Consider the following 144179-nt stretch of genomic DNA (forward strand, 5'->3'; position numbering starts at 1 on the left):
AAAATACATTATTATTCTTACTTTCCCCCCTGTTTTTATATAATATAAAGCTAAACCTACAAAGCTAACAAGCCTAATCATGAAAAATCTAACACATGAATCAGTATATACATCATTCTTCTTACAGTAACATAGAAGGTTCACTTGCTTGATTTCTGTTCAGGCAGTGTGGCCTCAGGTCTCACTTCATGACTGTGTAAATGTGAGTGCATGGCTAAGGTTGTCTGTCTCTATTTGTGCCATGTGGTGGACTGGTCAGGGGCGTAGTCGGGAATTTTTCTGGCCAAATGGAACACAGCTTCAGTGGTCGTCGAGGCAAAAACCCGCGTGTGGGATTAGTTTGGCGAGGCCATGGACGCTCTTCAGTGTCAAAGCTGAGATCTAGTAGTCCTTCTTTACAATAAGGGGGACCAGAAGGTGTCTTCTAACTACAGAGGAATCACACTCCTCAGCCTCCCTGGTAAAGTCTATTCAGGGGTGCTGGAGTGGAGGGTCCGTCGAGAAGTTGAATTTCACATTCAGGAGGAGCAGCGTGGTTTTCATCCTGGCCGTGGAACAGTGGACCAGCTCTACACCTTTGGGTCCTCAAGGCTACATAGGAGTTTGCTCAATCAGTCGACATATGTTTGTGGACTTAGAGAAGGCGTTCGACCGTATACCCCGAGAAAATATCTTGATTTTCCCCAACGGCCGGTCTAATTCCAGTGTAACTGTTAACTAGTTTATAAACTATTAGTTATAATAAACCTCTTTGTAAAGTTTTGTGTGACATATAATATGCAGAGCTGGGCACTTAACTCTTTTTTGACAGTCCGTCCTCCGTCCGCGTCCTGGGTACCCTTCCGTCCTCGCTCCTCTGTCCTTATTCATAAAAATAATCGCCCTCCAACCCTGTCCGTCCCCGCCCTTTTAAAGCTAAAGCGCTTCCGTCCTGACATTCCATCGATATGCCCCCCGTCTGCGCGGGACAGACCCGTCCGTCCCTCGGACGGAATACCCAGCTCTGATAATCCTCGAGTTCCCCTATCCATCCCGTTTTACATGTTTCCCTCCTCCAAAACACCTGATTCGAATGATGAGTCTCATTATCAGGCGTCAGCAAAGCTTGCTGATGAGCTGATCTCGATAACCGGACCTGGGCACCCCTGTTATAGGATATTGAGGTAACCTTCAACCTAAGGTCAAATATCAAATGACTGCAACAAAAAAAAAAAAGAGATGTAGTAGCTTCAAAGCATCTTGCAGGATACTGCTGAATTATCTTGTGCAGATTAATGCCATACTAAATGCGGCGCCACTGAACCCTCAGTCACCTCCACCGTGGCAATGCATCCTGTTATCGGGCTGCACTTTCCATCTCATTGAGTCCAAGGGGAATGAGCGGTGACACTTCCACGCAGTCAGCGTTGAAGCGCAAGAGAGAGATGATGCATGTCTCAGCTGCGTGTTTACCCTAAAACTTGGCCCACAGCAGCACACCAGGACCATATTTTGTTGCCACGATGACGTCTCTGCTGAAACAGAGGGGAAGAGAGTTCGAGAATTTCAATGGACTGTCGCTCCTTTACTGGTATGTACAAACAATGTTGATTTTAACATGATGGAAGTCATGAAATTTAATTGACTAGGATCCGTTGAAGGGCAGCTTTCACAACCCTTTCAAGCACAGTGGTCACTACAGTGGACAGCGATTTAAAAGTTGCTTTCGCCTATATTAATTAATCTAAAAAAAAAAAATCTTTATGTTATAAATCATATCATCAAATCATAATTCATGCATGAAAGGGTTAATGTGGTGTTGTATTTATTATGACTGACTTTGGATATTAATTGTATTATTTATCTATGTATTATTTGCTATGCTCTCATTATTGGTGTCAATGTCCATGGTGGTTTTTTTCCAGAAATGTTAAAAATGTACGATGGGCAAAATATCTAAGACCCAAAGATATGTTTAGAATTCTGTGGCCACTTATAGCTGTTGTTTTCCAGAATAAATGAAAAAAAATAGTCATCATCATTATTCTCAACAAAAATGACAAAGAAAAAACATGTATGTCATATCATCCATGTGTGTAAAAGTTCAATTATATAAACGGTAAAGCAGAGAAGATGGTGACTTCAGTTTGAGCTCACGTTCTTTCCAAGGGGATTGACACAGTCAGCTTAATGAACTGAACATTGGTGCTGAGTGGACTGTTCCGGCTGGGTCAGCCAGGATTGTCAAGAGAACACTGAAGGGTACTGTTTGACCACTCATGCTCATCTTTGGGGGGGCTAGATTGCATAGCGACCTGCCGCTCATAAATTACTGCCAACAAGACTTTGCCTCATGACTCTCATCTCACAAAAGTTATCAGAACTCTGGAACTACTTTCTGATTCCTATTTCACAAGGCTTAGAGTTTGCAAAGACATTTAGACCTTCAACTCTTTCTGATCAGGATGGACCGTGCTGTTAAGAGCAAGTGGTTCAAATAGATGTTGAATAGATCACAGATACTAGATGTTGCGGGTTTGTGGGGAAAAAAAAAGCAAATTTTGTTTTGGGGAATTTTGTTAAATTGGATCATACGGCAGTGGCGACATTCTCAGAGATTTATCCAAAAAAAAGTTTCATTCAAATGATGTGAGTCTAATTTTCTCAGCATCAAAATGCTCAAAGGCAGGGACCGGTGTGATTGGATTCACCTTGACTTGACAGGCTATTCACTCTACGCCTGTCTTTTGGAATTCAGGCCTCTGGTGGCTCTCTCTTTGCTTTTGCTGCGACGGAGGAAAACAACATGCTCTCATTAAGTCAACTGGCCTCAGCGTCTTTACCTCTTTGTGACATATTGTTACCAGGATGTGCCTCATTCAACCATACCCACTCCCACCCTCAGATGAATGAGATGTCAATATTAAAGCATGTGTTTAAAGCGGAAGTCAACCCAAACACTTTTTTTTTCAAGAATATATTGTCTGCAGGCCACTAGTTGAAACATGGCATTCTGATTAATATTGTTTTTGTGGAATATGAGTTCAGCAGAAAAAATGTACCCGTTTTTAGCCATCTCAGGGGCATTTTGTCACTTCTGATGACTGAAAATGACATCACAACTGCTCAGGGCTCAGGTAACGACCAATCGTGGCTCAGCTTCAGAAAGCAGTGTGAGCAGTTGTGATGTCATTTTCAGTCGAGACAAGTGACAAAATAGCCACCCCCAGAGATGGCTGAAAACGGGTGGATTAACTCTTATTCCACTAACGCAATATTTATCAGAATGCCTTTTTTCAAGTCGTGGGTTTGCAGAGAACATATTCTTGAAAAAAATATGTTTGGGTTGACTTCCTCCTTTAAGCATCCTTCCTAGCTATTATGTATGTGTTTTGTTTAGGCCTTCCTTTATTCCTCTTCTTTCTGAATTGACAGTTGACCAAACTGATTTAAAAATTCCACGGGGCAAGCTTAGATTTCTGCCACACATCAGTGTTGTCACCCACCACAGTCGGAATTCACTCTGATAATTGGAAACAAAATTAGGAAATTCTGCTCAGCCTCCAGGGCTGTCTCTTTCAGGAGTGGCAAACACTAAACAGTTTCTCTGTGTCAGGTAAAAACAGTGGCAAGTACTGGGGTTCTAATTCAAGCTTTTTAGAGACGTGGTCTTCATCCCCTCTGGGGATGTTTGATTGAATGGGATTGACTTTCTCGCAATTGTGTTTCCTTTCCACTAAAGATGTTGCCATCAATGCAGAATGCTGAATGGAGTTGTCTGTCCCGTGAGATATTCGTTTTTAGCTCAAATTCTGCACTCCCCAATCAACTCATTGAAGTTTATCCTCTGTACTTGCATAGCTGACTGGTGTGATGGCTCTTTTTAGGAGTGGGTGCGTGTGTCTCCACGTGTGTGCGTTAGTGTTTGTGATAGAGATGGAGTGATGAGTGCAATGTATCTATGTGATTGGGTCCCAGCCCGTTTGATTTCTCAGCGTGGATTGGATAATCCCATAATCTGATAATGACCCACTGTGCAGATTTAGTGATTAAAGATCTGAGGCAAATGGTCGTTGCTATGGCTGCAATATAAGAGGAAGCGGAGACTAAATTAATGGGCTTGAGGAGAAATGCACTTTCATCAAAAATGCACATTGTTCAAATGCATTTTGGTAATATTTCAAGAGAACCAAACTATGCAGGACAGAATCCAGTGCATTGTTACGTGCATTGTGGTTTCCTTTGATTTTCGGCACACTGCCGTTGCACTCCTCGGCTCCGTGTCGTTGCAAGTTAGCCAGTGATGTTGTTTCCGTCAGCTACTCCAAGCGAAACAAACTAACTTTCCATTGGTGTAAGATTTATTCTAATCCAATTCAAATGTATTTCCAAAGCTAATTTCTGATCACACCCAAATGATTGTGGCTGGAAAGAGGCCCAAAAGAGTAAAACCAGTCTTGGTTGGGTTGTGCCTCAGCCTTAGAAGGTAAATACTTGCGTTACATACCATATACATAACATATGATGAAGCCTGCTTGGATGAGAAGTGAATCATCTTCTAAAACAACCTGTGCAATTTTTCTTTTAAAGTTTTGGATATCCTACTCTTCAATGGACTACATGAATTGAAATAATTAATAAACGACATTCATCCCCCAAATTCAAGAAGGTATTATTTTCATCCTGGTTAGCAACCTGTTATACTAGTAATTAACCTTTAAACAAAAGGCTCTCTCCGTCACGGAGCTGCAAACACTCTTCGACAAGCCGTTGAAGATTTGAAGTTCAAGATTTCTCTTGCGTTAGTGTGCCGAGAGCCAGTGTTAAGAGCACCCTTCCGTTCTTAATAAATGTTGCAAAGAGGCTTTGAAAAGCTCCTAAGCTTCTCGAGGTATTAGATTTTTTTTAAATGTTGGATTTCATGTTGCATAAGCCAGTGGCAGATCAAAGTAAACACAAGTCAGCCAAAGCAAAAACTCATGGAAAGCATTTAGCTAGCAAACATAGCGCAAACAAACCAAACATTGAGATTCTTTATCAAGCTACAGCAAGCTTAAAGTCTTTGGGTCAACGTGACAATGCCGGAGACACTTTTCAACTCTGCCTTTTTCTTACATCCAGTTTTCCATTTTTGTTGTGAACGATCATGTGATATAATCTGGCATTTTTTCAGAATGGGCCCATATACAGTATGTGTGTAATAATTTATAAAGGCCAATATATAAACGCTAAGCCTTGAAAGTCAGCTGGGATAGGTACCAGATCGCTCGTTACCCACCCTGGACTAGTTTACAGGCACATTTCTCATTTACTGGCGATTCTTCAATGAACCTAACATGCAAGGTTTTGGAATGTGAGAGGAAGACAGAGTAGCTAGGGAAAACGACACGAGCACGTGGAGAATATGTCATAATCTTATCACTGTCGTGCAGAAGACAGGAAACATGCAGATCCAGTCTCAGTCCTGGTTTACCCACAAAAACGAGACATGCTAAAGCTGAAAGTGATTGGTTTTGCCAGGTATGATTTGGTTATCTTACAGTTGACTATTGATCTGATTTCTTATCATCTTGTTATATTTAGCATTTCTCTTGGTACTCTGGTTTCCTCCCACATTCCAAAAACATGCATGGTAGGTTAATTGAAGACTCTAAATTGTCCCCAGGTGTGACTGTGAATATGAAATGTTTGTCTTTGTGTGCCCTGCGATTGGCTGGCGACCAGTTCAGGGTGTACCCCTCCTACCGCCTACCGACAGTTGGGATATACTCCAGCATGCCCGCGACCGTCGTGAGGATAATGATGGATGGATGGTTATATTACTAGAGTAAGGACTACGTCGGATGTGGTATTCTTTGGCCTCATGTAATGTTTCCCCCCCCATAAAACGAGTCGAATTAATAATCTGTGTTTCAGTGAATTGGGGAGTCGGAAAATTGATGAAATTGGAAATTCAATGCTACTATCAACGGACTGAAGGGTTTCATTTTTATCTCCAGTTATTATTGTTTTAAAAACATACATAATTGTTGAATTAGAATTTAATAATGGGTCAAAACAAGCTCATCATTCAGAAAATGAAAATATAGCCTTGTCAGCCCCATTCATTAGCATGGTTTGACATTTTATTTCTAGTCTATAGATAGAATTGAATTGTTTTCAAGAAAGAATTGAATTGTTTTCAAAATGTACTATTTCAACCAACATTGTACAGTGTCAATGCAGTGTCAATGGGTAATTGCCATGGTTGAGCATCTGTTGTACAGTATTGGATCTCACAGAGGGGCCAATCTTGTTACCTCCTACGCCATGCATTAGTACTGTACTTGAGCTCTTGGCAATAAATTGGCCTTTAAGCCCAACAGGCATTTAAAACTGACGGGGACAACTCCAGGATAATTCACATTCTCAATCGGAGCTTTCTGTCCCTAACACCCCCTCACGCCCACTTTTTTTTTTTTTTTTTTTTTCAATTTTCGGCGACTTTTAAATTACGTAACAGATTAACTGTGCGGGAGAAGGTGGGAGATGTTAACTGCGTGGCTGCGGCTGTGGTGCTTTACCGGAAAATAGAAGCAGCCTGCGCAGATCGACACACGCGCGCGTATCGTCATGCGGCGGCTGAGGCAGGGGAAGCTCAGCCCGACACACTGAGCGAGCGTCCGTGCGTTCGTTCTGACGGAGAAACTGGCTCCATGACAAGATGCCAACCTTTTCCGTTATGTATAAAGGAGCTGTCATCATTAGCAGGTGCGTAATCAACAGGGGAAGTGGTCATCTGAAACAATGCGCGTACTTTTTGTGGATGTACTTTTGATAAACAACTGAATGTTTGTTGCCATGGTAGCAGAGATATATGTAGTTTTATTGTTTGAAAAAAAAACGGAAGCTTAGACTGGAACTATTTTTTATGAAAAACGCTTGAGTCATGAAAATGTACGCGTATTTTTTGCTCGCGCGTTATGACTTGAAAAAGGGTGTCGACTGTCTACAGCGCAGTATTTCTCTTTTGGAAAACGAACCGTTTTGTGCAGATATTATTTTAGGGATTTGGGAAAAACATGTAAAAACAGCAGCTCGCCTTCTCGTTCGTTCCTTTTTGCTTCGGTCAAGGTTGAACTCTTCCATCTGTCGTCTACTCGCCCAGCCGCCGTGCGCAACGAGAACTGGGTGGATTTACTCTGCCTTGTCTGTAAAAGCCGTTTTGTGGATTAAAACCATTGTCTGTTATGTTTGGAAATGTCCAGAAAAGTTGACCGGACATGGGTTTTATCACTATCAATGAAGGGTCGTCAATTGAGCCCTAGTGAGCTCAAGCATCACTGAGCCGCGGTAGTCAAGCCGTGGGGCGTATTTATGTATTTTATTTAGATTGTGAAATTATTTTGTTAGCACGCCGATTTTATATAAACATAAATCAAAACAGATTTTTACAAAAACAAATTCACAGGAGACAGGTCTAAACATCAATATTCTCGGAATTGATTTTTTTTTTTTTTTAAACATACTTTTCAAAGGGGTTGTACTCATTTACATTGAGCACTCACTGTATTTCTGAATACATTGTTGTTCATTGGAGATTGACTTGTATTCTGGATCAAGTAGAGAAAAAACAAATGGAAAGAACCAGAAACGCAACTGCTACCTAATCATCAGTTTCACTGTCTGTCATTTTGCAGCCTTGTTTACATCACTGTTTAATACAACAGAATGGAAAGCATTTAAGTGGACATCTTAGACTCCTTTGTTTTAATAACGTGAACATGAAGGTCAGATCTTCCTTAGACAAACACAATTATGATATTCTTAATATTCAATAAAATAAAAAAAAACATATTTTTAAAATGTCTTTTTTCATGAATCTCACTAGGTGGGCAGTCTCTCAATCCGGGTGGGCCTGTACACACCCAGGCCCACCCATAGCTCCGCCCCTGAGTGAAACTGGAAAACACTTAGTCCAAGTGTAAAAGGAAGTTAAACACTTTTAATAGTACAGTATAACCTGGCAAATATTCAGCCTTATCTTCAGTAACATGTTTTTATGTAGACTCAAATACTGAGTATATCAAAAAAAATTTGGGACAGAAGTCCAAAATAATCTACCGTAAATTCAAAGTATAAAAAAAAACAGTAGGAAAAAATAACTTCATGTAACACAAAGTGATTTGTACTGAAGTTATGCTGTTATCTCCCTGCTTGAAGTTATTTGGTGAAATGAATGAAATGCTTTCAAGAGAAGATATTTCTTTATGTATATAAATTAAAACATGGATCATGACGTTGTAATTCATATGCAGAATTTATCACAATTTCGGGGGTTGAATTCTAAACCTCAGGGATTTTTTTTAACTTTTAAAGGTTCCACCTGTATTTGCTGCTTCTGACTTTAGATCTTAATGAAAGCAATGCTTCTTAGCATAACGTTTCAGTTGCCATTTCATTGTGTCCTCAATTAGCCTCATTGTTTCACAACGAGCCGTGGGAGTATCAGACTGCTAGTTATGTACCCTCTGCAGCTGAAATATTGATAATTCTCCTTGTCATGCTTTTGGCAGTCACACAGAAAATTGTTGTTTGGCAGTTTGGAAGATATCACTGCATGAGCACAAGAGGACAAAATGAGACTATATTTACAGGTAGACAGTAACAGTTGAGTTTCAAGTGGCAATACACTGCTATATATCAACAGGAAGGGAAAGCCTAAATGTTAATTTATATACAATATAAGCTGTTATATCTCCAATTAAGCAACATCAAAATCTTCAAATCTTCTACTCTGCTCTGATGCAATTCTGCAACTATACTGCCAACACACTCTACTTTGATTAGCGATACAATGTCTTTTTTAAATTGTGACTCTCAGTATTCTACTCCCTAGACCATTCATGCTGCATATGTAAATGAGCAATAAAACAGGTTGTATTAATACATTTTAGTACATTTCAGAGAGGAGCAGGTTGCCAATCTTGTTAATGTTCTGTCAGGAAAATACTAATAGAGCACTAAATGTTTTGGGGGTGTTAATTGGAGGTTAAATGGTGGCAGATGTATGCTGATTCCCAATTAACATTAGGTTGAATGTCATTGGTTAATTTTAAACAGCCACATCCCCAATTAAAAGAGGGTGTGCACAATTTTCCGGCTGTTTGAATCAGCAAAACTATGCTGGTCTTTTCTTGCAAGGTTGTTATTGGACTTGGACTCATCATAGATTGTCCATCCCGAACATAATTTCAAGCATAAGGGTGTCCCGCGTGCATTTGGTAGCAGGACACCCTAGCACAGTTCAACGACTGACTTTGTGGTCATGTCATCGGACTTGCGGCTGCATGTTTTGGACTCTTGGTTTAAGAATTGAGATTAGCTGTCAACAGATCAGCACCTGTTGGTGTGTTGGCTTTGATGGTGGGGGAGGATTTGACCTGGCAGACCCCAACGTACTGTGAGAGACTTTGAACCAAGCCGGCCGTGCTCTGTGCATCCATTAATAATAGACAACTAAATAGAAAATATCTAAGATCATATTCTACTCAAGATTTATGATATATGCATATATATATATTTTTTTATGGAACAGTTCATTTTCACATGTTTTTTTTTTCAACTGACTGGTTAATGGGCAACAATAAATTTTTTGGGAGTGGTTTCTATTTGTCATCCCTGTAATTTTGTACCCCCCTCTAACTCAATGTTTTCATAGATTTTCCTGCAAATGTATTAACGATGCACTTATTTGTCCCCTTTGTCTTCATCTTGAACTAGGACACTCATGGGTCCATATGGTGTCGACAGAACAGTTCATTCCATGGACTTTACAGATTGCGAGAATGGCTTAGGTGAGTACATCAGTGCTTAAAGAGAGTTAAAGATGAGTTACGAGATTTGTTTCAGCAAAACTATAATTCTGTATCCAAACGAAAAATGATAAACCACTTGTGACACACACTCAGGTTCATACATGCTAATCGACCAGCCGATTTATTGACTTTACTATTCCACAGTGACATTTAGAGCATGATGTTGACCAGTGGCTAATCATGCTTTTGGCTTGAGGAGAAGGCAGAGCCCAATCCAGCAACAAATAATTTCTGAATGTGTGGCTTTAGTAAATGAGGGAGGAACAGTAAAGGGGAAAAAAGCCAGGATTTGGACTTTTCCCACCTTGCCCACACAATCTGTGGGTGATCAGGAAACACAAATGATAATGATAATAACGGAAACTCAACTGTTAAGGCGCTCACTTTCCGTGTCTTTGTGTGAGGGGATATGGTTGCGTTAGCCAGTGGTGTTTTCAAGCATGTTACGAAATACAACATTTACTACATTGCTCCGTGAAATTTTTTGGCAGGACAGCGTTTGTGTTGGATGTTGAGAAAGTGCTTTCATTGCCACATTGTGGGCTTAGCTCCTGCTAGTAGAAGCAGGCAACCGGCTGCAACACTGAAATCCAAGCGAGACGGAAGAGGCTAAATGTCAGCGAGATCAGATACACTGCTTATCAATTTAATGAAAGATGGGTTTGATGTTATCACTGGGGAGGAATGAGGGCTGGCTGAGTCAAATCCACCTCTCAAACTGGGGAAAAAAAGATTTGCGGGGGGAAAATATGAGTAGCTACTTCACTATGTCCAAAATGTAATTCAATGGTTAATAAGATAGTAGTTCTGGAATACACGGTAGCTGTAATAATGGATTATTTAGATAGAAAGGTAGATTTACATTTATATTTAAGTTTTCAGAATCATAGTTTGGGCTATATTTATAGTTGAAACTATTAAAGTGGTCATTTTAAACATTTTTAAGTGTCAATTCCTGCAGATTTCCTTTTTTCAAGTCAAGGCTTGGTCCTGAACATAATTCTTGATCCTTCTTTGCTCCAATCTGTGCTCAGCCATGTCTCGGAAGCCACGTTATGTATTCAACCACCTTCATAAACTGGAACCACTTTTACACAAGGGTGTCCCAAGGTTCAGAGACTGCGGGTGGGTCTTAGGGATTTGTTTGTGTCTTTTATCATCTGGTTTGTGACACACTATCCCACCTTTGCTCTGTGTGAAGATAAATGATTTCATCTTTATCTTTTTATCCCAAAAAAAGCAAAACATGAAGTGTTTTAATTTCAGGTTAAGGCACTGGCGGCTATTTGGGCCAAATGCCAGTACCCAATAAAAAGGCTCTACATGACATTGCTTCCCGATTATATCTTGTTAATTCTGTAATGATGCCTGTAATAACTACTAGAAAACAATTGGAAATTGGGCTGGCCAGAGGTTCACACAGCTGTCCCACCACAAGATGCGTCAGGGTTGAGAGGACTGTGGCAATTTAAAACCTACATGTATAAATATAAATATATAAATATGACCTAAGAACACATTGTTATCATCTTGCAGTTATTTAAGCAAATTCTTCTTACAAAGACTTTACTGGAGGAAGTAATCGAAAAATCAGTTCCATTTACCTTCTGCGACTAGAACGTATGTATGCAAGCCGACTGTTGAGCATGTCTAATAGTGTAAGTAGTACTTTTGAAAGGGATTTTCTCTGTAGAGGAGGTATCCCTGCTCAGTATCAGTGTGTTTGCCTGTGAGCCAAAGTAGGTCATGTAGTAAAGCTCTAACCCACTTAACTTAGCTGGGTTAAGAATGCAGAAAGCTGAGTGCTGTTGTTTGTCTCTACGTCACTTCCATTGCACTACGCATGCAGCTTGGTCCCACCCACAATTTAGTATTCTTTTGTAGTTGTGGGCAATCCACAATATTTTGTTTCAACTTTTTCTTAAAAGCATTTAAAAAAAAAAAAAAAAAAACGAGTTCTCAAGCACCAGCTGTTCAGCAAAGCTGTCTGCATCGTTTTAATTATTTACATTGATATTTACCATGGGTTTGTGTGGTTGTTTTCTGTTTTCCCAGTTTGCTGTCCTTCCTACTTTTCTCAACAAATGTCACTGTACAACTGAGTTGTTTTACTGTTTTTGTTATTTTTTAAATATAAAATTGTAATGAATTCATAAAACCTTACGAGCTCCTAAATGTATACAGAATGAACTGCATCTACATGTCTGCTATGACATTGAAGTTCACAGGAGTTGTTCATTTATGTCGTAACGTAAATTTTCTTACAGTGCTATCCACTCAGTAGCTCTGGTGTCGATCCCTGTCATCATATTGCATGTTTAATTATCTTTTTGGGGAAAATGGAACATTTATTCCCTGGGAAGCAATAATGTCTTTGAAACATCAAAAGCAGAAATTTGAAAAACAAAACAGGATTCATATGGTTTCTATTTGCTGCAGCTACTTATGCATTAGCCGGGTGATGTTTTTCTTCCTATCTGATGTTGGTTAGCTTGAGAATGCTTTGAGGCTCAACACAAGAGCAAGGAACAAACAGTTTTCCTCAGAGAAGGATAAGAAAGGTTGGAGATAAGGAATATTGTAACCCAATTTTTGGCCATAATTAACATGCACCCCTTTGCTTGAGACCCAATTAATGTTTCAATTTAGTTTGCGGTAACAGGGTAATGGTGGCCTTAAGCTGAACAAACCTTGATGTAAAGATTTAATAAGGCACTTTCAAGGATAGGGAATGCTTTGGCGTATTGGTGTGTGAATTGGGGGAGTCTTATTAATGGCATCAACAAAGACATCTTTAGGCACGTTGCTAATAGTATAAGACTGCTGCGCATGTGGAATTCAGAATTTCAGCATAGATTTTGAACCTGTTTCTCAAAACTAAGTGCAAAGCAGATTTTAATTATGACTGCATTTTAAAACAAAAATTATTAAAATTATGATTAAGAAATATAGAATAAAAAAAAAACGCATACATTACATTTCATATCCGTTTTTCATTTAAAATGTATATCCTTGCTCGATTCATTTTGGTGGGTTCTTGTGAGAGGTCAAGCTTGCTTAATGACTCGAATGAATTTCAGTGCCATCACTCGTTTGCCATCAGTCACACGTGGCCTACAAGCCTGCAATTCCTTTTTTGGAGCGTCTAACCTCGTCCCAAATTTAGATTACATTGTTGATGCTAACATTTATTTAGTCACTCGCGTGTCGCTCCTGTTCAGTCACAGGCTCTAAAACCTGTAGTAAAGTCAAATGTGTTTCAGTTTTCTTCCACAATTCTATAGTATAGGGTGGCTTGATTCAGGTGTGCATATTTAACCAACTTCTATGACAATACATTCTATGCATTATTTGGTTAATGAGGTTGGTGGTGAATGTTTTTTTTCCTTTAAGGCACTCATATACTTTTTTTTATTATGGTGCCTAAAAGTAAACAAAACAAAAAAGCTATTTGCTGTTATCTCATTTATATAGTTTCTTGATTGCATTTGCAATTTATTCAAATTGCATTTTAATTTTAACTGTATATTAATTCTGATATGAAAGGAGCACTACCGTCTCAAGGTGGAAAAACACAGAAAATCAAAGATTGACCTGAGAGTTGACTTTTATGACCCTCCCATCCCTCTTCGGTCAGCAGTATGTCAGTAAAATGGTGGATGTGAACAAATGACCTTCCCCTTAAACCCAGGCGACAATATGCAAAACTCCATCTGGTTTTTAGTTATAATTATTCATAAAGCAATTAGCATTAACTGCATTTTCGTCATGAGATATACAATAGTGTGGTGGCTAAATTATAAGATTTGCTTGTATATTACCGTATAAAATATATACCGGTAATTCTTTTTTTCTGGTCAGACGCAAACAATCGATGCTAAAAAGTATGTGTAGAGTTTGTTGTTGTACTGTGACCTTTCCACCTAGTCTGGATAGTGTAGCATGTGCGTGAATGTTGCCTTCATTTTGACACTTTCTCAACTGGCTGGTTGGTCAAACGTGTTATGATCGACATGCATTCATCACCAGATGAATGTAACCAAAGACAGGCTGCGAAGGATTTCAGGCAGTGTCAGATATTTTGAGAAATCATCTCAGCGTGGCGGCCCCTTTATGCTGCTATAATCGCTTACAGTGAACCTAAAATGAACCTCAACACATTGTTGCTTTTTGACATGCAAAACCACTAACTACGCAGAAGTAATATTTACCTAAAGGCTTGAATATGACAGTAAAAAGATGCTAAATATGAAATAATCACTGAAACTGATCATATTATATCATGAATGTACGGGCCAGTACCAGTTCTGACACAGGGCCACCACAAAAAAAAAGCTTGATTGTGAGACCTTGCTTGTAATAAATCCGCATCTCTTCCTATTAGGAATTAAAGTGATTGGAGGAGTGAAGGAACTAACTGGAGAGGAATTTGGAGTTTACGTTAAAAGGATTTTACCTGGTGGCCTTGCTTCAAGTGATGGTAAGCAGAAGTTTAGAGTGCATTTCTTTTGTCATGCATGAGTTCATCCATCTATTCATTATCTATACCGCTTATCCTCACAAGGGTCGCGGGGAGGTGCTGGAGCCTATATGTTTCATGCATGAGTTTTTAACATTTTTATTATTTGTATAACCAAAGCTGCTGCTACTACTGTTTTAAATAAAATTCATCAGTAGAAATGGAGTTGCATTTCTAGTACTTTATACAGTACTAATAGTGAAATTATGGCAAATCCATTGCTTTTTTTTTTTTTTTAAATCTCCTGCCATTTAGGATGACCATAATGAGGAGAAGTGGTGTTCAAAATAGCTTGAATGAATAGCATTTTATTTATCAACCTTACACCTTTCTAGTATTCATCATTGTACTGTATATTCCACTAAATCCATGCCATTTTATAGGTGGTATTGATATGTGAACTTCTTCACCCCTAACAAGATAAAAAGGCTTTAATCAAATGCAAATCCCTTCTACACTTACAAGCACGAATCTCCTAGTTGACTCTCCCCTGCATGATTATGCATGAGCGGAAAAGCACAATTTGCTAATACGTTGGAACATGTGCCCTGGAGTGCGCCTCGCAGCTGAAGTCAAAGTTTACAGCATGGATTGCAAATGATAATCGTGGACTGTTTGTCTGTCTGACTCAATCTGGAATGGCAGATCAAGCATTTTGGGATTTTCCTCTCGTGAGAGTAAATAAAAGAAGCCACAACAGAATCGCGAGCGACTTACAGTATGTTTTGGCCACAAACAGCAGACTGACAATGTGCTCTCTTTTTCTCCATATTTGTATGTTGGTGGTGAATTGAACATAGGTCCCCTAAGACAGGCTGTATTTTAATCACTCGGCCACATCTCCCATTAGACAGATTAGCGCTGTTAATGGAACTCCTATTTACATCTGTGCACACCGATATACAGTATAATAAAGATAATCCTGTTGCGGATGCTCCAACAGTTGGGCAGTAATAAACAACCTGTATTTTACCTCTGACAGGAAACCTGTTGCCAGGAGACCAAATCCTGGAGGTTAATGGCGAAAGTCTAATAGGCGTCACAAGTGACAGGTAAAGCAGTCAAATCTGACTCCTCTCTTTCATCCAGTGTTTCGATTTTACACATTGTAATATTGTCTTGTTTTGATCAGAGCTGTGGACATCTTGAGAGCAGCTTCGGCAACCAATCACATGCGACTTCTTATCGCCAGGGATGAGGAAGCAAAGTAAGAAGAGCTCCATGTAGTTTTATATATATACTGTACTATACATGTTTTCTACCAAAACACTGACCCTTTCATTTTCGGATTTTCAAATAACCATTCACACACCTATTCATAATGTCACTGAGTGGAAACTGAACCCACTTTCCTGCACAGAATTCAAGCTAGAGAATCACCAGAATATGTCTTTGGAATGATTTTTATGCAAATTGTGTGATTTATGCACCTCACCTTTAGCATAGCATAGCATCTTAGCATTGTAATACAAGTAGGCTACACTAAGTTCAGGTGAAAACATTGCACCACTGTCAGAGGCACTGGCTTTTTATTCCTCAAAACTGTATGATCCTTAACTGTGAGTTGCAAAAGCACGGATTTGCATATTTAAATATGTGAAGCTTACGGTACCTCAGTGTCTGCCCAGAAAGTTCCTTAATAGTTTGCTTTGTCTTTCCAGGGTATGTAATCCTCGGAAAAGAGGTTCTGACAGAGCGCAGGATTTACACATTAGATTTTCCAGTGAATGTGTCAGAAATAAGTTAATCATGGTTATGTGACGGTCAAAGAATGCAAGAAAATGAGTCAAGGCTTAATCGTATGAGGAGCATTTCTTGGATAAATGAAGGAAGGGTACAGGAACAGAAAAGCCCTCCCTTAAAGTGGAAGTCAAGCCAAACATATTTTATTTTCAAGAATATGTTCCCAGCAGGCCCACTATTTGCATTTGTGGAATTAACAGTTGCTCAGGGCACAGGTAACGACCAATCATGGCTCACCGGTTTTCTGAAGCTGAGCCATGACTGGTCGTTATCTGAGCCCTGAGCATTTGTGATGTCATTTTCAGTTGACAGAAGTGACAAAATGGCCGCCCCCTGAGATGGCTAAAAATGAGTGCATTTTGCTGCTTAATGTATATTCCACCAAGTCAAAATTAATCAATGTCGTGTTTGAACTTGTGGGCCTACTGGGAACATACCCTTGAAAAAAATATGTTTGGCTTGACTTCCGCAAGTAAAACATGTTGCTGTCAATGCCTTGGGGCACTAATGTTAAATGTATTCTTGTCTGACAATGTACTCTTGCATAAAGCAGGTGTGTTGGTGAACTTGCTCCAGTTCCCCTCCTTAGCTTTGTACTGCTTTGGAATGACAGCTGACCAAAGTAGGGGAGAGCTTAGCTTCAGGCTGCTCTCTTCAGAAGATGAGCCCCGTGTGTTAATCTGTGATTTAACCACCCTACAGCCAAAGTATGGATATGGAGAGAAAATGGACATTGGGAGGGACAGGGAATTATGTCGGAAGTTTCCTTAAACTTCTCTCAAAACAATCCAAAGCGCTTAACACATTATTTGGTGTATGTATGTATATGTATATGTGCTTTTGAAAAATTTTGAGTAAAATGGAATCCTAAATATACTGATATCATATATTCACTCACTCAGTGGACTCTATGGAGGATTATTATTTTTAAAATATTAGACCAATTAAACGAAATGTGTTGGCAACCTTTGGACATGTCAAAGTCTGAAATTATCACTTCAAAAACAGTTGGGTTAAAAATAACACAATTTTGAGTAAAAAATGTACCGATCTACTAATTGGGTCAATTTGACCCACCATCTTGCATTGTTTTATACAAAACAGTCCAATTTTGGGGGTTGTTTTGTACAAAACTACACATGGTTTGGGTTGTTTTCTGCAACCCAGAAAGTTGGGTCAAATTGACCCAAGTAGTGGATCGGTCCATTTTCAACACAAAATTGTGTTATTTTTAACCCAACTGCTTGAGAGTGTATATTTCAGTGGATAGTGATGCGCCTGTTCACTGGCCATTTGAAAGCTCAGCCAAATAAACCCAACAATTTAGTGGTACTTCAGAGCAGTGGTGGCCAGTGCTGTCAATGCTAGATTTTTAATTGGTCTTTGTCAGTGTTTAACAATACTGCCATACAGTCACCGATAACTCCCTCATGGAATTATTATATTGGAATGACCAACTGTAAAACTTTTAATGCCATTTAACTCACAGAGACAAGCACTGACTGGACTGTTAGCCCGTTAGCTGATGGTAAGCGCTCGTTGTTAGCCGATGCTAGCTAACTCCCAGCACTACTATGGAAATCACAACAACAAAGTTAGGAATAGCGCAAAGCACAAATTATGAGCAGATACCTTATTTGACAGCAAAGTAGGGACAGTCTGTTTCACATTTCAGCCTTCCCTAATGCATCATAATGCTAACCCGGGGCACCATTTTACCGCACTGGTAAAATTCACGAAGATGAGTGGGAAATTCGCAGTGTCCAACATCATTCTAATCTTTTCTAGTGACTTTTAAATGTACTGCTGATTTCCATGTCCATGACTGATGAACTCTCATTTCACACTTTGTTCCCTTGGAAAGGAAAGAATTTGCTGAGCTATTGGAGAAATATGGCTCTAATGGTAGCACAGGATCAACACGCAACTCTCCAATACAGCAAGGTAGGAGAAGCTCTGCCTTGTTTCTATAATGTAGCTCATGCTTGAACACATCAAAAAACAACCTTGAGTTTTGTTAAAAAAAAAATTCTGAGCCCAAAGGCTAAATGGACTCAGTCAAGCTTTAAGAATGGTTTAGGACAAGTGCAGTTGTCCGTTACACAATTGCCAACATCTGTTTCCTTGGTAAAAGAGGCAACCAGCTGGTACAGATTCGCTAAAACAGGCTAAAGAACAGTACCATGTTTGCTGCGCAGCAGGTGGAGATCTGAGGTTTGGGGCTTTGCATCATGACATGACAAAATGCTGCTTCCCCATATCAAGTCAATGAGTGGTTGAATTCCTTCATTGCAACTACCTTCGGTTGTTTGGTCTTGTTTCTTTCACTTTACATCACAATTTTCAGTAAGTGTTCCGACCTTCCAAATACAGATGACTGACCCTTGTAGACAACCTGTAAAATTAAATGTAGCCCATATAAACTCCAAAGAATTTGTATTCATCTACCATGTATATTTTTGTCCATCGGATGAATTCAGAGGTTACTGGAGATTTAGTCCTGCTTTGATCCACCACTAGAGCTTTAGTGTTCGTCATATTAATCTTCACCAGAAACCTTATGGAAGTGTCAAGATAATGTCTGTGATGTAGAGGGTGACGAGAAGTGGCAACAGGATTGCCTCCCTGATGGCGTTCAACGCACTGGCGAAGTCAAAGATCATAACCGTTCTGGACCCAAGCGCAGCATTGACATGATCATAAGCTCTGCATTTGGTTCTTCCAAAGGGTGAAGGACATTCTGTTTTCTTGCCCCCTGGGGTCACGCTGGGGCAGTTGCTTCCAGTCTCCCAGGAATGTGTGGGACTTTCTTGAGTCTGTAGCTTGTATTTTGAAACGTGGTGACAGAGGGATTTGCTCTTGTGTTGTTAGGTCATAACCGTTACAATCTGAAATGAAATCTTATTAGCCTTTTAGTGCACATACTACTAAAATTTTCTACTTATTACACGTTGTCCTTTTATTCCAAAATCCAAGGAGGTCGCTACCTGGAAAGTACATCATCCGGTTCCTCATCTCGCTCCCAGAGTCCTTTGTTGTTAAGCCCAGCTGGCTCTCAGAACATGTACAACAACAGCGGACCTATGCTGCGCTCACTCAGGTCAGATTAGTTTGTAATGCAACACTTTTATCCATGTTTAGAAATGTATAACTCCTTTTATAACGTTGACATATTTATGTTCTCAGTCACCCAGGGGAAGGAGTGATTCAACTCATTTCTGTGACTCGATCCAGTAGTATGGGCATCACCCTGGGAGGTGGGTCCAACCGCCCTGATGGCCCAGCAGTTTTCATCCAGGAGGTGCTGTCGGGTGGAGACTGTCACCGGGTGAGAAGGAGGGGCAAAGGCCTAATTATTACACTCATCGACCAAAAATTGGATTATTAATAGGAGCGGCAGGAATCTAGTATTTTCTTTTGGAAAAAAAAAAGTTGAAACTTTAACGGCTCTAGTAAGAATCCTGGCATTTTGGAACAATTTCCATTTCTAAAATATAAAAATATTATACATAAAATATTTGGGGGACTGTAGAATCAAAAGAGTATAGACATCTGCGGTAGTTAACAGAGATGGATGCAGTGTAACAGAGGTGGAGCGCTTGTTGAATAGTGAGTTGCATGAAAGAAGGCAGAGCTGAGATGAAGAAGGGAATGAAATACTGCGTATGCAGGACTTTGCAGCTTTGGCTTCGGATTAATATAATATACAGCTGAGTCATTAAGGCCACATGCTACTGATCTCTTTTTCGATTTCTATAAGACTGGCAGCTCCATCCATGATTCATAATAAATCAAATTTGGAGTCCAGTTTGAACAACTATCATTTCCAAAATAAAACAAAATTACCTTTCATTAATGTGTACAAATATGATAGCTCAGCTTCTGTAGTTTATCGTTGTCCAATTCTGTGAGTGCAAGATGCATCAGCAGAGCGATACTTTAAGCGGAGTTAAGGCTTTCTTGCTGACCTTCACACTTGATCTGCTGTCTGTTGAGTCTCTGGGCTCATATACTGAACCTGACACCAAAACAACATGCAGGCCAAAACACATCCGAGCAGTATTTAACATTTGAAGATTCACCATGGAATCAAACTATAAATATTCATCAGATCTTAGGAGCTAACAGGATTCTATTTGTCATATGGTAATTTCCTACAGAAAAGCAAGGTGACACCACAGATTCAAAATACTTGACCTATTTGGCCATAGAGTTAAGGGTGTCTGGTTTGGTGGTCCCAGTGCTGACGGATTGTTTTTTTTTAATTATTTGCTTCTGTTGGCTGGAACAGGCTGTGATCTTCAACTTTTACTGGAGTGGTTTTCAGCCGAGTCTGAAGCTGCCGATAAAATCAGCACTTCCAAATGTGATCTTATGGTTCTCGTCCAGAAAAGTGTGGCATGCTCCAAGTGGATGAGTTTAAGTATCTCGGGCTCTTTTTCACCATTGAGGGAAGAATGGAGTGGGAGACCGAATCGCTGCAGCGTCTGATGACTCAGACCTGTTGTGGTGAAGACCAAAAGCGATTTATCACATAAGTTATTGAGAAACCATAATCAGTTGGCCACTTTAATGTGAATAAGTCAGGGTCCAAAGAGAAAAATGATTTCCTTCCTTTTGTGTCTCATGCTCTTGATCTTTGACTCACAACCCAAATGATGAATGGCTTCCATTTGTCACAAAAAAGAGTGGCTATTAAAATATACGAATTGGCCCACGTTAGTAAATAGTATTGCAAACTGACTCGAACGATGATGTTGGGGGGGGGGGTACATTGTTTCAAGAAGCTACCCACTCACTCTTACATGATTTACACATGCGGCTGCCTTTTTTTTTTTTTTGCTACAGCTCCTTCCATTTTTCAAATCCCATCCTCCACGCCTCTCTGTCGCCCACTCATCTCACCACTGTGGGCAATATGACAAGCAAATAAAGGAGTGCAAAATAGGCAGAATCTTCACATGTTTTGGGTCGGTAGAAGCATTCTATGTATCTAAAGAACCATTTGTGTTGTTGCTCTTTTTGTTTTTGTTGCCCTGCGCAATTTTACATGACTTGGATTCAATTCCCACAGTGCCTTGAGGCTATGAAAATATCTGATAATTGATGTTTCATACAAGATGTATTTCTTAATTTTTACCATTACAATTGTTTCTACTGATTTACATTGAATTGTACACAACTCTTAAAGGGAACACTAACAATATATTGTTAACACAATTTAGGCGTTTTCTGAGTTGGTCCATTGATATTAATATTGTCCGATTTTTTTTTTTTTTTTATTTTTTTTTGTCTGGGCTGCACAGGATGGACGTCTAAGGCCGGGAGATCAGCTCATTGCCGTTAACAAAGAGTCCTTGATAGGTGTTACCCACGAGGAGGCCAAAATTATGCTGAACAAAGCCAAATCCAGGTGGGTGGCGCTCAGACATCTCTCCACCTAATTCATTATGCATATCATAATGTATGAGCAATGTATCTGTTACATTCCAAGTCAGGAAAGTGCAGTGGAGATCGCTTTCATCCGAGGTAAAGGACTTTTCCAAAACAGTACATCTCTTCACAATGGTGTTCAGCGGGCAACAGGCAACACTTTCAACTCTGGACGCTTAAAAGTCCACATCCGATCACCTGAGGTCAGCTCACACTTCGGGAATTGCTATCAAACTCATTATAGACATTTGCTTAGTTGCAAGTCATAAACTTAATATGAAGTCAAAAATATACTTTTGATTGTGATTAAAACGGAAATCAATCCACACATTTATTTCAAGAATATGTTCTATGCAGGTCCAGTAGTTGAAACACAGCATTCTGATTAATATTGCGTTTGTGGAATATGAGTTTAGCAGCAAAATCCACCCATTTTTAGCCATCTCAGGGGGCGGCCATTTTGTCACTTCTGTCGACTGAAAATGACATCACAAATGCTCAGGGCTCAGATAACAACCAGTCATGGCTCAGCTTCAGAAAACAGGTGAGCCGTGATTTGGTCGTTACCTGAGCCCCGAGCAACTGTGACGTCATTTTCAGTCGACAGAAATGACAAAATGGCCGCCCCCAGAGATGGCTAATAACAGGTGGATTAACTCATAATTCCACAAATGCAATATTTATTAGAATGCCTTGTTTCAAATAATGGGCCCGCATAGAATATGTTCTTGAAAAAAAATGTTTGGGTTGATTACGGCTTTAAGAGAGCAATTAACATTTCAGTTATTCTGCACAAGAAAACACACATTTTCCCTATCTGTAAGTAGTATTTGAAGACTGTGTTAATTTTTCAGCAGCCCTATTGATTTTGTCATCTTCACATCATAGCATTCACTGCTGCAAATGACGCAGTAGCGCTTCAAAAACTTTGTAGGCTTTTCATGCTATGGATCACCAACACAGTACCCTCACATACAGAGATAAGGCTGATACACTACACATAAAAGAAAAAATGTGTGTATGTGTGTTCTTTGTAGATCTGTGCAGAGGAGCCTGCCCCTGTGTCTTCGCCTTCTCCTGACATCTGTCCACCGGATATCCAGATTTCAGGTCTGAATACACATTATGTCCCCCATGGAGCGCCGACCCACTATGAGACTGACAGTTCTAACTACATTTCACCCAAATTAACAAAATGTAAACTTTCGGCAATCATGATGGAACAGAAAAGTCTAAAAGATGTTACAATGCAATGAAATTCAACTAATGTGCATGGGTCTAAGACAAAAGGAGAGTCCGAAAGAGAAGAGGAAAGCACAGAGCCTAAAACTGAAAGTAGGGACTTGGAATGTTGCGATAATGACAGGAAAAGCTAAAGTTGAAGTTGTCATGATCATGACAAGAAAGGTAGCTATTGTGTAAAGAAAGAAGTAGAAGTTAGGTCACTTTTGTACAAAACACAACATCAGCTAAGACGTTTGTTTTTATATACGGTCGTTTCCTTGTTGCTCCCATCTACCGGTTTCGTGACAAATCCACTCGAGGGCTGCCGGGATTCTTGGCGAGCACCAAAAACTACAACTATACCATAACTTAGTAGTTAGTTTCTGATCACACGGATTATCAATTTATCAAAATGGAGAATAATTACATTTTTGAACATGGATACCAACAAAACCGGTTAGCGCATAATACATGTGTACAGATGAAAAATATGCTTTTGAATGGTGATTGATACATGCGTGTTTTTTAAAAATCTTTATGCTTGCACTTTGTATGAGGTTACTGATCACTAAATTGAAAAAGGGGGAAGGTATAGTTTTGGCATTAGGTGTGGACGACAAGGTTAATGCCCTTGGCCTACACCTCAAGAGGTTAGCATTATGAAATTATTGATGAAATTACCGCACCGTACAACTGTTTAACTCTCTAAAGTTGGTTTCAATATTGTGGCTACTGTACATGAAAAAGTATAATGGTGCTACTTAAACCAAATGAGTCCACTATGATGATCATCAGCTCAAGGTGGCATAAGGGAGCGAACAGGATTTATAGGATTACCGGATGTTAGAATCATCATGTAATAACTAAACTGGTAATTGAAGAATAAACATAAAGAAGCAGTTGCATGTATGTTTTCAGCCGCGTAACTAAACATGCGGTATACCCGGTAAAATTGGCCAACTGGTTTTGCTGTGTTATCCGACTAGGCCTCATATGGTTAATCTCTTTGTATTTGTATTTTGCCTTCAAACAGCCAAGAAGACAAATAGCTCCAATGGTAAGGGTCACACGTGGGTCCCAGCACCCAAACATCCCATCCCATCCCAATCCTATTGACCAGGATTACCACAGTCAAGGTTATTTTCTAGGTGGTCTGACCCCTTAGCTGCCTTTCAGGCTCTTATTGGTTAAGCCAGTTGCTAGCTGTGACAGATGTCAGCAGTTTCCAAAGAGGTGCCAAGATACATGTGCAGAAGCAAAATGCAGTGGGGTTTTAGTTTGGCCTGATTAAGTGCAGACTATATTATGAATTGAAATTTGAGAACCTATCACATCTGGGCTTCACTTAAAGAACCACAACGCAAAGTAGATGCCAAAATACTTACACATGCACGCTCATCTCTTTAGAATGATCTCGCTGACAGCCGCCCTGTTCCGCTTTGTCGCCCGTCCTGAAACGCAGCAGGGCAACAGCTCATCAGCGGTGCGCAATCCTGTTAGGAAGATATACGGGCATGTGCCGATATAGGTAAAGCCCTATATGCACGCAACCGTTTCAACGGGGATTTAAGATGAGTCATTGACACAAATGCATTTGTATCGTAGTTTTTTGAAAAGGGAAAAAAAAAAAAAAAAACGAGATCGGGCAAGGTTGAAATACACCAACCAGCACAAAAAAAAAAAAAAAAACGTGAATCATAAGGACTGTGTGCGTGTTTGTGTGTGCAAGCAAGATTTAATGCACAGACTGTTGTCATGGCAGCAGGTCTGTCAGTCATCACAGCCGGTTAGCGGTGGGACAGTTTAAATCCTTTATACGGGAAGAGGAAAGTGAGGCATTTTTTTTTTTTTTTTTTTCCCGCTGCGATAAGGATACTCCCAGCAACAGGACTGAGCGCTTTCATAAACACACACACATTCATACACTGCGATGGCAGTAACAGTGCTATTGCCGTAACAAGCAGACTCACAAATCTGGGACAGGGAAGCTCATCAAATTAGTATTAGACGCTGGCTGTCTGCTCGCCTGTTATTCACAGTGTTCCCTACATAATCACTCATCTTTCCACCACCCCACTCTTTTTAATCATGTGTTTTTGTTTTGTTTTTTCATCCCACCCCCTCACGCTCACAAAATAACCCCTGATCACTGCAACTACCCACTTCCACAAAATCCAGCGACAATATCGGGTTCATCCACTTTATTAGTCGAGATTATCTGGTGATATACCCTGTCTGTTATTGCCCAACGACCTCACATAGTATCCCATAATAGTCTTTGAGCGACTTGTTCAACTATGTTTTTTTTCTTTTGCCTCTCTAGATTCAACCAATCAGAGGTCACCCACAGGAATTAAACCTAAGATCACACTAGACCCCTTCATTCGGCTCAAATCAGACAAGTTGGATTTGGTAAGAGACATTTTTTTCCCCCCCATAATTTAAAGCAGTTCCTAGGTATCTTAAAAAAAGATATATTCTTCTTTCTCTCATTCTGATAAACTCCCTTGTAGCTTCTTTTTCCTCTTTTGTACCGTCAGCCAGCCCCAAGCGCCCTCCTCATCTAATTATTGATCTTTCTTGCAATCTGACTCTGCCGGCTCTTTTACACTGACACACTTGATTTGACTTTCCACCGCACTCTATCAGCATTTTATCTCGTGGCTCCTGACTTCAAATCTTCAATCTCTCTGTTTTCCACCTTGTGTGACTGTCTGACTCAGCCCTATGGGCTGTTTATTGTTGTTTTGTGTTTTTGTCAAGATCCCACACAGATGGAGCCGGACGCTCATTTAACAATTCATTCATGAGATTAGAGAGAAAACGTTTAAATATTTGATCATGGCATATTTTATTCTCTCTCTTGATCCTTCAGCTCGTTCACAAACACAGTAGACAGAGCGAGAACATATTGGATATTTATAGCTTAAAGAGGCACGCTGTCTCAAAGACCAAAAGAAAATGAATCAAAGACACAAACATTGACATGGAAGGTGCGATCTCACTGGAAAAAAAACCGGCAATGTCAGAGTGTGCGACAGACCTTACATGTACACTGTAAAAGGGAAAAAAAAACAACCATTTTGATGGTATCCTTTGTAGGATATGCCGGTCTGTTTTAATTGCAAATGTAATTGTATGTGCATAAACAATACATTTACATCTACTTTTATAAAATGGAGATGAACATTCTGCAATCATTGCAACTTCCTATTGTATGATTACATCTGCGTGTGGCACTTCTCAGCCGTGCATGGAGGCTGCATAGCGGTCGACAATTTTGCTGCTATGATCATTCTGAAGACAATTTGTGCTATTGTCTGGTTCCATGTTAAATGTAGATTAGGGCTGTGCAATTAATCGAAATTCAATTACAATTACGATTGTTACACTCCATGATTACAAAATTGGCATGATAGTAAAAAAATGAGAATATTAATTGATATCCAATGGACTATGCGTGTTTACACATGGAAATCATACTTGAATTTATACATTTGCACCTTTTTTTTAATATATATATTTTATAAAATATTTTATCAATTTTATTTGGTCCAAAAGGAACTTACTTATATTTATTTGTCTTTATATTTTTTTTAGGATGAAACATTTTCTTGTTTTGTACCCAAAAATAAATGATCGTTTGAATAATCGTAATTCCAATTACTACCAAAATAATCATACTTTCTTTAATTTCTTGTTTCAACTTCTCGGTACGTATGAAATATGGCCACCAATACGCATACTCACCTCAAGTTTGACAGGTGCGGCTACTGTGGTCGCAGTCCGTCTGTGTACGTTAACTGTGATCACCACTCGCAGGCTCTGTCCTTTCTCGGCTTGGATGTCACAGATGAGAAAATAAAGAAGTTACGACAGAGCCTGACTACAGACCCGCAAGGCACTGTGGCCTATGGAGGTAAAGCCCCCATAAGCACACTCGCACACGTGCAAACAGATAGATGCTTCAGGTTGCGTCAACTGCAAGTGACAGATCTGTGTTGAAAAGCTGTCAAATCGCAGCTTCAGTGTGAATGCTGCATGTCACTTACTGGTTGTGGCACTTGAGCGCCATGTCACGTGTAGCAACTGTTCTCTGTCTTCAGTTTTTTTCCCCCCAAATATATGTGTTGAATTTGAAATGCCTGTTACGGTATATGCAAGGAAAGACCCATTCGATCCTTGGTGACCTGATGGCGCCAAAGCCCTATTTTTACATTGTCCAACTGCATGGAAATCCTCCTGATGCTTGGGTGGGTTGCCTCCCACAATCGAAAAACATGCATGGTAGGTGAATTGAACACTATGTTGTCCGTAAGTGTGAATGTAGGTGTGGTCAGTCGACAGCAACTGACAAAATGGCCGCCCCTTGAGATGCATAAAAACAGGTTTGCTGCTTAACTCGTATTCCACAAATGCAATCAGAATGCTGTGTTTGGACTAGTGAGGTCCATAGAACATATTTTTGTAAATACAATTTTGAGGTTGACTTCCCCTTTAAATCACAAAATAAATGATGACTAAGAAATGAATCAAATATCCACTTGTTAAAAAGCAATTCTGCTCATTCCTGCATCTTTATTAAACTTAAATGTTTCACATCATCAATCCAATTCTATTCACATTCACACCTATGGGTTTAGAGTTCTCAATTGATTTAACATGCATGTTTTTGTACGCGGGAGGAAGTTCCCAAGAAGAAAAACCCCTGCACGCACAAGGAGAGCATGCAAACTCCACCCACTGAACATCCCAACTTTACCATTCAAATAGAAGTTGGATTTCCAAAGCATTTTGATGACACCTTGGGGGGGAAAAAAAAAAAAGCTTACTTCTAACTGACACTCCCCCGCCGAATTTTGTCAGACTTTGTTGAGGCTACACGGACCATTTTCCAGGACAACTTGGAGGAGCTCAGTTTAGGGGCAGGTCCTTTCATGTTCTCCTATCACGAAGCGGCCAGTCTGATGGACACGTCGGCGTTCCACTCCCCTGTGAGCAGTCACTTCATCCTTTTGAGCAACATGTGGTTGATTCACTATTATCAGTAACTCATCGGACCCACGTTCGCGTCCGCAGACATATGAATCGGAGTGCAGCTACAACAGTGAGGAACTGGAGCAGTTTCAGACCGAGGTGAAACAGCTGCAAACCCAGATGAAGCAGCTCAAGGTGAGCACACACGCTCACCCAACCAGGAAGGATTTCTTAGGTTTATCTCATGTTTTTGCATCAATTTGTAGGATAAATAACATGGTTGTCATGTGTATTAAATCTAAATAAGAAGAGAGAGGTTGACTCCACTGTAAAAATGATGCATGCGTTCATTTTTATAATCTACAGTGTTAGTCACTAAGTTTGCATCTTCATGTTTGTTCTGGATGTGTCAGTCCAGATTTAGTCTGTTAGAAAACAACCCAATCTCATTTATCCTGACTGCTCAGGAGTGGCCCCGCAGTATGTTCTTTTTGTGACAAATCAAACATAACACAACAGGTTACATCACATTGATGGAGTTTTTTTTTTGTTACCATTATAAAAAGGCACGTTAATACAAGCTCAACTAGAATAATAAAAGTCAACTTTCTTTACTTATTGAATTCATAGACCTTTTTCTAGGTGTACACTACATACACACTGCACATGTAGTTTATTGTATTCAGTTTAACCAATTCAGTTTTTTTTTATGCATGTTATATTTGTTTTGGCAGGTGGTACTCAAGGACATGGAGCACAGCAAGAAAACGCTTGAGGATGAGCTGCAGAAGACCTCTGAGGTATGGGACATTGCTACAGAAGGGGTTTCTTGGACATCAGATGACATCTGAACATGAAAATGAAAACAATTTCCAGTTGAGAAGACACACTGACCACAAAAGATCCCGTCGTCCTTTCAGAAAGCGTGTTTGACTGTGGAGGAGAATGCCCGTCTGAAGAGCCGCCTGCAAGCAGCAGAGGCCGAGGTGGTGCAGCGTCACGCCAGCAGCGCGGAGCAGGACTACGAAGAGGTGATCCAGCTGCTGGAGGCTGAGATTAAAGACCTCAAGAACCAGCTGGCGGGCACGAGACAAACACGGGGGGGAGAAGCCACAAAAGTGAGTGCACGTAACATTTTCAGATTTTCAGTTACACTCTGTATTCCAACACTACATAGAGAGAGAGAGAGAGAGAGAGCGAGCTCGGACTAGCATCCAAAATCTTCGTTCCCTAATCATGTTGACGGCAGCGAGCGAGTTCCGGTTGGAGTTGAAACTTCCGCTTCTAAATACGGAAACGTTTTTCTTTTTAGTTTAAAATCGTTTAGCTGAACTATTTATTTACTATTACAGCACTGGCACAAATAACTGACCAGAATTCTGACTTTGGCCGCAAGGCGACGCGGGATTATAGTTTAGGTTAAGGTAAACTTTTCCATAGAAACAAGCGGAGGTTTTGAATCCAACTTGAACTCGTTCGCTGCCATCAATATGATTAGGGAAGAGCAATTTTGGTTATGAGTCCAAGCTCTACTGTTCTTGGTCTCGATTTTTGTAAAAGAAATTTCCAGAATAATATGATTTACAGTCCAATGCAACATATATGTTTATTTTTTCTTCATGATGCATTTTTTTTGACTGGTGCGACTTCTACTCCGGAGCGACTTAGTCTGAAAAGTATGGGTCACCCGCTTTTGGGCTTTTTAAACGATGACTGGGAAGTACAAAGGCCACTCGTACCAAACACCATGACTTCTGTTTTTGTTTTCTTGTCATTGAAATTCAAGAAATTCAGTACCGTCCAGGTCTTGATTTCCTCCAGACAGGACAAAAGTGGCCTCAATGAGAAAGTGTCTTTTCTGCTCAGCGGGCCATAGATCTGATAGTCATCTGCATAGCAATGAAAGGAAATATACCATGTTTCCTTAAAATAGAACCCAAAGGGAGCTGATACAATGAAAACAGCAGAGGCCCCAGAATTGAACTCTGTGGAACACCGTATGACAATGGGGCAGTGCGGGACTCAGAGCAACCAAGGCTAACACAAAATGTTCTGTCATCAAAATAGTTGGACAGCTGTTGCAAAGCATGTTTCCTTAGTATACAATTAGGGCAGCTTTGCTCTGCGCTTAGGCACTTACCCAAGGACAAGAAAACCTAGTACCTACCAACTGAGTATCAATTAAACAAGATCTAAATCATCAAATTTTCCACCGTGTTCCTGCTAATCATTTATTATATATTACTGCTCAATGACTGCCATGATAAAAATACCAACATTTTGATATAGGAATCGATATAAGAGCATATAAATGTGCTATTAGAGGTACTTGACTGGTATCACACAAACAAAACTACACAGATTAAAGATTAATACCTCCCTGTCAGTGCCAGACAAAAACAGCCAAAAACAGACAGCACTTGCACTGGATCTCATTAGATTACGCAGTGGAAGTGGAAGGTTTTTTTTTTTTTTTTTTTGTGAAAAGCAGCAGATTAGTTTTTCTTTCACATTATACACACACTACAGCCAGCATCAAAAGAATGTACTGTAATCCCAGCTCTTCCGTTGCAGCGTACTAATTACATGGAACTCTGAAATGTTTTTTTTTTTTTTTCCCCCTTATACAGTACAGTATGTCTCATCGCGTCATCTGCTCTCGTGTGCCATAAGAAAAGGCTCAATGCTGAGAAGGCACAACGGCTGATGTACGGGTCGTGCTAAAATAAGCTTGAGTGTTTCCAACCTCTATTCTTTTCTGCCTCAGCCAGTAGGTGCCTGCAGCATTGTCAGTCTCAGTGAAACACACTCGCTCTGACTGAGCTACTGAGCCGCAGCCACAATATTCCACAGCACCTCGCTTTGATGAAGCAGAGGCTTTTCACTCATTTGCTCTCGCTCTCAGGCTCACCGCCTTCGCCACTCACAGATTTTCATCCCAAGCGCTAAATCCCTTGGCTTCACGCTGACTCTCAGGGACCAGCGACCTCACTCTGACTTCCATTCAATCATCGGTTGCAATGATCTCTGGGCTCTTTGTTATTCCGCTCCCGTTGAATCGTTGGATCTCGTTCTTTACAGTGCCTAACTGAGTCCAAAGCAATCTAGGCGATCTGAATGATATGCTCCAAAATGGGACAGTGGGAATTGAGCTCATTGCAAATACGGAAGTCAGGAAAGTGAACCACTGCACCATCAGATAAGGTGGCGAAGAATTTCCCAATCGGTTTGGTTGCACCATTTATTTATATTTTACATTGGCGTACAAATGATTCTCTAAACCTCTGATGTTGTTCATCAATAAAGGGCCGTCCCATAAGAAGCCATGCAAACCCAAGGTGAGCTTTTATCTTTGGGATCATAGACAGCCTTTATTTCTCAAAGCTTTAGCCATTCTATTCTTTTGGTAAGTTCATCTTTGTCTCATCAGTCTAAAAAGGTTGGTCTTAGATTTTTTTTTTTTGTGGCTAACAATTATTTATTCACTTTTTTTTTTTTTTTTTTTTTAGAATTCCAGCCTGGTCTTATATTCTGCCTGGTAATGAGTGCTTTGTAACATTTGTACTTTAATGAAGTGATCACACTCGGTGATACAGGTACACTCACTGCTGCCCTCTGGAGGTTGTTTCTGGTGTTTTCTTTTCTTTTCACAGCTCTCCAAATATTTTCTCAGCTTCACAAGCGTTTATCTTTCATTATCTTTCGTTTTCATAATAGTTACACGGCTAACTATTGTAAATGTCAACTCAAGAGGCAAACCCCAAATCTGAAATTCACCACATCAGGACCTTTACTACTATTTAGTGGTTAAATAATCATCGCAATAGGACACACCTGCGCAACAGAATACACCAGTCAGTCAAATGTTCCAATAATTTCACTCGAGTGAAAAATCGGTGGTTTCAAACAAAAAGGTGCTATCTTCCAAATTGTTTATGAGATGTAAGATGTAAATTGTAAAGTGTTGGTCGTCAGACTCAAATGCAAAAAATAAATAAGAGGGTGATGTGAAATGTTTTTGGGTTTTTTTGTCAGGAAGAGGTGCAGGAACTGAGCAGGAGGCTGACTGCCATCGACTGTCAGCTTCGGAAGTCTGAGGTCAACAGAAAACACCTTGAAATGTCCAACAAAAAACTGCTCGGCTTCGCACAGGTACAACACCCATGTAGAGCCAAAAGTTGCGTCACAATCAAAGAGACACTTGATTGGGTTGAACATTCAACTTCATGCCACCTAATAATTGTGCCTGCATGTGCTCTGCCCTCAGAACGTCCACAAGGTATTAACAACACCCAGCCTGTTTGGAGGAGAACTTGGGTAAGACATAAAGCTATAACACCAGCTGTTTGTAGCCCCGCTCTTGTTAATTTACCCTTGTGTTTTTTTAGGAGCAACAGGTCGTCACCGGCCGCAGACAGTCCCGACACCCTGTCGCCACTTCCCGATCCCGCTTTGCAATTAGCTGTTGAGGCCAAAGAGCTGGTCAAGGGCGTATTCACCCTCCCCAATGACGACAAAGGTATCATTTGAATGTATTACTCAAGGTATATGAAGTCTTAGTCTTTGCCCCAACCAATAACAGCAGGGAATGGAGGTGATTAACTGTAACGACCAATCACGGCTCACCTGTTTTCTGACGTTACCTGAGCACCTGTGATGTCATTTTGTCATCAAGTGGCAAAATGGCCGCCCCCTGAGATGGACAAAAACGGGTGGATTTTACTGCTTAACTCATATTCCACAAACGCAATATTAATCAGAATGCCTTGTTTAGATTGATGGGGCTTACTTCCCCTTAACATTTATAATGTTTTGCGTTTGTCCATATAGTGTTCTTCCCAAGATACGGCAACCTCTACATTCTTGTCCTCCTTACTTTATCTATCATTAACCTGCATGTTTTCTCATTTTCTTCTGTCCTGTGACCAGTGACAGAGGAGGAAGTCGTCCCAGATGTCAGCCCTCACTACATGTGAACAAAAGGACGACTGAGGAAGAACAAATGAAGCTGTTTCGTAATCACGCGGACACTCAACCAAACCAGCGCCGTCTGAACACCTTTTCAAAATCAGACTTTCTTTCAGCTCCACGGGTCCTAGTGACAGATGGAACACAACCATTTAATGCCAAAGCTCGCAAGTATACATCCAATTAGACAACCTCAGTTTCTAGTGTGGCTTCTGCAACCAAGACTTGATTTATCTCCCCTTCTATGGACATCTCGTTGAGAACAGTTCCCCTCTTGTATTAACTTGTTGAAGCATGACCACAACACACAAATGTTGCAGACTTAATATTTCTTCCTGACCTATTTTCTACCCTTTCAATAAAACACATCACATTGCATGTAAAGGACAAAAATCCATGAGTCTCCATAGTAACTCCTCCCCCATCTGCTTCATCTACTAAGAAAAAGTAGCAAGTAGCAATCCCTTTAGCCCTGTTGTTTTACTTCTTTCTCCCAATGTGAAATGAAGCAGAGCAAGAGTTGGCGTTGATACTCAACATGCGCATTTGTTCGTTCAGTCAACATGACTGCATGTTGTGAGGGATGTTGTACAATCAGGAAATCACTGATGTAGCTCTTGTGTAATCATGTGTTGTTGGTAGTCAAGAGTCTAAACAGCCATTCATCATGGTTCTGTATATTTCTATGAACAATGCACATACTGTATAAACTGATACTGTCATTTCCTGTCATTCGACCAGACTGAACTTTGTTGTGGCCTCATATTCTTTCTGTTACAGTTTTATAATAAAGGAATAACTGATAAGTGGACTGTATCGTTATTTAAATTCAAAGCAATAGTCTACTACTTCACAAACAATTGAATACCAGAAACACCATTTTTTTGTGTTACCGTAATGACCTTGGCTCTTAGGAGCAATAGCAACGGGACAAATGAATGGGATAGTTTTAAAACCAAAACAAGTCCTTTGTTACCCCCGGCCCTCACAAAAAAAGAAAAAGGCTCCCAAGATGGAGACTCACTTTAACATTTACTGCGCCTCTACAACTGCCTGTAGCGTTTAACGGAAGGCATGGCTCTAACACTCGACACCGTTAACTTGGAAAAGTTTCTTTTCTTGTTATTGCACCTAATATCGCAAAAATATATATAAAACTAAAAGGACCGAGTTGTGGACCAGAGTAATCAATTTAAGATGAGAAAGTTGCTTCAAAAAAGTTTTCATCCTGATGTGAGTGCAATGTGCATCATTGCAATGTCCGTTAATAATAATGCGGACTCAGGCTAGTCCAGCCAAGAGTGACAGTTCATGAAGTGGCACTAGCAATGTCTCTGGAAAGAGATGGGGGGTGAGCCAATATTGGGGTTCGAGTCCAAAGAGTTGGGTGTCATGCCGACGATTCCGTCACCCTGGGGCGTCTCCCCGCACAGGAAGTCGAAGTCATCCTCTTTCGAGCCCTGGGAAAGCAACAGCAGGGATTGTGTACATAATTGTGTCATAATATGCGTTGTTTTTTTCATGTTGCATGTTGATCTCGTCCTCTGGTCATCATACCTGAGGGACTGGTTTAGCGGCGATCAGCTCGGAGTCTGCTGGCTCCTCCCACACCTGATAGAGGGGCTCTATGACATGACCAGACCTGCACACAAAACAAATGTTCCATTCCAGGTTCAATAAAGGCACAATGAAGCTTTTAAGTTCTAAGTAGAAAGAGCATCATGTTTTGCTCCTGGGCTCTTCCTTCAATTGTGAAATGTAATTCTCTTCAAATCAACACTTCATTTCATATTTGTTGGAACATTACAATTCTAGTACCATTATGGATGTTTCCGTATTGATTGACAAGACACTGTCAAAGATATATTAACATGTACAATTTTTATTTAACATTGTTTATGATTGTTTGTAGTTTGCAGTTGAGTAGAACTGCATTGTAATGAGATACAATTTGACAACCTCAATTAGTTACATGAGTGAAAAATATTAGGAACCACTGCAGGGGCGGAGCCAGAACGTGGCTAATGGGTGGGCCTGGAAAAATCAGGGTGGGCCTGAATATATCCCTCACTGAGCACAATCCTCCTGTCCCGACACATCGTATACAGTATTCAAATAAAATGACAAATTGAATAATATGAAGTTCAGATCTTCCTTAGACAACCACAGTTATACCATACTTAATACTCAATAAAATTAAAAAAAAACATCAAAACACAAATTCAAAAATGATTTAATAATTTACTAAACATTTTAAAGTATATATATATTGTCATGAATCTCACTGGGTGGGCAATCTGGGTGGGCCCCATGGCTCCGCCCCTGAACCACTCTGAATACGATTTAGGACAAATTCTGCAGCACACATACAAAAGTGCACTGCAACACATATTTGGAGAATGTAACCCCATTAGTTAGTTTAGCATACAAAAAACACTTTCAGTTAGTTTTCTTTCGTTTTTTTGCAACAAACAACTGCTATTTTTCATATTGCCCTGACAGATGAGCAACTGCCAAATAATGTTGTGGCCACTGTAGTAACAGTATTCACGCATTCTGAAAATGTTTAGGAGCACCTGAGGCAGATGTGAAATAAAAGACAAAATGCCGTAGTGTGCCGTCACGTACCTTTTCAGCAGGTAGGGGTCAAAGGGAAAGAAGCTGTCAAGGGGGTTGGTGTTAGTGTTCACACTGTCGCCTCCTGCTGAGCTGTGCACAACGGGCAGCATGTGGCGGCTGTTTCTCTCTATTATGGTGTAGCAGAACACCACCTGATATTTCCTGAGACAACCGCAAACACAGCGACGTTAAAGAATCTCTTCCCCCGACATGCACTACAGTCGATGATTCGTATGAAAGTGTTGAACGCTAGTGAAGCAACACTTGTTATGTCCGCTGAGCACTTACCTGGTGATGGCTGCAAACATGTTTGTGACGGCTGGGAGACACACTTTCAGCGGGTTCATCTGACACATGACCACCCTCTCCAGGTTCAAACTTTGGAGGTACTCCAAGCCTGATGCGCACACACACACACACACACACCATATTGGATAGGACCAGAGTGTGGACTGATTACATTGCTCAAAACCGGGGTGTCAAAAAGCATGTGCCCACTGACTCAACATAAATGAGGGCAGTCTTTTGGGGGATAGGGAATTGGGTTTAGGAGTTTTATTTAGACAACAGTAGTACTTTGCTGCCATCTTGTGGCATCCATGGGCAATTATCAACTTTTGTGGCTTTGTGCTTTCATGGAAGGGCTGACTGTGTGCGTGCATAAATTGACAAGGAGAGTGCCTAATTGATCAAGTTAATTGATCATTTAGAATTCTATTGATTATGTGGAACAATAACACGCTGTTACACTTGATTACGGCACCTGTACAATTGTAACTGACAGGTTTGTAGAGACAAATTGCCATGTCATAGTGCTTTAAATGGGAAAATCAACCCAAACATATTTTTTTCAAGAATATGTTCCCAGCAGGCCCACTAGTTGAAACACTGCATTGTGATTAATATTGTGTTTGTGGAATATATAATGACCAATCACAGCTCACCTGTTTTCTGAAGCTGAGTCATGAATGGTCGTTATCTGAGCCCTGAGCAACTTTGATGTTATTTTCAGTTGACAGAAGTGACAAAATGGCTGCCCCCGGAGATGGCTAAAAAGGGGTGGATTTTGCTACTTAACTCATATACCACAAACGTAATATTGATCAGAATGTTGTGTTTCAACTAGTGGGCCTTTTAGGAACATATTCTCGAAAAAAAATATGTTTGGGTTGACTTCCCGTTTAAAGTAAATATTCATACCTGCCACACGAATATCACTTATGTGCAGCCATCTGAAACTTATAAAAGTGCCTAAAACATTAGTTTACATTGTTCGCTGCTTACTGCTTTCAAGGTATAAATCTTCATTCTTTCTTTCCCACTGTACCATATTTGCTTTGAATATGCTGTTCAGACAGGTGCATCATTTATGTGCTACCACCAATTACACTAACTTTTTTCTGTGTTGCATATAACATTTCATTCCATATTTTTGATTGTTTTCCCCTCTTTTGATACAGTACGTTCTGCTGTCACATTTGACATGAAACCAAGTTTCTCGGCCAACTGCACTGCAATACTGATAGGTACTAAAAATAAAAGAATATTGAGAAAAGGCAGGAATTATGGTGAGTTAAGGAGTGCAGAGATGTGCACCTTTCTTCATGTTGCCCGCCAGAATGGCTCCATGTCTGAAGATCAATGAGTAAAAGACAGCCTGGCAGGCAGTGTAGAACGGTCCATGGAGGCTGATGTCACAGCAGGCCTGCCCGCCTTTACTGTCCTGTCCATCAATATACCGGTGGATCCACGAGATCAGCAGGTCCAGACAGGCCCGTACTGTGCTGCAGGAGAGAAGGTGCACACTCAATTAGAGCAGTAAAACTTCCGTCAAACAAGAAACTGATCACTTAAACTGTGTTATAACAATCACTCAAGCTAAATAGCCAATTAGCTTACAGCACAGGGATGAATTTGGCTCTGGCAAGGAGGCTTCCCATGTACCCAGCAGCAGCCTGGCGGAGGACAGCAGGCTGAGATGGACTCTGCAAAATCTTCCATAAGTGCTCGAGGAAAGCCTCAGCTAGCGCCTTAAAGACACGTGAGAAGAAATAAATATCAATACATTAAACTTGTAACTTGACCTTTCAAAACACTCTGAAATTTTACAGAAAAGACATGAACAAAAAAAGTTAAAGAAAAGATGCATTTTCTGATGAAAACCTAAAGAGGAAGTCAAGTTCTATGCAGGTCCATTAGTTGAAACAAGGCATTCAGATTAATATTGCGTTTGGGGAATATGAGTTACGCAGCAAAATGTAGTCATCTCAGGGGGCGGCCATTTTGTCACTTCTGTTGACTGAAAATGACATCACAGTTGCTCAAGGCTCAGCTAACGACCAATCACAGCTCACCTGTTTTCTGAAGTTGAGTCATGATTGGTCGTTAACTTTGATGTTATTTTCAGTCGATAGAAGTGACAAAATGGCTGCCCCCTGAGATGGCTAAAAACGGGTGAATTTTGCTGTTTAACTCATATTCCACAAACGCAATATTAATCAGAGGGGTTGAAAATGACATTACAGCTTCCAAATGTGACATGACCAAATCCAGAAAGCAGCTGAGCCATGACGGTCATCATCTCATAAATTCATTTGTGAAAGTTTTATATTGGAGGATGACGAGGAGACTCACCAATTTGAAGCTGCAAAGGTAAAAGAGCATGTACTGGATGTGACACGAAGCATGTGTGGGCAAGATGAGCTTGTCAAAAACATCCAACAAGTCCCGGTAGAGCTCCTTTGTTCTGTCTGTATGAAGAGTACCTGGAAGTGAAGACGGGGTTGTGAAAAACTTTGAATAAAATAAGTCAAAGAAGGAAGTGTATTCTGGTAACTCCTATTGGTCGAACCAGGAGTGTAAAATAATAAAAAAAATAGTGATGTAATCGGCTACCGTTGACATAACAGACATCCTTGATGTACGCCAACAACATGCTCATGAGCGAATCCAGCCTCTCAGCCACCGGGTGTGCCATGACTCCCAAACTGGGGGGATGACCTGTCGGCAGGTCCTCATCCTAAAACACACGAATGCACGCACACACACAAACACAGATAGGGGGAAAAAAAGAATACTATTAAAATACATTGCTTTGCTAATGCCAGGGGATGAGGACAGATCTCTTGCGTACCATTTCAAAGAGGGCCTCTTCAGTAGAGTTGCCTGCCTGCTGGCTTTGTAATATGTTCTCTTCGGCCTCTTCGATATCTGAGCGGGATGCACTCACCTAAAACAGGTGATACATGGGTATGTTTGTGTGTTACAATTCCCATACAACTGACATTATTTTGCATCAGCAAAATCCAACCCTTTTTAGCCATCTCACGGGGCGGCCATTTTGTCACTTCTGTCGACTGCAAATGAAATCACAGATGCTCAGAGCCCTTAACCCCCTTACCCCTAACGACCAATCATGGCTCAGCTTTAGGAAGCAGGTGAGCTGTGATTGGTCGTTACCTGTGCATGTCTTTCTCTTCAACAAGCTGGTTGGTCACATCTTATGTTCCATAGCATAGCGTGTGTTAAGACGGGACATCGTAGCCAGGCTCCAAAAAATTAAGCATTTCTCTTCAAACTAGTGCCATGACATCCCAGCGCTTTCCCCGCAATGACTTGAGGCATTCTGCTTTTGTAGAAGATTGACCAAACCTAATTAAGACAGGTAGTGCCAAATACAGCTGTGGCAAACTGGGTAAGTGGAGTGAAGTGGAAAAGGGGCTATACACGTACAGAAAATAAACACTTACATCCAGTTTAAGCATCTGCCCAATGATGATCTCCAGTACGTCTCGTCGAATGGTTGGTATGTACGCAGTCAGTGTCAGGAGGTTGTGGACATAACACTCCTGCAGAGAGAATGAGGTCTGCAAACTGTCCCGAAAAGACGATTGGTTTATGAGTATCTTACCAGGGTTCTGGAGGACTTTTGAACAAAAGGAAAGCTGTCTTGCAAAATAGGCACCAGAAAGTGACTAGTGCTGAAAGAAGAAATTGCAGAAAAATTAAGCACTAAACAGAGCAAAATAGCCCTAAGCTTTCAACATGACACAATGTGCTCGAACCTGAATGAATAACACACAGGCAAAAGAACATAAATGACTTACGATGGGACATATCTGGTGATGAGCTGCAAGGCCTGATGGCACTGGTTGAAATTTTTGGGGAGATCTATAAATGTTATTGTACAGCAAAATGTTAATTCAGTCAGGGGGGGAAAACAAGCAGAAGCTAAAAACTTCAAAATTATTTATTTATTTGCTCTGCTGCGGTGTTCCCTCTTGAGTCATATTTAGCCGGCTGAATCGAAATACGGTGAACCGTTGCTGTGTTGGGGGTGCAGCAAAGGGAAGTTTTTACAGGTTTCAGCTATGTTGGATGACTTGGTTGTCAGGTGCAAGACACTTGACTCACTCTATTCTATTTCCCCCCAAAAAAGGCTTTGCTTATCATTTTATCAGCTAGAACACATTCTTGTTCACATTGTCAGTAGGATTATTTTACACAACACTGTACATAAATGGAAGCAAAAACGTAAACATACTTTCATCTTCATCATCTGAATCTGAGATATCGACTCCTCCTTCACAGATGGCTACTCTTTCTGGAAGAAAACACACACACATTATTCCTCAAAAGACACTGGCAATATTGTGACAGAGAAAAAAAAAACTAACGACGTATTAACCTACTGGGCGTAAAGTGGGAGACAACCATTTTGAGACATGCACATAGGAAGACCGTCTGTGCCGACACAAGGTTACTGAGGAAGGCCATGTACTCCTCCACCACTGCTTGGCTACGTCCGACCCAGGGAAGCCTCTGCAAAATCCACACAAGCAGGACCAGTTACAGCACATAAGCACAAGCTTTTTATTGTTTAGATACTGTATTAGGTCAATGACAATTAAATGAATGGAGTTGCACGATACTGACTAAGATTGTATAGATGAGCTGTTCATGGTCTTTGGTGAGCTGAGCGACACAATTCCGAAATTCTTGTAGCCATGTAATAATCTGTGCATCCTATGAGGAAAGAGAACATAAACAAATGTGTGATAAGCTGCCACCACAACAATGATTTCCAGTGCTTCTTCGCTTTACCTTTATCTCAGGGTCAGCCAGCTGATGCTTCAGCAGTTCATAGTCACTCAAGTCTCCCTTCACACAAGAGAAACAGTTTATCACGCATGGATCAGACAGCTATAATCAGAATCTAAGTAAATAGACATATCAAAATCCCGATTGTGTTTCATGTTTTCCGAACCTATAAAACAAAATTAGACCGTATCACTCACCTGTTTATACTTGGCTAAAGTTTCCACAACGCTCCCACCAAACCTGACCGTCTTCAAAGGAGGAGTGTTGAGAAAATCCCGACCTTCTATCTCCATTTTACGGATACACGAGCGCTTGTTTTTGCAGGGTTAGCTTCTCCAATGAGTATTTTTACGGCAACCGGAGGAAATCATTACATGGTTTCGCAAATAACTTTAAAACAAATAAAAAAACTGTTAGTCTGCAAAAAATGATATGTATTGCCAATGGGAAATATATACTACGTTTCGAAGGTAAATGTCTTTCATGAACGTAAACAACCACATGCACGGTTCCTCTTTACTTCCGGGAGAGCCACTTCTTCTGATACTTTTAGCGTGTCCTAAAGCGCAGTGCTGCTCATTGGGGTCATCTAGTGGATTCGAGACATAGGCAGAAATATTTTCAGGAAAAACTGTAAATGCACAGTATGTACAGTATGTATATAAAAAATACACACTAAACTCAACTTTAGAGAAAGCACAATCTCACTTTACACAATCAAACTTTATTGTGACAAAAATATGGACACCACTTCAACCGCAGCTAGAAAACAATGTTTACAGTATTCAGTACTTATTGCATTAGTCAACGTTTCAGAAACCTGCTTCCCTCTGCTCCTGTAGTGTTTATTATTTTGGTTGTACGTAGAAGTGCCCAGATTCACAAGTGAAACCTGTCACTTGGAAGCAAACCCATTCCAAAGGTTACTCATTGACGTTTGATATATCACTCTGTGTGGGAACAAGGAAGCTGCTACCAATTCGACATTTTCACAGTGCCGTGTCATAAATATCGTATTTCAATATATTAAAAGCAGCATAGTTTTGACTAAATTGGTTTGTTAGATAGATAGATAGATAGATAGATAGATAGATAGATAGATAGATAGATAGATAGATAGATAGATAGATAGATAGATAGATAGATAGATATATGTACTTGTTAGTACTTTATTATATATTACATACTGTCATATAATTAGTACTTATAGTTATACTGATTACTGTAGTTAAAGTTTATCGTCTGCACTCTGCACCCCAATTGTCATTTATTTCCAGGCTCTTGAATGGTACAAAGGTCAGAAACAAATATCTTTAAAGTGTTCACCTGTCATATAGTTATATGACGACCACATGCCTGTTTAAACGTTTGAGAATAAATGTACAGTTTTAGTCTGCTAGTTAACTTTCACATTATCTTTCACATTATCCAAAGCAAGCAGGCCAACAGGTTGTCATTCATACTAGTTGCTGTTATGATGGGCATGATATTTGCATAACCCAACTACGCATCCCATAAAAATACATTCATAAAATGTGTAGAAGTCAGATGGAGTGTGCAGATTGAAAAATATGTGTTATTAGATGGGACATAAAATCGTGGAGAGAGTCAATATCTCAAAGTTCGTTCCATGGATGAGGGGCTTCACGGCTGAAGGTTTGGCGATGACTATCAATCATATTAAATCCATACACTCTGAATTCATGCTTCCAAGCTAAGTACAGATCGACATTTTTATTCCAAATATAAATCATTCATTATCATTATGGCAACAGTTGCAATTCAATATCAATAAACCACATCTGCTTGCCAGTTTCTTGATTCAACATGGAAATTGTAAAAAAAAGAAAAAAAAGAAATATAAAAAAATCAGTGAGCCAAGTTGACACACATGTGGACTCTCCCCGCGTCCGCAATGAATTCAGAGAGTCTCTGCAAGTGAAACAAAAATAAAATATCAGCAGGGATTTAGAAAAGTCATTTACACATGACTTTTGCACCAGAGTGTGTCTGATGACTATTGTGAGGAAGTACTATCAGGTTTCTATTGTTTAAACTGGTGTGGTCTTTTAGTGGGTAACGAGATATAGTTAATAATTAACTACTGATTATACTTTGTGGTCTGTGACTAGCAAACTACAAAGCAAAGGAATATTTGTTTTTGCATTTCAGATACATTGAAATAAGGGAAAACTATTCACAGAAATATACTCTGAAAGAATGGCAAACAAAAAAATTGTTTTTAATAGACTGTAACACAGCGAGAATGATATCGATTATCTTTAGACATTTTAAATCCACATTGTATTGTGTAATATTTTGGTGTTGTCAATAATCAATTAGTGATGTGAACTTGGTGTAGAGTTTACTGTTGACTGCAGTGATGGAAACACATATTTTATGACTATGAGCATCTAGCATTCTTCAACTTCATTTATATGATCATAAGGAGAACCACAACAATACCTTCGATTCATGTGTTACTAACCATCCCAAGACAGACACCATAATGACTGCCATCTTTGTCGTGTTGTGATTGAGTGTTTTTACTAGAGAGGATTTTTTTTTTTTTTATTAGGCCCTACCTCTTCCATAGGCCGCTAAATGGCTGCGTTCCTCCCCACAACGGTGCAAACGCCCTCTTCTATCTGCGCTAGTCTAGCAAAATAGCAAAAGAAAACTCCACCAATGTGCACAGTTAGACTGTGCTTTGCGCTAGACTTGTGCTAGGCACATAAATAGGGCCCTTGGTCTTGTCTTGGTTTCTGTGAGTTCTGGTCTCACACAAGTCTCGGTCTTGGATAGTGTGGTCTTGAGCTCAACACTTGTATTTTATTTGTAATGATTAATTAATTATCCATCATTTTCCAAACTAATCAGAAGCTTCTCCATAAAATAAGACAATGGCCCAAAACATATTGCCAACCAGGTGGGGGTCATAGGAAATTTTGGGAGTTTCCCGAGCGGCTGGTCCACTTCAGCTCCATCCCATATAAGGGCTATTGTCACCAAATATTAAGTGCAATTCCAGTAAAGTAATTTAATAATGTCGGTTCCAATACTTTTGCTCACTTGAAAAGTGTGTGGCTTCAATCGAATGTGCTCTGTCCTGGGTTGTTTTACCGCACATCTAGATGTAACCATGAAATAAAAGATGGAATTCTGAACTTTTGTCTAATAATCATATTTTAATCCGGAACCCACATGTGCTCCGTTCAACAAAAACAAAGGAATTGAACTTGCCGTTCCAACACTTTTGGAATTTTCTGAATTAAAAAGTATGGATAATAGAAGAATTTGATAATTCAGTTTTGCGAAGACCTCACCCTTGGTCTTCCGTTACGTTGGTGAGGTCTCTGTTGCTGTGGGAGGCATCTCGCCATCATAGCACCCCATCGAAGAGACAGAAGTCCGTAAAGTTGGCTCATTCGGCGTCAAAGTCGCCATGGCAACTACCACCTGCTCGGAGTGCGGGGCCACAGTCGGATCCGCAGCCGACCTCCGCGCGCCTCCTTGCCGGCTGCCGCTGCCGAGTGCCGCCCCTCCGTTCCTGCGCAACGAATTTCTGATGCCGCTGGACATGCGGTTGGACAGCCGCCGCACCGCCCCGCCGATGCTGCCCAGAGCGCCCTTGTCCTTCTTTGTTAGGCCCACGTCATCCTCCAGTTCCGAGGAGAGCACCTCGATATTGCCAGAGTACCAAAACACCCACCACACCAGGCTGAGGAAGATGACAATGGCGCCGGCGTAGATGAGCAGGTCGTAGAAAAAAACGTTCACGAAAACGCCGATGAGAAGGACGAGTAGTCCAATGACGTCGAAGGCCACGGCCAGCCAGAAACAACAAACACAGCGACCCAGACCCCGGTACGCTGGTTCCATGTCAGCGTGCAGTGGGCCGCGCTCCGGGCCGCAGGTGTAGCGTGTCAGCAGAGCGGCTGTAAGGTGAGCTAGGTGAGAAGCAGCGGGGGAGGGCGTGCGTCCACTGGAGGAGGGGACAAAAGGAAAGGACACTACCTGCGAGGTGTGTGTGGGGGTGTGTTTTCAATTATATAGCCCGCTTTCCGTCACAGAGGTATTAATTAATCGCTGGAGAGGAGTACAAATTCAACAGTGTCCTAAAGATGTTTTTGAGGTATTTGTACTGCGTATTTTTTTCCTGACAACTTTTTACATTTACCAGTGCCAACATCTGAAAACAAAACCAGCTGCATGTGCCTACTGCCTTGTGATAAGAGTTATTTGATTCCATTACCATACTCCTGACACGAAATGGAAATTGAAATGCCATAAATCCGTTCCGGCCTCCCCAAAACAGCAATAAATAAACAAATAACATTGTAATTTCCATCCATCCACTATAGACAAAAAATACAGTACTAATCTCTCTCTCTCTCTCTCTCTATATATATATATATATATATATATGTACAGTACAGTATATGTGCGTGCATGTACAGTGCTTCAGTCCAGACTGGAAAGAAAATAAATCCTCATTCAAAAATTTAACTCTGACATGAATGCCACACGTGCAACATCTGGTTAATACATCCTGACAGCGAAGAATAGTTGCATCATGAATAGACATCATCCTGTGGGGATGTTTTTCACCGACAGCAATTATGAGGGGCGTATAAATGCAGCAATGTGCAGAAAGACAACCTGGATGAAAAGTTGCTCTGGAGCATTTTTGCCTCATATTGGGGCAACGGTTCATCGTTCAGCTGGACAATGACACCATGATTTCAAATGAGTGGATTCAGCACAACTGTGAATGTCCTTGAGTAGCCCTGCCAAAGCCCAGACCTGGACCCCAAATCCATAAACACACATGCTTCTTGAACAATTTTCTACCACTACCATACTGAACATAATTTGAAGTTAAATGACCTTATTCATGTACAATATCTGTCTTAGTTTAATCTATGCTGCTTGGTAAATTACGAGAGTGACCTACTTTTTTTCAGCCTTAAAGTGTACCTACAATTTTGGTGTTGACTCTACATGACTATTACCTATACATGACAAAGTATCTTTATCTATACTTAGAAACGTGATTTAATTTTAATGCATTAAGTGTACATTAAAAAAAAACCATCATAGGCTGTTGCATGTAAAATTTTGACAAAAAAAAAAAAATTGTGTTCCAATTTTATGATACAAAATGTGGAATAAATGAAGCGCTATGAAAACTATGAATTGACAGCAAATTCCATATTGGAGTAATAGCTTATCAGTGATGTCAACAAAATAGGCTTTCCTTACCTGTTATATCCTGCTTACATTAAACATTGCAGTATTTTAGAATGTATACACTGCAGTATTATACCTTGCTGATTTTCACCAGGGACGATGTGTCAAGTGAAAAACATTGCTTCGAGAGAACTGGTGTTAACCATTTTTCACAATGATTCCATTGACACAATTTGGAAATTCGAAACGTTTCCATATTTTTGCTGCATAAACTCCAGACCACAAGAAAATAACAGCATTATAAATTTGCTCTTAAATGAGAAGCGTTTTTCCAAACATTTTGTCATAGTTGTTTACTTTAATATTTGAGCACGCTCAAGCAGACAGCCAGAACGTCACACGAGAAACCAAGAACTGGGTAAAAGCAAAGGGAGTCATGTACACCCAAATAAACATTTTGGTTTCAATTGATGAAATTCTTTCAGACTATTTGCTTTAGCAGCACATTTCTGAAATCATTTTACACTCCAAGCAAAAATCTTGGTCCACATTTGTTCACAGATATGACTTCTGTCATTTGTCATTCATGAAAACAAGAAAAAAAAATGGAATAGGGAAAGAAAAAAAAAAAAAAATTACTGTCATTATGAATCGACCAGACAAAGGAGGCGGGGAAAGGTGGGCTAACCCAGAAATGGCATAGCAGAGCTCTCAATATGAGAAAGCTGACTTGAGTGGACTTCATCTTGGATTTCACTGACTTAAAAACCGGTTTCTCTTTATCGTGTTTTTTTTGTGTTTTTTTTCCTGAAGCTGATCGTCGACACAGAAGGTAAGCGTCAGAGAGATGTGCCTTTGCCGCTGACAACACTGTGCGGGTTATGACCGAGCTCCACCTGTTTCTTCCGAACTGGATTTTCCGAGCAGCGGTGTCCTCAGTCCCGCTCCGCGACCAGCTTCAGAACTTTTCCGATGGCAATGGTCTTACCTGGGACACACACGCAAACACACAATAATTTGTCAGTTTCATTTCAATTGTCAAGTGTTGTTTTCTGAGTTTAGGTTTTAGTCTTTTGGATTAGTTTTTGTCGCCTTTTAGTCATTTCTATAGGTGATAGTTTTAGTTCAGTTTTAAATGATGAAAAGTCCCCCAAAAAAATTTTTTTAAACATGTTTCAAGTTTAATACATTTTTGACAAAATACTACCATGTTCAGCACTACTGCTATGAGTGAAAAAATTACAAACTCTTAAATTAAATAGGGCGATGGTTTGTTTGACTTGTGCTACTGTGAAGGTACGTTACCTTCATCCCGTAAGGTAAATCGGCCCATCTGAGGAAAGTCCTTAAAGGTCTCGAGGCAAATGGTTCCTGCCGTGCGCAGACGAGCAATGCAGACCTGGTCCTGTTTAACAAATCGTGGCCGTGTCTTACTCTTCTCACCTGACTTTTTGTCTACCAGACAGATTAAGGCCTGAAAAGGGAACAGAACCACAGAAACATTGCTATTTATGGAATTACAAAACACAACATTGTTTTTAGGTTTCATAAAACAGCATCCTCCATTATACACAATTATATTCCATGTTTAATCTCACCGTTCAGATGACTAGCGCCCATAAAGGCTGGCTTTGATACACACACACAAATCAGATCGAAGAACTGAAGGTTTCATGCAAAAATAAAATAATTTCATCTTCTGAATCTGCTCAGCCACAACTTGGTTTCCAAGAGAACTCTCATCGTTAAGATACGTTTGCCCGATATGATTTAAAAAAAAAAAAAAAAAAAAAAAACTAAGATACGTTTGCCCGATATGATTTAAAAAAAAACAAAAAACAAAACTAAGATACGTTTGCCCGATATGATTTAAAAAAAATAAACAAACATTTTCAGATTTCTAAATACAGTACAATATCAAGATCATTATACAATTAACCCTGGGTATTCACAGTTCGGCATTTGCAAATCCACCTATTCACAGTTTCTTGCCACCAAATTCAAATGCACATTACTCTTGTCCACTTCAACCTGTGAATATGTAAAACGTGAGCTCCTCTCGCCACAAAATCAAAATACCGTGCCGATCGCTTCTCCATTTACACAGGCTGACGCGAACAAGAGCATGATTGCGCACATGAACCCCGGTGGCGACTGGTTGTAGTTTTCGGATATTTAGCTACGCTAAAGTTTTGTTAAGTCTCAGGAGGCAGCCAAGCATGGATGTTTCCCTCCGTGGCTAACAGTAGCCACTGCGGAATCATTTGATTTAACACCCTTCTGGGCTGTCCGCTGACTTTCGTTTTTTAATACTTTCCAACCTTTCCATATACGTACCGTAATCTGCACCTCTTCAATGCACGTGTGAATGTGAAGGACAGCGTTATAACCGGGGCAGATGATAGATTTGTGTTCAATGATGACAATCTAGAAGGAAAAAAAGCACAGTCATGAGTTTCCATATTAGTATTACTTGTGTCATATTAGTATTACTTGTGTAATTGCATCTGGTTTTTTTATTTTTATTTTTTTATTCCAAACTGACCTGGGCATCAAAGGTGCGGCCAGAATGGCAGAGGTTCTCTGCATTACACAGGATGAAGCCGGGAAGGATCTCCTCCTCTTCAATGCCCTTCAGTCGCAGTTTTAGATTTTCTCCAGGTCCTGCGTCGTCTGTCTCCATGTCATCAGACAAGAGGCTCAGCACCTCCACCACATGCTGTTAAGATATCATAATGACATTTACATTAGAGGAGAGGAGTAAAGGGCTATCAAAGCCGGAGCAAAAACTTTCAAGTGTAGAACACGCAACAAAAAGACCGCTTTTATTGTCCGGACGAGAGAAACACAGGTCTTACCCTATTCGGCATCATAACAAGCTGTTGTGCTTTACTGATTGAGCCTGACTCAAGTTTGCCTAAAATCACAGTGCCCATGTCCTGTAGGAGAGAGAGAGCGAATAATGTCATTTCTTCCATTTGAAAAGATCACAACTGCAATCTCTCGAGGCTATTTGAAACATTTTTTTATGCTATTGCGTTGCCATTCACTCGCAATTCGACATTGGCAATCAGAGCCAAAACTAGTTGCAGATGGTCCGCAACTCATGAAAACTTTGCAATGCGACTGAGTTGTTCAGTAGCGTTTGGCCGCGACGCAGTGTGCAGCTGGCTTTAGAAAGAGATTTCTGCATTTTGAGGTGGGTATTAAATACAAGTGTGGAGAAAAAAAAAAAGTTACCTTGTATTTGTCTACAATGGGCAATCTGATTGGGCCATCACTTGATCTGTTAAAATTTGGCAAACTGTCCAGGTGTGGAATGAATGGTAAACCTCTGCAAAAACAAATATGGACACATGCTGCATTTGCAGGAACGTGGGAAAAAGAAAGGAAAGGCTTTTCTATCTGGTCATATTCAAGGACTTACGTGTACCAGGAGCACATATCAGTGGGCTCCTTCAGGTTGGCTCCCGTTAGACCCGAACATGGCATGAAATGAATGTCTTTCTTTGGGTTGAAGCCCACCTTCTTCAAAAATGGCACTAGTTTCTCCTTACACTCTTCATACCTGAGCATTGAGACAGAAAGGGGGCCCATGTAAAAACAAAAAACCACGAGTCAAGCATCAAGTGGAACCTCGGTTTGCAAATTGTTTTCGCTCCGTGGCTCACTCTTCACTTTCTTGGGAGACATAGCAACGGCTAATTTAGAGCAAACCGCACAAAGACACAGAAAGCGCAACTACACGTTCCGTGTGGATGCTGTGATCACTTAATTAAATATCATTTGAAAATCATTTGACGTGACTTGTAAAATAAATTAGTTACAGATTATTTGACTAAAGAGATGCACTAAAATGCCGTATGGATCGACTCTCTGTAACTTCCAACTCCCAAACCAGGTTAAACTTAGCCGATCTCTGAAATAAAAAGACATTAATAACTATCACTTCAACATACTTCCTTGAAACCACTACTTCCCTATCAGCCAGGGCTTTGGTGCCATCTTGTGGCATCTACCAGAATTACAGAAAGAGTACAAAGGCCGCTAACAAGTGAGATTGCAAGCAAATAGTCAAGATGGGTTCCACAGAAAAAAACGCAAATAGGCAAATAACGAACCACTAATAGGCAGAGGGGTGGTGGTGGTGGTGGGGTTCACGGTGATGCATAAATTACAGAAAATATAAAATGATATTCACGTTTGACACCCTGCACGCTTTCCATTGCTTTACCCCAATATAGATTTAATAAAAGGGAAATGTGATTCCACTGACTAAAAGCAGAAATCTTACAATTACAATTCAAAGGAATGTTGTTGCCCATATGTCGCACAATATTGCAAGATTAACACTCTTTATTGTGTTAATGATTCTGATCCATCTACGCACCTTTCTAGGCTCCAGTTGACCGTAGGGTCATCCATTTTGTTCACCAGAACAATCAGGTGCTTGACACCTGCTGTTTTGGCCAACATGGCGTGCTCCCGTGTCTGTCCACCCTTTTCAAAACCTGTTTCAAACTCGCCTTTCCTGGCAGAGATCACCTGAGGACAACATTCAAGATGTGTTACAATTTCGAACAGTAAATGTCACATAACGTGAGAGATAAAAGATGCAAAGAACACATGCGTCACCCCAAAATTGGATCAACATATGGCGCTAAATACAGACCGTATACTGCAGTTGAATCAACAACATTTGTAACTGAATGATCGGGTTTGATTTACGAGTTTCAATCCAAATCAAATTTGTGCGACACAATGTAAAGGGGAGTGTCCTATCTACTTACTCATACCTGTGGTAATGACGTAACGAGCAGTAATGATTTAAGACGTAATAGTCATGTAATGAGTCGTGAAGCGCAACGGGTGATGTATCATTGGAAAGATGAGCCCTTTTTCTTTATGATTATGCCAAAACTTCATTTCTGAAATATGGGTCAAATGACATGTGACTCATTTCGTTGTGGCTGGTCACATATGACCCATCCAAGTGCACATACATGCAGACAGAATTAATGTATGAAGCCTGTAGGAATTGTAATTGGCTGAATGTGTTCCATCTGACACGGATGATATTCTTTCACCAACTGTGTCTGTTCGATCACGTGTGCAGTGAATTTGGAAGAAACGGGAGTCTTTTCCTCTACCCACCAGCACAGCCAAGTCAGCTTGTGATGCACCTCCAATCATGTTGGGCACAAAGCTCTTGTGGCCTGGTGCATCTAAGATGGTAAAGTGCTTTTTGTCTGTCTCAAAGTATGCTCGGCCCACTTCTACCGTCTTGCCTTTGTCCCTCTCCTCTTGATTGGTGTCCAAGGCCCAAGACAGATACCTGAAGAGAGACAATTGAGATGTTAGAATTGCTCATATTTTCCGAGGAAGACTAATGATTTATTTCTGTATTTTTCTTTTCTACCCATTAAGGACGGGAGCGCGCCAATTTAATGCATCAGAATATACATGTGACGGTGTCGCGAGACCGCGGAGGATGTCCTGGATTTTTTGGAGCCGTAGGCTAATGGCGGGCGCCGTCGATCGCCGGGAGCTCTGAAATAAGTAACGGCAGAGATATATAGACAACGCGCTTGTGGACTTTGAACCAGTGGAACCAGTGGAACGTGATATGATATGGTTTGTAGGCCATGACGATATTGACGTATTTGTAACAGAATAGAGGATGGTAATTACCACTCGATTGAAAAAAAAATAATAATAAATAAATAAATAAAAAAACCATTATAATAGTGCTTCTCTTGCACTGACATGTTATTTTTAAATCTGAAACAGTAAATAATAATAAACTCTGCTTGTGTGAAAGTCACCTGCCTAAGATCTCTAATTCTCTTCGAATTATGTTTCTGTGTGCTGCAGGGGCTGAGATATGAATTATTTTGGAAGTATTGAATTTCTGGGAAAACTTCAGGTTTACAAGGGTAATTCCAAAGGTGACCTTAGGTTTTGGGGAGCTGTTGAGACAGGCGCTTTAGGCCTTAATGGGTTAACGGAACAATACGCTCACTTACCAGGTTTCTCGGTTCTTCTCCTTTGCCTCTCTCTCATACTTCTCTAAGGTTCTTTTATCTACCATGCCTGTAAGGTACCTGATGGTGAGGAAGGGAATACGAGGAAAACATGAGACAAGAGTAATTGTGTCATTTCACCCACAATAAGATGGAATGTACGAAGACATTGTAAACTTACATGATTTGTCCGCCAATAGTGGACTTTCCAGCATCTAAAAAGGAAAGAAAGGTGGTAAGTTTGGACAGTCGCTCTACTGATTTACATGAAATATACCCACAAAAAAAGGTGGAGAAACAAAAAATAAGAATTAGTACTTTCATCCAACATCTTTCAACTTTTCCCCCAGCTGTCCATTTTCAGTGTTGCGCTCGTTCAGGTTACAGGTTCCTCCGAGATTCTTATTTTTTTAACGATTCTTCATTTTAAGGCTTTGGCAAACTATTAATGGCATGGTAACACTATTTGTATCAAATTACTGTACCATCCCAATAAACACACTGAGTCTAACACAAGTAGTGTGTTGGTGGATAGGATGTGTGTCACGACAGTGACTGTATAGTAAGGAGCTGAATTTGGTGACCTTCATAGGAGGGAATATAGCAACAGTATGTGTTCAAACGGAAAGAGTAGCAAGCTGATAGGCCGACAAGGTGTAGAATGCAGCAAAACTCAAGCCAGTCAAATGAAAAGTAAATACCGACACCAGGCTCGGTATCAGTGTAATCCTAGTTATGAACCCAGATTGCGATCTGTCCCTCAATGTGACATTTTGCAGAGGGGAAACATTTTTTCCACAATGAAGTAATGTGCAGTTGTTCATGTGTTGTGCAGATGAAACTGTGTTGCGGGTTAACTCCATGCATCCGTGTCAGCTTCTTCATTCTTATTTTTCACCAGTCTGGTTATGCAATTAATGAGGGCTTGCAGTTCAGTTCAGCCGCCAATCATGTTTATATTAGCAGTCACGTAACGGCTGAGGTGCATTCAGGTAAACATTGTAAATGAAAATAAATGTTCTTTATTTCTTTCCATTCAGCATAATCAAATGGGTAACTGGGGGATTTATCATTTGAACTGTATTGTATGCACTAGTTAATACACATTAAATAATCACACAGTTGTAATGATTGATTTTGTTTTGTAATAAGTAATACATTCTGTGACTACAATCAGTTTGTAATATTGAATTTTGACAGGTGAAGGGATTCTATTCAAACTCTGATATAAATTTTAGCCCATATTGCCCAGCCCTACCGCCAGCGCATGTACTGGCGCCTATGTTGTGTAGAGTGAACAGGGCAATGGAGTCAAGACTCTAGTGTTATTACAAACAATTGCATTCATCACAACTTCTGAGCCATGCATTAATTTGCACTGACCTACATGTCCGATGAACACGACATTGATGTGTTCCTTCTTGGGGGCGTCTGGTTGTGCAGGGGGAACCTTGGGCGCAAGCATTTCCTCTTCCTCTTCCACCATCTCTGACCCCGTCTCCTCAGCTGTTGCTACCACCACTGGCCCACGGTCCCCGCAGCACCCACCTCCTGGCTCTTCCTCAGTTGGTTCAGCTGCTTTCTGGTCCCATGGTTCCTCTGGGCTCATTTCTGTGTCACCATTCTCCAAAGGAGCTGCAAAAATATAGTTTTATTATTAAAAATGTATTTGCACATTCATCAAATCATTTTACAAGTCTCAAGCAAACTATCTTCTCCGAATAATCATTTTACAATAGTCTATTGCATATTTTCATAAATTCAATAGTGTACTACATCTCAGTTAAGGGACACCAACACAGATGTGGAATACTTTTTAAGAAAAATATTGCTGATGTATTTTCTGCAGCATACCTACAGTAGCGTGAACAAATAACTGCAGTTAATATAGTACAGCAATAGCTACTATTGCATTTTGATAAAATAGTTTGAAATGTTATATTTTGCTATGTCTGGCATCAGTTTTAGAAAATATGCCAGAATGGGCTAAGCTGGCTGGCTATCAATTTCCAAAGTACACGTTTCATATCAACTCAAATGTTTACTCAGCAATTACAGTTTAAAAAATATTCATGCTCATTTGATTATTTTGATAAAGTAGGAGTGTAGGTGGACGGCACTATTTAACTCTGTGTAGTTTTCTCAGTATCTCAGGAACACATTTGTTGCATGTTACCTATGTTGGAAAGAATTCTGTTTTGTATTGAGGAATTACTTTTGTGAAAGTGACTATGTACGTATTTGAAACAATCTCTAAGAAATTGATGCTCACCTACAATTTAAGTAATTTGGAGACAAGTAGCAGATTATATTCAAGGAGAGGGGGGCGCATTTCATGTGGAAGTGCATGATAAACAATTGACGTAACCATTACAGGACGTGCTGTAACACTTTGCACAGTACAGGACAACAAAAGTCAAGAAAATAAGTCTGACTGCTGGATTGCTTGCTGACACACACACTCAAGACACTGAGACCATACATACCAGCACTTTCTGTCACCTCCATGGTGGCTATTTTTTCAACAGCAACTGAAAAACAACATGTTTGTTACACCAATGATTGAATCAATCATTAACTAAGCACAACTGTTTTGTTCCTATATTGAGGGGGAGCACGTCATTTTTTGTTGATCATGGAGGTGCAAATTGCAAATTGATTTTGTTCTACAGGTTTGTTCATCATCATCATTATTGTTGTATTTTTTGTAAGTGTCAGCCTAACTTCAATAGAACTGTCAAAGACATGTAACTAGCTATCCTTTACGACACCTTCATATATTGAGATGTGTCGACCATTGCGTAATAAGTCCTCAGACTTGTTTACGCGTAGAAACTGGCCTTAACGAATGACTCAATAAATCTTTGTGAGTCACAGTAACCACGTCATACCACACTACGGTCAACACGTAACATAGTCCAGGAAGGTTAGCTTTACCAGAGTGACTCAATGAGCTTGTATCTGTAAAATATGACAACAGTTCCAAGTTTCATTCATTTTCATCTCCCAGTGACGTGTCCCGTTAGAAGTAACGGTTGATACGCCACGCTAAGCCTAACAGGGCGGTACAAGAGTTCAGCACTATATCATGAACCCATACCAACTACCTTAGCATTCGCGGCTAACAAGCTAATGCCGGGTGGGATCCACGAGACGTTTAACACATCGAGAAAAAAAAAGTGATAGAATAGCACAACAGGGCTATACAAAAGTAACATGAACCAAAACAGCGAGCGATGTTTTAATTACAGTGCACCACACGTCTAATCATATAACTAAAGTAAACCGCACTCTAACGCGTGTCTGTAGTGTAGCTCGAGGGCTAGCACCTGCACAGTCGTGCTCCTGTTAACGACTAGCTTGGTGCTAACGTTGCTACCCAACGTGACAGTCGGCTTACCCATTGAATCGAGATTTTCCGAGTGTTTTTTCATGGCAAACGTCGGGACAAATTCGGCGGCGTTCACATTGGGAACAAAGGGTTTAGCGTTCACATTTAAGCTTGTGAAAGCAGAGTCAAGCTGTCCGTCGATTGTGGCCTCCACATCGTCCTCTTGTTCCCAAGAATCAGGGGCAGTGTCTCTCGGGTCCATCGTGGGTTTTGAATTTTCACTAGTGATTTGAGCTGCGCAGTTCTTAGGTTACGTTAAGTGTCCACCCAAATCCCGGTGTTCAGGCCACACCTTTGAATGATATAAAGCGTCCCAACTCGAGGAGGAATGTTTTCAATCCGACCTAGGTGAAATATAGCGGCCGGTTTCTATCGGTGGAGACGCCAAAGAGGATATTCGACTCAGCACTCCCAGAGACAGTCCGCGTGAGCTCATGCGTCCCTTCAACCGGACGTGCTGTCCGCAATGACACCTGGGATATGAAGTCTGAAAATGGATAAGAAACTAGAATTTCAGCACTCGTAGAACCAAAAAGACTACATCTCCCATTTACTCCGGTGATTCTTCTCACATGAAATTGCGCATGTACTTTAATTTCTTCTGTACTTTTGAGTTTAAACTTGTTTGAAATGTTCTCATCACGGTGGAAAATACTGAATGCAAAAAGTGCAATGTCTGGGGTTGAAACTCCATCATGACTTGGGTGTGCGAACAGAAATTCATATACATTACACTACAGTGTGAGTATATGTATGTAATCACAAAATCATGTAAACATATAATCACTATACTGCATTTAAAATCGACGTTCACATCTGTGATTAATAACATAACCTTTAATTTTTTCCCCCGTTTGCTTCAGTTCTGCTTTAAGTCTATCAAGTGGTTTGAGTCTACATCAATGTAAACAGTTGGAGATTTTCTATTGGCAACATTGCATTCGATGGAAGTGGGCGTTACCTTCCACAGGGAAATTTCAACGAAACGTGTTTCAAATACTACGTAAAAACAAATAAATTAATGTATATTATAAGCAGGGTGGGCGGGGGGTGACGTTAATTGTCATATATAGTCAATAAGACAACATTACAACAGGTTGGTCTATAGGAGATTTCATTAAACCAAGGTTCTTCATGAAAGATTGGAAGGTTACAAAGTTAGACACACAACTTTACATGATCATCACCTGACATGTAATTATTAAGCATGACTTTAATTTACACCATGTAAGAAATTATTTACAAGTGCAATTAAGGTAAATTTAATCCATTTCATTCTCACCACAATAACTTAATTCTACCAACTCAATGCATTTCTATCCACAAATGTTTGTACTTCAGTATCCTTTCTAAATACTTCAGAACGACCTGGCTCAAAGTACTGAAGTGTGACTTTATCCAACTGGCACTTTTCTTTGATATACATTTAACAGTCATAGTAGGCAAGGCATATTGAAATAAATGTTTGCCTGGCTTGACTAGTTTTACATCCCACCAAGTTCCAAGTGGTACTGATAAACTATCAATCAACCGTCACCAGTTTAAATGTTTTCCATGTAACTGCACAAATTTCCCTTTCCCCCCCATGGAAAAAATTGATAGAATAAAAATTCAAGCATTTGTAATACGTAATACTTGCTACCAACTTTTTGTAAGGTATAATTTGCAAATGTACACTACATAAAAATGTGCCTTGAGCTCAACATCTCCTTATGATAGAATACAAGGGCTGTCACAAAGGTTTCAAGACTGGTTTCACAAACAATATATTTAAAACCCAAACTACAAGTTTCCCCTTCATTTGCTTTAGTACATTTCTCAGATCAGAATTGAAATGGTCAAACCCACTTGTTCAATCATCATATCGTTACTTTTGTACATCGAAGAGCAGTTTCACATTTCTTTGAACAAATTGCAAATGCTTTACTACATCCAGTGATTTTGTACCATTCTCTTTTTTCCTGCAATATCAATTATTTATGTCATGGGGATCAAATGGTTTATAATGGGTCTCTGTTGAATGGTCTCACAGCCCACAACAAAAACGATCCCAGGGGATTTTCCTCTAAAGGGAAAATTTGTAGTTTTGAATTCTCTTTTGTTTCACCAGTCCATGAACTTAGTAGACACCCCTTGAATAATTGTATTTTTAGTTCCAATATCATGATCCTTAACTGTGGCATATGGAAAATGTTGAATGGTATTCCTCAACCTAAGTACTTTGAGCCAGGTCAGGTGCGATACTTTTGTCAACAAGATAACTGTAAATGCAAAAATATCTTCGCTCTGTGCCAGAAGGCAAAGATTAACACATAGAAATGCTTTTTAGTGTAGTGTAGCAATTAAGTTTTTGTTTTTCAGTGTGGCTATGGCTGCAATGTGGTTGTATATATTTTAAAGAATCCTACTTACTGTTACTCCCCACCAAAATACCATGTTCTGGTAAAATTATAACATACACACCATTATAGTTTTCTATGCTTAAACATTATGCGCCTACAGCATTATTTGTAATTTGTGGCATTTAATTAGATTTGCATAGACAAAGTAAAGGTAGATGATATTCATATGTATTACGTGGATAGAGTTCCGACAGTGTTGTGCAATCATGTGTCCAACATCATTCTGCATTCTGTCAGGCTTTTCTACATTACAATCACAGTAACGCACCATGAAGCAGAACTGTTCTAATAAGCCATTTCCCATTTCTTCATAAATATTAATTTGCATCCCTCCCACAATCAAGCTTTTATGACCCTGGAATCTCCCACAGATCTGCAAGAATGGGCATCGTAACAAGTGAGGTCTTTAAAGTGGACTCAGTTTAAAAATTCCTTGATGCTTATGGAATGCATTATGAAACATTTGCATTGGTTATCACTAATGATTAATGATTACTTATGCGACTCTAGTGCAACTCATGCTTAACTTACTTATCCCAAAATGAGCAACTATTATTCAACCAATTGCACCCACAACAACACATTTTAGCAGCATTGGTTGTTTTTGTGCATGCCACTATATGCTTGAATGTAATGCAAGATGTCGGTCTTGTCGCTGATGGTATAGCGGTTCACTTACCACACGTGTCAAGCTCCGGTCCTCGAGCGTCACTATTCTGCATGTTTTAGGATGTTTCCCTCCTCCAACACATGTGATTGAAATGATCAGAATCGTCATCAGACTCCTGCAGAGCTTGCTGATATCATTTGAATTAAGTGTAAAACATGCAAAATAGTGGCCCGCGAGGACCGGAGTTTAACACCTGTGACTTACACTTCCCGTAAAGTGATGGTTTAAATGTGAATGTGAATAGTTATTTTGTTTCTAATAGTCATTTGTTCACATATGTGTGACTTGTGACCAGTCCAGGGTGAACTGTGCCTTTCGCCCAAATTCCTGGACAAGCCGGAATAGAAGATGCATGAATGGATGGATGGATGGACATCTTGGTCCATCCTGATAGGTCAAACAAAAATGTTTGTAAATACAATGTAAATTGCAGCCATTGGTTAAAGCGGAAGTGATTAGAAAACAGGGTCACAGTGTTAGAATAACCGCGGACATCCTTTCCAACCCTATTGGACAGACACTCTTGAGAGAGACGATCAGACCAAACTAATTCAGCTAATTTACTCTTTCATACCAGTTAAATGCATAATTTACGTATAAAACGTCTCGTTAATCAATTAGGCTGGTACCATTATGATGGCTGGCCCTCTTGGCCTTCAAGCTTCCTCTCTTCCAACAATGCTTTGTCCTCCCCCTGGTCATGCTGTTTCTGCTGCGACGAATCCTGGATTTCTTCTGGAATGCATTGACATGCAGAGTCCTCCTCTGGTACACATATCGAAGTGGATGAGTGGATGCCGGTTGACCCCTCAGCTTGTCCAACTGAGCTAGATTCACTGAAGGAGTCAGAGAGTGCACCTGCGCGCCGAAACAACTTCTGACCTGTGATGGAAAAGTAAAGAGCACAATTGAATTGTGACGCATTGGGAAGTCACCTGCTTCTCGGGTGCAAGTGACGTTCTCCTTCCTCAAATGCATCATCAAGCACTGTCTGTGTACAGTAGTGACACTCGTACAGTGCTACCTTGCAGTCTCTCCGGTGACAAGGCAGAAGAGTCTTTCAAGGGAGGTCTGCCCGATTGGACTTTGGTCGAGTATGTCACGTTTGTGGAGTCCAAGGAACCTATGAATAATAAATAAAACAGTATAATTAAGGACCATATTAACGATACACCACGTAAGTTAAACCTGCGTTTTCCCACTTCACAACAGGATCTTGAAAGATTCAATGTTCTATCAGTGTAATGTCTCTCCAACTTTACCGTAGCGGCAGCCCTGGCCTTGTTGAGTTAGATATCTACAAATGGCTGTTGTCCTTGTAAATTCAACTTAAAATAAGCAAATAAAAAGCGAGTGAAACAGAAAATGTGTTGTGGGTTGTTTGTGAGGATTTAAATAGCTTACAAGTACAAGAAAAAAAAAAGCAGAAGCTTTTCTGACAAACTGAATCAGAAAATACATATGCGCACACAAACCTGCCGCCAGGTTGAAGGTCCTCCCTGTAACTGATGTTTGAACAGGAGAGAACCAGTTTAAAACAGAGCCAACCAAAGGAAGCTGTCTCAGCATGCCCTGAAAAAAGACAAATTGTTTGTCATCACACATTGTTTATCATTTCCTCTTTTTTTTGGCAAGCTTAATCACCAATACCCTACTCATCCTGATTCTAAAGTTAAACAAAATTCTTTGTCTGCAGGTTGAGATTCAGGCAATAATATCACGCAGACCAAATTCACTTACTTCTTCCATGAGTTTCTCGTCATTGGCTTTTAGGAGCTCCAGTTCTGCCTCCCGAATGCCTTTCCTCACCACCTCCGTCATGTTCTCCAGTAGCTACAATGGAAACAAATTTCATCATTTAGAAAGGTACTACAACTACAGATAGAAATGTTGAATGTCTTACAATTTAAAGATATTCTACCCTACAATAATGCAGATTATACTAAATACTACATTCATATACTTTTGTTCTACTATTGCTTAACTAATTTTCAACATTTATTTTACAATATTCATTAGGTTTCAGAGTAGCACCATATTCCAGCAATAACATCATTTAATGAAATCACGAGGATTCCAATGTTACATTTATATTTAATACTACATACTGACAATCAACATATTTAGCTAAAGTTAAATGTCAGAGGATGTCGGATGGAGGAAGAGGAACTTCTAAAAGTGTGAATCATGGTATCGTGGTATAAATAAGATGGCAGTTTTTGACTTGCATCAAGGCTTTACATTTAAGAGCTTTTAAAATCATCAAATGTAAACTTCTAAACCTTCTTGCCTCATCTCATCCATTTTTAATGTGGTTCGAGCTTTAAAACTGCAATAGCAGGCCCTTTCACACAAAACCTTTGAGTGGTTTAGTAATGTAATCTACAGTAAAGCCACAGAGCATTATCTGAATTTTTCAACTCTGGGCATGTTTTTGTCCCAGTGGATAAGATAGGCGAAACTGGGATCTGTTACATGTGGTTTGATATGAGCAGCTGCACAGAGTAAAGTTGATTGTTTAGTTTAGATTTTGGTTTCTTATGAAAGTATGAAGAAGCCTTTTGAATTTGCCTAAACTGGTCATAGAACGTGGTTTGAGCTTCAAAAATCATATTATGTACCGTATATAGAGCATAAAGTGTAATCATTCACATACCAGGGAGGAAAAAGTAAACAAACCCTTGGATTTCACTGGTTGACCCTGCTTTGGCAGCAAAAATCTCAACCCAATGTTTCCTATAGTTGCAGATCAGATGTGAAAAACCATCATGATGATTTTTGGACCACTCCTCCTTACCTGATTCCTGGGAAGTCTGGTGGTAATAGCTTTCTTGAGGTTATGCCGTAGCATCTCAATTGGGTTGAGGTCAGGACTTTGGATTTCTAGAACGTGCAGTTTCTTCAGAAACCATTTTTTGTTGAATTGCTTCCATGGTTTGGATCATTGTCCTGTTGCAAAACCTCTCATCTTTTGAGCTTCAATTGTTGAGACAGACGGGGTCATGGTCTTTTTCACAACATGTGAATTAATTTTTTCATGGATAGCCAGTTGTCCAGGCCCTGAAGAGCAAAGCACGCCCATTCCACGATGCACCCTCCATCATACTTCACAGTTGGGATAAGGTTTTGCTGTTGTAGCGCTGTGCCATTTTTCCTCCACATGGCGTTGTGGGGTGTTTCTCCAAAATTATTCAACTTTGGTTTCATCTGCCCACAGAACATTTTACCAGTAGTGCAGTCGAACATCCAAATGTTCTTTAGAAAACTTCCAACGTGTGGCAATGTAGCAATGGCTTCCTTCGTGTTTTCATGAACCTCATTCTTGGTTAATGTTTTACGTATGGCAGATTTATTATCAGATGTTGGCATGTGTAAGCTTTAAACAAGTTTAGGTATGAGGTCCTGACCTCAACCCGACTCAGATGCTGTGGCAGGAGCCCAAGAGACCTACTCACATCACACATACCCATATCCCAAGAATCTTGCTGAACTGCAACAGTTTTGTAAAGAGGAATGTTTCCAAATTCATCGTGATCATTGCTGCATGTCTGATTTGCAACAACAAGAAATGTTTGAGGTTGTTACTGCCGAAGGAGGGTCAGCCAGTTAATAAGTCCAAGGGTTACTTTTCCTCCCAGGTTATTTTAAACAAAAATAAGAAAACATCATAAAAACAAATCTTCCCACTGTAAAATGCACATGGCAGATTCATAGATTCTAAGATTGATTATTCAACCAAAACAATGGTCACCTGTAAAATTAGTTGTTGAGCTATTATTTTCTCATATCAAATAAATAGTATTTTAAATAATTTGGGGTACAGCTGTCGCAGTCCAAAGTGTTTCTTACTGTGCCCTTGTCAGTGTCTCAACATGGCTCCAAAAGATTAATTTCAAGATCTTTAAAATTATTATAGTACTACCTACATTGGTCATTGCACTTTCAAAAACCCTGCTCATCACACTATATTCACATGATAGAAAGAACAGATGAGGACAAGTAATGAAATGCGGATTACTCTTCCATTTTCTTCAATGTCACGGCCCAGTGTCACTATTGTTTCCACGAGCTCCGAAACATCAACATCATCGGCTACCAAACTTATAAAAATGCAGTCCTCCTCTCTGGCAAACTCTGGCCCTAGGAATTGAAAAAGAAAAAAAATCCATTCATGAAAAAAAGGTTTAAAAACTAATCAATGAAGCTATTTTCATTTGACTGATGTTTCCAAAAAATGAAGGGGTACAAACCAGTGGAGAAGATGATGTCAGTGTCTAGCTCTTGTAGTTTCTTCAGCAGTTCAGCATTTATTTTCTTCATTTCCTTAGTTCTCTTGCTATCATCAATTCCCTCCACCTGAGGCTCATATCTGAGCAGTATGGAATGAAACGGGAGACGTGGTCATGAAAAAAAAAAAGGATGGTGTATTAGTTAAAATTCCAATCATTTATTTCATAGCAAAACCAGCTCAGCCATAGGGGAGAGTATATTTGAGTCATTATACCTACTGGTAATTGAAATGCATGTTGTTGTTTTTCTTGACATGCTACGTAAGGCTTTACTTAACCCAACTGTGTAATTTGATCTAATAATAGAATATCTTCCAAATATAAAACATGGTTAACAAATGCTTGATCTAGCAGACCAGGATAATGGTAGTGAATGAAATTAGGGTAATTAAAAGTAATTAGTTGCTTTCGGAGGGGGTGAAAAGATTAGTCACTACTGATTAGATTATCAATTTGCCATTAGTCATTAAAACAAAAAACGGGGAAAACGGGGCAGAAGACAAGGTAAAAATTGAGCAAACAGATTGCGCCTAATTCACAAAGCACAATGTAAAGATTTTTTTTTTTTTGGACAGGAACTACTTGAGACGTCCGAAGCGTATAAATGATCAGCTGATAGTATACTGTACTATATGTCATTTTCTGAGCTAATCAGAATCAAGTTTTCACACAGACCACGGTATGATACTGTATGCGCTCACACCAAAATATTAGCTGCGCTTTAAGCGCTTTAAAAAAACATGGACAATCTGTAGTTGTTTGTTTCAGCTTTTGAAAATAGTTGTTACAGTCTTGGAAACATTAATATTTTTCCATACAATAGTTTCCACTTTCCACACTTGGATGTTTATTAAATTAAATTCCATACTTGTGTAGGAAACCTGCTAATAGGTTTGAACCTTAATCCATGATGTTTTTGTTGGTGATGTGTTTGCTTAAGGTGCACGTGAAAACATGAGCAAATCGTCGCTGACCTGTGAAAAACAATTATTTACAGATTTTTTTTAAACGTTAATGTTTTAAAAAAAAAAAGAAAGACAGAATTGGACATACAGGTTTTTCACAGAACAGCGACGAAATGAAAAGTATACATGTCAGCAGAGCATGTTGCATGTTAACAGGGATCCTGTCCTGCATTAGGCCTTACCGGACAGCTCCTAGACCTGGCCAGCTAAGCTCTTCAATGTATCTGAGGTAGGGTGAGCGTTGGTGAGTTTCCTCTTTGAAGTCCTGTCTGAGTGACAGTGTGGAAGTCATCAAAGGTAACAGCTCCAACAACTTCTTAACCAGATTGTCAACATCCTCAGGTTGAGTTCCCAAATCTGTACAAGAACAAGAATTCTATAATTTGCACAATAAATTGATTTTTGTAAATATAAAATAAACGTTTGAATGACAATCCTCTAAAAACACCCTTTTAATGTGGTATATTTTAGCATTACTCGAAATACTGTAGTTCTTTGACAAAACAGACGTCAAGTCTTGGGGGTGTGCAATTTGTTACCTGCAGCTGTCAGGAGCGGGCTGAACCTAACACAGGTGCCTTCATCTTCAAGCTCCACAACGTCAACCCCACTAGGAGGAACCATCTGGGCGAGCTGCTTCCCAAGCTGGAGTTAAAAAACAAAACCAAAAAAACCCCATCATTAAATAAAGCATAATATCAGTGACAAACTGACAAAACGGCACAAAATTGTCATCAGCATTGGACAATTAAGGGTTTGCAATAAAGAGTCAAATCCATGTTCTACATTTGACAACAATAATTCCTTAAAGTTGGAAGGTCATAAGAATTGCACCTGGAAAAACGCTACCCACAAAACATGTAACTGAAAAAAAGATCACAGCATATCACTTACCCATCTATTGATTGCATCGAGTACCTCCTTCTCCCCAGCACAGTAAGCCTCCACCGAACCAGTGCTGGATGCTAACAAATAGAACCGAGGGAATTACATTTGTTTACAACAGTCAACACGCCCCCGGAAAGTATTTGAAAAGTGACAAACATGGATGCGATTGGTTTTGAGATGAATGTGAGACATAAGTGTTTATTTCTAGGTATTTACAACTGAATATCTTAGAAGATAGGATTGTTTATAACAAAAACGCAGAATTTCATTGTAAGCAAAAGCCCGGGCTTCCTAGTCTTCTGTTTAAAAGTAGCTCAATCGGCGGCATTGATCTCGAGGTTGTTGCTGATGTCACTGACAGTGATTGATTTTCCACCTTTTCTCAGGTTAACAATTACTTGTTTTTACGCCCAAAATAGCTCTGTGGTTTCCATACTGGTTATACCGCTAACTAATATAAACGCAGTCTTCACAGGCAAAACCCAAATCTGAAACTAAGCATTGACATTCAGCACTATTTAGTGTTGGAATGATAGTGTAATTGTACATACCTGGGTGACAAAAACAAACCTGTCATTCATACGATCCTACAGTTTCACTAGCATAAAAATGGATGGGTTCAAACAATGACTGTGTATCAGATACAGAAAAAAACCCCTGAAATGTCAACCTCTTGTCCCATACTAATATTTTGATGTCAAACATCTGTTTTCAGTCTACAGCAGAAAGTAAGAAATTGACCTCACTGTTCCAATACTATCAGAGGGGAGTGCATGTTAAAAACATTTTAAAAGCGGTAATAAAAACATTTCAAAAGCGATAATTAATGTACCATCTTGAACATGGCAACATTAAGCTTTGATAAGTCTTATGTGTAATGGTAGAACATAACACTTATACTGTGACTATGTTTTTAAACTAACATTATTAGGCCAATAATTCGGCCAGGCCAGTTACTGGCGTCGATATTCTACTTTTTTTTTTTCTTAAACCATTAAACCATTTGTCCACATATATATTAGACTATGGCAGCCCTTACCTGCAATCATTTCCTGAGAAAACTTGAAGAGCACCACGGGGGAATTGAGTTCATCCTCCACCTGTTCAGCGACAAATAGTCATCTGAGAAATTGTGAGCATTATAGTCATATTTCAATGCTAGCAACTGTATGGTAAGCCCCCCCAAAATATCAATTTAGAGGATGGGATGGAATCAGGGAGGTTTTTTTTTTGTTTGGATGGATGTACAGGTTGTCCATTGTTGCCTAAAAGCAGCAGCCCAACAACACAGCAACTTTAACACAGAAATCACAGGACAGATGAATCGGTAATGTATTATATATTTTCAAACAAAAAGTGGGCCATTGCCCATTTCAATGACCCCTTTATAGGCATTGTCAAGTTTTAAATTGATCTTTTGAATCATGCAATCAGGTGTTTGATAGAGTCAGTAACAAGACACACAAATACCCAGGGTGTGTGTTGCTGAATAACTACATCAATAGTCTTGCTGACGTCACACATCCCACCATGCGTGCGCCAAATGTAAACAATGCCATTTTGGTAGGAGAGAAAACGCGGGGATCAGTCGCGTGTTTTTTTGTTTGTTTTTGGTTTGTTTTTATTTTTTAATTCGGAGAAACCCATCACAGATTACATCCAAGGTTGAAACAAGCATCATGCTTGGGTTGAACTCAACGGGGGTGTACATGGGGTGCATGTCATCAGGGTCATGAATAATTGATTAAGTACGTGTGGCGTTGTCTGGTTACTTCAATTATTATTATTATAACAAATGTTAATACTGAATGAAAGCCCTCTTAGTCTGTTTTTGAAGGTAGTTATTTGTGACAGAAGTGTGTGCAGTCTTGGTGTTTGCTGACCTATGCGCAACAAATTGGGGTACGTTATCTTCGGCAGTTCTGACTTGTGAAATAAATTGCCTAATGGTGCTGACAAACCACAGATTTTAAATCAAGGAAGTGATGAGATGGAACAGGAGCTGCAGTAGCTCATGTTTAAGGACTTAAGTGTTGGAACCAAACGGCTACCGTTAAAGTCCCATCGAAGACATAAAATGAAAATTGAACAAGACACCAAGCCCCGCCTCCCAATCGTAGCGCAAGAGGGGCTGCACCGTTTGGGCACCCCTTCACTCTGACATCTCCTCTTGCTTACCTGTGATCTGGTTCTCTTTGTGGTGTGCAACCATAATATACAGAAGACTTTACATATCAGTGTGATAATATTTGAAAATATTTATAAAATAACAGCATATAAGTCAATTATTCATGACCCTGGAATATCTTCCACAGGCAACAAAAATAATGAGTGTAGAGGCATTCCCTGAAGTACCTCAAAGAACATGCCTGTCTTGTCCACATCCTAAACAATTAGAAGTGAACAGTCCATCAGCCAATGGAGACCCAAATACCACTGAGCTAATGTGGGTGAAAAATGGTTACAAGTGAAAGAGATGGAAATGCAAGAGAAAGGGGCAAATGGCAAAGAAGAGTGAGGGTGACAGGCATTAACTTGGCTACAGAAACAGAGAGGAGACTCCCACCTACAATAGAGAGCATAAGAGATCCCAGAACATCTCGTAGAGAAGCCCCAGAGATGGGCGGGATCGGTGGCACGACAGCCTGCAACCAAGGTTAACCCGTACTGGCTATTATAAAAGTAACCACAGATAAATGCTCATATGTAGTACCTGAAAAAAGTGTTGATACGCCTTTAACATTTTCACATTTGTGACATTATGATTGGAAACATTTTGAGATTTTGGGAGATAAACCAACAAAAAGTAGCACATTAATGTCAAGTGGAATGAAAATGATAAACGGTTTTCAATTTTTACGTGAATAAATCTGAAAAGTTTGGCGCACATTTATATTCAGCTCACAATACATCTCCAGTAAACACATTTATACTCTCATTTTAAATACACCTGTTCTGTGAAGGCCTCAGTGGCAGTGAACAACAGAATTGCGCAATCAAAGTCCAAACCTATATCCCATTGATCATCCGTGGCTCACTATCCAATCTGGTTGAGCTTGAATATAATGGGGAAAAAAAAATCAGTGTCTATATCAGCGTCTACAAAATTGATATACCACAAAAGACTTGCAGCTGTAATTGCAGAGAAAGGTGGCTCACAAAGTATTGATGCAGGGGGTCTGAATACAAATGCACACCACATTTTTATTTGCTTACAATTTTGAAAGCTATCATTTCCGTTTCACTTGAGGTTTTTGGCTGTAGGATGGCAAAGTGTGAAAAGGTTCAAGCGGTATGAATACTTTCTCAAGGCACTGTACACATTGCCCACAATTAATTTACCAACACCATGCATCTTTGCAGTGAACTTGGACAACCATGAATAACTATGAGAAAACCATCAATTTAACAAGCCACCATGAGTTGGAAAACCACTCTCAGGACTCCAGACTAACTTTTTATGAGGAGCACATTCACCCCTAACTTAAAATTTTAGGAACACAAGTAGAAGATTTAGGGGCGAACACTCTAAATGGAACAGGACCAGGGGCGTAGCAAGACATTTTTGATATTATATATATATATTCTCGTAAAGAAAATTGGGTTGACTTTACCTTTAATTCTTCACAGTTCAAAATGTTGCTTTTTATTTTATTTTACTTTTTCAAACTTTTGTTACATTTGTTCATGCTCGTATTATGAGTACGCTTGCTTGCTTTGATTTCAACAGCCTCTAAATATGCTTTGCAGCGGACTGTTTGTTGCTCACTGTCTGACATTGCAAACCCAAATCGATTCCAAATGACTGACAAATCAGTGCCCCTTTAGTAAACTAGCTGTTCTCTGTTTGCCGCCATGTCGTCAGCATGTCTGCACGTCTCATCACAAACAAAAATGTTAAATATTCATTTTTAACAAATGGTAAATTTACAGGTCACGCAAGTGCAAGTGAATTACATTTTTGTTCTTACAGTGTCTCAAATTTTAGGGGCAAAATGTGACCGTTTGGGGCAGTCTGGAGCCCTGGCTGTATTACTTATACTTCCACAAAATTGTAATTCCATTGTTCACTGGATCTGGAATGCAATATAAATCATGTACCTTAAAAAAAAAAAAATCTATCAAACAGGATAAATTCATTCCTCTCATTAACACCGAAGTAGAATTTTCAATTAGTGGATGCCAGTGAACAAGCTTCTAAATCTGTAATCTTGAGAGTATTTCAGTATTTTAGAAAAAGGCTTTTACCATGGTCAAAGCATCGATGAGGGGTATCTCCATCGTTAATAAATCCTACAAAGATTTAACTTTGAAAGTATCAGAACGTCTTTGTCAACAGCATTTACAAATGGTTAAATCAGTGAGTAGTGAGTGTTCATACAGTGAAATTTCATCTGTATTAAAAATCATAAGCATAACTGCCGTGAGGAAGACTGTTTTTTTTTGTTTTTTTTTTTAATTGGGGCGGCATGGCTCAGTGCTATTGTGGTCGTCTCCCAAGCCTGAGGTTGGAAATTCGATCCCCGGCAATTATGACCATGTCAAAGTGTCCTGGAGCAAGATACTGAACCCCCACTTGCTCTTGATACTGCATCAGTAGATGAATAAGGAAACCGTGTTAAGCACTTTGAGGATCTAAGGCAGACAAGCGCTATACAAGTGAAGACACATTTAAATGTAATAGTTCTGAATGTGGCATCATTATTGTACTGGCGTTTCTTTTCATGGATACACACATCACTTAAGAGTTTGGTAAAATATATCCTAAGACAAAAATCTAACAAGAGTACAATACTGTATGCATTACATCTCTTGATGCTGTCTGGACTTGACTCAACACTATGAAATTATTCTGTTTGTTTGGATTTCATTACGTCATAAAATCATTGCATTACTTACCGATGTTTTGATGGAGCTCACAGATTTGAGGTTCTGTAGCAATTGCTGACTCTGTCGGTGAGACAAAAATGATATGACTGCTCAACAAAGTAATAGGAAAGAGTGCAATTACAAAAAAAAAAACTACAGTATGTTACTAAAAGGCACTGCTATATACTAGTCTTGAAAATAGTGGTGCTCCGATCGATCGGTTACCAATCGCCATCAGCCGATTTCTGTGGAAAACTAGGTGACAGACTGGCATATGTTCATCAATGCCTTTCATTTCCGATCATAAAAAACAATCACGCGCAGCTCGTGCCTTGTAGCCTGCAGCCAACTAGAAACCAGCCTGTGTGCCGTGTAGCATCTGCTGCCCCTTTCCTTAATACTGCACAGGTATGCGGCAAACCAAACAAACAAACTTGCATGTAACAACCTTTTCTCCTATTTTCTTACATGTTTTTGTGTATGTTCTGCACTATCAATTTGAAACAATGCCATGTTCTTGTATAATAGAGGGTTAGACATTTGGATAGAATCTTTTTTTTCCGAAATCTGATTCATCATTTAATCCCATAAAATAATTAATTGACAGATTAATGCATTTTACAATAATTGTTACTGAACATGTGATCGGAATCGCTATCGGCCAATCTTGCTCATGGATGATCGGTATCGAAATTGGCAGCATAAAACCCTGATCGGAACACCCCTACTTTAAAAGTAGAATGCAGAACAAAATACAAACTTCTTCAAATAGCTAGATGTGATATGCTAGACCAGGGTGTCCAAACATTTTCTTCCAAGGGCACCACAGAGAAAACTCAAACTGCCCCTGTAATGAACAGCAGCAAAATCACGTCTGCACATTCAGAACCAAAACAGGAGCAATTAGTTGCTCTGTTTCCTCTTCTATTTGTCTTGCTATCTTTTTCTCCATTTGCTCTTGTAGCTAACCTTGACACAGAACAAATTGAAGTACAGTGTGTTACTAGTTTAGTCATTTGTGATTGTGCGGAAAACAAGGTGAAAAGTGCAAACGTTACAGGCCGCTTAAAGGGAAGAAAAAAGAACAGCGGGCCACAAATGGCCCCCAGGCCATAGTTTGAACACCACTGTGCTAGATATATAGCAAAATCTTTTTTTCCGCTCACCAGCACGGTGGCATGTCTTATTTTTTGGATGATCCCACTGTGACCAAGGTACTGCAGAGACAACCAAAGCGGTAATGCTCGCAGCTTCTCTACAGGCTGACTAGATGTCAAACCTGCAGCCAGAGACTTAAGACAAAACAAAGACAAAGAGCCAGAAGTGAGTCATTTACAGACACATATTGTACCACTGAATATACCAGTAACTCATCTTGACTAGACATATCTTCATATGGATCAAATGCTGGAAAAATTGGTTGGGCAGTGCAGTGCTAGCAGCCTACCAGCGCTGGGTCTTCGTGCCTGTAGAGAGTGACAGCAGTAACGGCAGGCAGTCCCAGCCACGGACCTGGCGTGAGCGTCATACTGTCACTTCTGGTTGCTGCCTGGACGGGAAATAGATAACCACCAAATAACTCTTGAGTACACGTCCATGTAAAATGACTGAACAGTTCTTGTTTACATTTGTTAATGGAGCGCAAACTCATGAGATGATCATGTCAAATTACCGTAACAGCAGAGGAGGCTTCACCCAGCACCAGTGTCGCCAGATTGACCCTGAAGATAAAGCAGATATAATTTAACGTATCTTAAAATGACACAACATAATCTATCAACATCAATAAGCAGTAGCGATAATAGAGAACAGCAAATTATTCTCTGCACTTAAGATAATCATCACTTCCGCCTGGGATACGCATTTAAATTGGTCTAAATTTGATGATATCAGATCATATTGACTGTCTCACCCCTCCACATGGAGCCACATTTTGTACTGATCACACAGGTCCCTAAGGCGTCCCAATTTATCAGTGTGACCTGCCCCATCTGTACCTGGAAAAATATTTAGAACCAATAATGTACAGTATTACTATTACATGAAAATGTTTTTCAACCACTATAAATAGTTAAACATACTGTATGGAGAGTTGTTTTCTATTTACCTGCGTTAGCTATTAACAACAAAGGTAACTTCCCACTTTCCATGTCCTCTTTGATTAGTTTCTCCAATAGCGCAATATCCTATGTGTAAAAAATAAGATATGTATATATCTGTCAAACGGATTCCATCTAACTACAATTGTGTCATCTCTTACCATTTGATGTTGTGATCCAAAGAGGGTGTTGCATGGGACTGTGCACAAACTGGAGAGAGGCAGGCCAAGCTAACGACACAGAAACTGACATTAAAGCAAGCCATGAGTGCAAACTTTTTTTGAACATTGTTTTTCTACAATGCACGTGAACAAGGTCGCAATGTCAAAACAAAACTCTGTGACCTTTGGGCATAAACGCTTGTTTTGCACCTACCTGGTTGCACAGATGCTGTCCCAGCCCGGGTCTGCTTGATGCGCTATGGTAGATGACTGGCTGTTTTGAGCCGAGGACGGCGTAGCCCTCAGAAGCATAATCGTCATAGCAAGCGTTGATGACCAGTCGACATACTTTGACCAGGCCTTCTCTGTCATCTTCGTGGAAGTAAGCTGAACCATTCTCATATCTAAAGATCAGAGTAGATATGTGTATGAAAGAGAAACTGACTGAAGACTTGAGTCGCAATGTCTTGAGCCTCTTCCTGTAACCACCATGTTGCAAACACAATCGAGACTTGCATTTTAAGTGGACTACCTGAACAGTCTACAGAGCCACAGTGTGGTATCAGACAAGATCCGAGTGGTCAGCTTCCGCAGTCGCTCTCTGTCCAGCACTGAGATGTAGGCTGCCAGGCTGTGGCCCAGTAATGCCATGTGACCCTGCTCACCCACATTCTGCAACCTACTGGTCACACAATACAGATGGTTTATTTATCTATTTAAAAGTGGCCGATCTCACTGACTCCATTATTTACCATTCCTTAAATAAAACGTTTATAAATCGTTATCTTTTCGTTGGGGGCTGTGATCATGGTGCTTTGAATAGTTTGGCACTTACTGTGGGCTTCGCTTGTCTTCTCCCTCCTCTTCATGGATGAGGCTGTGAATAAGGTGCAGTATGGTGGCAACATCCTGCCCACTGCGCAAGAAAGGCTGATTAATTCCACATTACACTATGACTTTATTTACACATGAGCAATCGAAATAACAGAATAAAAATCAATGCCGATTTTTGTCAAATCATCACGTTAGCATGCATTTTATTGTATGTGCACTAGTATCCGCGTGCATGAGTGTTTGTATCTTACGCTCCCTGCAGTGGGCCAGGTATGCTGGTTCTACTGAAGATTGAACCCTCTGTTCTCTCCTCCAGCCCTCTAGGTGAAAGACCACCACAAACATACATGTTCATATGCACGTATTTATCAGGTTCCTGCCATAGTTAGTTCTGTCTACCTGACAAGCCCGTTTGTATGTACTGGGTCTAATTTAATCGCTGGCCAAACTTTCTGCCTCCACTACGCTAGATGTCAATGATGCCCCTTTCTGCTTGTTAAGCAGTAGGACAAGGAAGATGCTTCTTGCCAGTTGCTTAATGTTAAAGAAAACTAGGTAAGTGACAAACGTTTGATTCTGCTGGCCTGCTTTGATGTACTTGACAGCATTTGGAAACAAACCTTTCACTCCACAAGCCATTATTTTAAATGCTTTGACAAGATTATGACTTTGTCTAATTCAGTGGTTTCCAAGCCTTTTTTGGGCCACCCCATTTTGGGATAGCATGCTTGTGGAGCTCCTTCTGGACCCCTGTACAGACAAAAATTATCTGAACTAAATGGAAAACGCGGTTTGAAAGTTGATCAAATCGAAGTTTGTACCAGATTGTGGTTGAATCGTGACATACAATTACAGTCCAACAGACTTAAGTCTCACCTTTGTCCATCGCCCAAGATCCTCATGGCATCAGTCAGATTCTTGCCCACTTGAGCTAGTGTGTTGTCCACCATTTCCAAAGACGTATGCCTACCGGCTGCGTGTGTGCTGGAAAAGAATAAAAGACAGTGCAAGATTTTATATAAATGCATATAGAATATACACTTTTATTTTTAATCACAACTACAAACACAACAGAGTATAAAAAGGTTTGGCACAATTTCGGAGCAATGAGGCCAATATTCAAAATACAAATATGAATGACCGTTTTTAATTTTTTTAAATCTCAAAATCCTTTAAAATAACAGTTTCAGAATAATTGTGAACGGTAAAACTGCATTGTACTTAGTACGGTAGTAGTTGTGTCTCTGTCACAACAACTATCTGTATCGTACAGTATGAAGTTGTGGACCAGCCTGGACTCATCTCATGTTGTATTACAAATAGGCACAATCACTACTAGAAGTGTGTTGTGTCGTGGTCCAAACAAACACATGTGAACATGATCAGACATCATCAACCATTAGCTTGTTTTTTTTTTAGTTAAAGAGGCACACTTTCCTTGTAAATATCAATTAAAATCCAATTAGTCCGTCATTAGGATCGTGCAGCGTTTCACTGTATACAAACGTTGCATTTAATTAAAGGCGCTTTTCAGATCATAAGGACACCATACAATCAAAGAGTAAAATCAAATGTCTTTGAGTTACAAGTTACTCATGCAAGAAAAAAAAAATGTATCCTTTTCTTTGCCTGTTTTGTAGCAAATATAAATAAAAGGTACAGATTACATTTTAGTTATGCGTGACTTGACGTTGGTCGTCAATATGTTTCAGTGTTCAGTAACCCAGCCCAAGAAGAAAACAAAAAGATTCTGTCAGACCTGAAGGGCTGAATTCAATACAGCAGTTAAATGGGTGTGCCTTTTGCAATGTATGACATCGTTTATTTGAAAAGCAGACTACATGTTATATTTATTTAGGGCCTACCAACAGTTTTTATGCCCTGAAGTGCTGTATTAAATAAATGGATACAGATAGTTATCCAAGGTGCAGTAACATTAACATACATTTTAATTAGACGTAAGACATACATTTTAATTAGACGTAAGACGCTAAAAAGAGAGAGGGGTTTTTAATGATTATAGAGGCGCTCACAATATGACCAAGACAATAATACTGAAATGTACCAACATGTATACGATGTCTTTTGACAGGTGCACTGCTGCTGCGCTACAGTGACAGTCCTTCCCCGGAAGAGCCGCAAAGTCAGCCGCTGCCATTGCTATGTTTTTAGGGCGATACTAACGGTATAAAGGTGGGGTGTATACCGGTCCAACGAGCATTTACACAAACCTTTCCGTGATGCAGTGTGTTAGTGTGCACTACGCCGTTTGACAGGCGAATGACAGGCGGCTAGCTAGCAACACGCATCTCAAAGAACCTCTTGGTCTTTACCTTCACTGACTTCACTGAAGCGCCCCACTGTCTGCGACGGAAGGACAAGCCTATGGCAAAGAAATTCCACCAAGTCTCGTCATGGAGCTTTCTTGAAGAAAGGCTGTAATGTCGACTTTGAAGTGTTTCCTCCTCTTTCTGTGGCGTCAGACCAAACCGTGCAGTTTACTTCCTGGTTTGGTGAGGGACGTGCGTTCCACGCTGGCAATGCGGACGTCACGTTTGTAACAGGCCAATCAGGTGGTGACTGATCACTACGCTTAATACGTTGCAAGATGTTTATTTAGAAGCTTGCAGGCACAGAAAACAGCGGGTTGATTTACCTCGATATCTTACTAACAGTCTACGTTAATTTTGTGCTAAAAGGACCACACTTTGTAGCTGTAGCTAGTGGATATGTCAAACGTGAATATGAATAACCCCCGCGTACTCGCGGTTCGGCACCCTTGGATTTTCATACTCGCAGATTTTTTTTTATACCATTATACCATTATTTCCCCCCCCCCCCCCATTATTCATGGTAAAGGTAAATTGAAAGTTTATCAGCGGTTTTTGAATAATTCTTTGCGTTTAAAATAAAACATTCCCCAGTGTATTTCACCGTGCGCAGATATACCCGCGTGTGGACTGTACAGTATAGGGATCACACATCAAACCACTTGCTTCGTTAAAATGACAAGAAATATTTAAACGAGTTCTTAAAATATATTTTAAAAATAAATTTATATTTAAGTATGGGAGCAGGATATGTTCCATTTATTTCACATGGCACCAAGGGAACAAGACATTTCTGTGTGTGGGAAAAAGTTAATATGAAAGTTCCACTATCTGTGTTCCCCATGACGTTTGGTGTTGCAAAGATGTTAAATAAGACCTCAGCAAAGTACGGCCCACAACCGGCCCGCCCACAGTCTTTGACCGTCCCTCACAGTGACCAAGTCAAAGTAATATGTAAAATACGCATAATATAGACACATTTGTTGTTAGCATGTTGACTTGGCCTTCAACAAGCATTGCAGTTTCTCATGTGGCCCCTTTGCAATATTGATTCCCCACCCTTGTGTTAAATGCATAGTAAAGACCAAATATAACACGATAAAGAGGCAGTTGTAGACGATAAAATTCATGAAATTACTGTTGAAAGCAACAGAAAATTTGAGCCATCAAAACATCAGATGCAACTAGGCGAGTGGAGGGTCCAAATATGTATGTGCAAATCCCATTAGGCACAATTACAAAATTAAATACAATTCAGTTTGTACATGGAGTTTAAAAGAATATCTTACTCACCTATAATGTTTTTTAGGGTTGTTTGTCAACCATACATTATGAAAAATGTCCGAGATTTGCATATTGCGAATGCACATGGTCGATTTGAAAACTTCAAAATTATGGATAAAATTGGAATTGTGTTCTACATCAATTATATTGTTTTATATTGCTAAGGAAAACAATGCAAACACTGTAAAATTCTGAACACAACTGAATGTTTGGCTATTCTATAACTTTTCCCAAACTAAGGTTTGCAGGTCAGTTTTTATTGGATTGATGATTGATATGATAAAATTCTACATTCTGTTTTATTAATTGTGAAGCAGCCACACATTTTTTATGTTGTAATTTGTTGCGTTCTTTATCAATGCCCTGGCTTATTGACAGAACTTTTGTGACAAGAGGAAAATCAGTGTTTTATGTTTGTTCCAGTTGTGTGTGACTTATCTACTGCACAGAGACACTGCGCAACAGTAATATTACTACCGGTTTATGATCTATTGAAAACAATACCTTCAGGTAACAATCAAACCCCACCCCTTGGGCAGGATTGTCTTACCTGATCAACGAGTTGATCCTGTTGGTGTCAGGTGCTTTCAGCCCAAAGTTGACTCAAGACCCCAATAGCTTCGTACCAGGGGCGGAGCCAGAATGGGGCTAATGGGTGGGCCTGTCAAAATCAGGGTGGGCCTGAATATTTCTCTGACTGAGCATGGCACATCGTATATTCAAATAAAATGACAAAGTGAATAATGAAGTTCAGATCTTCCTTCCTTCATTATTTTGCCATTCTTTAATATTCAATAAAATTAAAAAAACACAACAAAACACAAATTCAAAAATAATTTAATAATAATATACAAAAAATGTAAACGTGTATTGTGAATATGTATATGTATTTTTTCATGAGTTCACTGGGTGGGCAGTCTGTCAATCTGGGTGGGCCTGTACACACCCAGGCCCACCTGTGGCTCCGCCCCTGCTTCGTACTACAAATATTTTCTATTTCAGAATGTATGTCTTGGTTGAGTCACGGATTCAAAGGTAGATTGAAACCAGAACAACCAAAATTAAAACCAAACGTCTATAAATAGGCCATAGATGTTAATGTGAAGGTGAGTGGTTGTTTGTCAATATGTGCACAGAAATTGGCTGGTAACCAATCCAGGGTTTCCAGCCCGCATCTCAGCTAGCAATCAGTAGCTTCAAAGCTGAAATGCATTTATTGTGTGTGCGAAATCTCATTTACATTTGGACTCTGTGGTTACATCTGCTGTTGAAAGCTAATTGCCAAACCCTGCACAAGCGTGGGAGTTCAAACAGGTCCCGCTGCATTGTTCGTTACTCAGCAGGCTTAAGGTGGACTTAAAATACAGACTCGGGTTGGGTGACTGCAATGACAAACAAATAGGCCTACGCAATATGTAAGAATGCAATCCTTTATTAGTTACCACAAGGTGCTAATCAAAATGTTTTATTAGTATGTTGACATGTTTGTTGGAGTGAACCCAAATGACATGGATTCATATTAGGTAGTGAATTTAATTGTTTTTTTTTTTTGCAAAGAGCATATCTAAAATGTATTTTTTGCACACATTTTTACATGCCCCTGAGTAAACAAGAAAAATGCAGCTTTCAAGATGACTTGTGCAAATATATTTTCAAATGTGTTGTTGCTGCTATATTGATTGGCATGAGCCCATTTACAGAGTACAGTACAACCAAATTTCCATCATGGATGCATTTAAAGTGCACATGCATGTTCAGTCGCTATTGATGTGTAATCAAAACTACTGTATAATGTTACATAGTTGGAATCTCAAAAGTCAAACACTGCAGTAGCTATACTGACTGCTTCACATTGTAGCAAATTGTTTTTTCAGTGATGTCCATGAAAAGAAATAAAATATTCACAAAAATATAATGAGTGAAATTATTATTCACTTGACTCCATCAGTACCTGTAGAACACCTCAGAGAAACAGTATTGCTCTGTAAGCACCTTCCTTTCGAACTGTTTGTGTCAAGCTTTTTTAATGAGTGAGTGGTTTTACTTTATCTAAGCTTTATTAGAGGATAATTTGCATTTATATTTTTGGACCAGTTCAATGATAAAACATTTCTTGTAGTTAATAAAGGTATTAAATCACTTTACATGTAATGAAACTGGTGAGTTGTGTTCAACTTTTGAGGTTCTACTGTACAGTGTTTGTAGCCACAATCAAACTGTCTCTTGTATTAAAATATATTGAATAAATTGTTCACCCACACTTCGCTAGCCGACTCCACAACAATAACATGCATTCATGCTTTACACAAATGTCATGCGTGAAAGGCCCCATTGGAGATAAGCATACATTATTTCAAGTAGGCTTGTCTAGCGGAAAATAACACATAAAATAATAAATAATGTTACTTTGAATGCAAACATATTTAAGAGTGCCGTTGGGGATGTATCAGCACTCCTGATGCATTTACTTCAAAGGATCTTAACAATAGGGTGATAAATATATCTTTGTTTCACATTTTTGGGGGCAAAGCTTCGTTGAAAGGAATAAATAATTCAAAATAGCTGTGAATGATGATACATTTCTATATAGTACGAGTCAAAGCAGATTGATTTGAGATTAAGCTATGTTTCTGCAAACATGTCTTACACAAAACGTTGGTGTCTAGTTTCATAGCAATACAAAAGTTGGAGCAGCTGTGAACAGAGGAAAGCATCCGACCAACATTTCATGATTAAAAAAAATCAAACTTTGCATCACTCATTAAAGCATAAAATACAGAAAATTGGCATGATTAAATACTTTTCAAGGGCAACTAAAAACCATTATATTGTACGTTCTTAAGATGTGCTGCCCTGTTATCATGCTAATTTTTTCTCCTTTTTAAGTATGTAGCCATGAGCAATGTAATGCAAAACAAAACACACAGAAAATCCACAGAACATATGCGCTCATTTTTCTGATGTTTAGTTTCAGTGAGAAACAACATTGCTCTCACCGCCTTTGTCTCATAAGTGGAGTCTGTGTTTTTCTTTATCCTTTTTACTCTGGGCCTCCTCACTCGTCGTCCTTGTCTAGTATCCCACCCCAAGAAACTTCTTCATGTGCTCATACACCACATATGAGATGCTAACAGCAGGAATGACTTTGAGAAAATTGGGTGTTATGCCACGATACAGACCAGACACACCTTCGTTGGATAAGATGTATTTGAACTGGCCCAACATGGTCAGTTTTGGATTACCCTCCGTGTTGACTGAAAGAAGCAGAACGATAGCCGTCACGGTCTCACATGTCAAGCACACTCATTTTGCTTCATCAGAATCGGCAGCATGTCTCACCTTGCGCTTGCATCCGTGTCCGAATGAGAGCAAGTGGATATGACGCTAGCTGCCCACAGGTGCTGGAAACAGTACCACAGCCGAGGAGGACCAAAACACCTGGATCTGCAGAGTCTAGACAGTACCTCTGAAGCCAGGCATTCTTAAGAGTCTGAAAAAAATAACACATAAAGAGGTAAGATAATAATAAAGAGGATTGGAGGATGACAAATGTGCATTAAAATATAGGTATACCTGCATTAAAACATGACATTATTGTGGAACCTCAAAAGTTAAACACCATCTCTTGGACTTGTCCGCATTTCAAAAGTGTTTTTACCACAACGAATATAATTCCAGCGTCAAAATATTTTCAGTTACATTTCAACATTCCGGGCCCTATTCAGCCTGGACAAAGATGTGCAATTTTATGAAGTTACGTTTCCTGTTCTATGGTCATCATCATTTTTAACAACCAATCACGGCTCCCCTGTTTTCTGAAGTTGAGCCATAATTGGGTGTTTCCTGAGCCCTGAGCAACTCTGATGTCATTTTCAGTTGACAGCAAGTGACAAATTGGCCATCCCCTGAGATGGACAAAAACGGGTGGATTTTACTACTTAAATGATCTTCCACAAACACAATATCAATCAGAATACTGTGTTTGGACTAGTGGGGCTGCATAGAACATGTTATTGCAAAGAAAATTTTGTGGTTGACTTCCTCTTTAAGTCTAATGTAATGAGCTTTGTTCAAGCCTTGTGAGAAACTGTATACCGCCTGTCTTGTGTGATGTTGTGCATGATAACAGTTCAAACATCATGTTACTCATCCCAAAAAGTCTAGTTGGACTCCAAATGTATGCCCTTAGGAGACTTTGACTTTAGAGGTTCCACCATTGACGTTATTCAAGGCAAAGGTTGACCTTAGACTCATTGATGACTCATATGCACTAACCTCATACACAGCTAAGTCGATACCAGCGTAGGGGATAATGCCAATTGTATTTGGCAGGTAACCCCTGTAAAAAGCCCGGACTCCTTCCCTTTTCAGGATCTGTCTGGCACAGTCAGCCATACCTGAGTATTGTCCTGTTGTCCTTAATGTGAGACGGGTTTTAAGCACCTACCAGATGACGAAGAAGAAGAAGAGGAAGAAAACATGGTTTTAGAAAATAATGCTTAACTACATGGTGATGAACTAAATTAATAAAACGTTAATCTTGGAACAGTGCAGTGATCATAGTGTTCCCACTTTAATGGTTAAGATCTTCAAACAAATATAAGTATCGATAAAGACAAAGATAAGCCAAGTGAATATAAAATGAAGTTTTCAAATGGTGAATTAATTTAGTGACAGACTGACTATCGGCCGTCATTTAGGCGATTATCGCATCTGTATTTTTTATTAATCAGACGGCTGATCAATGAAAAACTGGGTTATTTTGACTCTGATGGCTGCAGCACGCCTGTCTGATGGAGACCGGTATGTGTGCAGTGTGGAGACCGGAAGGAAGCTCGATGAATGGAATCTCCCGAAAACTCCAGCAGTCATCTTTTAGTTTTCTAAAAAACAAAATGGATTCACGGGGATGTCACGTTGTCATGCAAGCGCGTATCTGCAAATGTAGACTCGGTCTTCAAACTCGGTCCTGCCTTTTTTTCCATCTCTCCTGGGCTAGGTAGTTTCAAATAGTTTTTTCCCCCCTTAATGAATAAAATCGCCATTTAAAAAAATATTTTATTATTTTATTAATTTTTATACTTTATTTTATTATTTTATTAATCTTAGTTTATTTGGGGTAAGTTTGCTCTATTTAAATTTGTTTGTTCTTAAACATTGAAGTGGGGAGACTACACAAAAAAAATAAGAATTTGAGAATACGGCAAATATTTTTCACGGCACTGTGCAGGTATATCACTACAAAGTGTTTGGCTCAATTAGTTCTCTCAGACACTATGATATGAGAACAGATTTGATTCATGGACATATATACAATTCATTTTAAACCAATTGCCTGAAATCACTTTTGCTTGAATATTCAATAAGCAAACAAATAAATACATTAAATGTTTCAGGTTTTGACCTCCATGGGATAGATGATGGTCTGGGCAGTAGCTCCTGCCAAAGAGCCAGCAAGGAATCTTTCTTGTACTCTTAAACTTCCCCCCTCCCTGCTGCCACGGATCAGCCACTTGATCTACAGAACAAAAAGAGCGAGCGCAGATATGAGGTGGCAAAATATTCATGTGCTTCGAAATCATCCCACATAAAAGATTTTCGTGTCTGCTTAACTACTACACACATGACTTAATATTCATTTATATGAAAGACCCAACAAATCCTTTGTGGGGCAGCCGCTAGTTGTTGACTTCTTGACACTGACCTGTTCATAGGCCATAAACTTAATTGCAGATTCTGGGGCAATCTTGAGGACATTGATGCCATTTCCTCTCCAGAGTGAAAAGACACCCCCTTCTCGGATCATCCCTCTGAGCCCCGACCACAGATTTGTCCCATGAGACACAGAACCGTGTACCTTGACACACAAGCACAAACCAGGCCAACAGTCTTATTATATCCTGTGCTAAATTTGAGGACAGACTCCCTCATGAGTGTGGATACTGCACTGATCCTCTTGTGCGTGCTCTTGAGAACATGAGGAAGACCCTAAGATACTTGTCCGTCCATATTTTTATTGTAAATGTGAAAGAATGACCTTTACAAAACTTGTGCTTTGAATGATATGTTCGTATTATTTTTTTTCTAAGATAGGATCCCTACAATAAGCCATTGAATTTTCTGTGAATTTAACGAATTGAAAATGTTGCCATCTATGAAGCCATTGAATGCATGAGCGCAGCTGCTGGGAAATTGTTAAATCATAGTCTCGTACATTAAGCTGTGACAATAAATGTAACAAACTCACAAAATGGCAACATGTCACAAGTAAGTGCATACTGCATACGAAAAAACATCTGCATAAGCAGACTTGGTGGACAAAACTTATACAAACTTTATACAAATTAATTGTGACCATTTTAAACATACTTCACATTTCACATACACTAAATCATATTTCAGGGCCTTAAGAAAAAAAACATTTCAATCGGTCAAATTGCAAATGAAAGGACTCACCTGCAGGAAAACTTTCAGGCGATCTAAAGGAGCAGTTCCTGTCCTGGACACAGCACCTGCCATTGCTCCTGCAACCAACTGCCTCCATACCAGACCGGATCGCCGTTCCTTCTCTGAGAACTCATCTGGCACCGTCAAATGTTCCCCAATGTCAAACATCTTCCAATAGTTTTGAGATTAATGAATTTCATTATTAATTTGGGGTACAGCACACTGTGCTAAATTTTCATCCATGCTATATACTCATGCTACAGGATATATTCAAGGCTTGAATGGTAGAGGGGCTGAGCTAGGAAGAGCTTCACAAAGGTACTGATGGAATGTTTTTATTATCAACCTCTGCTGTGTTCACGGAATCTTCTATTAGGATGTCTATTACATCGACACCAGTGATTTCTTTTCCGGGATATTACAATGTTTGTGCGATTGCTCTGGTGGATTTTCCATCTTCTCTCAGCTTCACATTTGCTCACTCCGTATAACTGTTAGTTATACCTAACAAGTATAAATGGATAGAACACACTTCATGGCCAACAAAAATACCTATTTGTTTCAGTACTTTTGCTTACATTAAAAAATGTGTGAATTCAAACAAAAATGCTGTCTTCTAATCAAATGAATTTTTTCTTAAAGCAGCCATTGGTCACAGAAAAATTACAGACTCCAACTCGTGTGATCTACACTTGCCTGATGGTCACGTTCCGTCTACGAGAAATCCAGCAGAACTAATGAGGCCAAACTGTAAGATGATACACTCAACGCGGGCCAGAATCTACTGTTGCATCTTTCTTACAGCCGTTTTCCTTCTTACAGCCTTATAGATGTATGTCCACCTCAGGTTGCTGACGACCCATATGTGCTAAACTCAGTCCAATAAAAAAATAGCAACGGCTTTACGAACAATTAAGTCTACGCATGATATTTATTTAATGTGCTTCGTCCAAGCCTTTGACACAGGAGTATAAACTAAAACATCCAACAATCAGTCCGCCTTCCCAAAAATAAATCTAAAGAGCTCAGAATTTTGAATGCAGCATGCTACTATGCGTCCATTGCAACAAATTAGAGGTTACGCAGTATTGCAAAGAGAAGGGTTCCGAAACCATAGCGACTCAGCCATAAAGTACACTCATGAAGCACTCAGATGATTTTTAATCTGAAGATTTCAACACAATCACAGGAATTTGATTACTTACATGAGAATGCTTCCAGTAGTGGACAATCTCCTCCATATTGCGGAAAGGATTGAACAGGAAGTGATCTCGCCATTCTTTCCAGTCAATGGTCATGGTGCCATCCTTGTCCATACTGGGAAATTGACAAACTTGTTGTGGGTGGTCATTAAACAATAATTAAATTTCAGATCATTTGGCATGCTTTATGTACTATTAGGTTAGGTACTTTAAAATCTGCAATCAATTAACTGTTAAAGTAATTAACACAGTTGCGAGAAATTATTCTGTTCATGTTAGCAAGCAGCAACACAGATCTGCTTGGGCTGATGATTCTGCACGGACTGCTTCATTCAGCTGTAGGACTTGAAGTTCCTTATGTTCACTTATCAAGTTGACGTAGGACTAATAATATTCCATAATCATCCCTGAATGTGCAGTATTTTATGAAGCAATCATTCTCAAAGTGGTACTTGGGCAGTGATTCTTTCGTATAATGGGCCCGCCTAGCAAAAATGCTCACTGCCTAAGTACATTTCAGTTGTATTTAACTTAAATTCAATACATCATGCTGCTTTCTCAAAACCCAACAATGGCAGGTTTGTTTCCAATACTGAAAATAAAATCCATCCATCCAGCCATTATCTGAACATCTTATCCTCATGTAAAATAATAATGGCTAAATATACTAATCTTCTGATCTACCTCTGGAGTATTTTTGAGGCCTGCTCCTTGGTGACCTCAACTCCAAGCTTGTGCAGCAAGTGCTGGATCTCTCCCACATCAATTTTACCTTAAAAAAACAAAAACACAACTGCATGTTTGTAAAATGTGTTTCATCTTTGCAATATTTTACTTCTAAATTAAGTCAACTTTAAGGGGTTTGTTAATATTTGACTTCTTCATTTATCAAAAATAAAGTATTATCTGTATAATATTCTTTACCAATCATTTTCAAGTTGTGAAGCCTAGGGAAGCTGAGCCACTAAGTACTGTTTACTAACAGCAAGATAATTTTAGTAAGTGCTTTATTTAGATAGCTGGAAAAGGAAGGCAGGAATGTGTGTGGAATGGGCTTGTGTTTCATAGGTCAGTACCATCATTGTTCCGATCAAGTTTGTGGAACATGAGCCATAGCCTCTTCTCGTGAGCCTGCAAGTACTGCGAGAACTCTTGGAAGTCCAGCAAGCCATCATGGTTGATGTCACTCTCCAGGACTATCTGTGGGTGCACATTGAAAGCTGTCAGGAATTGAGGTTGGACCACTGGAAAGATGAGAGGGTGCATTTTCGTGCACAGAAAAAACTTGTGTAATGTGTGCACAGGGTGTGGTGGCCATACAGACAGCAAAGAAGTGACAGTGGTCACATGGCGAAGGTGAAGAGTGCAACAGATACACACAAGTGGATTGAGGAGGAGAGAGGAAGACACTGTCCTTCCAAAACAATCCAGCTTACCGAGTGGAAAACTTGATTTCTCCTCTCTTGAAAAGCAATTATAAAAAGAGCAAAAAGGAAGATAGAATGCAAAACTTTGCGATTACGCCATTATCAGTTTTTTCAGATGTCAACATTGTTTTGTGCACTGAGAGACACTCAAAATAATGACATTAGAAAAGTGAAGGAACAAAGAAATGCATTTTAATGACTTGAACAAAAAATGTAAATGAAGTTGGAACCTTTTTATACATAGTTGTGTGTAACAACATGGTTGTGTTCAACTCCATTTAAAACAATGGTCCTCCCAAGCCAGCAGGCCGCCACCGGTACCAGTTACGCAAGCAACATTTGTCGTTTACAGACTGGTATGTTTCAACTGTAAAGTGTTGAACATTGGGATGACCGAGAGACACCTGCAGGCTAGATTGGCAGAACATAAATATGTCATCCGCACAGTGAATATCAACTATCCAATGGTGAGACATTTTGGGGACTTTCATAACAGCAACCCAGCCAGTCTTCAAGCACACGGAATTGAACCGGACTCAATACAAAAAGGCAACAGATGGAAAAGACTCAAACATGAGCCCGACTGGATTTTTTTCACTACAAACCATGAAGTATCCTGGATTAAAGGAGGACATAGATGAGACTGTGTTTTGTAATTTTTATTTGCTATTGCTTTTAAAATCTGTAAATATACATTTTTTAATGATATCTTGTCTGGGGCCATCTTAACACCACCATCTGGTGGTATACTTATTATATGCACACACAGTAACTTCCTACTCCTCCGATGGATACGACAGATGGTAAAGCCCTATTGTTGGTTATTTGTATTTCAGTCACATGGTGTTTCTATTAATTATCTTTGTCCCACTGAGGAAGGCCTGCTAGGCTGAAATGCATTGGAGTGTTATGTCCATTTTTGACATGCCATCACGTATTAAAGCGCAAGTCAAACCCAAAATTATATTTACAATAATATGTTCTATGCAGCCCCACTAGTCTGAATACGGCATTCTGATTAATATTGTGTTTGTGGAATATGAGATAAGCAGTAAAAGCCAATCATTTTTGTCCATTTTTGCCGCTTTCTGTTGACTCAAAATGACATCACAGTTGCTCAGGGCTCAGGTAACAAGCAATCACGGTTCACCTGTTTTCTGAAATTTAGTCATGACTGATCGAGCAAGGCCACTAAATACTGAGCCTGAAAGCGGATGCTAACTATACACCGAAGATGTGTTCATAAGGAAATGTGTTTTCATGTCACATGACTACGTATGGCACCCACATATATGCACAATATTTGATGAATTGTTTTGATTAGACGTTCCATAGCAGCAGGTCTCTCCCAAAGTAAGCACCCACAAATATTTGATTGCGTTTTCACTTGTGAAGGCACCACTTCATCACCAAGCCACCAAATGACTCTTTATCAATATGTATGCAGAGATTGCTTTTGGCAATACGCTTTACTGGGGTGATGCTGCTCAATTTCAGTAAGAGGAGAAGCACAATAGGCTGCCTACTGAAACCAGGGACATATCTTATTTTTGTGAAAGTGAGAAGGAGAAGCACTTATGATAAATAATTAACAATGGTACATCTGAAACTAACCGCGTACATTACCTTCCTTATGAAAGGACACATTGGCATCAATGTGTTCCAATACAAGGACTACAGTGGATATAACAAGTCTACACTAGAGTTGTCCCAATCCAATGATTTGATTGGAAACTCCAGGGCAACTACAGAGTATAGAGAAAGTCCACACCCGCTCAAGAGGTCTGCTATCAGAGCCCAAGCTGTTTTGTTCAGGTGAGCCTGACTATATCGAGTTGGAACTATTTCTCAACCTTGCACACCAGCTCAGGCTCCTCCCCTGCCAGAGAGGTGACATTCCACGTCCTTAGAGCCTTCGCTAGTCAGGGATTGGACAGCCAAGGTCCAGTGCTTCAACCGCCACGTAGTTCGCTAATGCACTTGATCCCCTTCGCCCCTCCCAGAGATAGTGAGCCAATAGGAAGGAGCACCCACATCAACTCGTCGGGCAGTGCACGGCCACGCCCCAAGGGTGCAGGTCACCAGGTGCTTGCCATTGAGCCCACCTCCAGGATGAGCCTTGGATGCCAGTGTCCATTTTTGCTCACCTCAACAGGGTTTTGTGAGCTGTGCTGTGTGTGACTTGGCCAGAATCATAAAAACCTATGTAACTTAGCTCTTAGGATCACTGAGACACACAAACCCCTCCAGCACAGTAATGTGATGTCTCAGGCAGGAGTATTTCTGTTCACAGGGTAAAAATTGCAAGCAAAGCAAAACACATTAGCAAAAACCACGTGACATTGCTCTGTTCTCTTATCTCCTCCTATCACAAAAATGTAAAAGGAAGAACACGTTAAAGTGGAAGTCAACCCCAAAATATTTATTACAAGAATATGGTCTATGCAGGACCACTAGTCAAAACATGGCATTCTGATTAATATTGTGTTTGCGGAATATGACTTAAGCAGTAATTTCCACCCATTTTTGTACATCTCAGGGGGTGGCCATTTTGCCATTGACTGAAAATGACATCACAGTTGCTCAGATAACGACCAATCATGGCTCAGCTTTCAAAAACGGGTGAGCCGTGATTGGTCGGTACCTGAGGCCTGAGCAACTGTGACATCATTTTCAGTTGACAGAAAGTGGCAAAATGGCTGCACCCTGAGATGGCTAAAACAGGTGGATTTTTCTGATTAACTTATATTCCTCAAATGCAATTTTGAACAGAATGCCATGTTTCGACTAGTAAAGGCGCATAGAACATATTATTGCAAAGATTTTGGGGGGGTTGACTTCCCCTTTACTCTTTAAAGGGGAAGTTAGATTCTGATTTTATGCTATACTAACTAACTAACACAATATGACATTTAACTGTGGCTGGTGTTGTGTGTTGTAGCTTATTTTCCATGCACCTACTAAATTGTTAATTGGAAGTATGACTGTTTTGTAATGTGAGACACGACTGTGTTTTTGTATTATAAAATTGTGTTGACATTTGTATGCTGTAAATGTTCCTCCCAAGCCTTCCCCTTTTCACTTTCATGGAGATTGTGATATTTGCTATTTCTTCCAGTATATCAATTAATTATTGCAGAATCGTTATGCAATGATCTTATCATTACTGATACATAGCACGAAATCTGGTTTGACACAAACGCTTTCAGTTGAGAAATTATGGTTCAGTAAGGGGTTCATAATCAAATGAATAGCTAATTTATTAACTGAATGGGATGTACCTTAAGTCTATTAAAATATCAGTCTAACGTATTAACTGCTGAGTGTACAAACTAGTAAGTACTGTGCAGTGTGCATACTAATACGCCTGTTCCAGCTGTCATGGTCTCACCTCTTCAGCCTCTCCCTGGTGCAAACCTCGAGCAGCCAGTCCAATTCGCAGTTCGCTGATGTCAACCCTGCCATCTCTATTCAAGTCCAGTTGCTCGAACAGATCTGCATATATCCTTTGACGTTCTTGCTCCACAGACGTGCCGTTTTCTGCCTTCACTTCGTTTATTCCGCGTTGAGGTCGGTCGAACTGATCCTTGTCTTCTTCGCCCATGAAGCTGAGAAAGCTAACGGTTTCCCTTTCTGGTCCGAAATGAATATATAGCCTGATATAACACTATACCACGCTGTATCCACGGAGACCGCAGCAGTACCTGACCACAAATGGGAAAAACTGGACCAGATAGATACGCGTGGGATGCGCATTGCTCGTGCGCAGTGGACTTCATTAGTCATGGAAAGATAGAGAGATAGATGCGGCGTCTTTTTGTAGCTGTAGTGATGAATCACATTCTATGATTTGTTGTGATTATTGTGGCTCTTAAATCCAGTTGATAATAAAGATTCTTTGTATATGCCAAGAAACTGTGCACGCTTGATCAGTAACATCAATAACATGACTGTATATTATTCGTCTGTTTTTCTTTTGGACCCAATAAAACAATAAAAAAAAGGTTTTACACTTTAAATATTCAAAAAGGAAAAAAATGAGTATTGTAATTTGTATTGGATTATTGTGTAATTGGTACATCCCAGAAAAGTGAAACGCTGATAGCTTACTTGCTAATAATAACTGTAGTAGAGAGGATTGTACACTGTGACGCAGGGGATAGTTTCAAGTGCACAGTCAGCATTCACAGGCTATCACGTAGAGATTTAGCAGCCTGTAGTCCACACACATTTATTGTATTTATTTCAAATGTACCCAGGGAGGTGTGTATGTCTATAAATCCATTTTATGGTTTATTTTCTATTTTAATTGTCATATATAATCTTTTTATTAGGTTTTTCTATGGAGGTTTTGTATGGATACGCAAACAGTCTCTGTTGTTTTATCTTAGTGATATAGCAAGCACTATAGTTGTGTTGTTTATTTTATTTTTGTATTTGTTTGTTATAAATGCAATTTATTTGTTTGTTTATTTCTGATTTTCTACTCCACTCAAACTATATTTTCATACTCGGAATGGGAATTCTTTCCATTTTAGTACTCATATAGAAAGCATGACTAAACATACAATTAAACATTTTTTTCAAATATAAAGTGCAAAAAAAGAATGTAAACAGAGTAAACAGTTGGAAATTAAGACAAATAAAATAAATCAGAAAAAACATATAATGTTTTAATACTTAATGCGATCGCCATTGTTGTTTTGATTAGACTAAGATTATTTAGTTTAAGTTTTCAGAATTTTATCGCCCTTCTGAGATGCAGTCATTTATGATTAAAACACATGGAAATTAAGGAACTTGTCGGCATATTTGTGCTGACAACAGATCGCTACTTAATTGTGTCTAATTAATTTCTAATTAATTAGCTATCTACTGTTATCCATACTTTAGGCATCTGCGAGGCCTCCGGCTCAGTACTTTTTGTTTTACACTTTACATTTTAGTCGCATTGAGCTGAGAGTGCTGTAGTGTTGGAATGAAACTACGCCTTCTCGGGATCCGTAGTAAGACTCATTACAATATTCCATCCGGATCGGAAGAGCAACCCACTTATTAGCACTGCTGCTGGATTGCCCTGCGGACTATAGTCATATTGTTAATAGCGTCAGAAAAGGAATACAAATTAAATATGCCTTTACCTGTGCAGGTTTTTAACTTTCAGGTAAGTGCGTCGCTGTATTCATGTAAATATGTGCAATCGGCTAACTGATGTTATCCACGAAACCCATGGAGTAACGCATTAGCTAGCTAGCTATGCTAAGCTACTGAACCCGACCAACAAACTGAAATTCACAAATACTGAGTTACGTTATTAGAGCAACAATTTAGTTAAATTGCACAACTGTACGTTTGTGGTTCAAAATAAATGTAAAAGTGCCTGTAGTCCTTTCCACGAAGGGCTACGAGCAAGCGAACTTGTTGTGGATTTAAGTGTTCAGTTCACTTGATTTAACCAAACAAAAATAACCCTGACAGACGACAACTATTTGTCAATAGAATAAAAATAAGCTTACCGTCTCATTTTAACCAAACGGCTTTTAAATTACGTTTGAAACAGTTAGCTTAAAACAAGGCCTCCGATGGCTAACAACATTGACGGGCAATGTAGCATTTTCGGTTTAGGTCACACCAAAATCGGCAAACAGTGCAAGCAGCTGACTCTCACACAAGTACTGACATTTCAACTTAATGGGTGTTCAGACAACATTTTGCATTGACTGGAGAACAACTTGTTTACATGTGTGCAGCGTAGCTAACGATAGCCAGCAATGACAAGTTAACTTCCTGTTGGTAGCTGCTTAACACTCTTGCGTTGGCAAGTGTGCTCTTAATGAATGACATCATTTACAGGCTAACATCTTATCAATTTCCCTGCCAAACTATTTGAAACAGTGTATGGTGTGCCTGAACTTTACTATTTCACCATCAATATACTGCTACAGAGCCATAATTATTTCAGTTTCCATCCTACAGGCATTTTGGGAGAACATTTCTTTCTTGTGTACTATATTGCACAATTTGCAGTAAATTATTTTTACAAGTCCATTGTTACAGCTCCAAATGTGTTTTAATGTTCACTGGACAGTACTGCTTGTAACTTTTTTTTTTAAATCTATCATCTTGGATGATTTGCACAATATTTGTGTTTTACTGTGGCCCGTAGCTCATGGTCGGCTAGTCATTATAATGCAAAGTCACAAGAGAAAATCCTTCTAGAAATACTATGTAGAACGACGACTTGCAAAATTACTAGATTTATATTTTCAATTAAATTGTTGCTTTACATAATTTCAATTGTAACATTTTACGGTTTTTTATTTGAACTATATTAAGTTAGGCATAAGGCTAAAGTTAGTGCATTGGTACATAGTCTGACAGAAATGCAATATAGTGTAACATAATGCAATACTAATATTATTAAGTCATTCAAAAACAGTAAGTCAGTATGTAACTGAAGTGTTCTTGGGGCATTCCTCCCTTCCTAGGGGGCTGTGGAACCTATGCAGATCGACGGAGACCCCCAGGAGGACCAGCAGAATGCTCCAGACACCAACTACATCGTGGAGAATCCAACACTGGTACTTTTTTGTTTTCTTTTTTTCAAAATATTGTATTTTCATGGTTGCCTACAGGTGAATTACATTTCCACAATTAATGTGTTAAAGGGCTGATCGGAGGAATAGTACACATTTGCATGCATTATAAATCCCTCACATCCTTCAGCTGCAGGTGATGAAAAGTAAATGCAAAGCATTTACTTAGGGCAGTGGTTCCCAACCTTTTCCGTCTTGTGTCCCCCCCAACCTTTTTGTCATACCATGACTACCCCCTCACTCAAACATGTTGATGATTATCAAAAAATAGAACATAACACAACTGTATATTAAATGGAAATAACTGTATTTTGTCAAAATCCGCTGACTTAGGGTATTCATGGAGTAACTCTGTCTAGTATGTCGTTCACGTTTCACCCCTCTTACTTTCTCTTTAGGACCTAGAACAATATGCAACCAGTTACAGTGGACTAATGCGTATCGAGAGACTCCAGTTCATCGCAGAGCATTGTCCACAGCTCAGAGTGGAAGCCTTGAAGATGGCGCTGACCTTTGTCCAAAGGACCTTCAATGTTGACACTTATGAAGAGGTCCACCGCAAACTAACTGATGCCACACGGTATTGTAGTGCTCTTAATAAGATGTTGCAATTACATTCTTTTTTTTTTTTTTTTTTTTTTTTAGCTCTGGAATGATTGTTGCTGTTGCTCTGTTATCAATGTGTGAATGGTTATCATTATTATCATGAATTATTATTACAAACCCTATCCTAAGATCAATTTCCTGTGTAATCATTTGCCTCATTGTATCTCAGGGGTTAACAAGTATAACTAAGAACAAAATATTACGTTAAAAATGTTTTCTGTTTTTGCCTTTAGGGAAGTCCAGGGTGTACCAGAAGTAGCTCCCGAGGGTGGGGTTGTCCCTCCTCCTTTGGATTCAGCATGGGCAGAGTCCACCAGGAAGAAGGCTCTGCTTAAATTGGAGAAACTGGACACTGATCTAAAGAATTACAAGGGAAACTCAATTAAAGAAAGCATCAGGTACGATGAGTGAATTATAAGCAGTTTATTCATAAATACGTTTGTGGCCTTATTGTTACAATTCTTTGAAAGATGGTACTAATCCTTGCTTTGTGCCCATCCATCTTAGGAGAGGTCATGATGACTTGGGGGATCATTACCTGGACTGTGGTGACCTCAGCAATGCCCTCAAGTGCTACTCTCGAGCTAGGGACTACTGCACCAGTGCTAAACATGTCATTAACATGTGTCTGAATGTAATCAAGGTAGAGCAAATCACATGCCAACTTTCAGCTGCTCATATTGTTTTCAGTGGCAAAATGCATGACTACTAGTGGTCAGGGTTAGGAATTATTTCTCCCATTATTTGACTGATGTCTTACAATCTTCTGTGAAAAGATGTCAGATAATCAGTCTCGCTATATGTGGATGTTTCTTTGTTCACACAGGTTAGTGTTTATCTCCAGAACTGGTCCCATGTATTGAGCTATGTCAACAAGGCAGAATCCACACCAGAGATTGCAGAGGTGAGCATCACTGTCGTTGAAGAGACAGTCACTTCAAATTGTGCTCCAAGCTGTTGATACCTGCACGATTCAACTAAACAAGCATGTGAGAATGCCCCAAGACAGCAGCACCCAACCCTTCGAGGTTTAAGTAACAAGGGGATACATGATTGAACTGTCCCGCCAGTTGGCAGATGATTAGATGAACGCTTTGTCTTTCACTCCGAATATGGGTTATTAACAATAAGTGTTTGGGGTGCAACAAAGGATTTCAAATGTTGTTTTCTTTTCGTGCAGCAACGAGGAGAGCGAGACAGCCAAAATCAAGCAGTTCTTACCAAATTAAAGTGTGCTGCAGGTAAGAAAACATTACAATCTGTTCTCTCCCTCTATGAAAGTTTCGTTAGAATGCCATATCACTGTTGGGAGATGAATTATTTGATGTTCCAAATGCTTATGAGTCTCCTTTGTGTATATTTCAGGCCTGGCGGAATTGGCCTCTCGAAAATACAAACCGGCTGCCAAGTGCTTCCTGCAGGCTTCCTTCGACCACTGTGACTGTCCGGAGGTGAGTCATGTCCAACTGCTGGAGCTCCTTAAACCCGGCCCTACATGTTTTACTCTATTTCTGAAAATCACATTATATAGTACATACCTTCATTTTAAGGTTCGGTTCACATTTAGTGAAGTAAGTATTTTCTTTTAAGGAAATGCGACACAAATAATTGTAATTAGGGATGCACAGGTACTGTTTTTTTTTTTTTTCACATTAACCGATAACTTCCTGCTTCTCCAAACCGATACCTTTTTTTTTTTTTGGTGCTCTGGTCAAATGAGACCAAAATAGAACTTTTTGGGCTAAATGCAGGACTTTATATTTGGCGTAAAAGTAACACTGCGCATCACCAGGGTTCCCACGCGTCCTAGAAAACCTGGAAAATGGTTGATCAATTTTCCAGTCATGGAAATAAAGGAAAAAAGGAAAATGTCCTGCAAATTTAATGAAAATCAATCAGTGAAAGTCCGTTGTTGCTTTTAAATTATGGTTCATTGAAAGCAAATCGTAATCGGGGATGGGGAGGAAACTTTCTCTGTATAACGTATGGATGTCTCTTCAGCTTTTGTCACCCAGTAATGTAGCAGTCTATGGAGGTTTATGCGCTCTGGCTACATTTGACAGACAGGAGCTCCAACGCAACGTCATCTCGAGCAGGTAAGAGATTCGCTGTTCAAATTCAAAATGCATTTTACAAACAGAACACTTTAATGACTTTTTTTTCTTTCTTCCCAAGCTCTTTTAAGTTATTTCTAGAATTAGAACCTCAAATTCGTGACATCATCTTCAAGTTCTATGAATCCAAATATGCGTCTTGTCTCAAACTACTGGATGAAATGAAGGTAGGAGCAGGAAGTTGCTTTTGATAGTAAAGGGAGAAATACACATGTAAATAAAGACTGAATGGATGTTGTACAGTAATGTTGTTTTTGGATGAATGATTATGGTTTGTAACTCTAGGATAATCTTCTGTTGGACATGTACTTGGCCCCACACGTCCGGACACTGTACAGCCAAATCAGAAACAGAGCTCTTATCCAGGTAACGTGAAACACTGTATACAATTGAAGTGGACATAGATTAAATGATCTGTTTCAAATTCAGTTGAAGTGAACCACTTATCATGCCTATAGTTCATGCCTATTCATTATAATGTCCATCATATTTAGATTTGCATGATACCTGTGCTTGTGTTTTCAGTATTTCAGCCCATACGTGTCAGCAGACATGACAAAGATGGCTCAGGCCTTCAATACCACAGTGGCGGCGCTTGAAGACGAGCTCACCCAGCTTATCCTAGAGGGGCTCATTAATGCACGCATTGATTCCCATAGCAAGGTGCTAAAATCTAGATTATCCCTCTCTTTTATTTGTGTGTGTAATCAAATGCTTAAAATCGGATCCTCTGAACATGTTCACGATAGATTCTGTATGCGAGGGATGTGGACCAGAGAAGCACAACGTTTGAGAAGTCGCTCCATATGGGCAAAGAGTTTCAGAGACGAGCCAAAGCCATGATCCTCAGAGCGGCTGTGCTTCGCAATCAGATCCATGTCAAGGTATAAGAAAAACATGATTTTATTTGGGGTGGCATTGTCATTAAGTCTTTATTTGGCACAGACTTGCACCCGAGATGTGTGTGGAATGCAGGCTTCCTCTAGTGGTACACAGTGTACTTCGGTTTGGTCAAGTTCACATTGATAACCAATGTAGAATAATTTTGTTCCTGAGACCAAACTGTCACCCTCACGAAAACGTTTTACTCACATATCCTGTAACATTTTGATGATCTTATACATTTAATGAAAAGGTAACAAGTCTAATATCAGCTTGTTGGAAACAATGCAATTGCAAACATTTGTAATCAATGTTGCATCGCTATCGCAGTTTTTTTTTTTATTTTTATTTTTTTTACATTAATTAAGGAAACAAACCAATAATGTAAACGTTTCAGAGAATAGCAGCTTCCAACTTGGCTCAAGGTTCAAGAGAATGGCTGAAATACTTAAGCCTCGCAAGAGATTGTGCTTGTTGGTGTCACCCAGTGTTATAATTTTAACAACCACATCTTTGGATTTGTCCGCTTTTGCCCTATGCCAAAAGAGAAATACAGCAGTGCAATAAAGGTTTTATATTTTGGCAAGTCGCTTGAAAGTAATTTTTCCCTCATTCACATTTGGGAGCGTCTGCAGCCCATCTTGCTCAAGGACACTTGTATAAAAACAATGTTATGTGTAGTTGAGCTTGCCATGCTAAGTCTTAAGGACAAAAAAAAACATCAACAAAGTGCCAGAGGTGGGCCATTTACAACTTTTGTTAAACTTTGAATAACACTGGTCTGCATGAAAAAAATAAACAAGAATGACATAAATATTTAGTAGATCGTACCATTAATTTTCCAGTTTTTATGTTACGTGCTATGAGCTTTGATAGTTGTTTACCTTTTAATTGCTGTCCTCATCGCTTTTTGCCCTCTTTGGTTCATGTTCTCTCTCAGAAGTGGTTTTTGCCTGGCGTTAAGTAAAAAACTGATTTAAGAACGTGGCGACTGTCGATACATTACGGTCATAGTCTTTGGCTAGATCAAACAAACGAATCCCCCTTTCATACTTTTCTATTATCTCTTGCTTTGTTTGTATGGACAAAAAAACGATTTTCTCCTTTTTTTCATTTCCTTGTTTCTAATTCACGTAAAACTATCGGAAGAACTCATGGCCCGAGGGGCGAATGACGAGGACGCTGCATCTATCTATTTACCTATCCACACACATAGAGACATATGGAAGAGGTCCTTCTTAGCCAATGGGATGCCAGGAAGATGCTAGGCTAGCCAATGGCAGAGCAGCTATGAGTATGTTGCGTTCAGGAAACTCCGGAGTTGCGAGTAGCAGCCCATACTGCGAGTATCACCCCATACTTTTACCTTTCGTATCCTGAAATTTCTTTCGTAACTATAGGCAATATTTTCCTGTTGAGGCGTTTCGCAAAATTTTGTATGAAGAGACGTTTGTAAGTAGAGGTACCACTGTATACATTACAGGTAGTGCACTCGACATGTTTACATATCATAGTTTGCTGTAACATGAAAAGTTGAAATGATACTTGTGTCCTCTCCCCATTCAGTCTCCACCCAGAGAAGGCAGTCAGGGTGAACTGACACCAGCCAACAGTCAAACGAGAATGAGCACCAACATGTGAGTCAGCACACTGATCAGAGGGAAGGATCGTCCAGCCGTTCTTCAAAATCACTCACCTGAGTCACCTCAGTCCACCGCCTAGTTTCTTTGCTGAAGACAGAACATACAACACACAGTTTAAAGACTTTAAAGTTCTGGAATTTATCACGTCTCACGGAAAAGCCTAAAATGATGTGGAAATGTGTTTAAGAAGAAAACATGTGTGGAAACTCAGCACTTAAGCTGTTACTGGTTGGAGATGCACTTTGCTCCGTTTGCTCTTTATGGAGGACTCATGAACTGAAACAATGTTTTAAAATAAAATTCCTCCAAGAAAATCTTGTTTTCATTTGGTTGTGCATCATGACACAATTATGTCAGTGTACCCCGAGATTTGATGGCTTATATTAGGCTTTTTAATGAGACCAACATAACTAGTACTTTTACTAGCTGGTTTGCATTTTCTCCGCCAGCAACATGGCTGAACGCAAATGGCCTGTTCACAAAAGCTGTCAGCGTTGCCGATTTTCAGCAACACTTTCCGACCGCTCAAGCATCTTTTTGTCTTTTATAATAAGCAAGTAGCAGGATAATTACAGCTAAGATTATGTTGTAATTGAAAAAAAGAAAGGAGGCCGGTGGGTGGCACCAAAGGTTGTTGTAGTTAACGAACACTAACGAAATTTTCAATAAAAGGAAAATGCTTAAAAAAAAAAGAAAGAAAACAAACTACCACAGGTCTTGGCCATTATGGTCGCCAGCTGCTCTCTGCAAATCCCCAATTCCCCCTGTCAACGTTTCAGTGCGTGACAGCCGCACCAGTACAGCGACTTTTCATCACATTTTCAACATCGCGGACGAGATCGCTCGCGATCAGTGGGACGTCCGTGGATTGTTGTCAGGTTTGGAAGGCGCCTTAGGTGGCGAAGTCAACGTAAACAAAAGCGGGCCAGCCAAGCTTCAGTGCAGTTTGAACGCCCCATACGTCAAAATAAGTCATCTTGCGCATTTGGCGCAGCTGTTATGAAATGCGCTATATAAAGTTGTATTGTATTTGTAATGGTTGTGTAGTGTTAGGTGGTAATCTCAACGATAAAAACATTACTTTGGAGTCTAACACAATTATTAGAATTTAGAATTAGAATACAATGTTTGCCTTAGGATTACCTTTCTAACTGTTTGTCTCATACTTCTTATTCTGCTAAACTATCCGCTGTTTCACTTACACTACTAATAATCATCTGCAACTGAAATCACCCTCTTCGTGTCCTACTTATTTTTTGCCGTCCATTAAGTCTGTGATTCTTGCTCACCCATCATTTCTTTCATGTCTCTTGCACTTTCTCTCTGGCCTCATTCCTCTTATGCCTTTGTCATTCACTTTCTATCTCTTATCATGAGCACAAACACCCCCAGGGGAAGGCTTCTTTCTCGCTCACGTGCACGATAATGCGCGCACACGTACGCATGCGCATAAACACGCACTCACGCACACGCACGTACGCACACACACACGAGTCCTCGCGCGTAGTTCCACATACAAAATGTTAAAATCTCAAATCAACTCATTTCGCAGGGCTGGGTGATTTTAGGAAAAGATTCAATTTAATTAAAGTGTGAACCATTATAAATACATAATTAAAAATAACAAACAAATTGGGATTCCGGACAGATACTGAGATTTCGCTTCAATTTATGGTTTTCTTCAGCTGTCTGAAAAGAAATTACAAAACTAACATCCGGCCCATTTATTACATTCAGTCTTACTGTTACATTCCTACATGATATATTTAGTGCAACAATATTATGGCCATTTTGTTGTTGTATGTAAAGTGCTTTGTGACAGCTGTAGCTGTTGTGAAATGCGCTATACAAATAAAATGGTATTGTATTGTATTTTCTTTTCTGCAATTGTGAGGATAAGCGGTATAGATAATGGATGGATGGAAGTCAAGTTTCCCCCCACCCCCTACAACCATTTCACTGCAACCATTTATGACACCACATGTTTCTGCTCACAAATGTGTGGAAATGGATGATGTTTTGCCTCTGCTCTGCCACGTGAACATCTAATTAATATCAGAATGTCACTGGCGCTCTACTCTGCACATTGATGTCAACCCACCGTGCAATGATTACAGCCAATGGTTTCTATCCACTCTTCTCTTCTCAGCCAGCGACTGACCGAGGGGAGGAGACAGGGCAGAGATTGTCTATATTTGTGAAGAACACTCACTCGGTGAGACCAGAGCAATCTCGGGCAATGCGGTCTTCAGCCTAAAAGCCAGCAGACTTCAAATAAATCACACATTTCTCAGGAGTAAGCCAATTTGTTCAACGTTAAACTGCTCCTCTTCATAGTGGTCAAAGAACTGTAGTGGCTACAATAAGTCTACACACCCCTGTACAAATCCCAGTTGGCAAGATAAAACTTGGTTTTATCAGACTATAACACATTTTCACATGTGCTTGAGAAGTTGAAATGCATGTGCACACATTTGGAAACACATTATATCAGCTGTTTATTTTGCTCCCCCTGTTGAAAAGATTGAATTGATTCTTTACAATTGATTTGTACAGGTTGGAGCTTACATCAATGGTGGAAAAGGCTTTGAAATTATTTATCGTGGTTATTTTTTTCATATCACAAAAAAATGGCATTCGAACAGTGGTGTGTAGACTTTTTATGTCCACTGTAAATAACTAAACTGTTAAACTTGGTTTAAGGTAAAACAAAATGACAGTAAAGCATATTAGCCAGATAATTAAATGTCCAATGGCAGGACTATTTTGAACCAATTTCAAAATATGATTTGAAAAGGTTCAAATCTACTTTTAGCCTTTCAAATGTGAATACTTTCTGATTTCCGTAGTCCTCCATTAAAGCAGATATAATAAAACAAAAACAAATCATCCTCTGCGGTGTAATGACAATTTGTTGGATTTAAAACAGATTTTTTTGTTTTTCACATTTTGATTCGAACACTACCACAGTCTTTCCAATGTCAAGTCCTAATTTGAAATCTGAAGATTCCCTGAAGCCCACCAAATACTCAACATGTGACCTGTAGGTCAATAATTAAACGCTTAATACTGAGCACTGTGACAAAAACTCTTGATGGAAGAGGATTGAAGACTTGAAAGCACGCATTCTATTTGTCATAGTGAGCCCTCCTACTTTTTGTGCCATCTCCTCCGGTGACGCGCTGGTAGCTGAGGCTGCTGTCTTCGCCTTCACTCTGCCCGGCTGGCTGCTCGCCGCACAGTGCACCGCCTCTGACACAGGAGACGTGAGCCAGAGAGGGCACACCGAGCGCTGCTAACCTCTGGACTGGAGCGGATCTGCACCTGTGCTACGCAGACTAAGGATTTAGGCACAGTGGACACAAGTTGAAAGCGGCACGAGCCTGCAACGACCTACCGTCTAGTTAAACAAGGTAACCAAGCCCTCATATGCTTTTGAACGCTGGGTTATTAATATTACGCACGGATGTATGAAATAAGGTTAATTAACCATCCAGCCTGTAGTCATCCTGCAGCATCAGTACGGTCGTTTGATATGTAAAATTATATGTTCAAGTTGATTAATGCCACTTTGAGAAATACATTTACAATGTACAAACATGTGTTCCAGTTAGTCCGATCATTTTTCGGACAAGAATAAAACTAATTTGGAAGGGAGAATCAGTCATTATTAATTTAAAGGCATTGCTTGTGTGATTTTTTTGTGTGTGTGTGAGCTTTTAAGGTGCATGATGATATGTGGGAGTGCCAAGCGTTTTTTTTTAAAATGTAGAGTTTATCTTCTGTGTTGCCATCCTTTGGTGGCATGGTGATACAGCCTTTCTCTCTCTTTCTCTCTCTCTCTCTCTCTCTCTCTCTCTCTCTCTTTCTCTCTTTCTCTCTCTCTCTCTCTCTCTCTCTCTCTCTCTCTCTCTCTCTCTCTCTCTCTCTCTCTCTCCCTTTCTGCTGTTGTCTGAGTTCAGTGAGCCTTTCATGAAGCATCCCATCAATTTTCTTTAATGGTTGCCTCCATTTGGGTGTAGCGGGTGAGATGGACCCTCTAGACTAGTCGCTGGCCAATCGCAGGTACATACCGCTGGCGTAAACCTTGTACTTCCAAAATAGTCACTTTTCAGGAGACCATCAAAATGGCAAGTTTGTTCAACCCTTAGCATTGCCATCGTGAAAGAGAGCAAGAAATGTTCAACACTTTTAATCAATAATGTGCAAATATGATACCCACGCTGACCAATAGGATCGATTTTTGGAAAAACAAACAAACAAACAAACAAAAAGAAATTCACCAAAATGTGACCTTTGAGGTTTTGGCCCCAGCGATATAGGCAAACACATTCCAACTCACATTCACACCTAAGGACAATTTAGAGTCTTCCAATAAACCAACATCCATGTTTCTCGCATGTGCGGGGAAGCGTGTACCCAGAGAAAAACGTCACAATAGCAAAATGTCACCTTAGCTGTTGTCTGAAGTTCAGTTAGCCTTTCATGTAATTCATCCAGATAATCCCCCACAGTGCCATTTTCCTTTCTGTCCTCCTTTTAGTGTTTAGGTGCGCATTGTCCATGTGCTGGTGCAGAATCTGATACCCAACAGATATTAAGTCTGGAATGTATCTCTGTAGAGAGAGGAAACGCTCATTAGGACAAATGGAATTGTCACAAGTGGTATTTAATTCTCTCTCTCTCTCTCTCGCTCTCTCTTTCTCTCTCTCTCTTTCTCTCTATCTCTCTCTCTCTCTCTCTTTCTCTCTCTCTCTCTCTCCCTCTCTCTCCCTCTCTCTCCCTTTCTCCCTCTCTCCCTCTCCCTTCCCCTCCCTCCCTCCCTCTCATACACACACAGACAATATGTCCTCAAGTCTGCTGATTTTGCCACAATGTTTGGCTGTGAAATAAGTGAGCATACCAGCCACAGAGCTACATAACAGTGTTAGTAGGAAAATTGTTATATATTTGCCATATATGCTTTCATTCATTGTGTTGTTCAGTTTTTTACAGTGTATAGGCTGAACGAGTTTGAAAAATAAGATAATGGCATTTCTTTCCGCCCTCAATATTGCAATTGTGATTTAATCAGTGATTCCCATGTATATTTTTTAAACATGCTTAAGCAATAAATTAATCTGTACTACAATAAAAAACATCAGAGTTATGACAAATGTTTTGGTCTCATAGGTTTGATTTATAAATAAAGGCAAATGAACCACGCATTAATATAACAGTGATATAGATTGGATTATATTTGCTTCAATTAGGGTTAACTTACTAAACACTTAGTTTGACTTTATTTATTACTTTTTACATACTGTTTTGATCTGAGCAAATATTGTCAGCGCAGGAGTGCACTACATGTGTTAATTTGGTTAAGTGTAATTTTTTATATATATAATACTATTCAAATATATATATATTTTTTATTCATAAGAGTGATTGGAGAAATGCACTATTGGTTGGTAGTGTGTGAACTTTTTGATTTGTTGGCTATTTGTTAAAATTGATGAAATGCATAAATATGCGTGCTGATCTCTTTGTCAGTGTTAAAAAATGAGTTGAGCATCTCAGTTAGCATTGGGGAGGGGGGGCTGTATTTGATGGTTAGCCCCGGGGATTGGGAGTATGTATGTCCCCCACCATTTACAATTTTTCTTTTGTCCTATATATATCGTCGGACAATATCGACACAATCTGACAGCATCCCCTAGGCTCTATCGTGCTGGCGCTGAAGTGAAATTAAGTGAGAGACTGGACTGAATGCGACAGGAGATTTAAACTATTCATTCTATTCATCATTTTGAGGAATGAGAGGTTACTTGCCAACAAAATGAACAAACCCATGATTGTTAGAAAACTGCTGTTTTTTACATCCACCCCATCAGCTGCTGCAAAAACCGCGCCTGATGTCGCACGTTATGATGGCGAGATTACAATTTTAGCATCGTTTATGTACAGCACTTTGTTCCAGCTCTGGTTGTTTTTTTGAAGTGTTCTATATTTTGAAGTGTTCTATAAATGAAGTTGAGATTTTTACCCGGGCTATTTCTGTGCGACTGAGGAGACAGAGTTTTTTTTTTTTCGAGGGTTGTTGAAACCGAAAGGTTGGAAATGGACAAATGGCTGAACGTTGTTGAAATTGTTGGGGTCTGAATTAGATTTCTTGAATAGAGGATATATTCCCGCCGATTTGAAAGATGTGGAATGACACCAGAACAAAGTGAACAGTATATGGTGGCAGGATCAGCAGATGGGAGGTTGTTATGAGATGACTGGATGTGGATACTCAGACGTCTAAGGACAGTGGCATCAGACAAGATATTTTTAGACTCAGTGTGAGTTATATTTACAGACGTCATTATCTCTGATGTGCATCACAAATAAACACCCACAAATCTGCTCAGACATCTGTGGAAATTGATGCTTGAATAATTTTTGTTGGTGGTGGGGGTTGTTATACCGGCTGGCTGATTTCATTTCCCAGGCTATTATTTTGAGTCGACATACCATTTTAACACACTCTCGTGCTCCTTTGCAAAGTTGTTAATTATCTGCTTTGCCATAAGCAACATAAACCGGTGACTTTGTGGTAGCAGTACAAGTTACTAGTCTGTCAACATATTACAATTAAAATGTCTAATATGATGATTATTCCTCTAGACAAGGTGTCGACATTTATTTATATATTTGCACCAACTGCCGTGGGGCGTGGCTGTCTGGGCCCAGGGTCTCTCATTCCCTTGTGCTTGAAAGACCCCTATTTGAATGTGTGTGCGCGCACACACACTCACACACATTCTCAAACAGCAGTAGCTATTATTTGCTTTTTCCAGTTTCTCATGTACAATGGAAAAAAAAAAGATTATAGTACGTTTTAGATTAGGGCTGAATATGGCCATCTCATTTTGAAGGGTCTACCATTAAATTTGAATGAAATTTAATAGTAAATTAATTAACTGATGTTAATTTTACCCATGGTCAGTTAAATATATTTAGTCAGATGCCTAACCTTGTTTCGGATTTTGTTAATAGGTAGATTTTATATGTGATGCAAATCCATTGCTCATAGGAAATTGGTGTCATGCCACTAAGCTTTGTTAGCAAACAGGCTAGAGCTTTCCTGTCTAGCATTGGACATGAAGTATTGAAACCTGCCCAAGTGGGTGGCGAAACAGCTTCTCATACAACCAGAACAGTCCAGCTGCTATCGATGACATGGATGTGTGAGGATATTCACAGGTAGGGCTTCCTAAAACTTTGGAAAGATGGGAGCTTTAGGACATGAAGCAAAAACAATGCAACCAAACCTGAATCTTTAATGACCTTTAAAAAAGTGAAGAAGGTCTTAGATTAAATGTTTGTTTATGAAAATTGTACAATTGTTCATTGTCTGATCTTTGAATGCAAGATGCAGAAAGAAGCACATTTGGTAAATAGAACAAGACCATTGTTCTTTTAATTGTATTCGCGTGAAGACAAAGACATTGGGTGTGCTTCAGTTTTGTTCTGATCTTTTAAACGTTATTGTGTTCCCTTTTATGTTGCTTTTATATTGTTTGATGATGGGAAATGGTGCCTGAAGGTACCAATCACATCAGACAGATAAAGTCAAGCAATCTTGTGAAAGCGTTATGCTTGTTCATTTCAGCAGACATCACATTTAGTGCAAAGTTTTGCTAAACCTAACTCTGAAAAGAAGCATTAACATTCACATTACTTTTTGGATCATCACAAAAAAGACTGAGATACTGAAATTCAATTGTTTCCGGAGTTACCTTTTTTCAGGCTCCCTTGGTTACACAGAATGTCAAAGGTGACTAGGAAGAAACAAGCAACCTTTACTTACCACCTGCTAAGGTGAAGTCTGCCTCTCTGCCGAAATCAGATGGAATGCTCTCTGGGTCACCTCAAGACTAAATGTATAAGCGGTACGGGAAATGTAGGGTTATACAGTTGCAAGAAAAGTAATGTGTGTGGATGGTTTAGAATTGTCTGGAGTTTACTGTAAATACAAGTGCGCGCACACACACAGGCACAAACAAATCAATGCTGGCACTGAACTTTAATTCATAATAATTAAGACATGTAATGTAAATAGGCATTAGGCAAAAAGAAATGGTATGAGTATGTCTTATTCAGAAAGATAAATGCACAATTATTCACCTGAAACATTTTTTTTATGAACCCCCAGCAACTCATCAAATGATTTTTTGTCCAAAGTCACACCTCAAGTTCATACTAGGAGGTTCCCAAGTACACTGTTGTACGAAGTGGGCCTTCAGTCAGTTAATCAGGACTTGGCTTGCACATTGGAGGGTGACACGGGCCAATCCAGCTTTGAACTTTGGGAAATTTTGATTGATTGCTGAAGAGATGCTAATACACTTCTTATTTCACACTTACACGTACTATTATTTACTTATAGTAAGTTATAGGAGAGAATTGATAACATGGAAACAACTCCAAAGTGAAGATGACCGAAATTAAGAGAAAAGAGCTAATTTTCTCAATTTTCTTCCCGCTTCTTGGCTCGTAATAGATGGGGCCGTTAACAGGGGCAACCATTAAGAAGATATTGGGATTTAATTTATTGAGCCTACTTGTCTGGTGTTTAAGAGCTACCACCAACATCATCAACCACTGCATGAGGCTTATTTTTGAGCTAGCTGTTTTTGCTCACTCAAGTTTTAATATAGCTCCCCCCTGCCAGCAAAGCCTTTTTCCCCTATTATATGCATCTATACAGACACAAAAAACATGATCTGGAGTAGTTAGTAAATTGTTAAGGCAATTGACCCAACGTTTGCCCCCAATTAATTATGTTAATCATAAATTATGGGTCTAAGAAGCATATTACAGACAGCGATTGGAGTGCAATGAAACAAAATTGCGAAACTGAATGTTGATTTTTATCAGAGTTTAATCAATAGAAGTATGGAGGTGAAATAGATTCAAATGAGTAAAATGAAAGTTCTTGTAGTCTTTTATGCTATAAACTACTGAATAGACACATGAACACTGGGCTGCTAAACTCAGATTTGTGTCATTTAGAATGAGAGGAACTCATATCTAGTCCATTTGCAATAAGGATACATGAGTAACTGAACAGATGATTTTATCTTGGAATTAGTTTTTGGTGAAGTTTATGCCAATTTCCAGTTTGGCATGACAACAATATCTGACAAAGCCTGATGCCATGGTAGCGCTGCCAAAAGTGGGAGGACACTCCCTGATTAACGCACTGCCTCGACTATGAAAAGAACATGTTTTTGTGTCAGTTTATATGTGGAGTACACATCCAGCATGGCTTAAGTGCGAGTTACTTAGTTATAATTAATTGGCTCGTTTCTATCCCCACAGCATACAGTTCAGCTAACTAGCTAGTTGTGGCTACATCCTGAAAAATACACCTTCACTGAATGCCACAAAAGAACAGCCCAATATTCCCAAGTGTTATGTATTTTGTGTCACTGAGGCTCCAGTAATACCTTGAAATGTAAAGCATAGTGGGTATATACGGTAACTAGCTGGAACCATGTGCTCAATTGTCTGAGCTACAAGCTGAATAACGTGTGGCACTTTGTTCCAGCCACAGGCTGAGTAACGTATGCTGTGTTTATTAAACAGTTAACTTTCCCTGTAGTGTCTCTGTTATCAGGACCCACACACTGACACAACACCAAGTGAGGTAGTGACGTATTGGATGAGCCCATCGATGGCCCGCGGCGTCCGGAGGCCTGTTAGCTCCCAAGCTAGCTGGTGGCTTTTCGCAGCGTGAAAAAGCCCCACAATGATTCAGTGGGATATAATCCAACCACCAGAGAATTTAAGTGGATATATTTTTGCGTTTCAAACATATAGGGATGCTATAGGGATATGTCAGAAGTAAGAAAAAATTAATTGACAATTAAAACTTAAGTGGGTTTTCAGAGGATTCAATAGACACATCCACAACATTTGTGAGCTGAGAAAGCAACTGTGGAAAAAATAGTCAGTAAATAAGAACACATGTTCTGATTCTTACAACTCATCAATCCAGTCATTGATGATGATTGGTTAGTGAGCTCACTTCCATACTTTCTAGTGGCAGGCCGAACAGACTGGATGAATATCTTAAAATTTTTAAAACATTGCTCTCATCCAAGACGTCTGAAAACCTTAGGGCCTGAATTAGTACAAGTTTGCACGTTGCAAAAACGGGCGCAAACCGTTTGCTCAGACAAATAATGTGAAAACTGCTCTACTAAGCAATACGTATGTTCCAAACAGTGAATAGCAGTCACCACTTCGTCCTTTCCTCCGCATGTGGAGGACACGACATGGCCAGATCCACTGCCTTCCCGACTGTACATTAATTGCCCAACTCAAACTTTTTAAACATTGCAAGAGTCTGTCAGAACGGACTTGATGTGGCCCAGAGTCTGGTCCAGGGTGTATTCTGCCTTTCCCCTGAAGTGACACAAATGCATGCATGCACGCACACTGCTTTTCCTATCACATTCAAGGCAGTCAGTTAATCAGTGTGAACACAACCATTTTTGGCACGGTTGCCAGTGATATCAGGCCTTGTTGAATTCTGCTTTCATGCCACACTGGAAATTGGCATAAACCTCACCTAAAATTAATTCTCTGATGAGTCCATTTTCTGCTTGATTGCTCATGTATCCCTATTGCAAATATGAGCTAAATATGAACTAAATATGAGCTCCTGTTCAAGTCCACATGTAAGAAATATGTAAATGACAGAAATTCACGTTAGTGTTAATAACTTGATCGCAAGCCTGAACTATTTGAATGCTGTTGAGTGAAAAAATTGCTGCAACAGCTGCATTTTGGACAACTAAACAATCAACTAACCAAATGAATCACAAAAAAAGATTTCAATAAACACCCCCCCTTGGGTTACTTATCCACAAACGCCAACAGTATAAGAGTTAGAAAAAATACATAGTTGGATCAAAACAACTATTTCTAACTTTTTCTTCTGAGATGATGAAAAGTTCCACACACAGACATTTATAAAATTAATCCCCGCTCCTGAGAATCAGTGATGCTTGAAGACACTATCATTTGCATTCTGTGCCACCAGCATGTGCACCAACCGTTTATCCTCCTGGACTGATCCAAAAGTGTGGTTATGGGAGTAATGTGTCTGCATTGGTCACAGTTAATGTTGGAGTTGGGGAAAAATAAGCAGTTCTGCATCACTTCTACTGGCTACAGTCGCTAAGAGTGAGATGTCTTTATATTAACTTGAACATAAAAAGGTGCATGTGGAATCTTGTGATGTGCTCTTGATTGTCAAGTTTGTTTATACACCAGCAATGGCTTCATATTAAAAAGTAGAATGGCTACTTACCGTTACCAAGGTTCGACAAAATACATTTAGTGGATATCCTAAACTAGACTAAACTAGCTCATGACATTTTCTTTCAACAGAATCCTTTACTTAATTTTAGATCTGGCAATGGCCTTGTCTCTTAAATTCTTGTAAATGCAAAAAAGGACACTGTAGCATTTTTTAAATATCTAGCAGATAATGTGTAGTGTACATACTAGGGATAGACCGATTATCGGCCGGGCCGATTATCGATGTCGATAGTCAGCGTTTTGATGAATATCCGTATCGGCCTTTTTTTTTAAATCTGATGGCCGATAATATATCAACTTAAAACTGTGTTAACTTCAAGGAATTAGTTGTTTACGTTTTCAGTTAACTTTATTGGATTATATCGCCCTGGGAACACTCTGAACCTTTTGGTTTTGTTTGAAACCTAAACAAAGATAAGTGAAATTTTAACATTGCTGTCATTTTGAAATTTTGGAGAACTTTATTTACTGTCGAAAACTATAGGGAGCAATTGTTTAAAGTTTTCATGTAACTTTTGAAGACATGCTGATGACCCTGGGAGCTTAGAATTTTACAGATGCACATGGTCAAAAATGTATAATAATAAAAAACATCAACATTATGTAAATCTGAAAAAATGTTCACCAAACATGAGTAATGGCATTTCAACAAAGTTAAGAGTTTTACTTTATTTTTTGATGCCAATATTTTCCTTTTTACTGAAAATGAATATCAACTCCAAATATCGGTAGTCTCCTTGACTACTAATAATCGGTATCGGCATCGGCCCTGGAAAAAACATATCGGTCTATCTCTAGTACATACAGGGCGGAAGGTGATCATCACTCTCCGGTATTGTAAGCCACACAAATGTTCTTTAATGACCTGTCTGGCCTTGCCATTGCTGATCGTCCTGGCCTCTGTGTGTCAGTGGGTGTGAATACAGAACAACACACCGCAATGCCAATGTGCGTGTATTATCCCCTTAAAGAGAGTGTAGAGTGTGTGTCTATGTGCATGAGTGATGCCATAGCATCTCAGGGCAGGGCCTCGTAGTGTATTGAGGTCAGATGAAACTGAGAGACATCAGGGGTATGTAAATCACACGGGCACACACACATGCAAGCACGCGCGCACGCACGCACAGAAAGTGTCCCTACTTTACAAACAGTAGTTGTACTGGCGGCGATGTACAGCTGGCCAGAGTGCAAGTAACGTGCTCTTAATACAAAGTGGAAGAGCATTCTTCGATGATAGCATGGTAGTAGATGTTAGAAAGTCATATTGTTGGTGTGTTTTTTTTTTCCATGAAGAGAAATGTCACATTTTCACTTTTTATGCAGTTACCAATTGAGATACAGGAGTAAATATACATTTAGGTTAAAAAAAAGAAACAACACTCACAGACTCTCATTGCCCTTGTCTGATGTGTGCAATTGTGATGAAACTAAGCCTCTGTGGCAAATGTTACATTTTCAGTATAGTATCTTATCTCTTATCATATTGCTTTGCTGGTGTTGCACAAGTCGTTGCACAGCACAAGTTGTTTCCAAGTCCACAAGTAGGTGGTCTTTGTTGCCATGACAAAGACAGACACACCATTGTATTCATCACAAGTCAGTGTACCTTGAATCGGAGTTATTACTTTTGTGTTGCGGGATTAGATTACATGGTACTTTTCTTCCAAGAACTTTCTGAGTTAAGCCTTATCATTTATTGTTTTTGAATAGTGTGTAACAACTAGAGGTGGGCATTTTAGTCTATTTTGCTGGTTTGTCATTCATCATCCGTCATCAGCCAGGCTACCTGTCTGTCATTTTTCGTGACAAACTGAATTGGTCAGTCAGAAGTCCGTTGGTCCGTCAGTCAGTCCTCCCCAAAAACATTGAAAAACGGGCGTCCGTCAGTGACGGACGCAGTTAGTGACGATTACACTGACGGATGAAAACCCACTTCTGTCATCCATCAGTCCGTCATTCTTAAAAGATGTCCCATCATTCCCGAGGCTCGAACGGTCCGTCCATTCGTCCCGGACAGATGTGCATTTTGGGCGCGGGGGATGAGAAGGTTTTTAAAAAGGACGGACAAAGTAACTGCTCCAATATAAAAATTGACGCATCAAATACTTAATCATTTGGTTCGGCCCTTAACGGTGACAGCGGTTATGATGCAACAGATACATTCGATTACCATTCATTGTTATGGGAAAAAAAATAGATTTAAAATCTCAACAATTCAGAGAACCAATCACACTTTTCTTAAACGCCAACCTCAAATAAGTCTTTTTCTTATCTTGCGCAACACTTCCCATGGTACAGTATGTTATCTACAAAAGGCTATACACACTAACCTAGAAGTTTGGCTTACCACAGGGTTGCCAAATTAGTCTATAATTTCTCCACAGAGAAAATTGTCTCCAAACAACAGAGCAAGGTACTTCTCTTGTTGCCATGGTGAACTCAGCAGGTTTTAGCCGGCAGGTGTGTGCTAGGAGCACGTTTGTTTTGCGTCTGCGTGTGCGAGCGAGACACAGACATGTACGTATGTGATCAGGAGAATGAACTTAAAATGGTTTCGACCTCGGTTGTCTCCTCATGTCAAGTACTTATGCTCCCTCCGACTGTTTCGGAGACATTGTGCACGCATGCATGCAGAGTTTTTTTAGGCTGTGTTTGTGTGTGTGAATGTTTCAGTGAGAGAGTGAGTGAGTGAGTGAGTGAATGAGACATCAAGGGCAGCCAAGCTATAAACCGGTCAGAAGTCTGCATGATAATGAGTTTGCTACGGAGCAAACTCTCCTCGCACATACACGCACACACACACATCTTGCCTCCCCTTCCCACCATGTCTCTTAGTAGTTATGTCCTTCTTAGAAGCTTTTTTTTTATTTTTTTTTTTTATTATTTCAGTCTTGGTGGTGTGTCCTTGTTTTATGTCCATCCCTGTCTACACACACACACACATCTCTTCTTTCCCTTTGGCTACATCAACTGCTCTCCTCCCTCCTTTGTATCTGCCTTGCTCCATCCTCTCCCCTATTCAATCCTCTTTACGCTCATTCCCATTACCACCTCTTTTACCCCTTTTTTTTTTTTTCCAAATGTACACCACTGCCACCACGACTGCTCCCAGCAATCTTCATAACAGCCAGCACCATACGCAAATACACACACACACTCCGACAGTAGCATGGAAACAGTATGGTACAGTCTTGTACACTTATGAGGACTGGACAAAAAAAAACAACAACAAAAAAAACGGTGAAGGAGAGATAGGGCAAATGTAAATTTTGCAAGTCTGGCAGAACATGACCACACACACAGACGCACACTCATTTTTTGCCAAGGGGAGTCAAGCCCTTGCTCCACGTCTTTGTGTGTATCCAAGGGGAATGGTGTGTTGACAAAGGTATGCATGCATTTGCATGTTCTCCTCTCCACCAGAGTATAAGTGATGCTGTTGTTTGCAGTGCAGTCTATAAATCTGGTTCCAAAGCCTGTGTGTGAGCGCGCGCACGCGCGCGCGTGTGTCGATATGCACTCTGTGGCAGTGTTGCAATGTGCAGCCGAGCGTAGAGAAATGATCGTGTCAAAGCCTGGAAATGTTGCTGATCAGCAGCGGTTTGAGCCAACACGCAGCTCTAATGTTGACAAATGTGTATTATTGGATACGAATGATTTGGGGCTTTTATTTGCAATATTTCAGGTAATGCATGAGACGGTTGACTTTCCAGAGTCTTGATTAAAAAAATATGCTGTGATGAATCGCAGGCTAATAAATTCATAATGTTGCATCATCTCCTTGTGAAAGAGTCAAATTGCTCTGAAAATGACAAGCATGAATGAAAAACACAATTCCACTCTGTGCGAATTGGTCTTTGGGGGATTTCTGTTTTACAAGAGTGAGGCAGTGTATCCGACGGGATTGTTTTCATTTAAGAGTCTGGCCAGATGGGAGGTGAGCCAAAGACATGCTGCCCTGGGTGTTCCTGCCCATGCAGCATGCACGCTAAACACTCGGAGTCGCTGAGGGGTTTTTCAACTCTGAGATGTAGTGTTAGGGGCTTCAATCTAAAAAGTAGATGAAGCAAAGATCAAAAAGAGATGAAATGGAATGTTTCACTTACGCGTACTGTAAAGTCTTAATTTTTCTTCAGCAATTTCATGTTCGTCTATTATCAGCATAGCTCAATGGCCACTTGAATAAAAGTCAATGAAAAATTCCTTCTATTATCTGTATAGTGTCGCTGTTTATCAACTGTCTTTTTTTTCTGCAGACTGTGCAGCAGCAGGAGCTAATCACTCTCCGCTTTTTCACATGACTTTGAAATCCCTTTTTTTTCCGTGCACTAGTAACACTCGTTTCCGTTTGTTTAGGGGTGAACAACGTGTGGTTTGTATTTGCTACAAGCTAACTAGTTATAGATACTTCCTTCATGCCGTGTGGGACATTGTATGGTCACAGCAGCAATATTCGCAATTACACTAATAAAAGAGCAACCATTAAAGACAATAGAAACAAGCAGTGTGAACATAGCCTTATACACAGCAAACACACAATTAGTAGTGCATAAGAGCAGGAGGCTACGTCTGGAGCTAGAAAGCACTTTGGGGTATCAGCTACAGCTGTGGGTTCAGGGGATGTCGGGCGTGGGTGGTCTCGGAGCAAAGTCCCCCCACAGTGCTAGGTGACGATCTTAACCGCGTGGCCATGGCTCCCCCAGAATGGTTTTCCTTGTTGGTCCAGTCACTCTTTGTCTTCTCTTGAGAATTGTATTGGTTCAGCAATCTTTCCACCACAGAGACGGTCCCCATGTTCGTCTGATGGAAATGTATACGTTCAACTTGAATTTGTTTTCGAGTCAGAATGTGCTAATTAACTTCTTTAAAAATGAATTTAAAAGTCTGGTTCCCGTCAATTGAACGCACTAGTTTGGTTTTCTTTAGTGTATGTTAACGCGATCACCGAGATGGTTTTATGGTGACCAATGCTCAGCGGGTTTTTGTGAGTTTTTTTTTTTTTTAATGTAAATCTGCCTGCCAGGGCTTGAAAAAATGGCGATGGATGAAAGCGGGGACATTACAAATGGACAGCAAACAATGAGCTGAAAGTCATTATAAAGCTCATTAAAGCTGACAAGAGCTGCGGTGTCAGTCTTTCTCTTCTGGTCCATCACTATGAACAGTGCTTCGATATTATCTTCTCTTTTAGCTGTCTTGCTATGCTAAAACATCCTGATGCTTTAACAATCACCAGGAATTTTTATTTTTCCAGACTATGTGGCACATTTTTTCACTCTTCATTAAGTAATTTTATTGTACTTACTTGTACTTGCTATTTTACGTGATTCCTGTGTATTTTCCAGAGATATTTAGCCTTGTTTTTGAATATTACGAATGAAATATGTTATGAATGTATCGATACATCATCAATCAATCAATCAATCACGTTTTATTTATATAGCACTTTTCATACATACAAATGCAACTCAAAGTGCTGTAAAACATCCAAAACACAACATAAAAAGAAGACCCGTTATCGCCCTCCCTCCCAACAAACCCGAAGACATATTTCCACCAGTACATCAGCACTCACACACACACACGCACACGCGCACACACACAATCCCACACACACAGGGCACACAACCTGATAAGGTGTGTTAGAAAGACATGACAAGGCACAGAGAAACCATATGAGGAAAGGCTACCCAAGGGGAGCTCATCCACGCTGAGGGGAATGACAGCCCAAGGCCACAGGGGTGCCACCACCACATAGACCCCCGGCCCGGATCAGCCGGGTGGACCCCACACAAAGTGTAGAGGCCCCCGGCCACCCGGACCCAAGGAGCCCCCGCGAAGACGGCCCCTGCGGGAAGGGCAGCCACCCCCCCAACGCGGAGGCCCCCCCATGAGGAAACACTGGAGCTAAAAGCTAACAACAACAGAGAACAACAAAACTAAAAAAACAAAACAGTAATATAGTCCAAGAACTAAAATCAGTAAGATAAGAAAAGAATAATCCTCAGTCAAAAGAAAAGACAAATTACTTAAAATGAGTTAAAAGCCAAACTAAAAAGGTGTGTCTTGAGCTTCCTCTTAAAAATATCAACACTCTCTGCGGACCTGATGTCCTCTGGCAGGCTATTCCAAAGGTGAGGGCCAAAATGGCTGAATGCAGCCTCGCCATGCGTTTTGGTCCCCACCCTTGGAATAATTAAAAGGCCGGTGCCAGAGGACCTCAGGATCCGCGAGGGTTGGTATGATAAAAGCAAATCGGATAAATAAGATGGCCCAAGACCATTAACACATTTATAAACTAATAGAAGTACCTTAAAATCATCTGCTGTAAATAATCATACCAGCTAGTAAATTGTCTCACTATTCTCAGTTGACATAGACATAGTCAGGCCTTTTTTTTCCTGAAATTTAGAGCATCAAAAGGGAAAAAGTACCAAATTCCACAGAGCAGTCTGACAGCTCCATCATTTACTTTACATACCATGTCTTGTTCAAAAGCATATTTTTAATTTTCCTACTGTGTGCATATTTTGGATCAATTTGTTTTGTTTACAAAATATGGAAAGCTTTTCTGCTGTATTTTATGTGCCCCCTTTAAGAGAGGAAGTCCATAAACTGGTATTCATGTCCTGGTAATGAAAAGCGGTACTCAGGTTAGCACACCCTGCAGTGTGTCTCCACCAGAACGTTACTTTGTTATTGGACTTCTGTGCTCCATAACAAATACCTTATCCAAGCACAAGAGTGTCCATATGTGCACTTGGCACCAGGACTGTAAACCAATTAGAGCTGAAGATGTATGAAAATGTCATTATTATAGCGGCCCAAAAACTGTGGCAAGCTTATTGGTGTTATCACAATATTGCTAAAAAAAAAATCTGATAAACAACCCGAAAGCATTGCATAAACTTGTATTATTAAAACAAAAAAAATACTAATAAAACCGGCAACTTGTGGATGTTAGAAATTGTAAAAATCAACAACCTTAAGTGACTTTTCATGCATGCAAGACCCCACAAAATGTGTTCAAAAGGGTCACATTGCTTTTATTTGTCACAATTTCAACCATTTCCTGGATGTCTTAATAGCATGCCAGAGATTTTTAACCACATTTGTAAGAACCCTAATTCTGATCCAAGGACATTTGATTTCATGTGTTTTTTCCTCTTCAATGACACGCATCCAAGTTGGCTCAAATGGGAGGATAAAAAAATGCGTCGCTTGAACCATGCAGTGTAAATCCAGTTAACATGCCAGCCCATTTTCGTAATTATTCTAAGCTATTAGGAACTTTAATGATACGTGCATTCCAAGTACAGTACTTATTTCTGAAAGTACTTAGAGGGGGAAAAACAGACATGGTGAGAGCTAGTTTATTTCAAACGCTGTTTTAGAAACTAAGATTGCCAAGCAGTCAGACATGCATGAAGGGATAAGCTACCACTGAGTGGTTCAAACAGGCTTCAGGCTGCACTTTTCAGAATGTACAACACCGTCAATGAGGTAGCACACAAAGCTGGAGAAGGCGCGCACAAGGCAGGCAGGATTAGGAGATTGATAGAGAGGGACATGATTAGATGTTTGCAGGATAGATCGGGGAGGGCAACGGAGAGGCAGTGATGTTGTATAATGTGAGAGCAGATCACAAAGAATGGGCTTCAGAAAAACTGTCTTGTGTATTCGTGTGGTTGTGGGGGGGGGGGGGGGGGATTGGGGGAGGGGGCTTGCAGCTTTGATGGGTATGTAGGAGGAATGAAAAGCCTGTCTCCTCCTTTTAACATCACACATGCTTCGTCTTCCTCTTTCTGCCTCATTTCTCCTCAGCTTGTTCTTTTCCTCCTACGTCTCACCTCGTCCTCCCTCTCCCAAAACTCCCGTCTTTTCTCCCTTTGATTATCTTGACCTCTAATGTTGTAAATAGAGGTGTTTATTTTTTCTATTGGTGTTGTTTGTGCTTGCAAAGAGTAAATACTTTATATGACACAGACAGGTTCATGAAGTGAAGTACACTTAAAAAATAGCAGTCAAGCACATCCACTACTCACCGATATAAAACATTAGGGGTGGGAACGATCATCGTTTTTTCGATGCATCGTTCGGCGTGTTAAAAAAGATTGTGAAACGATTCATAGGTATTCATAATCGATATTTAAAGTTGAACTAAAAAAACAAAAAGCATGCACAAGCGATTACGCGCATTTGCACGTCAGACGCCTGTGCTAGGCTAAGCTTATACGAGATGGCGGTACAAAGTCAAAGTGTGAAATATAAATCTTTGCTCTTCCTTGAGTTTTTTTGTTTTAAAAAGGTAACAGTGTCTTACATGGACTATAAAATGTAAGCCAACGTAGTGATGCATCGGAATCGCAATCGAATCGAATCATAGGCCTCTGAATCGGAATTAAATCGAATCGTGGGCCTCTGAATTGGATCGAATCTTGAGGTACCCAGAGATACCCACCCCTATAAAACATGATTATATATTAGAGTCATTCAAGACTCTGTCCATTGGTGTGTATGTGCCTTGGTAGGCTCCAACTCACCCGTGGCCCAAGTGAAGACAAACGTATCGAAAATAAAGGGATGAATGTATGGAAAAGAAAAGGCAGCTCATGAAGAAGGAAACAGAACTAGTGAAAAGCTTTGTGGTCTGACAAATTCAGCTTGAAGTTCAAATCCAAGTGGCAGAGCAGTGTTATTTAAATGGATGAATGCCGCCAGTAGGCGTTGTGCCATAGTAGAGGTTTGCACGTCATCAGTCAAAATTATTAGGATGGCACACTGACTTATATTATTGTGACCTTATTTTTCCTCCTGTGTTGTCACATTTCAAAAGTGACTTCTTATCACGTGTTTGTTCATCAGTCAACAAACACGTTTGCTGCTGTCAAATTGTGTTTACCACTGTGGCTTTAAAGTAGCCGCACAGAGAAAAACATTAGTCGTCCCTGCTCCTTTGCTCAAGCAAGGTTGTGGTTCATTTAAAGGTAGAGGTAAGTCAGGAAGAGAAATTGATGCTTTGGTATTTCCATCTTTAAAAAAGTGAGGTAACAGAGAGTTACAGAGGCTGACAGAATTTGCCAGTGAATTTCTAAATCTGAGTCACAAGATTGTTTGTCACCTCAGACAGAACGGAGCGCAGCAGAACCCCCTGAGGCTAATGAGAGAGGGAACAACTTCAGCTGTGTGGAGTGCATAGAGGGAGGATGTTTGCTCCATTCAACATTCGCCAATCACCATCATCGGTCTTCAATTGCTTGGGTTCATTATTAATAGATGAATTCATTACTAAGATCACCAGTATACTGTATATAAAACAAATGAGCTTCACAAGCCCATTTTTGCTGTTTATTTCATTTTTTGTTTGCGTTTTAGGGGCGGATAAAAACATTTTTTTGCGGCTTTCTAATTACAATCTTGTTTGCCATATCGTCACTTTGATGTTACGGACATCGCATTAACGTGAAAATTAAAAAACATTCCAAAATTGGACATATGTGTTTTTCACAGGAGAGCAACGATATACAACATTGCTTACTTTTCGAAATTTTCTCCTTGGAGTGAACCAGCTTTTGTTTGCGGGTGTTGGCGAATTTCAATTGGTATGTTGTGTTAGGAGAAAATCATTTTGAGTTTCCTCCACATTCTGCCTCCTGTTTCTGTCTTTGGGCTCAGGCGTAGTGGCTCTCTCTTCTCTTTGCGCATTAGACAACAACAACAACACTCGTTGTTAATCACAACCAGGCAACACACCCGCCGAGGCATAAAAAGAGGGACTGTAGACCTAAACTTTAGAACTGAAGAACATTTTTTAATTAAAAGTGAAACATCAGTATGAACAGTCCAGTTGCCTTGATTCAACTTTCACGGATTAGCAAACCGTTTTTATATTACTTCATTTTTTTGTGGTTACCTGTCCGGCTGCTTAAAGTGGAAGTCAACACAAACATATTTTTTTCAAGAATATATTTCTAGCAAGCCCACTAGTTGAAACACGGCATTCTGATTAATTTTGCGTTTGTGGAATATAAATTAAGAAGCAAAATGTACTCGTTTTTAGCATCTCTAGGGGCGGCCATTTTGTCACAACTGCCAATCACGGCTGACCTGTTTTCTGAATCTGAGCCATGATTGGTCGTTGTGAGCAGTTGTGATGTCATTTTCACTCGACAGAAGACAAAATGGCCGCCCCCAGACATGGCTAAACACGAGTGGATTAACACTTATTCCACAAATGCAATATTTAGCAGAGTGCCCTTTTTCAGCTAGTGGGCATGCATAGAACATATTCTTGAAAAAAAAAAATCTTTGCGTTGACTTCCCTTTAAGTGTGTGTAGGCCTAATCTTTTTCCTTTTTCCTTTTTTTCTTTTTTCTTTTTTTTTTTTTTTTTTTTAAATTTGGATCTACTTACACTACATTCACAGGCCAACTATTCATACCACAGAGCCACGGTTGAAAAATATATAATTAGGGGATTATAATGTCACTAGCGCACTAATGTCCCCAGGTCAGACGGAACAATTTACTCTTCATTTACTGGATTAGGAAAGCAGTATAAAACATGTGAACAGCTGTTGCAAACCTTGAAAAGTGTAGCAATATATTTAGCAACAACTTGTATCAGACCAAAACGGAATAAATAATTTTCTTCCTCAACCTTCCTCTCTTCCTTTTCCCTTGCTTGATAACCTTCACTTTTTCCTCCTTGACAGTCTTCATCACCCCTCTATTGCTTTCTAAAAGACTTTTTAAAAAACATTTCACTTCCTACACTATACCTGTGTTATGGCCTTCATCCCTCTCCCACGGTATGTTCTTTTCTAGTTGTGTTTTAATCTGTATTAAAAAAAAGCCATGAGAAAAAAAAATCGTGATGGCAGAAAAGCTATTTTATGAACCATTGCGTCCAAATCCGTACACGTTACACACTGTAAACACCAAGAATTAAACATCTAAAAATAATCTTCTATCATAACTTGTCTTTCTCAATGTGGAGGAATAAGGTGGGGAGAAATGAAGGTGGCGGAGGAGAAAAGAATTGAAAGAAAGGCACAGCGGATTAACGCAGAGATGAAGAGAACCAAGCAGAGGAAGAGGGGGAGGAAGGCGATGAGAAGAAAATGGAAAAGAGATTTATGTCATTGTGTTCAGCTAAGCAAACCAAGTTCAAAACCTGAATACGGAAAGAATAAGGGAAGGAAAAAATGAATACTGGCTGTAATGGTAATTCAACATTTGTGTAACATTCAGTTACATTTGCGACTTAGCACTAAGTACGTTAATGATCTTAATAGGTAAATGGTTATTAATGTCTACCAGAGGCATGACATGAGAGTCAATCAAGCCACTTATTTTAAGTTGATTCATAGTAAAGTCAAAACATCTGAATAAAAGTAAAAAGCCAATCATTTAGAAGTAACCTTTACACCAAATTTAATTGCAATATCATCTTGGGGCAAAGGTGGTGGTGGAGGTTGCGTTTTGAGCGATGTATTTCTGTATTGGTCATCTCAAAGATGCTTTACTAGGTATATTTCTCCAGTGGGTTGCGGGCGATAGGAAAAGGACATAAAGGGTATGTCTGAAAACAAATCGCTTTCTTTTGTTCTGTTTCTTTCTCCCCAAAAGTATACTGCGTTGCATTCCTCTTCTCTCTCCCTGAAGTAAACTTAAAGGTCATGCATTTGTCATTCGGGAGGGAATTCCACATACCGATAGTTAAAATAAATGTACATTTGACAAATAGGCTTAACTCAATGTTTACACACAAGGAAATCATGCTTGAATTTATACATTTGCACCTTTTTTTAATTTTATAACTAATTTTATAATATGTTGTATATGTTGTCTTTATTTACATTTTTTTTCATTCAAACATTTTCTTGTTTTGTACCAAAAAATAAATGACCGTTTGAAATAATCGTGATTTCAGTTATTACCAAAATAATCACGATTAATATTTTTTTCATAATCGAGCAGCCCTAGGTGTTAGCTGCCTGTGAGTGAATGACAGTGCTACAATCGACGCATTACACCCACCGCGGTCAGAGCAAAAACAACTTCTCCAACTTTCCTTTTTCTATCTCGGATCAGCTTCTTCCTTAACAATCGCGCCACGTTTTTGTGGTCCAATTAAAAATATTACAGTACAGTATACAGGTATTGTGCATGAAGCATCAAAACCTGATGAAGGTCTAAATCTGAAAAAAAAAAAAAAAAAAAAAAACTCATTTTTTTCTCTTATGAATGAAGTCAAATTAAAACTATGCAATAATGTTTGTATTCTTTTAGACAACATATGCACCATGCATGCATTTATCCAAATGAACAGAAGCGTGTTAAAATAATACGAGTAACAGAGATTGCAGCACAGTGTTTATCTTGTGTTGTTTTTCATCAGGACCAGCTTTCTCTTACCCAGCGGTGCAAATATTATGCGTAGTGAAGATTAAAAGGGTTGCATTTCCCTCTGTGCTCCTTCTTTGTGTGTGTGTGCGTGTGTTGGAGTATGTATATGTGCGGGAGCGCACGTGTGTGACTGTGTAGGAGAGAAAGATTTTATGTGGTACATTGTCAGAGAAAGATGAAAAGAGCAGCCAGACAAATGATTAATTATCTCCTTAATTGTGCATTCTCTGTCTGTCTCTTGATCCCCATCTGTGTAGTCTTTCCATTGCCCATCATTGTCACACTACTATTTGCTCAGTTTTAGTTGGTGTTCTTCTGTCCAGTTTCCTTTCTCTGAATATGGTGTTATTTTAGAAGGTTAGGAGTTTCTTTAAAAAAAAGTGAGCAATAACAACATTAATGAGGAAGTCCACCCAAATATGGTCTTTACAGTAATATGTTTGATGCCCCTCCACTAGTCTATACACGTCATTCTGATAAATATTGCGTTTGTGGAATAAGAGTTAATCCACTAATTTTTAGCCATCTCTGGGGGTGGCCATTTTGTCACTTCTGTCGACTGAAAATTACATCACAACTACTCATGGCTCAGATAACGACCAATCACGGCTGACCTGTTTTCTGAAGCTGAGCCGTGATTGGTCGTTATCGGAGCCCTGAGCAGTTGTGATGTCATTTTCAGTCGACAGAAATCACAAAATGGCCGCCCCCTAAAATGGCCAAAAACGTGTGGATTTATTTTATTTTATCTTATTTCACAAACGCAATATTTATCAGAATGCCTTGTTTCAACTAGTGGGCCTGCTCGGAACATATTCTTGAAAAAAATATGATTGCGTTGATTTTGACTTTAATCAGCAAAATCCACCCGTTTTTAGCCATCTCAGGGGGCGGCCATTTTGTCACTTGCTGTCAACTGGTGACATCACAGTTGCTCGGGTAACAACCGACCATGGCTCACCTGTTTTGTGAAGCTGAGCCATGATTGGTCATTATTTGTCGCTATATGTGCCCAGCCAGTCACGGGGCACATAGAGATCAACAACCATTCACACTCATGCTGACACCTTAGGACATTTGTGTCCCACAGTGTTCGATGAACCTAACATGCATGTTTTTGGAAAGGGAGAGCAAGTCGGAATAACTGGAGAGAACAGTGGTCTTCTTTTATACTTTTCTTACACCTCAGCTATCTGACAGATGTCATCTTGATGGATATCATTCAAACGTAATTATATTACTACTAAATAATCAACATCGGTCCAAGCAGCTGTTCAATTCAGTGCTTCTGTGCTTTTGCATTGGCAGACTTAAAGAGAATGACTTAAGTCTGTCTGCTGACATAGATAGAATTTAGCATGTGTTAAATTAAAAGAATCTTAAACACTTTGAAAAACAGATTGCAGCTAAGATCACATTCGGCCCGCTGCATGAAAAACAATCATCTCCCGTGTGTTCAGCTGTTTTCCTAATGTCCCTTATCTCTCATTCTGTTTTCACACTTTGCCTCACACAGTGTGCACTTCACTTTCTCTGCTGCCAGTTTCATTCTCGATCTCTCTCTCTCTGTCTTTCTTTGGAAGCTCTGTCTATATTTAGTCAAGCCGTTTTCTGTGTGTTGAAAGAAAAGTTTTTCAGTTAATGAAGAAAATTCCGGTCCTCCTGTGGGACTTGGTGACCTCACACAAAAAACAACCCAATTGAGATGGCTATAGACTGAACAATGAAATGAGCTGTGACTGAAAGTCATTTTAGTATTAGGTTTTTTTTTCTAAATATATATGGCTAATTTGTGAGTGAAAGATTTTAAAAATCATGTAATAAATTAAACTACAATTCTGAAACAATCATTTGATCTCCCTTTTTCTGTAGCTTTGGATGGAAATGAATACTCCTAATTTTTTCTTGGGGCGTGTCTGAATCTCATTTGTAGTACAGATGGAATTGCAACACAAAACGGAAAATCGACCATGGCCTGTAATTCGAAAAACTTGCAAGTTTGGACACTTGGTACCACTCTGCTTTAGTCTAGTACACTCGAAAATTGCAACAGCACTAACAAAACAAAAAAAGTCTTTGGCATGGAGGGTCATAGTTTGAGTACCGCTGCAGACAAATTAAATTGATACCAGTTATACTTTCAAGGTGCCATTGAGCAACCTCAACCTCATCTCCGGGGCGCAGCACTATTTGTGCACCCCATTACTCTGATGACATATCTTCTTGCATGACTGCATGTTGTGGTCTGGTTCTGTGTATGTGGTCAAGTAGGGTTCGCACTTTCATATGGGTTTCTATTTTCGAAAAGTTTATAGCTCAATTGGAAATTGAGAAACTCTCTTACACACCTGTGTAGTCAGTACTGTGAAGTGAGGGGGGGTGAACCATAGCCCTGTGAATTGAAGATTATCACAGTCAAATATGCTGACCTTTCAATTTAATCATGCGCTGAGAAGCACAAAAGAAAATGAGGGTGTCAATGCTCCTTTTGAAGGAGGGCATACACCTGAGATCTCATTGCACATTCTTTGAGTAAAATCACCTTCCAGATTGAAAAAGATTCGTTCTTATTGAAGTCGAAATCCCACAGGCATGCAATGCAGGAATAGGTAATAAAGTGCTCGCCGTATTGTTTTTCTCATATGTATCTACCGCACCTAATGTAAAACTGTATGTCTTCTTTCTTATCCACTGAGAAACAAATCACAAAAAAAACCAAACTGGAGTTCTCGTTACGTTTAGATAAGACCCCAATACACTGCCTATTGTTTTTCTTCATGAATGTATTTATTGACAGTTTATGGTCATTGTTCAAATCATTGTTGACGTCAAACATTGATCACAGTCCTGCTATGAAGCAACCTCCTCAATATCAACATCCATCCACGGTGATTAAGTTTATGCTAATTTGCTGGGCAATGTCATTTTAGCATGTTTGTTATCTTCTGCCCCACTTTGCTTGCTTGCTTGCTAACGTACATCAGTCGTACCACCTCCCAGCTCAGTCCACGGCATTTGGTGATGTGGGTGATAAAGGCCTACTTTGCATAAGTGAAAACCTTAAGGCGTATTACTGTTTTTGTTTTGTTTTTTAACTTTTGTTTTTTTCCTATTATTATTCTCTCTGCTTTTCCTCTCAAATTGATTAGCTTACTATATTCAATTTAATTCACAGAAAGCATATTTTGGAAGCTGGTTGGTTTAATAGCACATTATGGCTTAGGGAGAGCTCCAGCACATTTTTTATTTAAGGCAGACATCCAAAGGGACTCACTTGCTGAGAATAAGCAGCATGGCATCATGGAAAATCCCAAATTTGATTCGACCCCCTACCTGTGTATGTTCTTTCTTTGACTTCTGTATTCCATCTATTTGATGTCTCTGCAGTTATTTATGCCTCAGAGACCTTTTTAAAAGAATGAATGCCTGAAGTTGCTGAGACTCAAGAAAAATATAGACTTTATTTCAATCTGTATGACAGTCATGCATTTGTGAATGTTCAAACTTGAAATCTTCTGAGCAAGTCATAGGTTCATAGTTCATTTATCATTTTAACAGTGAACAAAATCATATTTGACATTGTATAACTAAGTCAGTTATGGTATTACTGTCAATACTTAATAAGTTAACGTACATGACTTGCCCAGGGGCGGAGCTACGTATTACCTCCCCTGGTCACTCTCTGGCCACCTGCACGTGTAGGGGAAGATTTTGATACCTGTGACTTTCCTGCCATTTTCACCTGGAAGCAGTAATCTTAGATCCTTCATTAGAGGTTTTAAATGAACCTCTTTGAACAACAGTTAATGTGAAGAGAAGAAGTGTTTGTCATCTCTCACGTCATTGTTTTCAACCAATCAGTCATCGTTCGATAGGGCCACCGGACATGCAAAAATTGTGAAAAATTATTGATGGGCACTTGACCCTTTTTTGCCCGTCCACCCTTGACCTGGTACCCTTCCGGCCGCGACCCCCCGGCTATATCAATCAATCAATCAATCAATCACATTTTATTTATATAGCACTTTTCATACATAAAAATGCAACTCAAAGTGCTTTAAAACATTCAAAGCAAAACATAGAATTATCTTCAATCAAAAGAAAAGATAAATAGCATCTAACGGAGAGATGCTAACGGAAGAGATTTATTTAAAGACAATTAGCTGGCTAACTTACTCTTCAAACCCGCTGTGGACACGCTTCAAACGCGCCACTTACTCACGTACTTATCCAGCTGCGTGTACTTACTTCCATTGCGACCCCTGGGGTTGTTTTTTTCTTACTGTATAATTATTTGGGTCCAACAGACGACGGGTCTGCAAGCATTCAACGAGTTACTTATTTTCCACACTTCCCCTCTTTCACACTTCCCGGCCTTCAAAATAAAACCATACCAGCAAACCACGACACAGCAGTTTTGCTACGGCGTATTTCCGGAAGTAGGGAAGTGCATGATGTGCCAGTGCCATACTTGAATGCTGCGTGCAGCTTAAATATACTTCCGGACACAAGTTGTTTTGAAAGAAGCCTTTCACCGAGTAGGCGGAGATGAAATTTGGCCGCCTCGCGAGCACGTCACATGCATAAGGGCCGATTAGTGGGCCGGACTAAAATCCACTTCCAGCCATGCTTAGTCCAGCCTTTTTTAAAAATGTGTCACCCCGCCACCCCTCCGACCCAAAAATGGGCATCCAGCCGGGCCGGAGGGTCTGACCGGTCCGGCCCATGGACGGACTGCCCAGCTCTGGCTTACACCTAGCTATTTTTTACTCCAACTATGCGGTATACAAAAAAATAAATATAGCTTTAGCTTATATATAGCTATAGCTTCTCATATCTTTACCTACACTGATGAATTGATTTGTAGACTTGAGGGAAAGATATTTTGATTTTCTGTATGGGGCCCTTCAGTTTGGATGCCCCTGGTTTAAATGGCGATACCAACCAGTTATTTTTGGATTAACTCATCTAAACTTGTCTACAAATTTATTTCTATTAACTTGTCATTTTTTAATCATTATTATTAACTTTACTATCAATTTCTCAGAGGCTTATTTTTAACCAATATGAACATCAAATGTATGAACTTGAATTCATAAGTTATTATTTGCTTTCATACGGGCTTTGGTTTTGAAAACCTCATGAAAATAAATTCCCACGATTGTCCATGAGAATACAGTGAGCTCCCACTGATGGGCAAACCTGTTGTGCAGAGAAATTTGGCAGCCCAGTTCAGATTAGCAGCAGATAGTGTGTGTACAATGTGCGTGTTGTGCTATTACTGCAGATGAACACACACAGTCGCTTGGTATAGAAAATACTGTACTTTTGCTAATGTAGCTGGTTATTTGCATTTGAGGTGACCCACCGTTCAGTTGTTAGATGCTCTTGACTCACCTCACTGTTGCAGAGGAGAGGGCAGGGTAATTTAATCTTGAAGCCTATTATAATTTCATTTGTTGTATTATGGTAACTAGTGCTATTCCCAAATGGCTTTTCTCCAGTTAAAAGGCCATGCAAGTTCCGTGAGCCAACATGAAAGCCTAAGCTACGTGTACTGGCATGTTGACATCATTGCCTTATCATTTTGATTTTCCACTGCCAGGACCCAGTAATTGGACATGATAGTGCCAACAGCAGCATGACTCAAATTACCAATGTTTTTTTTGTCAATTTATGCCTGTAGATGACTAAAAATGCTTGGGGACAAAAAAAAAAAAATCTCACACTGAGCTTGCCATGCTGCTTACTCTACAATGTATGTTTTGTTCCCATCACTGTCACTTATGAAGATGGATATTTTGTATAATACATGTTTACTACAGTAATTTACTTTAAAGAGGACTATTTTCATTTTAGATATATCTTATTTTAACAGCTGTAAAACCTGAATTATCTCTCTGGGGATAAATAAAGGATATATCTATATTTTTTTGGGCTTCAGAATATAGGTTTTTCATTGAGACATCATCAAACATCAGGTGACTTACTTGAGGATTTCAATATTTTAACTATTAGATATTCATTTTTCCATGATCACCCAGTCCTCGGCATTTGACCTGATTTAACGCTAGAGGCAATTACCATTAACATTCCTGAAAGTCATATACAGTATTTTTCTGACTCCTGTTCCTGTTTGTTCCCTAATCGTGGGTGCATTCAAAAATACCTTTCAAGCACACACTTCAATCAAACAAATATTGAAACATTGTTCAAATGTGCCGTTCGGTTATTTAGTGTGCTGCATATATTGCACAAAAAGGAGTGCCGGAGCCCAGTATGTCAGGCAGTCCAAGGAAAGGAAACAGTTCAAGTGCGAGCTGCTGATTGCTTTCTAACATTTGCTGCATTTGGAAATTAAAGGGAGGAAGCGTGTTCTGCTTCTCTGAGCCTACACACACTCAGAGTGGTGTTACGGCATCAGAGTGAATTTCCCAACGCACCCTGTGTTTGACAGCAGCAAACAAGTTACGTTTGGATGAAACTTCGACTCGTAATTACGGAAAGGTTTTTCCTTTTTAGTTTAAAATGGCTTACCTTAACTCAAATCTTTAGTCGTATTGTGGCCAAAGGTAGAATCCTGGTCCGTTATTGTGCCTTTTGCTGCTGTAAATAATAAATCCTTGTACACTAGCAGCGGCAGCAGAGCTACATCACACGTTTATTCTTCTTCCGTTTTTTTTCTACTTTGTTTTGACGGTTTGCAAATACTTTCTGTGCATTACCGCTACCTTCTTTCTTATGCTGGCTACCGGCGGTCACGCATGACTACGTCTTCGACTACTTCTTCTTCCATTTCATCTTCTACTTTTACTTGAGATGCTCATGTCACTGGGGAGAACTTTCCCCATTCTGCGCTTGCAGAGATGAACACATACCCATTGCTTAATGTTCATTCCCCCTCCCTTCAATTTCAATGAGGTTTTTATCCTTCGATGAATGTTTTGCCTTGAATTAGTCATTCCATTCCCCGGTCTGTCGTTCAAAACATTTTCTGGATGTTATCTTTGGCTTTGATCAGAGGAACATGTTTTGATGATAAGACAAGAGTCATCCTCACATTTTGGAAGAGGAAATTCATGGAAGCGATAATACTCGAAGGGGATCAAGGTTTGCAGAAAGAGGAAAGCAAAGATAAACTGTAATGAAACGAGGGATGAAGGGAATCCTGAGGAGAAAAATATGCCAAATTCATATAGGGGGAAAAAATGTTTGTTTCAATTTTGACATCTCATCATGTAGACTTCTTTTTCTAGTCCCCTTCATTTTGTTGTACTTGAATTCCTTTCATTCATTTCATTTATTTTGCCCACTTTGATTTTGGCCGGTATATCACCCCTGGTTTAAGTTTTGGCTACTTTGAAAACTTGTCTTCCTTTTTGGTTAAGCAAAGCAAATACTGTGTCTTTAATTTAGTGGAAACATTTCAATTGGCGACAGGAGATCATACATTATTCACAAGCATGAGTCCTGGATGTGTCTGGTCTCTAAACTATGTTTTGCTACAGGAATGAAGAGAGTAGATGATGTAATATAAACATTCTATAAGTGCATATCCCAGGGAACATATCACCAATCCATAGTCAGCCAACAGAAAGAAAAATAATTGGTGATTGAGACGTTTGTGCTATGCAATGTTACGATGTAGCGGTTTATAGAGTACCTAATCTAGTGCAGTTTATTGAAGTGCGCAACCTCGATAAACTACTCATCAATAAATGGTGGGTAAGCCGTTCATTCCTATGGAGCAAGGATGGGCATCTTCGATGAACACAAGGACCACAAACGTATTGATTTTTTTGACTTTTATTTAAAGATGCCTTATTAGCACCATGTTGCCCATCAGAGGTCACAACGGACATCTGGTTTGTGAGAGGAGATTTAGGATTATTGGTGGAGATATTGGCATCAGAGCTGGGCATTTGACTAAAATCCGCCTTTTTGTCCGGCCGGACCAAATAGTGATCGCCTATAGGCCGGTCTGCCTATCATTTTCAATGGGCTTCCGTTAGCATTTTTGTCTAGAAACTTTGATCAACTTCCGCTAGCACCCAGAGTCCCCCTCTAGTGCAAATGGTCTATTGGTCTGTATTATGGTCCGAAGACCGATGAAGCAAATATATAGCAAATTAACGGACAGAAAGCAAACAGTACATGACTCTGAACAGTCAGCTTTGTGCCTTTGCTTTGGAGCTGTTTTTCTTCAGTTGGAACTGGGTCCTTAAAAAGATGGAGAGCATCATGAACAGTTGGAAATTCCAGTCAGTGTTAGCACAAACATTGAGGCTTCTGGTAGAAAACAAACAAAAAAAAAAAAACAGGAAAATTAACTAGCACAACAGAACGTTACTTGGGATTCATCAGAGACACGTGACATGAAATGTCGACAAGTGTGTATTGACTCCCATTTTACTTGAATTTGAAACTGATGGTTAATTCTGTGCAGAGCCACAAAACGTTGTGCACTTTTTTTCATTTTTACCTCCCTTCTCGATTTTTTTTTATGGAAAAACCTGCCATTTAGTTAGGGTAAGCAAACATTTGATATCCACTAAATGTAAGGATCTTCCTGAAAAAGCGTCTTTCAATCATTTACATTTTCTCAACTGCCTATTTTTGGATATGTTACCATGTTCCAAGTACCCATGTTTTTTCTCTGCTTTTGCCCTGGGTTAATTTATTTTTGCCAATACTGCATCTTTTGTCTTTCCTGCTTCCTAATCTATTATTTTCTCTGTCATCATAATGGCTTTTGGAAATTGTGTTTGTCCAAGTCAGTGTCTTTACAAGATACCTTCTTATTTATATGTTCCCCCTCTGACTCTGGTCTAGTCATTCCGACTTTAGCACAGTCTCAAACATTATGAAATCTAGATAGAAATGAATCAAATTAACATTGAATAATATATGAATATCATTATTATTATTCATAATATTGCTTCAAATGCAGGTTAAAACTCTATCATGCAAAGCAAAAGGCATATATCAACAACACCCAGATACGGCGCCGGCTTCTTTGGTTTGAAGCTCATATGAGATGGACTGATGCAAAGTGGAAAAGTGAACGGTGGTCTGACGAGTCCACATTTCAAATTGTTTTGGGAAATCATGGACTTCGTGTCCTCCGAGCCAAAGAGGAAAAGGGCTATTTGGATATTTACCAGTGTATTCTTTAATAGCCATCATCTGTGATGGTGTGCGGCGGGTGGTGTCGGTAGCCATGACATGGGTTGCTTGCTCATCTGTGAAGTCATCATTAATGCTGAAAGGCATATACAGTCTAAGCTGCCATGTTTTTCAGGGGCGTCCCTGCTTATTTCACCAAAACAAAAAAACTGAATATAGGTTGAAAAGTACTTGCAAATTCAAGGCTTCTGTTTTCATATGCGTTTTTAAACAATGGCCCAACTTAATTGAGGTTTGTTCAAAAACACTTTTTCTTGAATGTGTATCTGTGTATTTTTCCTACCTGTTTGGAATTGGATAGCTGTCAGTGGGAGTTACAAAGTCATTTTATATTCACTGCAGCAGATTTGGCAGCTACTAAGGGACACACGCACGCACACGCACACACACACAAACGCATAAACACACGCACGTTTTAGTCACCAAAAATGTGCTTGGATATGAGTGTCTTTGTTTTCCTTTCAAGAATTGTCATTTAAATGTCAGACCTATGCAGATGACTCACAAAGACATAAACAAACAATAGCTGTACACAGTTGTCACATCATGATGCTGACAGGGTCACTGGCAAGTGACGAGCCATATCTCTCGCCGTTTGCTCAGCTATTTCGCCGCTGTAAAATTCCCTCCTGTCTGATCAAATCTAAACCAAAAAGTGTGTATCCATCCACATGTATCTGTCCTGCTGGTCTTGGGACACAGATAGGAATGTAAAGTATTTTGACCTTGAAGGTCCAGATGAACATTAGTATCTTTGTGACTCATCTCTACTGACCTGACCAAATCACATGTATAAATTTTATGTCGCCAATTCAGAAGCTATGGACAAGTCCCAGGTGCCATCAAATAATGGAGTCAAAAATAAACGTGGATTAGCAAAAAAAAAAAACAAAAAAAAAGATTTTACTGTGGTGTACGGCACGATAACGTTGAGGCATATTCTATTTTTCTTCTTTTCTTTATTGAACCAGGTATAGTCTCATTGAGATTCAGAATCTCTTTTGCTACGGTGTCCTGTCCAATACAGCGGCATAACTCCACATATCATGCACATGATGAACAAACATGGAAATAGTTGCGCTATGCAAATCAAATCAACAAATAATCACCATCAGTGTTCAGCAAGAGGACATGAGCATCCAGTCTCTGCATGCAGGGAGCACATTAGATAACACATGCTGCTGACAGATTGCTGGCTCAAGTTTGGATGATTTAACTTCCAGTCATCTTGGTTTCGTCATTTGCAGGAAAGATTTTAACAACTCTCCAATTCCTTCCAAAACAAAACTCCTTTGAAAGAGAGGGAGATGCTCTCGTTCTGATAAATATGCAACCCAGTAAGTTAGTTTAGGTAAAGATTTTGCGAATCCCGAATAAAAGTGGAAGCTGGCACAGTCGGGACGTTAGCTGTAAGCTACCTGAGGCTAAGAACAAGCGAGGAACAAGGGCGTCGCGTGGCACAAAGCAAAGTTTCATCACCAGAATGACTACTTCCAATAATGTGCTAACAACTTTATTTATCATGGAAAAAACATGATGACACTGCGAAGTTTTCCCCAGAAATTCAACACATACAAAATAATTGATTTCTCAGCCCCTGTAGTAGATTAAAACATCATTTCAAAATAATTCAAGAGTTTAGACCTGCGGCTTTCACACAGGCCTGAGTTTATTATTATAAACCTTCAATATATATTAAAAAAAAAAAAAACAGCAAACTACACACAAGGAAAGGCAATAAAATAAACAAACTAATGTGTGAGTAATACAGATTTCTCAGTGAAAACAGTTCACAAGAGGTTGGCAATAATGTAGCGCTTCCCTAAAGATGCACTTGCTTCAATCTAAAATGTAAAAAAAAAAGGTAAGTGCAAGAGAAGCAATATTTTTAATTAAATATATATTAGGTGTCAATACAATCGCAGCATGCGATTACTGTAACAATTTGTTGAGTCCCCTTACTCATTCAATCAAAAATGTAAAAATAATGTCAGTGCAAGAAAAGCACTTTCACTTTCACTTTGACATCTTTGCCCGGGCTGGAGTGCGTTGGGTCTGGTCGTTGTAAATATTGGTTTCAGTAATGAGGCGCACCCAGAGTTCTTCTGTAAAAATGTGACGAAATACCTACACCTGCGGGTATATTCACATTCAAATTTTCATATTTCGTACTCACATATTCTTCCTCTCTTCCTTTCTCAATGAGGACAAAGCGTTTAGAAAATGACTGAATGAATGGCAAAGTCAAAAATTCAATTTTATAAATACATTTTGCTTGAAAATTGTGGTCAAAATCAGAGTTATATAGGCTTCCAAAGAAATATAACCTAGAAAGACATTATTCCTGTTGTTGATATCGAATAGGCTGTCAAACACTGTCACTCTGTTCATTCAGTGTCAGGAACTGAAGATAGATATCCATTCCACTCTCCTCATATCACAATGATTCATGAGTCAGTACAGCCAGTACAGTGATTGATTTTAGATCAATACTGGCAAGATATACATGGGCGTGCACACACACACACACACACACACACACACACACACACACACACACACACACATAAACGCACACACACACATACAAAGCAATATATGTTCCGCCCCAACAAACGTTTCCAATTTGAGGATGGCCGGACCTTCACGGAGGGTGTAATGGTTTACTTGCCCGAATTCTTTAGGAATTTTGGTGTAAACGGTTGTCTGTGTATGAGCCTTGTGATTGAGTGTCAACCAGTTGAGATAGTAGTCTGCCTTTTTGCCTTAAAGTGGAAATCAACCCAAACATATTTTTTTCAACAATATGTTCCCAGCAGGCCCACTAGTTACAAAACATTCTGATTAATATTGCATTCGTGGAATATGAGTTAAGCAGCAAAATTCATCCCTTTTTAACCACCTCAGGGGGCGGCCATTTTGTCACTTCTGTCGACTGAAAATGACATCACAACTGCTCAGGGCTCAGGTAATGACCAACCTGTGCTTCAGAAAACAGGTCGCTGTGATTGGTCGTTACCTGAGCCCTGCGCAGTTGTGATGTAATTTTCAGTCGTCAGAAGTGACAAAATGGCCGCCCCTAGAGATGGCTAAAAACGAGTGGATTAACTCTTTTTCAACAAATGTATTATTTATTTATTTATTTATTTATCAGAGTGCCTTGTTTCAACTAGTGGGTTTGCATAGAACATATTCTTTAAAAAAATATGTTTGGGTTGACTTCCATTTTAAGTCAGCTGTGATAGGCTCTAGCTCCCTATGACCCTTAACACGATAAATGGTGTAGAAAACTGATGGGTGAACGTACAGTACATTGCTGAAGGCTTTGTATCACTGCTTTATTGAATACGTTCTTGTTTATCAACTGCTTTCAATCGCTCAAAATCAAATATTTAATATGGTAATGCATGTCTCCAACCAAACTTGTGGTTCCCTCTTCACATTACACATCAAGTTCATTGTCCAAAATCCCCTTAAACAAATAAACATTCTCCATTTACGCTCCCCAGTTGTCAAAGTATATCGTAACAAGATACCGATCCCAATGTTTCTCCCAATGCTGCATCACCATGTGAAATAATGAGCCATTTATTTCCCCTGGCATGGCTGCTTACATTATGTTGCACATAATCATGCGAATGAGGCAAACACTTTCCTTTGACTTGACTCATTCACTGCCAGATATTTTCAGACCCTCTTTTACCCTAACCTTTGAAAACATTTGAAAAAAATATGAATAAATTCCTGGGATTGAATGGCTCCAATGTGAAAAGACAAATAAATTCGTCAATGGCAGTGAATGAGTTAAAAGTATAAAAGGACTTCTGCTTAGCCAGTTGTCCCTCCCACCCAACAATGTTCTATACCGCTTATCTTTTTCAGTATTATAGAGGGCTGGAGACTATCCCAGCCAATTTAGAGCCAGAAGCAGTTTACACTCTGGCGTGATCACCAGTCAATCACAGGGTTTGCACAAAAACAGATTGCACTTATTTCACAGCAGTATTTATACTGTGCTCAAAGTCCAGTATTAAAGCGAACTCTAGTGCAATTACTTTGGTCGAGTGCGAACACTATAATCAAAACTCTGTTCTGCACCCAGCAAACAAGAAAACGCTGGTACTTAGGGTTGCAAGAGGTCCCAAGAGGTTTTGCTACACATCGTCATGTTGACTAGTCTTAACTTAGAAAGGCCGATGTGTGATTGAGTGATTTTGCTTTGCTATTCTATTGTTCATTTTATGCTCTAGTGTGCACTGTGAAGAGTGGGCAAAAATTGGAAAGTTTCTTGTTTGGTAACATAGGAAGGAGCGATCTTTTCCTTTAATTTACCCCTTTTACCTCTTTATATACGTTTAGCTGGTCTGTAAAGACTTGTCTTTTATTTATATTTGGGTTTTGTGGCCAAGTTTTTCAGTTTAAAAGGTAAGTCAACACAAACATATTTTTTTTCAAGAATGTGTTCTATGCAAGCCCACTAGTTGAAACAAGGCATTCTGAAAAATTAATAAATAATAAATTTGTTGAAAAAGAGTTAATCCACTCATTTTTAGCCATCTCCGGGGGCGGCCATTTTGTCACTTCTGTCGACTGAAAATGACCTCACAACTCAAAGTCAAAAGAAATGCTACTGTGAACTTGGCTCTTTTGTGACTTTTGGGAGTTTGTGAGTCATCTAAGACACGGGTTCCTTAGGCCGATCGTAAAAAATCTTATTAATCTCCAGTATATAACAGTGACCACAGCAAGCACAGGCAATTAGTGACACTGGAGCAGTGGGTGACTTATTCAAGAAGTAGCTCATCTGTGAATGCTTGGGGGACATAAAGAGCCAAGGTTGGATAAGCTTCGGTGTATGGCTTTGTCATTTTTCGACCTGACCTTCTTTAACCTAAACAGTTTCCCATGAATCCTCAGATTGTCGACCTATGGGACTGGCGCTTTAACACCAGTGAGGGAAATGCACCACCAAGCAATTGGTGGCAACATTTCCATGACATTTGAAATCCCCCATCTGTTCATGTTTAATTAGGTTGGGGCTCGGATGTACAGAGGCATAAATGGACCTGCCAAGCAATTTGCACCACTCCGCCAGTCTTCTCAGGAGGCTACACAGTACATTACCGTAAAGGAGTTTGCTGTGTGGATGAGAAGACATGTTGAGGAACTAATGTGTGACATGAAAGTTATTTAGTGACTTGTGTGTGAGCATAATGGGCGAAAATAGCTCATCTGTAAGGTCATTATAGTTAACAAAAGAAAACTAAATAACGAAAATTTAAATTGAAAAAAAAGCATTGTCCTAAACGAGACAAAATAAAAACGCGATTTTTTTAAAAAGCAATAACTAACTGAAACTGCATTTTACATTGACAAATGAATTAACACATTGACGCATAACAAAAAATATTTTTTATAGAATGCCATCATGATTTATGTTTTTCCATGCAGGTCAGAGGTCAGTGAACGCAGACGTGCAAGTGGACGGACATGATGTCCATGCAAAGTAAGTATATGTCATGGTTTTACAGAAATGAACTCATCTGTGAAATAATTTAGCACAGTACTTGCAAACTGAGCACTAGTATTTCACTAAATCACTAACACATGTGTAACACTTTCAGAACGTGTTATTTTGAAATCTAGGTAATACATCAGCACTACACATAATAGTTTGTCCAAGTCATGCTGCAGTATGAATTCCACTGTATGTGTATTAGTCGCCATGGTGTCAGTGTCAATAACATTTTTGTTGTACACAAGACAACCATCCAGACTCAGTTGTAGAAGCTCTATAATATGTCAACCTAAGTTACTCACTGTTGGATCAAAATTTCCTATATGAAATGGAAAGTGAGAGCTCTAGCTCTCTTTTCTTATTTGTTTACTCTCTGGGAGTAACACTTCTTAGGCTAATTGCTCTCTCCTGTGTGATTTAGCAAATTTGTATTTCCATCTTTAGTGTTAAACATTATATGCTTACATGCTGTTCTATCTCTCTTTCTCATGTTTGGGTGCATATTGTGTACTGTGTGGGGTACGTGCGTTTCAATACTTGGGTACCACTTAATGTGAGGTTCAACCAAGCTTTGATACTGAAATAACGCATTTGCTCAAATTAACTTTGAGTATGTATTGTAAGGGCAGCCGGGGGCCAAGTGGTTCCTGGTTCAAGACCGTCCCCAAACACACAGCTGCAGCGTCTTTGAGCAAGACACCGATACCCCCAAATTTACCGAAATGAACTGTAACACCTGATGGAAAATTTACCACTGAAATACATCACTAAGTGTGATGTTACCAGTTTAGCCTAAATGCATGACTCAGCACCACAACGCAAGTTTCAAGTCAAGGTATTTTTATTTTTGTCTACTTTTAGCTTGAGTGAAGAACACATGCAAAAAAAAGCAGTTGATCGAAGCCTGCGAATAGACCCTATCCATAGCTATAAATTTCACATGGAATGAATGAAATTCAATTTAAATCTTTTTTTTTTTTTTTTTTGTTGAAGTCGCATCACATTTTAGTTGATGTTGTAGTTGTTTGTCAAACTTGCTTTAGTTACACCAGGTGTGTGCTTGTAAGTCACCTTCACCATCTGCTTTGGGAAAGAATCAAGCAGTGGGCTGTGTGTAGCTGCTTCACAAGTAGTCGCCCAGTGTTGTTGACCATCTGGTCTGAGAAGCTTGCCAGCGAGGTGAGAGCTACGGTTTTGATATATATTTCATGCCGCATCAATTGTCTTTCTTTTGACCGACAACCTTTTTCACCACGGATTGTTTTTTCTGAGGTGAGGGGAAGCTGGTCCAAAATGTGAAGCTAATCTTTCAAGTAAAAACGAAAGTAAAAATGACATTGTTGGAGGGAAGTGCCATGCGAGAAGGGCAGAAAACAGACCAAACAGTTACACAGTTTTGCACTCTTCTAAGATTTTTGCTAGAGGTGGGACAATATATCAGTGTTGCCGTTTATTGCATATAGAGTGGAATTATCACTGCGCTGGTTTCTCTCACTGTACATTATTTATACACCAGAATCGAATAGCTGCCAGATGCGCTCATCGTCTGATGCACAAGTATGTGCAAAGTTATTGTAGTAAACACAAACAGATGAAAAAACAAAAAACTGTTGCAAATCATTCTTATGGATGAAATGAAATAAAAATGTGTAAAAAAAAAAAAGCAGTGTTTTTTTAAAAAAACAATAACTGTAAGTGACATTTTATGTTTACAAAACCAATGAAAACAAACTATAACAATAGCGAAAACGCCCTTTTTTGCATATTGCATTTGAGGGTAACTAGCTTCAATTAAGTGTAGTGACGTTTCTAATTTTTGACCCCAAGAAAAAAAATATATATATACAGTATCATTTTGAGCTTTTCTTTTTTTTTTTTTAAATAATAAACGTTTGTTATGCAAAAAGTTCCATTGTTTGGTCAAGTGTGTCATTCATGTGGATTTTTCGTCATTCTAATCAATTCATTGATAAATCGGTTGCCTGATTGCGTTTCCATATGATTGAACCTGCGTATTCAGCCTGCTGTTTTAGTCCACGTTTTATGTCTGTATTGTTTTTTTTCTTAAGGAAATAGTAAATGTCATTATGGACCTCACTGTGTTTTCCTGCCTTGCACAGTCTGCTCAGTGCAGCCTGGTGCCACGAGAGTGTCTAATCATGGCTGTCTGATACAACTGGCCTCAGTGGAATTAATCTTCTCGCTAAAGAGATTCCTGCCAGATTGGGCCACTTGCAGTAATATGACAACATAAAATGTTTTACTTGTACACTCACACATTATGGGTGCAATCTGGAGCTCGGAATAGCAAAATGGTTATATAATTTACATGTCCTGAATTCTAACTGAAAAGTGACTCTGGGGCCTGTTCATCACGATACAAAGTAGAGGAAAGTAGTTAAGTGTGAAAAAATATTGAGGATTTTGCATTTATAATACTCTTTCTGACTGGTTTAGTCATACAGCCGTGTAATTCAATATGGCCCTAAATGAATGGCTTGTAATATACAATCGCCTGCCTCTGGCATTTATACCTGAGTTCTAATGAGACAGCTGTCCGAGACACATTTCTCCAGACATTTCTCATATTGATCTTCATCATAAGAGCAAGAAATGAAAAATGCCTTTCATTTTGTTGGTGTGATTAACACTAAAAATTAACTCGTCTGTCAGCAAAGGTCCCTAATTACTATCCTTCAAGTCTTTACTATCTATGGCCCACATGATATTTGAAAATAAACTTCAAATTGAATTGTCCTTTTGGGCAGAAAATTGCATAAAAGATTTCAGACTTTGGGTAAAAAGAGGTTAATGAAACTGCTTGAACAGAAAAGGCGGGTGGTGGTATGCAAGGTGATGAGCAAAGATTTTATAGATATGTTTTTTTTTTCTGCAGTGAATGAGGCGGACAGTGTGGTGAAAGTGGCTGAATGGCAGCAGACCTACTATGCTTCAGACTCTGGCATCCAATCAGCAGCCACTACAGTGCGGGATGATGATAGCAGTACTGGCTGTAGTGGCAGTAAGAAGTACACAGGCAGTACAACTAGTACTACTACTGCCCCTGTAATAACCAGCACTGGAACAGGAGCAGCTGGTGAACAAGAAAGCCCCACAGGTGAGACCTATTGTCTATCAGTTTACTATCTATTAGGGATGTAACGGTTCACTCAAGCCCCGATTCAATTCGATTTTCAGTTCACGATTCGATTTTTAAAAAATTGCTACCATGCTTGTCTCTGTGCACTAGTGTGGTTCTGCAGCCATCCACAAGTGCAATACGCAATGGTGTTTGGCACAAAAGCATAATTTGATCTACACATTCAAAATGTTCTATGCATCTGAAATGAAAAAACGTTTCAAGACATCATTTTCTAGATGAATTTAATCAACTCGATTTTCGATTAATCGGGGCGAATCGATTTTGAATCGATTTTCGATAAATCTTTACATCCCTACTATCTATCCATCCCTCACCAGTGTGCTGGTAGCCCTTTGCCATTCCACCTGGCAGTTTTACCTGAACGAAAGGTGCACCAAAGTAAATTTGATGCTGTACTTGAACCATTTGGAGCATCGGCATAGTTTTGGTCTATTTTTGAAGATAACACTTTGATTTTTTCTCCTCAACTGTCAGAATCGTTTTAAGTGCTACTGGCACTGAATTATGGAAGTTTGAATACATAAAAGAAGGCCGACCCACGGACGACCCACGGCCTTCTATGTATTCAAACTGTTCAATTCAATTTGTTAAAAATCGAATCTCTAATTACCTTATATAGGGCGTGCCTCCCCTACAGGAGGCTGCCTTGATTGGCTTAGCGAACGCAGTTCCTCCACATCATGAATACAGCATGTGTAACAAATACATTACACTTACTTTGTCACTTGAGGGGATACTAGAAGTTGTTTGTGATGACATTTTGCTTGTACCTCTGCGGAAGAAACTGTTGATAAGATTGCATGGAAAACATAAAGGTAGGACAAGGCTCCATAGTTAACAGCTTAAATCACATCTCTACCCTTCATTGATGTCGTGAAGCCGATGAAGTTCAAACAGTTACTGTAGCTCCAGTAGCGTTTCATATTTTGTAAAAAGAAGCTGCCCATTGCTTATCTCCATCCTCTTGGGATGATTTTATTAAACGTTTTTTCCCCCCGTATAATTTATCATTGTTACTGCAAGTTTGTGATCCCTTTGGACTTAGAAAAAAAAAAAAAAGAGAAAAAAAACAACACTTATTCATTAAAAAACAGCCCCAGACTTGCTTAAAGCTAACAATATTTATGTGAAACTGACTGAATGTGATGGCACAATGTGCCCAGGGTGAGACAAACTGCAAATAGAAAAAGCAGTTGTTGTCTGCTTGTTTATTGTGTAGGCTGAAATGCCGTTTGCATCACTACTTTTGGAATGATTGGAGCTTCACACCTGAACAAGCATGCACAGAAAGCAATTGATCCTCATACCTTATAGCTGCTGTGTTCATTTGCAGGTCTGTTGGTCCTGCTTTATGCCGAAGTTTCGATTCGTCATAAACTTAAGTGACTCCCCTGAGTTCCGTATTGATGTGCTTCACAGTCACAGACACACACACACCCACGCACGCGCACAGCATGAGAGCGGATCAAGTGTGATGAGATGAGTAAATTGAATAGTTCTCAAAGCAAGATGCCCAAAGTCTGCATCACACATTTCTCTCACTGTTTCTAAAGGTTAGTCTACCTTGAAAGTAAATACATGCTTGTCTGCTTTTCAAACTTTTTGCTAGTTGTTTTCTACACGTTAGCTTCTAGGCCTTGTCCAATTTCTGTTGGTGCACAGACAGAAGGATACAATAATAGATTCTGTTGAGTCATATGGATCCACGAAAACAAAGATAGAAGCAAAACACACTTGTGGAATTAATCCTTGGTTTCCTACCTGTGTGACTTTAAGGGTGTTTTAATGTTGAGTTTCCACTTTATTTCAAATTTACTAATGATTATAGGTCAGTTATAGCACCTATCTATCTAGCTAGCTAGCTTTTTATTTTGATGCTCAAATAAATAAAAAAAATGTTTGTGATATAGTCTTCATTGTTCATGTAAACATTTTAATTACCAGTTTAGAACTCACGCCCATCCTGGGCTCTTCTTTAAAGGAAAAATATCGTTGCATCCTGAGGAAAAAAAGTCAAGTGCATTTCACCTGCATCAACCCAGTCCGACTAGTCGGAAAAACTATGTTGATTGTGGTTCATCACTGTTTAAAATGTTCAAATGGTCTCCCGTGTTTGACAACTGACGTGAAATGTTGAGTATTAATGTATGATTATTTCTAGCTATTTGGAGTTTATTACTGGGACAGCAGGGGTAACTTTATCTAGCTTACATCGAGGCTGTGTTTAATAGCTGCCTGGCTTTACTCAATGATATTTTGAAAACAATATATGGTGGTGAATTTCACAGGAATAACATGAAAAATGGGCATTTATTTGACCCATCACAACCACTTTTTTTTATAGCGAAACATATTTATTTCTACTTTATAAATGAATTCCTTGAATGAATGTCTCCTCATCATCCTCTTCGTTTTGTTCCCGTTTTATTTTAAAAGCTCCACGGATGGCGGCTATTAAATGAAATCCCCTTGCCCCGCTACTTTCATCACAATGTCCATGGTGTTTGCCATGTAGTTTATACTGTATCTTGATTACAGTATTTCAAAGTCCGCATGGTATTGGAGTATTGATATTTCAGTATTGATCCGCCCAACACTATGACATACGTATGATGGAAGGGCAAAGTCTGGGTTTTCCTGCTTAAGCTGCTGCCCCTGCGCCACGACTACATACAGGTGGAGGAAAATATATCGATCGGTTGATTAATCACACTCTTGCATTGACTCAAAAACTGCTCCCCGCTGTCAAGTTCTTGATTCGAGCGGTTAAAAATATTGCATCTATAATTCATTTTGTGGTTTGAAGCAATCCAACAAGTCCTGGTTGTCGGGAGACTGCTCCTCATTTGTTTGGATGTATGTCATTATTATTACGGTATGTGTCATTGTTAGTCTCATAAAAAACTATTATGTAAAAGCCTTTTCCAATTTAGGGCATTTCTCTCCGAGATGGATAGTGTGACTTCATCGTCTCTCTCTGTCTCAATTTCCCTTCGCAGATTTAGATGCTCAGTACTCATTAACCCGGGCCCAGCGCGTCAGGGCAGCCATGTTTCCGGAGACATTGGTGGAGGGAGAGGCAGCCATTCCTGTCCAAGCAGATCCCACACAACAGAGCAATGTGCAAAGACTAGCCGAGCCCTCGCAGTTACTAAAGACAGCCATAGTTCACCTGATAAATTACCAGGATGATGCCGAGCTGGCCACAAGAGCAGTGCCGGAGCTCACCAAGCTTCTTGCAGATGATGATCCGGTACTTTATGTTACATTCTATTTACTGAGGATTTCTTTACTCGTGTACGGGTTACATATCGTCGCTGTCCTGTGAAAAACACTTATCTCCAATTTTGGAAACTTTTTTTTTTATTTTTCACTTTAATGCGATGTCTGTAATGCGGGAACATGACTCGTGTAAAAATAAGAAAATGAAAAAAGAAATGGAGATAAGTGTTTTTCATATGACAGCGACGATATACAGTGTTCAATTTAAATCATTTCAACTTTATTTTGGAACACATGGCTTTATTGAAACTATGCTGCACATTATATATTCAACTATAAATTCATGACATGCATTGGTCTGGCAATATTGTTGATAATAAAAACAGCTTGTATTAAAGCAGCATTGGGTAAGAAATCGACCTTAATAACATTTTTTCACTCAACTCTTTTGATGAAACATTGACTTACAAGTACAGTAGTTGAATGGGACTTCATGACCCTGAGTGGGTCTGTATCGTTTTTACTGGCACAAAGCAACTTTGAGGAGGATGGGATCAACCCTGGCACACAAAACAATACAAATGTCCTGAATTGCTTTACGGCATACTCCCTTCCTCCTTTCGCTATAAGGATGGCTCAGGATTTCACGACACTACGTGCCGGCACGCATGGGAAATGTGGTTGACTTTTGTCGAAACACTACCGCTGTTGGCCACATGGCGCCGCCATAATCAACAAAAACTGACATGACACAGTTGCTGCTTTAAATATGTGCTCGAGAATTATATTTTTGATACAATGTCCTCTGTTAGAAAAAAAACAACACATTTGGATATATTTGAACACGTTTGTGTCCTCATTAAGCCTTTGACCTGAAAATAAAGAATCACTTTTCACTGTTTGACAAAAATGATCCTGATGTGAACGATCACGCTCTGTGTACTAGGTAGTGGTGAACAAGGCAGCCATGATTGTCAACCAGCTCACTCGCAAGGAGGCCAGTCGCCGGGTGCTGGTACAGTCTCCGACCATGGTTGGAGCTGTGGTACGTGCCATGACAATGGCAGTTGACATGGAGACAGCTCGTTGCACTGCAAGCATCCTCCACAGCTTATCGCACCAGAGTGAGGGACTGCAGGCCATATTTAAGTCCGGGGGGATACCGGCCCTTGTCCGTATGCTCAGGTAGAAAGTAATAACAGACATGATATTGATTGTTTGTTTTTATACACACATTTGTGGATATTTTTCTTCTGTATTTAGAATTTTTATTACATCCAAATCATTTGCAGTTCAGGTAGTGTCAAATCGCTCCAAATTTCATTTAAAGCTCGTTACTTACGGAATGCTATATTTTCAAAAAGGCCCAATATCGGCAGCTATATGTTTTATTAATACCGTTAGGGAAATTACAGCGGCAATATTCAAATGTATATACAAATAACAATAACCTGAAAACAAAATAACATTAAGAAGGAATAAATTTAACACATAACTTAATATGCAGACATAGGGGACTCGAGTTGCTATTTTTAAGACTTGTGACTTGCTTGCTAATTCAAATTTACTCAAGGTTCAGCCCCATTGCATATTATTATTTCTATAAATTAATAGGATATCTCCTAATTGTGATTCCTGAGGTAAGGCGAAAATTGCATTTGAATTTTTTCTTTTATCATTTTTTTAAATTGTTTTGAAATGTTTGTTTAGAACGGTTCAATAGTCCTTTTATAGGACGAACATGCTACTTAATAAATATGTTGTGGCCTTTCCACCCATAATAAGCTTTCAAAGTTAATCTCCTACACCACAGTTTAACTGATGAGGAATAATCGGTGGTAATAGTTGATTCAGGGCTTAATTTATACGCACAAAAAAATGAAATGGCACAACATTGTGTTACAAAAAAGTGGCAGTCAAGGAGCAATTTCCATTAGCATTTTACCTTTTCTTACTGTCCAACATTTTTCTCCTCCTCCCTGGGTTTGGGCTTTTTTTTTTCTGAAGTCATCTTCTGAAACATTACATAATGCACAATCTCCTTTCATGTATTGTGCATCTGTGTCAATTGTGTTTGGTGTTGAGTGATCATCAGATACAAAAGACAGTAACAGCTTTCGGAATAAAAGCTTAAATTACAAATGTGTTTTTTATCATCATATATGGTACACATAGCATCTTTAAGCAGGTGTTTTTTTCCCTCTGTGTTTCATTAACTAAGTCTGCTGATACACTTGTATCACTTGTTGGTACATTCATTTGAAATTCTGTCTTTCGTCACATTTATAGCAGACAGGAACATACCGCGTACTGATTTTCCGTTAGAATTGTCTTTTATGAACAAAATTCAAAATGCTAACCGGCCATCAAAATAGAATGACAAACCAGTTTAATTGTCTTTTTTTTAATACATTGACTGACCTCAAACTACCTGATGCCACATCTCTATGTTGGTATCATTTCCCCACTGTCACTATAAAGCTATAACGATGCCCTCAAAGCTATTGCGTAAGCCACTGGTTGCAGATGGACAAAAAAAGGACATTCATAAAATGATGAGATTAAAGAAACAGTCGTAAAATCCAAAA

At 39.5% G+C, this 144179-nt stretch overlaps 8 protein-coding genes across 16 annotated transcripts in view; 3 read left to right on the plus strand and 5 right to left on the minus strand.

Moving 5' to 3' along the window:
- Positions 1-1312: 1312 nt before the first annotated feature.
- On the plus strand, positions 1313-33506 carry LOC147134751 (syntaxin-binding protein 4). 4 transcript variants are annotated; one of them, XM_086056392.1, is made up of 22 exons: positions 1313-1570; positions 9742-9815; positions 14221-14316; positions 15338-15407; positions 15488-15562; positions 17963-18042; positions 19075-19198; positions 19285-19426; positions 21405-21511; positions 21593-21734; positions 22569-22641; positions 23789-23812; positions 25079-25167; positions 26578-26674; positions 27622-27749; positions 27835-27927; positions 28467-28532; positions 28653-28850; positions 31768-31884; positions 32000-32049; positions 32121-32251; positions 32662-33506. In XM_086056392.1, the coding sequence occupies exons 1-22, from the start codon at positions 1503-1505 to the stop codon at positions 32706-32708; spliced, it is 2091 nt and encodes a 696-aa protein (XP_085912518.1). In that variant the 5' UTR covers positions 1313-1502; the 3' UTR covers positions 32709-33506. The 4 variants fall into 4 exon arrangements, with proteins under 4 accessions (XP_085912518.1, XP_085912519.1, XP_085912521.1 ...); XM_086056395.1 differs by lacking the exon at positions 1313-1570 and adding an exon at positions 6662-6729; XM_086056393.1 differs by lacking the exons at positions 1313-1570; positions 23789-23812 and adding an exon at positions 6370-6729.
- Positions 33362-40946, minus strand: rrn3 (RRN3 homolog, RNA polymerase I transcription factor). The gene is made up of 17 exons (XM_086056396.1): positions 40617-40946; positions 40423-40479; positions 40255-40344; positions 40011-40140; positions 39863-39922; positions 39426-39489; positions 39230-39299; positions 39069-39167; positions 38453-38548; positions 38215-38338; positions 37954-38084; positions 37219-37349; positions 36916-37103; positions 35608-35716; positions 35329-35481; positions 34258-34342; positions 33362-34160 (listed from the first exon to the last, which is right to left on the minus strand). The coding sequence occupies exons 1-17, from the start codon at positions 40710-40712 to the stop codon at positions 34023-34025; spliced, it is 1821 nt and encodes a 606-aa protein (XP_085912522.1). The 5' UTR covers positions 40713-40946; the 3' UTR covers positions 33362-34022.
- Positions 40947-41179: 233 nt separating this feature from the next.
- On the minus strand, positions 41180-44404 carry LOC147134753 (uncharacterized). The gene is made up of 2 exons (XM_086056084.1): positions 43746-44404; positions 41180-42351 (listed from the first exon to the last, which is right to left on the minus strand). The coding sequence occupies exon 1, from the start codon at positions 44299-44301 to the stop codon at positions 43759-43761; it is 543 nt and encodes a 180-aa protein (XP_085912210.1). The 5' UTR covers positions 44302-44404; the 3' UTR covers positions 41180-42351; positions 43746-43758.
- Positions 44405-45950: 1546 nt separating this feature from the next.
- gspt1l (G1 to S phase transition 1, like) lies at positions 45951-55500 on the minus strand. Its single transcript, XM_086056397.1, has 14 exons — positions 55036-55500; positions 54122-54166; positions 53019-53270; positions 51817-51850; positions 51639-51716; positions 50767-50947; positions 50003-50157; positions 49040-49180; positions 48853-48946; positions 48471-48551; positions 48158-48331; positions 47950-48039; positions 46918-47086; positions 45951-46600 (listed from the first exon to the last, which is right to left on the minus strand). The coding sequence occupies exons 1-14, from the start codon at positions 55226-55228 to the stop codon at positions 46548-46550; spliced, it is 1740 nt and encodes a 579-aa protein (XP_085912523.1). The 5' UTR covers positions 55229-55500; the 3' UTR covers positions 45951-46547.
- A 623-nt stretch (positions 55501-56123) lies between these two features.
- pdxdc1 (pyridoxal-dependent decarboxylase domain containing 1) lies at positions 56124-74766 on the minus strand. Of its 6 annotated transcripts, XM_086056386.1 has the most exons (25): positions 74273-74419; positions 73080-73187; positions 72455-72523; positions 72205-72285; positions 71902-72051; positions 71584-71773; positions 71370-71438; positions 71217-71295; positions 71022-71106; positions 70782-70830; positions 70557-70658; positions 70276-70401; positions 69140-69190; positions 66811-66885; positions 65280-65340; positions 64247-64317; positions 63892-63997; positions 63535-63709; positions 62349-62467; positions 62117-62238; positions 59839-59931; positions 59574-59670; positions 59123-59221; positions 58728-58980; positions 56124-58485 (listed from the first exon to the last, which is right to left on the minus strand). In XM_086056386.1, exons 1-24 carry the CDS (start codon positions 74359-74361, stop codon positions 58730-58732), a joined length of 2517 nt encoding a protein of 838 aa, XP_085912512.1. In that variant the 5' UTR covers positions 74362-74419; the 3' UTR covers positions 56124-58485; positions 58728-58729. The 6 variants fall into 6 exon arrangements, with proteins under 6 accessions (XP_085912512.1, XP_085912515.1, XP_085912516.1 ...); XM_086056389.1 differs by lacking the exon at positions 74273-74419 and adding an exon at positions 74537-74766 and having other exon boundaries at positions 56124-58980; XM_086056390.1 differs by lacking the exon at positions 74273-74419 and adding an exon at positions 74435-74457 and having other exon boundaries at positions 56124-58980.
- A 2467-nt stretch (positions 74767-77233) lies between these two features.
- LOC147134756 (mitochondrial adenyl nucleotide antiporter SLC25A23-like) lies at positions 77234-88664 on the minus strand. The gene is made up of 10 exons (XM_086055666.1): positions 88285-88664; positions 84543-84666; positions 84151-84238; positions 83470-83581; positions 82274-82432; positions 81522-81674; positions 81222-81335; positions 80093-80260; positions 79157-79307; positions 77234-79071 (listed from the first exon to the last, which is right to left on the minus strand). The coding sequence occupies exons 1-10, from the start codon at positions 88495-88497 to the stop codon at positions 78890-78892; spliced, it is 1464 nt and encodes a 487-aa protein (XP_085911792.1). The 5' UTR covers positions 88498-88664; the 3' UTR covers positions 77234-78889.
- A 1217-nt stretch (positions 88665-89881) lies between these two features.
- Positions 89882-97048, plus strand: gps1 (G protein pathway suppressor 1). The gene is made up of 14 exons (XM_086055664.1): positions 89882-90057; positions 91382-91474; positions 91888-92069; positions 92329-92493; positions 92603-92738; positions 92922-92999; positions 93276-93336; positions 93461-93546; positions 94097-94191; positions 94271-94376; positions 94495-94575; positions 94735-94872; positions 94959-95093; positions 96658-97048. Exons 1-14 carry the CDS (start codon positions 90025-90027, stop codon positions 96730-96732), a joined length of 1464 nt encoding a protein of 487 aa, XP_085911790.1. The 5' UTR covers positions 89882-90024; the 3' UTR covers positions 96733-97048.
- A 2858-nt stretch (positions 97049-99906) lies between these two features.
- The window catches only part of LOC147134758 (junction plakoglobin a-like), a 58801-nt gene continuing 14528 nt past the window's right edge, over positions 99907-144179 (plus strand). Inside the window, exons 1-5 of the mRNA XM_086055848.1 lie at positions 99907-100147; positions 135140-135194; positions 138103-138324; positions 141369-141622; positions 142538-142776. Of these exons, the coding sequence (XP_085911974.1) occupies positions 135179-135194; positions 138103-138324; positions 141369-141622; positions 142538-142776 (731 nt within the window). The 5' untranslated portion in view covers positions 99907-100147; positions 135140-135178. The remainder of the gene's footprint in view (positions 100148-135139; positions 135195-138102; positions 138325-141368; positions 141623-142537; positions 142777-144179) is intronic.

The sequence above is a fragment of the Filicampus tigris genome, chromosome 16 (assembly GCF_054856515.1).
Source record: "Filicampus tigris isolate MCC_2025a chromosome 16, RoL_Ftig_1.0, whole genome shotgun sequence".
NCBI lineage: Eukaryota > Metazoa > Chordata > Actinopteri > Syngnathiformes > Syngnathidae > Filicampus > Filicampus tigris.

Bases quoted from the DNA above. Each gene is read 5' to 3' on its own strand.
- LOC147134751 (XM_086056391.1), top strand. From the start codon at position 9,309: ATGTTTTGGACTCTTGGTTTAAGAATTGAGATTAGCTGTCAACAGATC. The intron at 9,422-9,741 runs GTGAGAGACTTT...ATCTTGAACTAG, and splicing joins CTGGCAGACCCCAACGTACT to GACACTCATGGGTCCATATG. The intron at 22,642-25,078 runs GTCTGAATACAC...TTGCCTCTCTAG, and splicing joins ACCGGATATCCAGATTTCAG to ATTCAACCAATCAGAGGTCA.
- pdxdc1 (XM_086056386.1), bottom strand. From the start codon at position 74,361: ATGGCAGCGGCTGACTTTGCGGCTCTTCCGGGGAAGGACTGTCACTGT. The intron at 65,341-66,810 runs GTAGGTGGGAGT...GTCGCTGAACAG, and splicing joins GATCTCTTATGCTCTCTATT to GTGGAGGATGAACTCAATTC. The intron at 62,468-63,534 runs GTAAGGCCTAAT...CATACTGCTCAG, and splicing joins CCAGGTCTAGGAGCTGTCCG to ATATGAGCCTCAGGTGGAGG.
- gspt1l (XM_086056397.1), bottom strand. From the start codon at position 55,228: ATGGACCCGAGAGACACTGCCCCTGATTCTTGGGAACAAGAGGACGAT. The intron at 48,552-48,852 runs GTAACTTTTTTT...TCTCTCCTACAG, and splicing joins CCATTGTAGACAAATACAAG to GACATGGGCACTGTGATTTT. The intron at 48,040-48,157 runs GTCAGTTTGGAA...TTTTCCTTCTAG, and splicing joins GCCGCACCTTTGATGCCCAG to ATTGTCATCATTGAACACAA.
- LOC147134753 (XM_086056084.1), bottom strand. From the start codon at position 44,301: ATGGAACCAGCGTACCGGGGTCTGGGTCGCTGTGTTTGTTGTTTCTGG.
- LOC147134756 (XM_086055666.1), bottom strand. From the start codon at position 88,497: ATGGGCGAAGAAGACAAGGATCAGTTCGACCGACCTCAACGCGGAATA. The intron at 84,667-88,284 runs GTGAGACCATGA...GTGCACCCACAG, and splicing joins ACCAGGGAGAGGCTGAAGAG to ATAGTCCTGGAGAGTGACAT. The intron at 81,675-82,273 runs GTGAGTCCTTTC...TTGTGTGTCAAG, and splicing joins GCCTGAAAGTTTTCCTGCAG to GTACACGGTTCTGTGTCTCA.
- gps1 (XM_086055664.1), top strand. From the start codon at position 90,025: ATGCCTTTACCTGTGCAGGTTTTTAACTTTCAG. The intron at 93,000-93,275 runs GTGAGCATCACT...CTTTTCGTGCAG, and splicing joins CCACACCAGAGATTGCAGAG to CAACGAGGAGAGCGAGACAG. The intron at 93,337-93,460 runs GTAAGAAAACAT...TGTATATTTCAG, and splicing joins CAAATTAAAGTGTGCTGCAG to GCCTGGCGGAATTGGCCTCT.
- rrn3 (XM_086056396.1), bottom strand. From the start codon at position 40,712: ATGGAGATAGAAGGTCGGGATTTTCTCAACACTCCTCCTTTGAAGACG. The intron at 40,480-40,616 runs GTGAGTGATACG...TCTTGTGTGAAG, and splicing joins CTTTAGCCAAGTATAAACAG to GGAGACTTGAGTGACTATGA. The intron at 35,717-36,915 runs GTGCACATCTCT...TGTGCGCATCAG, and splicing joins GGCGGGCAACATGAAGAAAG to GCTTGGAGTACCTCCAAAGT.